We start from the raw sequence: 140,935 nt of genomic DNA on the forward strand, positions 1-140,935 counted from the left end.
TCACAGCACAGTGGGGAACGGAAGAGGATTTCCAATTTTACAGGGATTAAAAATATGTCCCCAGAGCAGGTGGATGGCAAGAGAACAGCAAAGGTGAATATCAAGTTTCTTTCTATTAATTCTTAGTCTGCTTTTTTGAGGGGGCGAATAATTTGATTTATTTATTTATTTTTAATGGAGGTACTGAGGACTGAACCCAGGACCTCACACATGCTAGACATGCGCTCTACCACTGAGCTACACCCTCCTCTTTAGTCTACTTGTTAATGTGCATTCAACATATGACATTTAAAAACCGTCACCACACCTACACTGTTATTGAGCACTTAATGTGTACAGATCACATAGACGTTCTCTATCAAGGAGTCTCCGTGTGTTTGGGACAGTGCTGGGCACTTCACAGCCATCCATTGCAATTCATATGTTACAGACTAGGTAATTACAGTTGACAGAGGTGAAGCTGGTCATCCAAATGGCCCAGCTAGAAGGTAGGAGACAGCAGGATTTCCGACCCAAGATGCCCTTCGAAAGCCCAGATACTTAAGCACAAAACCACAGTACAGCCCACAAACAGCTCTGTGCATTCCAAGGCCCATGGCAAAGAGCTCACATGTGTAGCCCAAGTCACGGGTCAGCCTCTCTCACCAAGTGCATGATGCTCCCTGCTCGCTGTGTAGGGCAGGAAAACTCTTCCCTTCCTCCCTTTGAGTTTCTTTGATTAAACTGGTCTAGCAATTAATAATTAAGTTGACAAGTCTAACAATTACATTGATATAAGACAGGTTAATAGGAGAAAACCAGATTTAATTACATCCCTATGGGAACTCAAAGTCATGGGACTCAGAGCGAGTCGGGCAGGTGAGGCTTATGTGCCTTCCTGGGCTCAGGAATGGGGTGGGGTCTGGGGCTTTGAGGAAGGAGGGTGAGTCAGAATCACGGGACATGAGAAGAGCAGGTGTTTGGTACTTAGCTGTTTGCCCTGCCATTCAGCTGGGTCATTCAGATCAAAAATCATCTCTGGTAACAGCTCTTTCTGTCCAGGCCTCTCTCAAGTGGTTAAGGGAAGGGTAAATGGTTTTTTTAAATCTGCTGGGTCTTGAAAATCTTTAGCTTGAAACAATCCACGTGCCAAAGTGGCACATTTGTGGGTTGCCTATTCTGCTCCCCTTCCGTGTTGTATTAGATTTTTGGAAGATGCACAAAAATAATACTATGCAGGCACACAAAATCATACAACACATAGCCCCTGCCTTTGAGTTTACCAAAATAAATGCCACCAAAGGGGAAGTTAGCTAACAGTGCGAGTTAGTATATGACAAGTACCAAAGGAGATGGGTGTCTTTGACATTCAGAGTGGGGCGCCCACTGGACCAGAGGGATCAACTGAGCCATCGTGGAGAAGGAGAGTTTGTGCTAGGCTTAAAGGAAAGATAGGAAGAAGGTTTAGAGGACAAAAGACTGGAATTGGCGTCAGACACTAGGCGTCAGCTGAGCCCCAGTCTGTCCTTACTCCGACGTGCCAGCTGCAGCCCATTACAGACATCCTGGGTGTGCGGGCAGCCACGTGGCGGGGACATGTCCAGGCGCCGACCCCTGTCTCACCACTGCTGGGCAGCTTGTCCCCTCTCCTTGCTCATTTGCATGTCCCGTGCATGTCCCGAGTCCTGCTGCCCCAGTGTGGCCTGTCCCACCCTTGGAGCCGGTCCTCAGCCAGTAGCGCCCCATAAATATCAATTCTGCTCATGCTTCTCATACTTTCCCAACTGAGCTGTTCTCTCTGAACCTCCTTTGAAATCTCACAGACCAACAGCCCACTCCAGGCGCCTCCATTTCCTTGTTTTACAACCTTAGGCAAGTCGCTTTAACCTTTCGTGAACTGCAATTTGCTCATGTGTGAAATGAGGAAAATAATGCCTTACAGAGTTGTTATGAAGGTTAATGATTGTCAGCCACCCGGTATAATACTTGGCACATTGCAAGTACTTGATAAATTAGAACAGCTCTTTCTTTCTTTCTTTTTTTTAAAATTAAAGTACAGTCAGTTACAATGCGTCAGTTTCTGGAGTACAGCATAATGTCCCAGTCATGCATATATATACATATATTTGATTTCATATTCTTTTTCTTTAAAGGTTATTACAAGATATTGAATATAGTTCCCTGTGCTGTTGCTATACAGAAGAAACTTGTTTTTTTAATCTATTTTTATATATAGTGGTTATCATTTGCAAATATCAAACTCCCAAATTTGTCCCTTCCCACCCTCTTTCCCCCAGTAACCATAAGATTGTTTACTATGTCTGCGAGTCTGTTTCTGTTTTGTAGATGAGTTCATTAGCATCCTCTTTTTTAGAACAGCTATTTCTTACCCATCTCTGGTATCCTGCACCTATGACATAGTTGCAAGCAAGGCAAGTTATGAAATGTTACATTGGATTAATTCACTTCTTTGTTTCAAATTTCCAATCATCATGGAACTGGGTCATCACGGTAAGATAAAAAAAGAAATAGAAAAAAAGATACTGGTAGTTGAGCTGACTGTCCCCAGAGGGAGTGGAGAGAGGGAGAGAGGGAGGCAGGGAGAGAGGGAGGGAGGGGGAATCAGACTGGGAGTGTTTTAACTTTTTAAGACACTCAGCATTTTTTAATCTTGATAAATAACCATAAATCCCTATTAATACCCTTTTGATACTAGAGAATATTATTTATGAGGACTAGTCATATCTACTATGTATGTATGTAATGATTTACTCAGGGGCAGAAGTTGGATAGTCAAAGAAGAATGATTTTTGACTCTAGTCCAACATCCCTCAAACTCAGCTTTCCCCATTGCTGTTTTCCAAAAAAGGAAGGAAGGAAGGAAGGAAAGCAGGAGGGGAGAGAGAGAGAGAGAGACGGAGCAAGCAAGCTGTTTAGTAGCAGCCTTCACCCTCTCTGTGGATGTTACCACTTCATCATCTTGTTTGTTTTTTATTGAAGTACAGTCAATTACAATGTGTCAATTTCAGGTGTACAGCACAGTGTCCCAGCCATGCATATACATGCATATTCATACTTCACCATTTGACATGTTAATAATTAGTGTTGGTTTCTTTCCACCAAGTCTTTTCTAATGTTGGTTGGGTATCTCAAGCTAGGAGAAGTGATCGTTTACAATTAAAAAAATTATTGAAGAGAGAGGAAAGAGTTCCATTTTTAATGAAATAAGGGTATCAAAGGCAAGTGTAGTCAGTTAGTGTGACCGAGACCCATTGATGACTCGGGCCAGGGTTTTGGTGCTTATTTCAATCTTACCAATTTTCGTATTGACAGAGCTTTATAATTTTCATGCCACAGCCACACACATCATCCCATTTTACTGCTACCCTTTGAATGGAGTTTTTAAAGCTTAGGATGCCTTTATCTGAAATAATAGATAAATCAATTCAGAGTTAATAAAGAGAAGTTGGATATTTCTCTTTTTTTTTTTTAGCTCATGTACAAAGAAGTCTAAAGAAAGGCTTCTCTCTGCCATCTGCATTGTCAAATGTTTCCTCAGGCTGATAGGATAGCCGCTAATGATAATTGGACCTATACATTTCCCTGTCCATGCCTGAGGTGGGGGGCGGGGAGGGGAGAGAGAGAGGGAGAGAGGCTAGCTTTGTGTAGCAACATTTTCTTCAGAGCAAGGATGCTGATTTCCCAGAAGCCTCCAGTAATCCTCTCCTCTTTTGTGTCTCACTGGCACAGAATGGCTTAGGTGTGCCCATTTCTGAGCTGACATGGCTTAGGAGATAGACATCTTTGATTGGCTTAGACTAATCAGCTGGGATGTAATAGATATTGAGCAGTCAGCAATGTCCTCTATATGTGTCCATTTTCTAGATCTGCGTTGGCAGACTATATAGTCCTTGGTCCAAATCTGGCTGACTGCCTGTTCTTGTAAATAAAGTTTTATTGGAACACAGCCATGCTCATTTGCTTATGGAGATTTATGGCTGCTCTCATGCTATAATAGTGGAGCTGAATAGTTGTGACAGAGAACACAAAGCCTAAAATATTTACCATCTGGCCTTAATAGAGAGTGTGTAGACCTTTGCTCTGGATGAAGAAAGTGTGTCTGAGATTAAATGACCTCCAAAGTCAAAGAGCTAAGAAGAGGCAGGGACTAGATTCTAACTCAGATGCCTGGAGCCCTCTCTGCTACCAGGTCCACTGGGAGAGTTTCCTGGGATAGGCTTGCATTTTTTGTGATGTGCGCCAAGGTGGTCTTTTGTACACAGTATCTCTGAGAAGGGCCTGCTGAAATAAATCTATAATGACTAATTCAATTCTTAGGAACAATGAGTTCACACAATACTATAAATAGAGGAATAGGATGGGGCATGAAAACACTGAAGGGATATTTTATAATTCATCGTCATAAGTTTGACACCCCATTAAAAATACACAAACACCAACTGGGATAGTTGATAAAGTCTGTCAATAACCATTGGAATAAAATGAAAGATTTTCAAAAAAATAACATCACATAGATGCAATGCTGATTCATGTGAATGTTATAGTCACAGAAAATTAGTTTTAAAAATGAAAGAGAAAATAGTAAAATGAATGAATACAGTCTTCATAAAAAAGACACACTTATGATATCTATTTTTCCCTGATTATGCATTCCCCGTCCGCCTTTACTTTTTCAGCCCTCTGCCTTTCTGTAGTATCCAGTCTCCAAGATGACTTTCAGTCACCCTCACCTTTTGGCATACATGATTTGGGGAGCTTCCTACCATGTTTTATGGAAGTGTTGGCCTGTGTGACCAATAGAATATGACCCAAGTGATGGTATCTAAGGCTTTGTCGTAGAAGGCATTGCAACTTCTGTCTTGGTTTCCTGGACTGCTTGCTCTGGGGGAGATCCTGTCACCATGCTATAAGGATACTCAGGGAGCCCTGTGGAAAGGCCCCCACAGACAGGAACTCAAGCCTCCCACCATCAGCCACACCAACTTGCTAGCCAAGTGAGTGAGCACCTTGGCAGCAGCTCGGCCCCAGTCAAACCTTCAGATGATAGCAACCTGGGTTCACACTTGACTGTAACCTTAGAAGAGACGCTGAGCCAGAACCTCTCTGCTCACACACACAGAGTGTGAGATAATAAATGCTCATTGCTATCAAGTTTTGGGGTAGTTTGTTAAGTTGCAATAGATAACTAATGTCCATTTCTGCCATAGTGGGTCAAAAGACTCATGGCAGTGTAGGCAGGCAGGTCAGAATGAAGGGTTAGCAATGAAACAAAGGACAAAGAAAGAGGCTAGGTTTGAAGTCGAAGGAAGTTCAGAGGAGGGAAATAAAAGGTAGAATGTGTGACAATTATATAGCCCAGATTTTTCAGGGCCAGTAAGTTCAAGTTCACTGTTCTGATAACAATAACAATAGTAGTTTTTACTGAACCCTTACTAGGTGCCAGACACCGTGGTAGTAAACTTAAGCAACCTTTCTTTTAGGGACCATGGTTCTGATTTCCTGGTTCAGAAAATATGCACCCTAGAAGAAGGGAAACGGAAAAGGGAGGGAGTAGTAGGCATGATGGATAAAAGCTGGACAACAGGGGATGTTGAAAATAAGATTATATGAAAAAATCTATATATGTACATGGAACTTTTAAAACTTGACAAGGTGACGGGGGAGGGTGTAGCTCAAGTGGTAGAGCGCATGCTTAGCACACACAAGGTCTTGGGTTCATTCTCCGGGACCTCCTCTAAAGAATAAATAAATAAGCCTAGTTACTTCCTTCCCAAAACAAAAACAAAACTTGACGAGGTGAGGGCGAAGTGTTGGAGATATATATGTATGTATGTATGTATGTGTGTGTGTGTGTGTGTGTGTGTGTGTGTGTGTGTTACAGAGCTAAGAGATGCTCTTCTTCTTTTCCCTATTTATTTTTTCATTGTTAATTTTTATTGGGTAAATTGACATGTTTTTCTTATTCTTTTTTTTTGTTTTTAATGGAGGTACTGGATATTGAACCCAGGACCGCATGCATGCCAAGCATGCACTCTACCAATGAGCTATACCCTCCCTACTAGGAAAATAGACATTTTATATTGGGTTTTCTTACACAAAGTCTTAGGCTATGTCTTCATTTAGTCAAGTTGCTAAAGGTTCTCCAACAGTGGTTCTTTTTGATTTCCCTTTTGTTTTTGTTTTTTATTGAAGTATAGTTGGTTTACAATGTTGTGTTGCTGGTGTACAGAATAGTGATTCAGTTCTATGTATATATATTCTTTTCATATTTTTTCATTTTAGGTTATTACAAGCTATTGAATATAGTTCCCTGTGCTACACAGTAGATCCTTGTTGTTAATTTTTCCTCATTTCACTTAGTTTTTCCATTCGTTCGATAAATACCTAGGTACAGTGAGCTATCACTGTTCTGGCCCTGGGATCCAGCATGAGCAAAACAGAGGTTTTCTTTTTCACTGGATGGTGTCACCAAATACCCAGCCAGTGCACCAGAAACCTGGGACTCACCCTAACTCCTCTCTCTCCCAACCTCCGAGCTAGTCCCCAGGATTCTGATGAGTGTGAACTTCTTCCTGCTCTCCATTCCCACTGCTGCTGCCTTCACGACAACATGCATCACCCTGCCCTGGTGGGTCAGTTGCCTGGCGCTGCTCTAACAAAGTACCACAACCTGGGTGGCTTAGAGCAACTGAAGATTATTGTTGCACAGGTCTGGAGGCCAGAAGTCCGAGATCAAGGGGTTGGCAGGACCGTGCTCCATCTGAAGGCTCTCGGGAAGGGTCTGTCCCAGGCTTCTCTCCTGGGAGCTCCTTGGCTGGCGGCAGCACAGCTCCAGTCTTCACTTGGCACTCTCCTTGGGTGCATGTCTGCCTCTTCACATGCTGTTCTCTCTATAAGGACACCTGTCATATTGGATTAGGGGCCCACCCTACTCCGGAATGACCTCATCTTAACTAATTGCATCTGCAACAATTCTGTTTCCAAATAAGGTCACATTCTGGGTTACTGAGGACTGAGACTTTAACATCTTTTTGAGGGATAAAATTCACCCCATAAGACCTGGGCTGTGGCACAGCCTTTCAACCTCTAGTAATTCTCCTTCACATGAGCCCCACACCTGTCCTTCACGTGAGTGGTCAGTGTGGTCTGGCTAAAATAAAAGTCTGATCCTGTGACTACTCAGCTAAAGATTCTCCCTTGTTTCCCTTCTGTTAGCAAAGCACAGAGTTCCTTAAAACCTGGCCTGAGCCTTCCTCACTAGCGCCGCCTGCCCTGCCCCGCCGCGCCCCGTTCCTTTACTCTCATCCGTGTTCTGGCTACATCTGATCAGATCATCTCCTTTGGGAATCCCTCTGATTCCTCCAGATTGAGTTAGTCTTAGAGGGCTTTCTGTCTCCCTTAATTCCCTGCAGGCAATTACCTTCCAACTTATCACACTGTGTAGTATATCTCTGGTTTCTTGACTCTCTTCTTAAATCTGTGAGTCCCCTGAGGCAGGGACCATGCCTTCTTTGCATCCCTAGTGCCACGTATAGTATCAATTAAGACATAAATATTCACTATGTGTTTGTTCAGTTAACTTTACTGTCTTCTCATGGAATTATGCCTTCTGTGGAGAGTGAGCAGAGAAGAAAAAGATGGCGGTCCAATATTCAATATCTTGTAGTAACCTGTAATGAAAAAGAATAGGAAAAGGAATACAGGTAGGTATATGTATGACTGAAACATGATGCTGTACACCAGAAATTGACACAACATGGTAAACTGACTATTATTCAGTTAAAAAAAAGATGGTGGTCCAATGAGTCACCTTGTTCCTGGTACAATTTTTTGAGAGAACTCACTCAGAGAAGACTTGCTAATACAGACCTGGTGCTTGTATTTATCTACGAGCTCCTGACCCTCCAAGTAGAGATGTTACACACTAAGGAAACCACAACACGTATCCTGAGTCAGATGACGGTTTGTTTCAAAGGTCACTGTTTCCCATCTTCTCACTTCCATGAGGTTATCTTTCTTCCCAGCAGGAGAACTTAAACAACGAATATCTCTCATTAATCTGTGGACTGTTTCCTTCCAAGCACCAGCCTACAGTGACATTCTTGCTGGAGTTGCCACAATGCAGCTGCCACTGATCAGTCTCATACGTCCACCTCTTAAGGGGCTCCACATACTTCTCAAGGGGACCCTCTGCAGGCACTTTCTCTTCCTTCACGGCTCCTATGAATCCCCTCAGTGTTCTTTCCATGTCTCTGCTGCTTTTCTGGCCTGTTCTCTCTTCTTCATAAATAAGGTGCTCCCCAAGGGGACAATTTGCATATTCCAAACATGGTCACACCTTGATATCTGTCCCCTTCCACTTGCTCTTCTAATCATGTGACTGACCCTCTTCCATTGAGAACAGGGTTCCTCCCCCTGAATCTGGGCGGGGCCTCGTGACTGCCCTGACCACTCTTGTAGGACAAAATGGTGTTACCGACTTCCAAGATGAGCCCACTGCTCTCCCTCTTCTCTCTCTCTCTTTTTGACTAGGATCCCAGCTACAATGTTTAAAGGAGCTCAGGTCACATGTAGAGGCCACATGCAAGGCATTCCAGCTAAGGTCTCAGCCGACAGCCAGCACCACTGTCAGATGTGGGAGTGAGTAAACCTCCAGAGGATTCCAGCCCTGAGCCCTCAGATCTTTTAGCTGAGGACCATAACTCATGGGGCAGAAAGAAGCCATTCTTCTTGGGCTCTTTCTGAGTACTTGACACACAGAAACTCTTGAGAATTAATAAATGAAGATTGTTATATTAAGTCACTAAGTTTGAGAGTAGTTTATTATATGCCAACAGATCACTTAATATACCAAGAATCTCTTTTGTTATCTCCCTGGGCTATTTCATTCACTTTGTTGGTGTCCAGTTACCCCTCCCATCATCAATGCACCTGTCTTTGCAAATGTCTCCCCTGTAATTACTTCCAGTTCTGACTTCTTGTCCATGTTTAGTGTTGGACTGCCTGCTGCCTCAAGAGTACCTCCTCTTTGATATTCCTCAGACTCATTATTGCACAGAAAGACATGGCATCTTTCTTCTCAAATTCATTTTGCTTCTTCTGTTTCCTCTTTCTGTTCTTGGCAGCACCAACTTTCCAATCTAGAAACTTTAATCGTCACTGATGCCTTCTTTTCTGTCTGTCGTGTCCAACCAGTTGTCAAGTGTTGTATTGTGTTGTCAGTTGGTACGCATTTGGCTGCAAGTAACATAAAAGCCAACTAAACATGGTGTAGCAGTCTGGGTCCAATCAGAGAATAGAAAACAGGACATTCAATATTATTAACTATGACCAAAGAGCAACTATATGATATAAAGGAACTGTATATAGTATTCTAAGGGTGGTACCAAGGGAAGACAAGCTTGGAAGGGGTTCAGATCTCACTGGAGAAGGTGTAGTTCAGCTCATCAGAGAGGCTCCCTGATATGGCCAGGCTGGAGCTGGTCAGTAGTTGCAGTTGGTCACCCTCTGGCATGCAGGTGGGGAAATAGGTGATCAGCAACCAGTGGTGTGGAGGTGCTGGAAACAGCAAGGGAATCTCTTTTCTTGAGATTTCCTTCCAGAGGGTGTTTTACTCAGAAAGCTTAACACATGCTCACTGTAAGGAGAACTATGCACAAGAATTCCTTTGTCCATAGCATAGCATATATTGAAGGGTGCATTTGGAGCTGAGAGGCAATAAATTATTAATTAACACACATGGCTTAAGCAAAATTATTTATCATATCACAAAGCAAATAATCAGATACTGGCCAGTTCTAGCTTTTTGGTGAAGTGGTCAGCAACGTCACTGAAGACCCTGGTGTTTTCCACCTTTCTCCCACATGTTGGCTGTATCTTCCCTCGGAGTTACAAGAGACTACAGTAGCCATAAGGGTCTTATACACACAGCACTGCTTCTAGGGCAGAAAAGGGATGAGGAGGGATTTCCTTTGTATCAATTATCAGAGAGAAAAACATTTTGTAGTAGATCCCAGGGGACTTCTTATCAATTTCCATGAGCAGGATTGGGGCAGATGCCCTCCCTCTGGTTGTAAAAACAGCCACATTGCAAAGGTCTCACACCTTTAGCCTCGTTAGTGGGAGGTGGGCTTTGCCTGCAGGGAAGGGCATGGGGAATGCCTACCAGAAGGCAGCCAACCGTGTCTGCTTCATACTTCTATCCCCACTCCCCCTCTGTTCCCACTGCCACTACTCCAGGTAGTTACAGGGCACCTTAGTGCCCTGGGTAGTAGTAAGACCCAAGTTCTACTCTGGGCCAAGTGTTAACCAGGTGGGAACTGAGTGTTTCTGAGGAAGGGCAAAAGAGTTTCTACTTTTTCTTTCGTCACCTTAACTCTGATGCTTTTATTAAAGCAGTTTCCAGTTCATCCTGTACCTGGATAGATTTTCCTGAAGTGTAATTGTGAACACACACACACACACACACACACACACACACACTTTCTCTCATGCTCCAAATCTTCCAATGACAAGGAAGTTTCCAATGACGAGAAGTTAAAATTATGGGCTTTCATACCAGATCAGATCATTCACATCGAAGCTCTTAATAATTGCATGAACTTGGGAAAGGTATTTAATTTCCTTATGCCTGAATTTCTCATCTTTTAAATGAGGATGGGATTACTATGCTCAGAAGATTGCTATAAAGAGTAAATTATATAATGCAGGAATGGTTTTGGACACATAGTGAGTCTTTAGTAATTATTATTTTGTCAGCCATTATTGTTCCTCAATTTATATCCAACTAAATCTAAGTTTCCAAGGTGATCATTTAAGATCCTGCAGGAGCTGACCCTAATACAATTTTTCCGAACTTTTACTCAAATGGAATGTCTCCCCTACTAAACCATGAATGACTCGAGGGAAGGATCATACTCCATAAGCCCAGGATTTAGCACAATCTTTGGCCAAAGTCGTTTCTCTCTGTTCCCATATGGTTTTGACTCCAAGCAAAAGGACTTGCTCATTACACAGCTTCTATCTTTTCCTACCCGTGCCTTGCTCTTGCAGTTCACCTTGTCTGCAGTGTCATCTCTCCATCTCCCTCCACCCCCATCCTTCCAGGTGCAAAAGCTATTTCTTCACGATGGGATCTCTTTCCCAACTCTCGTCTGAAAAATGGTAAACCTATAGAAAAGTTGAAAGAAGAGTACAAGAACACTGATACACTCTTTACCTACATTTACTAACTGTTACTATTTTTTGATATCTGCTTTCTATCTATATATGTATCCTTTATTTTTTCTGACCCTCTTAGAAGTTACAGACATTATGACATTTTATGTTCAACATGTATCACCTAAGAATAAGAATGTTCTCCTACGTAATCACAATATCATTATGACACTCAAAAAATTTACCGTTGATTTGCTAATACTATCTACCATCCAGTTTTTGCCTTGGGAAACAGATTATTTTATTTATCACCATAGGAATCAAGAAATGCCCAAAAGGAATGACAATGTGCCTTGAGGGACTCCCAGTAAAGTTATGCTATTCTCTGGGTGGTCAGAAGTTTCTGGAATTTTGTTGTATGTTTCAGTCTGAGTTTCAGAGAGACATCTGAGCACCACCAGTTTGAAAGCTCATGGTTTATGCTCCAGAGGGGCACCCAGTATCTTTACCTGAAGCTATCATTGCTCTAGATACCAAACATCCACAGCAACATCATGTACCTGTCCTGAGTCTGTCACCTGAGCTTGCATTTCCAAAGCCAGGCCAAGTGTCAGGTGCAAGAAGATTGGACCTTCACAGTGGTGTAGTGGTTGGAGCAACTGGATTCCAAGCCTGGATCTGTCCTTTTATTTGAGAGGTATATTCGTGTAATAGGACTGCTGTAAAAATGTTAAAAAGCAAATTTTAACTGAGTCAATTTTTAAAGATCTTATTGGCTTTTTTCAATGACTCATGAATCAGGCAGCATCCAATCTAGCAGAGAGAAAGCAGCTCTGAAGAACTGTATGAAATAAAAGACTTTTATAGGCAGAAGGGAGCAGGAATGAGGAAGTTATACCAGCAAAAACTGGATTGGTTGTGACAAGGTCAATTTCTTAAGGGGGCGGTTTATCAGGCAGATGACCTCCCTAGTGCTTACCAGGGGATTTCTGATTGATTGGTTTCAGATTCCACTCTTGGGAGATACTGAAACTATAGTTAAGTCTCAATTTGGTGACCTGGGGGCTTAGCATAAGTGACTCCACTTTGGGCCTGTTGTCTTATTTTTAATACTAAGTACCATGAACTGAGTGGCTTAGAACAACAGAAATGTATTGTTGTGAAATTCTGGAGGCCAGAAGTCCAAAATGAAAGTGTCAGCAGGGCCCTGCTCTCTCTGAGGCTCTAGGGGAGAATTTCTTCCTTGCCTTTGTCCTGGCTTCTGGAGTTGCGGGCCATCCTGGGCATTCCTTGGCTTGCAGATGCATCACTCCTTCATCCTCGCATGGCTGTCTTCACCCTGTGTGTCTCTACTCCACTTCTTACAAGGACACCAGTCATATTGGACTGAGCCCACCCTCCTGTGATATGATCTAATGACAACAAATTACTTCTACAACAACTGTATTTTCAAATAAGATCACATTCCAAAGTAATGGGGATTAGTACTTCAACATGTGTTTTTAAAGGACATATTACAACCCAACATATGGGGTCTTGTGCTAACATCTCTAAATCTGTTTCCTCTAAAGTTTGCTGCAAAATTTAAAAGAAATATAGGAGAGTTATGCCTTCTACCATTTGACTTTAGAGTTTCCAATATACAGTTTATATTCAAGTTTTCCCAGTTACCCTCAAGTGTCCTTTACGCCTTCCTTTTTTGGGGTCTGGGCTCCAGTTGAAGGTCATGCATCACATTTTGTTGTCTTGCCTCTTTATTCTCCTTTAATTCAGGATAGCGGTGAGACAGGAGGGAAGGGGGCAGGACACAACAGTTAAAAGAATGACACAGCAATTGAGGATACAAGAAAAACTGATTAGAACCAATTATGCCCGAGATGGCAGAAGATTTGACTTCCTTGACCTTGACCTTGAGTTTCATTATACACTCATTGTAATATATTAGTATGCTAGATGACACACCCACAGTTTTCACTAAAGTTCTGAGGTTGACTATAAAAGGCTGAAAAGTGGGCAGTGGCCCAATTTCTGAAAATCCCACCCCTTCCCCAAAATAGTTGGAATCATCCTCACACTTGTTAGCCTATGAAATGACCCAGTGCATAAAAACTAATCACTCATGCATACCAACCACACCCCCACCTCTGCACCCACCATTGGCACCGCCCCCATCACTCAGGCCCCTCTCAATTTCTGAGAAGTTCCTCCATTCAGTCTCTGGAATGTGTATCTCTCTAAATAAACTATCTTTCACTTTACTATGGCTTGCTATTGAACTCCTTTCTGCATGAAGCCAAGGACCCTCGCTTCCCTCGCTTGGTGGCCTATTCCAAGAACTTGTCCAGGACGAGACACCTGGGACATGACCGTTCTCTGGCTCCCTTTTCCTGCAGCAGCAGTTCTCACACTTTCATGCGTATGAGTCTCCTGGAAAGCTTATTGAAACAATATCCTGGGTCACATCTCCAAAGATTTTGAGTCCATAGGTTGAAGTGGGGCCCAAGAATTGGCATTTCTAACAAGCAGGCAGGTGAAGTCAAAGCTGCTGGTCCAAACCCCACACTTTTGAGAACTGCTGATCTACAACAAGGGTTGGCCAACTTCTGCTGTTGAGGCCAGATGGTAAAATGCTTTAGGCTCTTGGGGCTTGGTTGCAACCAGTCAATTCTGCTGTTGTAGGCAAAGCAGCCAGCGGCAAGCCATTCCAATAAAACTTTATTTACAAAACAGTTTCCTGGCCAGACTTGGCCTTAGTCTGCTGTTTACTCTTGCTTTTTTGGGGGGAGGAGGGTAGGGAGGAGGTCTTTTAGAGCACTGACATTTTCAAATTATCCAGTTCAGTTTTCCCGTACAGTGTTTCACAATCTGGATTTGGTTATTTTATTTTGATTACATTTAGATTAAATATCTTTGCAAGAACACCACATAAGTGATATTGTGCACTGCAGGGGGAAATTGTGAAAGACTGTGAAATGAACCAAATATATTATTGGGTAACTTCGGTGGAAAGCTAGGTGCCATCTAATACAGTCTTGTGGGTTATCTGATTCTATGAGGCTCTGTGCCTTTTACTGACTTTGAGCTATTTTACAGCTCTATAAATTGTGAAATACCGATGATAATGGTTATGATTCTTGTCTTTACAAATGCAAATCCAGTTCCTTGGACATCCATTTGATCTACGGATATTGACCAATCCTCCATCTATTAGGCAATTTAACTTCAACATTCCTGACTGTGCTTGTCTGTGTTGGATTCTCTTGGGATTCTCTTTTGAATTAGTTGTAATGCGTTACTAGTTCTCAGATTAGTGAGTTAAGTAGTATCTTTGACATATGATCATTTTACATCTGCATCTGAGTCATGATTACACTCTCTTTTAAATATTGTCCTTTAGCAGTATTTTTCATTGCATCACTTTAGGAAACAGAAGATGTTAGTTTTTCCAAATATTGGTGATAGGAGTTTTGATCACTTGATTAAGGTGGTTCTACCAGACCTTTCCATTGTAAAAATATGTTTTTTCTTCATTAGGGAAATATCCTTTGAGGTATAGTGAATATTCTGGTTTGGAATTATTTTTCACATGATGGTTTTAGTTTCCACTGAATAGCGTTGCCTGTATCCGTTATAACATCGGAGTTGCAAAATATGACCCTTTCTTGATGGCCACAGTTGGACATCTGAGCACTCCCTTTGAGCCACTACAACACTTTTCCTTTCTTGGGCCATATTCCTCTTTGGCAATATAGCATAGTGGCTAAGCCACAGGCCCTGGGACTGTCTGGCTTGGGCTTAAACCTTGGCTTCTCCAATTACTAGCTGTATGACTTGCAAACTATTTAATTTCTCTGTGCCACACTTTCCTTATCTGTAAAATGGGTGCTTATAAAGATTCCTCTCTTATAGGATTGTGTTAGGATTAAATGAGCTAAATCAAAGCACCAGAACTGTGCCTGGCACATAACTATTGCTTAGTAAATGTTAGCTATTATTGTGTGTGTTTGAATTCCTGCTTTGCTGCAACTCAGTGGCTTTGGGTAAGTTACCTAACATCTCTGTGCCTGTTTCTCATCTATAGCAAAGCCCCCAGATTCATGCTTGTTAAGTAGTAGTACAGTGTCTCGTATGGAGTAAGTATTTTTAAAAAGATGAGCTGTTACCAATGTAACTATTCTGTATAATAATATTATTCTACATAAGGTAAACTTTTTGAGTCCATCTCTTTTCAGATTTACCCTCTTGCTTTCACTGTGCCTAGCTCAAAGCCATTCACACAGCAGAGGTTTAACAAAATATTTGAATAGAGGGATTAATAAAGCTTTGCTGAGTGGCACTCACTTGACAGTTACACTTTTTACCTCCTTTATATTTCAAGTCCCTACATTTGTGCCGCCTTCCTTATTGTGGGAAGCACATGCTTGGGAAATAACATTGCCACAGAAGGCTGTGAGAGGCTCTGCTGGGGAATAGTTGGAAAACTCCGCGCAGCGCCTCCGCAGGGCAAGAAAAGTAGGTTCCCCAAGCAGCACGGCTGTGCGTTCACGGTGGCATTCACAGCTCGGCACTTAAGTCTAAACCTTCTTTTTCCCCGCCCCCCGTATATCGGCCGAAAGTGGGAAACGGTGACTCCAAGTTGGGAAGCACCCACATCGCGACCCAGAGTGCGCGCTGGGAGAAACGGAGGCGGGGGCCGGGTCCCCGCGGTGACGGCCGCCGGGACACAGGCCCTCAAGCCGCACCTGCGCCCGCGCGCCCGCCGCGCCCGCCGCGCGCGGCTTCCTGCCCCGCGCGAGCGGCGCTCACGTGACCGGGCCTGGGCGGAGCCGGGCGGGCGGGGATCACCTGAACAAGGGAGTCATGTGAGCGGGGCGGGGGAGGGGGCGGTGCCGGGCAGTAGTCACGTGACCGGTTCCGGGGCCGCCGAGCCCAGACGAGCCGCGCGCCCCTTCGGCTCCAGCTCCGCTCCCGCTCCTCTCGCGCTCGTGTCTTCCTCCGTCTCCGCCCTGGCGGCTCAACCATGTCCCGGACGCGGCCCCCGGCAGCCGCGCGCCGCTAGCCCCGCGCTCGCCGCGCAGCCCGGCCCCGACGCGATGGGGGCCGCCGCCGGCCGGAGCGCCCACCTGGGGTCGGCACTCGCCGGCCGCCCGCGGGGCTCCCTGCTCCTGCTGCAGCTGCTGCTTCTGGTCTGGGCCGCCGGGGCCGCGGGGACCCAGGGCGCCGAGTTTCCAGAGCTGTGCAGGTGGGTGGCTCGCCAGGACGCAGTCTTCGCTCCCGGTGCCCTGGAGCGCGGCAGGCGGGGTAGGGGGCCGGGGGCCCTGGGAGGAGGGGCGGGGGTCTCCGAGTCGCCACTGGTCCGCCCTCCCCCGAGGGAAAGTTGCCCGCGTAGTGGCGAAGGGTGAGAGATTGGGGGTCGTGCGCGCTGGTCGGGGGCGCGGGGGACCGGGCGTCCTGGCACTGGCCGGGGTCCGCCGCCGGGCCACTTGTGGCTGTCAACTAAGTCCAGGGCGGCTTTGTGTGCGAGCGGCCGGCCGCCGCGACCCGCCCGGTGACATACTGCGGGCAGCCTCACGCCCAGCGCCTGCCCTCTCTCAGCGGTGCGCCTGCGAAAGTTGGAGGACGCAGGAACTACAGCTTTGCTTTGTTCCCACTCCACGTTTTCCTCAAAGTTCCAGCAGCGGGGCTTTGGAAGGGCCCCTTAGTGTGGAAAGACTCATCCTCACGGATGACCATGGAGTTGGGGGGTTTGGGTTTCATTTGCTGATTGATTTCCTCCATGTGGGTTTTCCATTTTCACTTTGAAGTAGCTTTTTTGCAGAAGGTGACTTTTTCTTTTTCTTTTTGGATGGGGGGAGTGGAGGGAGGTCATCCAGTATTGGTTTTCAATTCTTCACCCTTCACTTCTCCAAGCCTAACTTCCTGTCTGGTTGCTCACATGATGTCATTGTCTCCGGGTGGACTATTCTAGTGGAGTCTTGCTCTGGGAACCATGATTGTATCATCACTCGTCCCAGTAAGGGCTGTGAGGGTCCTGCCGTCTCTGGAAGTCCCCGGGTTGGGGAATTACCAATTCTGAGAATTTTCTGACCAACCTTCTCTGGACTGTTCGGGATGATGGAAAATCCAGCTTGTATTTATTTTTAAAATTTCGGTTAAAAAAAAAGATGAAAAGTTCTGAAAGACTAGTGAACAGTCAGCAGTAACCCCTGGTGCTAGCAAGTTACTTCTCAGGATGAAGTTTAGCGCAGTCTGAGCTGAATTTTGAGTTTGTGTTGGGGTTTTTGGGTTCTTACTCTTTCCTTGCATCAGAGATGGGCATATTAGCACCCCTGAGTTCAGACCTTGCAGAAATTGTTATTCTGAGGAGAGGGAGGCTGAACTCACAATGGAACGGAAAAGGCCCATATTCTTCCTTTTCCCTTTCTTGGAAAGGGGTAGGAGGGCAGGATACTGCTCATTAGTTTATAGGCCAGTTAGCTGCCGTGAGATACATAGTTACTTACATAAGCCCCCTGTTAAGAGAAAGAAGGGCCGCAACTAACACAAGGTCAAACTGCAAGTGACCTTTAATGGAGGAACTCTTGGAATAATGGCCGCTGTGACCAAACGCATCTGTGAGAAATTCACTCAGCTGGGCCAGTGGTGTTGAAGTCTTGGTGGTGTTAGCAAATTGAGATTCATTTCTTAATAGTTAAGGTTAAAGTTGGCCTCAAGGCCAGACCCTTTCTCTGTGGCTGCTCGAGGAGGCCCTCAGTTTTGTGTTAGGGGTTGTCATCACAGCGCCTGGAACTTGGTTCATGAACTTCATCTCAAGGTTGAATGCGGCCTCTTGGTCCAGTAGGAAATGGCCGTTGTGTGTATAAGCACGTCCTCCTCATGGTCACGTGCGGGCATAACTTAGCAAATGCTAGACAGTCTTCCGAGGGGGATATGCATTTAGTGTGTGCCCTCTGTGGTCTTAGGACAGTGTTAGACTTGGTGTGTGTTCTTTCTGCCAGCTTTCCTCAGAACTGCAGTCCCCAGCCAGTTCACAGCTGGGCCTGTGCACATTTCTTTCCCATTATTGCTCTGTGGTTTCGCACTGAGACTTCTCCAGAGCCACTTTTAATCTCTCTTTTAAACCCACTACCTGCAAAGTGAAATTCTTTGTTACTGTTTCAAGTGGATACCTTGCCTTAAGTTCTTAAGACCTTTTTTTTTTTTTCTGGGGGCGGGGGTGTTAAAAAATCTGTGTACTTAAATGAGATAACACTGGTTAAAAGTTCCTTAACTCTAGCATGTATTTGAATGGGATTGCGAGCTGATCATTTTTTAAAATCCAGTATGAAAAATTGTGCCAAGCAGCACCAAAACAGGATGTGTTAAACTGCCTTCTCACTGTCTCCCTGGCGTCCGTTTGTAAGTAACTCCCCCAGGTCTCCCTGGGAGTACGACAGGTCGACTTCTGCTGTGACTGTGCAGCTTGCCTAGATGGCAGTCCCCGGTAGACACAAGGTCACATTCTGATTGTTTATAAATTGGTTGCTCATAACTAGGAACACATTTTTCCATTGAAGACCCTCCTGTTCATTGTGGTTTGGTGCCTGGGACAGTTTCCAGACACCCATCACCTCAGCCGTGGGACTGGACTGCCCAGACACCATACAGCTTCAGCCAGAGGGCCCTGGGAGCACATTCTCATGGTCACTGGACGGGGGAGAGGATTTCCAGGGAAACAACCTCTCCTCCCCGAGCCCAGCTCTCTAGAACCCGGGAGTGCTCCTTTCTCCTGCAGCCCCTTAGGACCAGCAGGAGGGAGGTCCAGGCCTGCTTCCGGGGAGCCGGCAGGGCCTCTGTGAGCCCTCGGTGGAGGCAAAGCTTCGGGGTGAGCTGCGGCTCTGACCACTCCGGGGGTAGGGGTGGTGGGCAGAGGTGCCGTCCTTGGTGCAGTTAGTTATTGAGGGGGATGGAGGAAACGGCCGGGCAAATAGTTCAGCAGCAGTTTAACACATTTGTGCCCACGGAAGAGCAGGTCTCTGCGAGTGGAGCGCTGAAAAGCAAGGACAAAGGCAAGTTTCCCAGAGTGCATGTGGCTCTCCCAGCACTTTAGGTAAGTTGCTACTTGTTCTTTGGAGAGCCTCAGTCGTGTGTTTCTGAAGCTTCACGAGGATCGCTGCCCCTGTGCTGCGGAAGAAGTTGGTGATTCTTAGTCTCTCAGCGCTTTCTTGGGAGGTGGTGCGTAGTAGAAAGCACTGGATTCCAGAGGCCAGTGGGACTGGTTGAGGTCCTGGGGCCCAAAGGAGTGTCATGGTGGTGAGGGACATCCAAAGGTCAGTGGGACAGGACCTGCGAGAACAAAGGCAAGGCAGAGAACCAGGCCATGCAGAGTCACCAAAAGTGACCAAAGGCCCTCCACTTGTCCACAGCTTTACTCTTGACTGAGTGACTTACACTTTGTAAAAGGCCATCTTACATATTTATGTAATAGGTGAGTTTCCATCCTTTTTTTAGGTGTTAATAACATTCTTAATGAGTGAGGTCTTAACAGTTTGTCCTGGTTATAAAATAACACACTGGGCTGGCTTGATTTAGGTAGTTAAGTACTTTAACATTTTTTCAGAACAGTTGTATAAATACTGGAAAGTTTTTTATTATATTGAGGACAAGAGAATAATGAAGCCAACTGGGAGATGAGGTTGGTTTAGTTGCTGTCTCTAAGGAGATTCCACCCCCAACCCTGTGATTTTTTTTTTTTCCCCTGAGGAACAGTGCTTAATATGCCTAATTTGAGCCACATGTTGAACCTGGACCACATCCATTTGTGTGTATAGATTTCTTGCAACAATAAGTATGTGTAGCCCAAGATTGTTAATTATGGGCGCATTAGACTATGTGCTTTAATTCTAAGAACAGCATCCTGACAAAGTCCCAGGAAATGAATTCCTGATTGGGTTTCATATCTTTTATCGGTCTTTCACAGAGGGATTTTTGAAGGATGAGGTTGAGGAAAATGGTTTAGATGTCTTGCCTTTCTTTTGATCCTGGCATATTAAAACTGTTGTGCTGGGCAGAGGAAATTCACGAGGGTCACCGAACTGGGGCTGGTGCAGAAAGTAGCTCGTGGCTTTGGAGATACTGTTTTCTTTCTTTTTGTATTTTTTTTGTTCCCAGCCCTGAGACCTTTGGCAGTGCCCCCACTGGTCATGGATAAGGTGGTATGAGGAGGTGGAGGTGGTTAGATTGTCCACCTATGGGTCCTTTGTGTTTTCCTCAGAGCTGACTCCTGACCAGTGAGGGACAGAGGCCTGAATTCATGCTAACGGTGTCTCCTCACCTTTACTCCTGGCAAGGTGACACAGGGTTCATTTATTCTCCAGGTACTCTTTAGGCATTTCTTAAGCAGAGGGGAAAACTGGGAGAGGCCAGAGCTGGAATGGAGACACCACAAAGTGAACAGCACACTGGGATCCGGGAGACTGCTGGCCACCACTGCTCTCCCCAGGGGGCCGCAACACTGAACAGCATCCCAATTTTAGATAATGTGTAATCTTAGTTTTGATTTTTGCTAATTTTTGCTAATTTTAAATAATGTATAAGCTTACTTTTGAGTTTCTGTTTGATCCAAGACTACTCTAGATGTTACTAGTTTTTGGCTACTTATTACCAAAGCTATTGTGAATATTTGGTTAAGATTTTGTGTGGACATATGCTTTTTTATTTTTATTTGTTCGATAAGCACCTAGGAGTGGGGTTGGTCAATGAATGGGGAGTGAGTGGTAACTTCATGGGAGCTGTCGAACTGTATTCGGAAGCGGTTGTCCACTCTGATGTCCCACCAGCAGTATGAGAGGTCAAGTTCTACATCCTCGTTGATAGTGATCTTACCAGTATTTTAGCTGTAGCCCTCGTAGTGGGTTTGTCTTGGTATCCCAGTGTGGTTTTAGTTTTCACGTCCCTGCTGACTCATGGTGTTGAACATCTTTTCTTGAATTTATTGGGGTGCCTAATGGTGTTGAACAGTTTTCATGTGCTCATCGCCCATTTGGATCTTTTGTTGTGATTCTTAAAAAAATTTTTTGCCCCTCATCCGTTAACACTTTTTTGGGGATCATCTTCGTGAATTTTAAGAGTTCTTATGTGTTCTTAGTCAAGCCCTTTCTTGGGTATGTAAGATATGTATTTTCCCCCAGTCTTTGGCTTGCTTTTTTATTTTCTTAATATGTCCTTTAAAGAACAGATATTTTTAAGTTTCAATGAACTTGAATTCATCTTTTTTTTTTTTAATGGTTTGTGTTTTTTTTTGTAGCCTAAGAAATCTGTGCCTATCCCAGGGTTTTTCAGCCTCAGCAGTACTGACATTTGGCCTGAATAAATCTTTGTTGTGGGGCTGTCCTGTGCGTTGTGGGGTGTGAAGCAGCACCCCTGGCTGCTTCTACCCTTTAGATACCAGGAGCGCATCTCCCTGCCCCCCATCAGTTGTAACAAACAAAGATGTCTTCAGGTATTTTAAGTGATCCCTGTGGGGCACAGTTACCTCCAGTTGAGACCCACGCTGAGGTCAGAAATTTTTCTCCTGTTTTTGTTTCTAGAAGTTTCACAGTTTTAACTTTATGTTTAACCCTATGATCAATTCTGCAAGTTAATTTTTATGTGTCCTGTGAGGAAAGGGTGAAAGGTCCCCCCCCATTAACATACCTATTCCTGTTTATTAGTGTTTTATGTAGGGGGCTTACGACTGTTTTTAAGTGAGCTCAGGCTGTAATTTTCTTTGCTGTACTATTCTTGGCTGAATTTTTTTTTCAATTTTTATTTTAAAAAATTCTCATTTAAGCCACTTTTTTTTTTAATGAAGATACCGGACCTCATGTATGCTAAGCACATGCTCTCCCACTGAGCTATACCCACTCATCTTGGCTGAGTTTAGTATGAAGAATGTTTGCTTTGTGGAAAGAGCTAGTTAGCTTTTACTATTTTATATTCAGTGGAACAGTTTTGTGTAGGATGGACAATTGCTCTTCCTTAAATTTTGGTGGAATGCATTAGTAAAACTATCTGGGCCTGGTGCCTTTGTGGAGTTAAATTGTAGTGGAAGAGGAGTTTTACTTATGGTTCCAGTTTCATTTACTTTATTTTGAATAAATTTGATTTATTTTGAATGAATACATTTGATTTAGTACTTTTTCTTGAGTCAATTTTGGTAATCTGTTTTTTCCCAGGAAATTGTCATTTTAATTACATACTCATGTATGAATGTGTAGCAAGCTACTTTTATGCTTTGGGAAATACTTCTTTTATTTGTAGGTAAATTAAAAAACATTCCTGATGTTTATTTCCTTTTTTCCTCCTTAATCATATTTATTAAAATTTTATTTACTTTTTTTTTAGCGTTTCAAAAGAACTGGCATTTTGTTTTATTCATCATCTCTGTCACTGTTGATTTTTGATTTGATTAATTTCTGCTCTTTATTGCTAACTTCTCCCTCATTTTTCTTTTTCTAGTTTGAGTTGAGAGCTTAGATCTTTTATTTTAAATCTTAACACAACTAAGAGATGAATTTAAGGCAGTGTGTTTCTTTGTCCTGAGTACTGCACTACTCAAAAATTTTGATACATAGCTTTTTCGCCCTTCAGTTCTAAATATTTCCTTCTTGTACCCAAAAGTTCTATTTCAACTTCCTTGACCCACTAATTCTTTAAAATCTTTTCCCCCGTTAAGTGGATTTTTCCCTCATTGTGGGCAGTAAATGTGGTGAAACTTACTGGCATTTCCCTTGTGGCTTAGCACCTAGTCAAGTTGGGAGTGTTCTTTGTGTTCAGAAAAAATGTTCTCTGTTTGGGTCAACGTTCCATGAATTGTGCTGTTCAGCTTTTCTTTATCCTAACTTATTTTGTCCTGCTTGGCTTGTCTTTTATACTTTGTATCTGGCTACCACCTTGGGCAGGGTTGCAGAAGAATGTCTCTGTCCTGTCTCCTAGCTTAGGAGTTCTCCTGCTGTTCATAAGCTCTTCAACTTTTTTTTTTTTTAATTTTGCCAAGGTCTGTGGTTGATGTGTATTCACAGCTGCCTGTTCTTTCTTCATGGATGTCACAGCTTTCATCGTCCCTTGGAAGATGTGCTGTAAAGTTCTGCTCTGGTTGCTCTATTAATTCTCTTTCCTTGGGCCCAGTTCCTTTGTTGGCATTTGTCATCTCATTTTCATGGTGTTGGTGCCCTGGTGACGACTGGTGACTCTGGACTGTGCTCTTTGCAGTCGATCTCCTCTGGGACATTTTTTGCCTCTCTTTGTGCAGCTGTGCAGGAAAGAGCTGAAAGCAGTTGTTGGAGCTCGGCTGTAAATTGTTTGGGGGGAGACCGGGGGATGGGCAGGGCGTTCCTTTGGCTGGTGTGTCTCTGTGGCTGGTCTTAGGTGCTTTTCTGTCCTCCCGAGTATCACTCCCAGCCCTGTTCCTGCTCCGAGACAGCTGCTAAGCCCCTGTTGATTGCGATTGGCAGAGTACAGCGTGTTCTGCCTGCAGCTGGAGGCAGGAGAGCTGGATTATTGAGTTGGCTGTGGCAAATCGCATCTTTTCTCCGGATCTGTTTCCTCCCCAGGAGAGGTGGGAGTGGAGTTCTGGAAGACCCTGTCCTGCTTTTGAATCTGCACTCCTCCTTCCTCAGTAAGGCCTCAGGCCACTTACTGCTCTGCTGAGGTTTTAGAATTTCTCTTTCTGTCAGTGCAGGGTGCTCTCATGTTTTTAGGGTGGTATGAGAATCAGAGTGTGTAAGTGCCTGCCCATCCTCAGTGTTTCTAAGTGGCGGTGGTGGCAGTGATTGCTTTCTATGTATAAGTTAGAGTCTGCATTAGGTCAGTGGTATTTTTAGCCTGTTACTCTGCACCCCCCGGGTTCTCCACTGGGGCCTAGGAGTTTCAGCCTCAAGCAGAGGGCATGTCTTCTTTATGTTCTATACAGTGGCACTCCACCATAAGAGTCCTTTTGCGAAAGAAATGTTTCCATCATGTAAAAAAGTTTTAAAGCCACCGGACTAAGTGATTCTCAGGGTCCACTTTGCATCTAGCGTGCTGCGGTTCTGCGGTAATGTATCCTTCAGGCTCCCTGCAGCTCTGAGTGGCAGATAGCCTCACCCCAGGAGGAGCTGCATGGTAGGAGGTGTGGGCTCCGCGAGGGTGCCAGGTGCCACGTGTCGGGCCGGCCCTGGGCCCCTTCCTGCTGTTCTCTTGGCATCGCCCTCCTTCCTGTGGCAGCTGCAGTGGTCCACCGTCCGGGGAAGAGGAGAGAGCCTCCTTGTTCATCTTTTGTCGGGGTCACGAAGCCCCAGAGGACTGAGACCGCACTAGGCTTCCCTGGAGGGGGCGGAGGCCGGATTCCAGGGGCCTGTTATGGGTGGGGGCTGGGACAGGAATGCGGCCCCATGGGGTGGGTGTGGGAGCGCCGGGTAAGCTCCACTCTGCCTACAACTTAGAAAACAGCTGCCCCCGGCGGGGTTTTGAGGTGCCCAAAGCCGCGCGTCACCAGCCTATTTCTGTCTCCGTGTTCAGCAGCTGGGGCTGGGGTGGGGGGTGGGGGTGGAGCAGGTCGGGTGCATCCTGCGCAGCAGCGGGGTGCGGGGCTGGGAGCCCAGCCCCGCCAGTTCCCCTGAGCATGAGATTTGCCCTTCAGATCGGCCAGAGACCTTTGGTGGGAGTTTTCTGTTGCCTTTTGTGTTGCTTTCAGATCCCCCGGAGCAGCCGTCCTTCCATAAACATATGGGGGCAGCTTCCCCCGGGGTGGGAAGCAGATTCCTGCAAGGGTCACCGTTCACCGGGGGCCCGGGGAGCGATAGGAAGTCAGAGAGATTGTGACAGTATCAGTTTTAGTTCTGTTTTGGGATATGAAGGGGCCAGGGGAAGACTGAGGAATGTGGAAATAGCGAAAAGTGGCCTCTCCGGGTGGGCGGCCTGGGAGGGCAGTTTAGGAGCCGTCATTCCCATCTGAGCCTTGGCACTTTGGGGTTGTAAATACTCTCCGCGCATCCGTGTGTGCTGTAATAAAGCATGCGGAGCGGGAGTGCGCGCAGGGAGCTCACCCAGGAGGAGCTTGACCACTGGATTTTGATTGTGTGTAAAATTAGTTCATTGCCATGTTTGAATATCTCTGTTCTCAAACCAGTTATACACTAAAAAAAAAAATTTTTTTTTAATGGAGCTACTGGGGATGGAACCCAGGACCTCATTCATGCTGAGTATGCGCCCTACCACTGAGCCATTCCCAGTCCCTCAGTTACACATTTTAAAACATTGTTTTGTACTGAAAACAGCTCCCCAGCCCTCCCTGCTCCTTGCCTGTGGTCTGCAAATAGAAACCCAAACCGCCAGCATGGAAGGGCTGAAGAACTGGGTTCCTAGAACTGACAGGGGTGCGTCTCCACTGAGTCACCCTCTTTGTTCCTCCGAGGCTGCTCCACCTGCTGTTGGCCGTCGAAGTGTTACTCACCACAGACAAAGTGAGAAGCCAGTGCGGCTCTCTCTTCTGCCTTTTTAGAGTTGATCTTTTAGAGGAGGCGTGTGAGTTGGTGGCTTTGGTTGACATACTGAGGCTGGGAAGAGGAGCAGTAGGGCGGTGCTGTTTTGTACAGGGTGCACCGTCCCAGGGTCTTCCTGGAGGCAGAGACCATGAAGGAAGTGAGGGCATCACCTGTACATCTAACTGGGGAAAGAGTGTTTGAGGCAGAGGGACCCATGGGTCAGATGCTCTGGCAGGAAGCAAGACTGGGAAGTGGTACAGGGGCCGCTGTGGCCGCAGAGGCGTGAGCCAGGGAGAGGGTGGTTGGAGAATTATCTAGTAATGACTCTGGCTTTAATTCTGAAGGAGCCTGGGAGGATTTTAAGCAGAGGAGTGACCTCGGGTGGGGATGGCCTGAGGGAGGATGCTTTCAATTGTGGGAAGCACCCTGACTAGGTCAGGAGTTACAACAGATTGAACCAGGGTTGTGGCAGTGGGTCTGGTGAAAAGTGACCTGATTCTGGGTATTTTAAATATGGAGCTGATAGGATTTGTTGATGACTGGATTTGGGATGTAAGGAGAGAAAGAAGAGAAAGCATGGCTCTCAGCTTTTTGGTCCGAGCAGTTGAAAGGATGGAGTTGCCGTTTTCAAAGACGGGGAGGCTTGTGGGAAGAACAAGTCTAGGGGGACCTGGAGAGACTGGGTGGGGGTTGTGCCTGTTGGAGGTCATTCAGTGGAAGTGCCGGGGCGGGGCGGGCCGGGGTGGGAGGTCGTTGCCGGTCCTTTAGGTGAACGCATAAGGTGATAGCTGACGTGACAGTGGCCCTGCGCTTCCTGTTCCCAGCTGGGTGTTAGCTTTTCTGCGCCGTAAGTGCCAGTCTGATATTTGACCCCAGCACCTTCAAAGCAGAGACTTTCCTCTCATGTCAACCTCACTGGCCTTTGTGAAGAACTCGCACTCAGTAGCGGCCTCGTTATTAACATCATGGACTCAGCCGAGCTGACTCGGAAGGCAGACCTTCTCATGCAGTGAGGGCTCTGAAGGAAGGGTACTGGGTCTGGGAGGGTTTTGGGGACTTTGGGGATGACCTGTTAGGGGACTGAGCATTAAGGTTTGATTTCTGTGCTGTAGGCGGGGTTGATGTCAAAGGCAGTTGAATTCAGACATCTGTATAATTAAGAAGGAGGTTTAGCTTGTAATTCAACCTGTTTTTAAGCATTCGAGGGACAAAGGATGAGAGCATCCAGATTTTAAAAAGGGCCTCACAGAGCAGGGTTTCAGGTTGAAATCCTGGCCTGCATCCTGATACCACAGACTCGATCTGAGTGAAAAATGCAGCAGGTGCAGCAGAGGCGGACAGGCCGGTCCTTCGTGGTAGGATCTGGTGCGGAGGGTGCTTGCCGAGTTACCGAGAGTTCAGTTCTAGCTTGCGCTGCAGCGACACCTCTTTAGGGAGAGTGTGTCCTGTCCTTTCCCACATGTTTCAGGGCCATCAGGCCTCTGTTCTGGTGAGCTAATGGCTACATGGCAGGCTCAGGTGCGCTTGAGTGCCTGTCCTGTCCCAAGATGTGGCAGGAGGAGCTGGTGTGTGAGTGTGTGTCCTGAGCCCCTGGTGTCTGTCTTGAACTCCGTGAGCTCCGTGGAGAGGGTCCCCCAAACACGGGGCCCCCTCCCTTTCTCTTTCCTCTCCAGGTCCAGGCAGTGTCATGTGGCAATCCTTTAGGAAGGACTTAACCTTACCTTTTTTGTAAACTCGGGTTTTAGGCAGTCTGAGTCCTGCTGCTGACCCACACGAGAGCTTAGATCCTAGTCTCTCAGAAGCTGCATGTTCCCCGTCTGGATTTTCCTCATGGGGGCTGTGGGGTCGCTCACCTCTGTAGACTGGGGAGGTGGGGCTCAGAGAGCTTAGGTGTATCCCCCGGCGCTGGTGGGGGTGGGGCAGGATTCAGGGCCAGGCACCTTTTGGGGTGCCCCACTCTCCATTTCACAGGACCTCTGCCTATCAGTCACGATGCGGGTTTTGAAAGCATCCCTGCTGACTCCCTGGCACCTTGGCCTCTGATGCTGACTTAGAGCCTTGCTTCCAGTGGCTCCTTCTCCAGACAACTGGCTTCCTGCGTAACTGCCCGGGAAAACCAAAGACTAATGTCTGGCATTTCCTTGTTTTTTTTTTTTTTTTTTCAGGCCCCATATCTTTGTCCACAGCTTTGTGGGTTTGCTAGCATAGGAAGTGAAGTACTTCCTATATAAGCTTTTGGCTGTGTGGTGTCAGACTTCTGTGTCCCCGGCCTTCGGATCCGGGTGCAGATGTATCACGCCAGATCAGATTTTCCTCTTTTAGTGTCAGCAGCAGAAAGTTACTGACGGCAGCGGTTCCATTAGGCTCTTGACATCTCTGCTGCAAATGTCCATCTTGGAAACCCTGCCCCTCTCCGTGACCTCCTTTCTCCCTGTCACTTCCCACCCCCCACCCCCATTTTCCTATTTTAGGAGATTGTTCTAGATTTTTGTAGGTGCGTGGTCTGGAGGTATGAGCTGAGAAGCTATCTGATAGTGATAAGGGGCATTAGTGAGGCAAGTGTTTCCTGAATATTCCGTTCGAGGACTTGGATGCAGGCCCAGAGCAGAGAAGTCTCTTCTGGTGTTCAGGTCAGAAAGACATTGCATTCCCCTCATCCGCAGAGTTTTGAGTTCACTGCTTTCTCTGGATTCAGAAAAGCGCCCCTCTAGCCAGTGACCACGTTGTGTGAACTTAGCTCTTATATCACCAACTCGGGTCTTTTTTTTCCCTCCCAAAGGAAATCAAATTCTAGTTTCACACATGCTTATTAATTTTTATTACTGATTCCATCATGCCTCTATCCTGCTTTGTATACCGATGATTGCAGGCCAGTAATAAAGTGTTTAACAGCCATGTGACCATGACCATAACCCGAAGACTTGGAGGGAGTGAGGGAACTAAGGTATATTTCAAAAGAGTATGGCTGTGTGGCAATATGTGCGGAGTTCATGGAGCTGTTTTGTGTGGGAGGGAAGGAACTCAGTTTTCTAAGTTTTTTTTTCCTTTAAGCACTCGAGCATACCATGCATTTTATAATTGAACTTTCTATACTTCATTTTAGATGTTAGCTGCTTGAAAAATTTGAGAGAACCTCAAATTGTATTTTGCAAGCCATCGCCATTTGGCAGGCATGCAGTGGTGAATAGTCTATGAAAACTCGAGAGGTGTCACAGTCAGACGCCTGTGTCAGAGGGTTGAGAAGTACTGTCCGGTTTAGCCCTCTGGCTTTTTGTTTTGACTTCTCTCTTTCTCTTGGATGGACGTTTGTTCCCGTTTCAGTGGCGATGGCTCTGCGTTTCTCTTTGTGAAGCCCTCCGAACTCTAGGCAGCCGGTTGACCAGTTGGATTTGCTCTTTCCTGGCTGCCCCCAGTCTGGTTCAGTTTTGACTGGGATGAGCTCTCGGTGTGGCATTTGCCAGAGCAGTGTTGGCAAAGCAGAAGCGCCTTCCTGTCCCTGGGCTGGTTGGCAGTATGCTGCTTGTGGCCTTCCTGCTGATTGGTAATCTGCCACCACCGTTCAGGATATTATGAAATGTAAACCACATGCGGTTAAAATGGAACCTCTGTGCCACGAAACAGATGCAGACTGACAGCCGTCGTCCACTGTCATTTCAGCAGTAAACAGTGGGATTACAGTCAGGGGCAGAGGGTCTTAAACTTTTATGAACTACGGGAACCCCAGCCTGTGTCCTGAGCTTACATGGTGCACTAGTGAATTGTCCGTGTCCAGGGCGTATTTCAGTCACATAATTCACTTTAAAAATCAGAGATCACTTAAAGACATTTGCCGTGTGCGCGCCTTCTGTCCTCTCCCCGTCCCCTGCTGGCTTTGATGGTCTGATTGCAGGGTGCTTCCGAGTTCCTCATGACCCTCACTGTTGGACTCCTGGTTGACGTTTTTTGGAGGAGGCTTCCTGCTGAGCTAAGCAGTCATTTTAAGGGAGGGCATGAATCTGAGGTTAGGAACACAGAATAGGTGTGTTTCCTTCTTAGTGGAATCCTTAACCAGCCTGGATACAAAAGTGAGGTGAGTGCAGCCAGTGGGAAGGAGGGGGCCGAAGGAATTGATACTCTTTCCATGGAAACCTGTTGCGTGAGGGAAGAGAGCTTGCAGAAAGAAGGCAGTGCCTTTGGTGTTAGGCAATTCTGACTGTGCAAAAGAGAAAGCAGAACTGGACGGGAGTAAATAGCAGCAGAAGTTTATTTTTAAATTTAAAAAAATATTTTTTGTTTTTTGAGGTTTAAAACTTGGGGAGGAACTTGAGCTCCGAGAAGTGTATGATCTGTGATCAGCGTGACATGACGGAGCCTGGATCTTCCCAGAGGTCACGGCTTTTCCTCGGGGCCCTGCTCACAAGCACCCACTCCCTCCAGAATCCTACATGCCATACAGGATCTGTCATTTTAGGGGCATTTATTGTGACAAGAGTTAAACTCTAAAGTGTCATGGAATGGTTTGCCAGTTACAGTGTTGTGATTGAAACTAAACATTTTCTGAAGAGTGAAGAAAAACTTTAAAACATTGAAAATAAACGAGGCAGATTACCTGGCCCTTGGGGCTCCGCGGAGCCGGCCGTATTCCTGGCCGTGCCATTCCGCAGTTGTGTGATGTCGGACACGGGGGTCCATCTCTCTGAGCCTTGGAGTCCCTGACTCCCAAGCTGGGGAATCTGAGAGTTGAACTATGGCGTGAGGAGCTTGGGCAGCTCTGCCGAGTCGACGTCTGTGCCTGTGGTGAGCTGTGCTGTGACGCGTGCTCAGTCCACGGGCCGGCATCCTTCGCAGCCTGCCGGCGAATGGTGACTCTGTCCATATACATGCCTATATGTCATTGTTCTGGGAGGGAGGACGTTCCCGTCCAGAGTCACTGTGCAGTAGTGGAACCAGACAGCTAAGAAAAATTAGCATTGGGTGGTGGGAAACGCGAAGAGGGTTGCATCAGAGCTCTGGAACCAGCAGGGACCAGCCGGAGCGATCCGGGGCCCTACCTCGCGTACGTGTGTGTCTAGAACTGTCAGGTTTGCTTTGAAATGAATTTGGAGTTTTTAAGAGTAGGAGTGGGAGATTGGCTTCACTACATTTTACAGTCTGAAAAAATGAGGTCGAATGGGAAGGATTTTGCTTGCTTTTGCTGATTTTCAAGGCCAGGTTCTTGCACAGATGGTTATGTGTCCAGAAGAGTGTTTCTAACTGGGATTGGGCTGCCTCCCTGGAGGATATGAACTGAATGTTGCAAGACTGGGAAGTGAGCAGGGCTTCTCGGTGATGTTTCCCATTGACCACCTGCTTCCTTGGGCCTTTGTGGTTGTCCCTTTTCCATCCCCTTGTGTCCTGTCGTTTCCTGCAGATGGGACAGAGGATGGACTAGAACCATGGTGTCTTTTTAGAAGGCTTGACCTGATATGAGTGTCAGAGTTTCATGAAAATGCCTGCTGGGCTTTCATACGTATCCTGCTGCGGGAGATGCTTGTAGAGGAGATGTATTTAAAAGATTCGTGTGTGTGTGTGTGTGTGTGTGTGTGTGTGTGTGTGTGTAGAAGACTGCATTTCCACACAACTTGCAGCTATTTTTTTTCCATGATTTGTTTCATACTAAAAGTTTAAAATTTTAATATTGTAGCTTACTTTTTCTCTTTGGTCTAATGTGTTGGTCTCATTTTTTTTCCTGTCTGTTTCTGGGTTTTTTTTTTTTTTTTCCCTTCTCAAGTCTTTACTTGTGTAACCCGAAAAAGCTCAGTCTAGGATATAGACTTTTCTGTGAATCTCAGCTGCACCATCTCACTTGCTGGGCTATTAAATAAATCGTTGCTGGATGTCCTCATTTTGGCTGTACGTGTTCACTTCAGGTAGGGAGTTTTCTAGTGGACAAACTTCTGGACAAAAGATGATTATTCCTCAAAGATACCGTTAAATTTTATTTAGCCTATATACTTTTATTGTTTCTGAAGCCATTCTCTGGTTCCAGAATATAATCATGATGCTTTTAAACTTTAGCATAAATTTGAAGAGTAATTTCAGCCTAGGCCACTCTGGTAGTTTGGCCTTCAGTCTGGCAAGGAGTCTAGAATCATCTAGTTCCAAGCATGTAATTTTCTTAAAAAGTGCTACTGGATTATTTATGACTTTCAATTTTAATGACATCGTCCTTAACAGATATTTACTACAAGCAAAAAGTGTCTCTAGATGATAATTTAACCTAAATAGGGTGCAAAGCAGGATAGACAGTAGTTTTTGGAATGTGCTCCGGGAGTTTTCAGATAGATTATTTAAATCGAATGATTCTTCCTGAACTCCTAGTCGTGCAGGGCGCTAGGTGTGTTTGTTTTAAAGCAGACATGTGTCTGCTGGGGTCCAAGTGTTTCACATACTGATGGCTTGCAGGGCTGGTCCTTTTTTTTTTTTTTTTGTAAATCCTTTTGGGAGGAGGGAATGAGGTTTATTTATTTTTTAATGGAGGTACAGGGAATTGAACCCAGGACCTCGTGTGTGCTGAGCACGTGCTCTACCCTTCCCCCGCAGACCTTCATTTTTAAGGGAGGTGACCAAGGACTTTTCTCCAAAGTTTGGGTTTGGGAGTCTTGTTGAAGGTGCTACCCTGTGCTGAGTGGTGATTAAAGTAACCCCTGAGAAAAACCAGCACTCAAGTACTTTTGCCCTGTTACTCCTGTACCCCTTAACATTTTGATAAATCTTGACAAAAAGCGTATGTAAAATGCAAATAGAGGAAAGAAGCAGAACTGAGTAGAGCAACAGCTTTCTAGGAACCTTGATTTCCAGATAAGCAGGACAGCGTGTCCCCCATTTTACTCTTTTTCATCTCTTTTCTGCTCCACAAACACATTCTTTACTTAAATATCACCTTTGCCAAAAACAGCAGCCGATTTCTGTTTTCCAGAAAAGCATAACATTTTCGGGAACCATGTGGATTTCGTTAGGGTTGATTCCTACCAGTTGACTCATCCTGAAATGACACCTTCACATACCTTAACAGTGCCACTGCTTTACATCTGGCTTTAAATTTGAAGTCTGGTTTCCTGGAAAAACTTGGGGGTCCTGAGTAAGAGATTCACGATTTTCCTTAATTAACTGTAATTGATAGAAAAATTTACGAATACTCTGCAAATAAAAGCCACTAGCTTAAAATTTTAAGGAAAGATCCATAGCACCTTTGAGTGGCCTTTCTTTGCTTCAAGTACAAAATCAAAACTGCTTCCTTTAATTTGTGTGACCGGTGCCCCCATCTCCTGGACCTCACCTTCTGTTGGTCTCTTTTTCCACCTGGCTCCAGCCACAGCCCCTCCTTTCCTTTGCATCGTTGTGCTAAGTTTATTTCCACCTCAGGACTGCGAGATGGCTGAGCAGTCTGCTGGAATATCTTCCCACCGTGCCTCCCCCTGGGTTGCTCTTTTTGCCATTGAAGCCCCAGGGAGAATATGATCTCAGAAAATGTCCCCGACTGAAGTAGCTGCGTGTTTCCCACCTCGTTCCGCTGTTGTGTTTTTGTCAAAGCTCGCCTGTGTTTAGTAGGTGGAATTTTCCTGGGTATTTTTTTACCTGTTTAATTTCTGTCCTCCCCAGGAATCTACACTCGGGGGGCAGGGATTTTTCTGTCTGATCATTGTTTGGTCATTGCTGTGCTCCTCAGTAAATACTTAAGAAATAATCTGTGAGGCCAATGAGTAAAGGTTAGTGAAGGTCGAAAGAAACAGGCCTTGATGGATAGCTCTCTCGTGCTTGCTGTTAGTTGGGTCTCTTTCCCGGGCCGTGTAACTCCCCTGACTGTGGAGATAGCTCTAAGGTGTTCCTGATCAAGAAGCTGAGTTCAGTGGTAGCTGCTTGTGAGCCTGGCGTCACCCAAGGCCGGGCCCTTCACAAAGCACCCTGGCCAGTTTTTCAGGTTTCCAGGGGAGCGGTCCGCAGCCCTGCCTTGAGCGCTCCTGTGGGCCCTGGCAGGGGGAACTGATGGGTGCCCTGACCCGGGTTCAGGAGAATGCTCGCCTCTGCTGTTGGGGTGGGGTCCCTCCATTGCTGAAGAGCCCTCCAATGGGGCTCTTCCGGACACCTCTTCTGGGCAGGGAGGGGTGTGTTGCCCGGTGTTTTGTGCTGGGTCATCGCCCGACGCCCGGTGGAGGGGGGCTCTGGGAAGTGGACTGCTGCCTCTCCTGGGGTGCGTTCTCTCCTCGAGCTGGTGGTGCTGTCCATAAGCTCTGGATGCATACACGTGGTCTCAGGGTTTAGCAGTTTCAAGGTCTCATTCCCAAGCCCTCCACAATTCCAGGCTAGCCTAAGCAATTCTGATTTAATGTGTCTTCCTTTTTTTAAAACAGTAGTTGAATTAATGCATCTTTGCATTTTGCGAGAAACTTTTAATTTACTTTCCTCATTTCTTGTGTGCCCTTGCTGAGGAAATTTTACAAAATGGAGAAAACATTCTCCTTGGGAAGAGTGGAGAATTGGGAATAATTGTATGACGGGGCTGACGAAGCGTTATAGTTGACCCTTGAACAGTGTGGGTGTTACGAGTGCCGCGCCCCCACTCTCCCCCCACCCCGTCACAAATTCCCATGTAACTTTACAGTTTGCCCTCTGTGTCCACAGTTCCGCATCCGTGGCTTCAGCCAGTCGTGGTCATGTAGTACAGCAGCGCAGTACTTAATGGAAAAAAGTCACTTATTAGTTGACCCATGCATTTCAAACCCATGTTTTTCAAGGGTCAGCTGTATTTTTTCCCAAGTATACAGATTGATTCATGGCCAGTTGCTCAATATCTAATTTGCTGAAGGTTTGAGCGGACAGTTTTAATGCATGTAAAATGCTTGATATAGTGGATCAGCTAAAGTAAATGTTGTCTGATTTTGGATCAGGCAGTCAACTTCTGGCACTGCTTCATCTTGTAAAAGGTAAACCAGAAGTAGAACTGTCTTGCATGCCATACTTAGTTTTTAAATAAGACAGAGTTAAAAACAATCCTGTGGTTTTTCGGCATTCCAGTGTGGTTGGAAAGGTTATTTACTGTCTTACAGTTCAGCACGATTCTTGAGCAGTTACTTAGATATCTGAGTTGGTGTTCTTAAATTAATAGTAGAATTTTAAGTGTTTCAATGATCGTGGAGTTGTGAGGCTGTTTCAGAGCAGATTGAACCAGAGCGAAGTGGTATTTAGTGGTTTCTGCCCTGGCTTCTATTCAACTTAGCATAGTTCTACTTTAATATTTTCCACTAATGAAAGTGTGTCTTCTAGGTTATGGTAGTCTTAAGCAAATGTGACTTGAATGTGAAACTAGAGAGAAGTTTAATTATTGGCAGATAAGTGACAGTGACAAATTGTTTTTCTTCCTTTCTAGTTACACATGGGAAGCTGTTGATACTCAAAATAACAGGCTTTATAAAATCAGCATCTGTGGAAATATGAATATTGCCCAGTGTGGGTCATCCAGTGCTGTGTGTATGCACGACTTGAAGACAGACAGCTTTCGTTCTGTGGGTAAGTAAAACTCCCCTTAAATTATTGGGTGTGCAGGATCCCAATTTTGCAAAAATGACTCTGTATAACAGCCATCTATACAACTATATATGCTTATAATACATCATATACATTTTCTGTTTTATAGTGATTAAAAGTGGTAAAAAATTTAAATGTCCAGTATGAGATCAGATTCGGTTACTCCCATCTAGTGGATACTCTGCAGTCAATCATTATGAAGAATAATGTGCATTTGTGTTTATAGATGTAGAAGGTGGTTCCTATGTGGCTCTGCTTTCTCATGTTTTTCTTAAAACTTTGTCTTTACTTTTCTCCCTCCTTCATCCCATTTCCTCTGGTGCCCTCTTCCTCCTATCTGTCTTCTTTCTCTTGTGTTTGATTCTCAGGCAGTCTGTATTCACATAGGGTCAAAGATGGTCCCTGGTTTTGGGCCTACATTAAAAATTAAATAGTCCTAAGGACTGCCAATCCCAGAGGAAAAAGCGCAAACACTTCTTTCCTGGGGCTCATTTCATTTCCCCAAAGGCCCTTCTTTTGTCAGGATCCCTTTCCTTGGGGAGGATGATGGGTCCAAGTGGTTAACAACCATACCAAGTAACATGGAGCAGGAAAATGGCAGATGCCTAAAGGAAGAGCTGTGGTGGGGGGACATAAAAGCGGCCGGTGTCTGCTGGATTTGGTGGCATGGATGCCTGTGGTGACCTTTGACCAAGGCAGTTTCAGTGGTCAGGTCTGATGGTGAGGGTCAGTCATGAATGGAGACAGCATGTGACGGGGTGGTTTGGCAGTGAGAAGAGGGTCCTTGCTAGTTTTTTGGAGTTGGGAGCGGCAGCTTACCTTGGTAGCCCGATCTGTCATTTTGAATGGAAATTCCTAAACATACTTAAAAGGGCTTTTTAGAAAGTAATGTTTAGAGTAAGGTCCATTGAGGTCCAGCTCCTGTTCAGTTTCCTTGTGTCCAGATAAGGAAACGGTCTAGACTGAAAACACTGGTAAGAGGGATTGGAGGCTCAGGGGAGATCTGAGAAAGCACCAAGCTGTTCTGAACTCTTGGGCCAAATTTTTATTATTTTATGATATACTTAAAAACTTGCAAATGAGCTCATTAGTTTCTGGGTTGGGGTCTTTTGACAATTCCCGGAAAGAGGCCCAAGTGGGCCTATTGGCCAGTGTCGCTTAGGTTTTCAGAAAGAGGAAAAGCAGTTTTCCTCTTGGCTTTATACTTGGCTGTGGTATTTTTGGTTAATAAAAGTATGTCTTCTAGGTGGTGGTACTACAGAATAGTGTAATGTAACATAGATGGATACCAGATGCAGGACACTAGGAGGGTGATTTGTGAGGTTGGCACAAAATCTGAGAATGACTAAATTAGGTAGGCTTTGAAAGCCAGGCAGGAGAGTTGATATTTTCCGGGGTAGGTAGTGGATCCGTTGTGGATTCTTTGTGATGGTAATAGGGGAGGTAATCCGATAAAATGTGTTTTTAGAAAGCTAGGCCTGATGGGATAGGAGAGGTTGGTTAAAAGAGAGAGTTAAAAAGATGAGTTAAGTTATGGGTTGACGATGATATAAAGCAGCCGTTTCTAATCTCATTTTACTCCCAGACACACAGGACATACTTTTCCTAGGGCCTCAGACTCCCAGAGGGAGAGAATGGTATGCTGGCCGATGTGTGCTTTCAGCGCTAGTGGTCATTGCCCCGTCCTTCAACTCAGGCAAGCACGCTGGCTTGAGTGAGACATTAACATTAACCCGGAGATCATCTAGACTCAGATCTCATTCTGCTAATGCATGTTACACAATAGAAATAACTAAATTTGTTACTATAAATTTAGTTTTATAACTAAGGAATAACTAAAATTGGTGTGCGCTTACATGCCAGGCATTATGTTTTTAAGTAAAATACCTCACTCAGTTTATCTGACTACTTTTGAAGGAGGTGATTTCATTTCCCTCATTTTATAAATGAAGAAACTGAAGCATTCAATGGACAAGCCGCTCACCAGAGATTGCCTGGGTATGGATTTGAATGTTGGCAGGCTGACTGTAAAGCTGGGGTACTTACTTATTCAGAGTTCTTGTTCTGTGAGTCACAGGGTCACATCAGATTGTTGTAGAGCTAATACGGGGACCATGATGGGTAATCTGAACTCCTGGCTCTGAGAGGACAACTGGAAACTAACTTCTTACGACCTTGCTAGAAAGGAAGGAAAAAATGTGAATTTTGAAAACAGCCACAAAAATTGGAGGTCCCAATAGGTCAGAGAAACAGAAGAGCTAGTATAGCAGTAGATCCAAATATATTTGAGAACTTAATGTATAACCTAAAATTTGGATGTAATTAAGCTATTCATCTCTTAGGAAACAGCTTTAAACCTCTCCTTCATACCGTGTAACAGAAATGATGGATTAGTTTAAATTAAAAAGACAATAGAACATTGGGGAAAACCCTAGAAATATAATCTGGAGGAGGTAGGAATTTCTCTTAATAAAGGATAAGTAAAACAAACAACTCTGGAGAAAAATGGCAAAGTCTGAGAACAGGCAATTCACAAAAGAAGAAATCCAGATGGTCAGTTCAACTTCATTCGTCAGCCAGGCATAAATGTAAATCAAAGCAATAATGAAATTAATTTTTCTTCAATCAAATTGGCAGAAGTTTAAATGGTTGAATCATGGAGTGCTGGCAGGGAGCCTAAAAACGGGCACATTCATATATTGTCATAGGAAGATGGTTGTCTATAACCCTTCTGGGAAGATAATTGATTTAAGTTTTGTAATGCCTGCAAGAGCAGTTTCTCTACTTAGAAACAAGTATTAAAACCTCAACTTTGGTTTAAACAATATTACATTATTTTTGATTGAAAAAATCCTACATTAGTTCTTCCCTAGGCCAATGATGTTGTTACATATATAAATGTAGCAGAGTTTAGCAATTGTTGTTATGGAGTCTGTGAACAACATTTGGTTCCATTTACAACTTTGTTGAATCATCTTTACCAGATTTTAAAATGATTTATGCATTTTATATATTTGATTTTTTTTTTTGTTAAAAGTACTTCAGGTACTTGATCTGACCAAATTAAGTGCTAATAAGAATTCTTATAGATTTAATAGTTTAAAAGAAATATGATAAACCTGAAATTCTCTTAGATGGTCTAATAGTGTGTCACAAGTCTAACTCAATTGCTTAGTTAGATAACCTTTGAACTTGAGTTACAACATTAAACATTGCAAGTCTGTAAAAATGCCAAATCTGTTCACATTCCTCCCAACATTCTAAATACTAAAACCATTAATATCATGATTTTCATTCAAAAGCTATGTATCCACTTCATGAAGGCTGTTACCAGATATTTGAACCTAGGAGGTAACATACCACTAGGGAAGAGTGTTAAGGTTACTCACCACCAAAGCCTGGGATTCTGACTGGCTTCTTATTGGTGATGTGGGTGTAGGATCCAGTGAATCTGATTGTAGTTGCTGGTCAAGTGACTTCATTTACACTAAGGAGCCTGGCCCCTGACTGCAGGAGGCACTTATATTATCTGATTCTTGTGTGTGCTTGGGGAAATCTATAGCAGCTATCCAAGTTGATCACTAGATTGAATTTTGCATCTCTGACTATTAAAATGGGAAAATATCTTTCACTCTTAAGCCTTATGTCTTTTGTTTTCCTAAAATCATATAATTCTATTGGATATTTAAGATGGTATCTGGGATTATCTGTTAGATTTAAAAACTGATTCCTGTGATGTACTTTTGCTAATCTTACCAATAGAAGAGTTAGCACTGTACATAGATTTTTGTACAAAAAAATTTCTTGTAGCATTGTTAACTGTGGCAAATAAGCTGAAACATACTAACTGTGGGGATAGTTCAATAAATTGCAGTATATTTTATTCTGATTTAGTTAAATCACATCACAACAGATAAATTATATTTTAAAACAGCCAACACAATATTCATTTATTTATTTATAACAAATACTTGAATGAATCTGTCACCAAAGCAGACAAAAATCCCTTTTCTCATGGAGCTTTCATTCTAGCGGAGTGAGAGGGAGGCACAAAAACAGTGGCTGAGTGTGGTGTATTAGACTGTGGTGAATGCTGTAGAAAAGAACAGGAAGGAGAGTCAGGAGTGCTGGGGTCTCAGGGGTGTGTGTTCGGGAATATTCACTGGGGTTATTAGTGTCACTGAGAAAGTGACATTTGAGCAAAGACTTGAAGCCAAAGGGAGTGAGTCGTGTGGTTCTGGGGAACAGCCAGCGCAGGGGAAAAGGGGGTGGAGGAGAGCATCTGAGGGGCGTAGTGGGTGGTAGCAAGAGTGGAAATCTCTTTTAGAGTGTTAATATATATGTAAAGAGGATCAGACAAATAAGGCAATAGCTGGAGGGAAAAGCTAGAGAGAGGGGATTCTCTTTTAGTTTGGTGAAACATCACGTGAACAGTACACGTCGAAGGACACGATACAGTAGAGCAGGGAAAGTGGACAGCGAGGGAGGCCTTGCTGGAGCACATCGGAGACTAGCACGGAGAGGGCTGTCGGCCTGGCTGACAGGCTCTGAGCGATGTGTTGAGGAGGCCCGGCGGCCGTGTGCTGGGCCCCGCGGCCGCAGGCGGAGTCGTGATCGCCAGGCCTGGCAGCCTCAGCGAGGTCGAGTTGCGAGCTCGGCTGGGCTCGGCCGGGGACGGCGAGGGTTGCAGGCGAGGCCTGGCGGGCCCGGAGCGCGGCCTGGACGGGCGGGCTCTGGTGAGCGCGGCCTGGCGCGCAGGGTCTGCAGGACCCGGCGCGGCCTGGCCGGTAGCGCGTGGCCTGGTCTGGCGGGTACGGGCGAGCGTGGCCGGGCGGGCCTGGCGCGCAGGGTCTGGATGACCCGGCGCTGCCGGGGCTGTGGCTGTGGCTGTGGAGCGTGGCCTGGTCTGGCGGGCACGGGCGAGCGTGGCCTGGCGGGCGCCCTGGCGCTGCGCAGGGTCGGGAGGACCTCGCGGGGCCTGGCCGGTAGAGCGTGGTCTGGCCTGGCGGGTCCGGGCGAGCGTGGCCTGGTCTGGCGGGCCCGGGCGAGCGCGGCCTGGAGGGCCCGGCCTGGAGAGCGCTGTCTGGAGGGCCCAGCGCGTGGTCTGGCGGACCCGGCGCGGTCTGGTGGACCCGGCCTGGAGACCGCCGTCGGGCGGACTCGCCACGGCCTGGCGGGCTCGGCAAGTGCGGTTTGGTCTGGCGGGCCCAGGCGAGCGCGGCCTGGTCTGGCGGGCCCGGCCTGGAGACCTCGGTCTGGCGGGTCTGGCGGGCCCGGCGCGCGCGGCCTGGTCTGCAGGACCCGGCCTGGAGAGCGCGGCCTGGAGGACCCGGCGTGGTCTAGTCTGGTGGGGCCTCGCCAATGTGGTCTGGTCTGGTGGGCCCGGACGAGCTCGGCCTGGTCTGGCGGACCCGGCCTGGAGAGCGCGGTCTGGAGGACCCGGCGCGGTCTGGCGGGCCCTGGTGAGCGTGGCCTGGCGGGCCCGGTGCGCAGGGTCTGAAGGACCCGGCGCGGCCTGGCCTGGAGAACGCGGCCTGGTCTGGCGGACCCGGCCTGGAGAGCGCCGTCTGGTGGGCCTGGCGCGCGTGGCCTGGTTTGGAGCACCCGGCCTGGAGACCGTGGTCTGGAGGACCTGACGCGCGCGGCTTGGCGCGGTCCGGAGGACCCGGCGCGATCTGGCGGGCCCGGCGAGCGCGGACTGGTCTGGCGGGCCCAGCGAGCGCGGCCTGGTCTGGCGGACCCGGCCTGGAGAGCGTGGTCTGGAGGACCTGGCGCGCGCGGTCTGGCGGGCCTGGCGCGGTCCGGTGGGCCCAGCGCGCGGTCTGGAGGACCCAGCGCGCGGTCTGGTGGGCCCAGCGCGCGGTCTTGCGGACCCAGCGCGGTCTGGCGGACCCGACCTGGAGAGCGCGGTCTGGAGGACCCGGCGCGGCCTGGCGGGCCTGGGCGAGCGCGGCCTGGTCTGGCGGGCTCGGCTTGGAGACCGCGGTCTGGCGGGCCTGGCGCGCGCAGCCTGGTCTGGAGGACCCGGCCTGGAGAGCGCGGCCTGGAGGACCCGGCGCGGTCTGGTCTGGTGGGGCCCCGCCAGTGCGATCTGGTCTGGCGGACCCGGCCTGGAGAGCGTGGTCTGGCGGGCCCGGCGCGCGGTCTGGAGGACCCGGCGCGGTCTGGCGGGCCCGGCGAGCGCGGCCCAGCCCATTTGGCGCCGTCCTCGGGAGCTGGCCGTGGGCCTGGCGTGCTGGCCGCCGCCCCGCAGTCCTCGCCCGGCTCTCGTCCGGGGAGGACGGCCAGGCTGGCCGGTTGCCGCGGTTGTCTGCCGCGGTTCACTGCCGCGGTGCACTGCGGCCTGTCCCCGAGTGCCGGGGTCGGCAGCCGGTCCCGGCCACCAGGTGGAGCGGGCAGAGGAAGAAGGCGAAGTGGACAGGCAGGCGCGATGCCGATGGGGCCTGACGCTGAGGGATGCCGGTGCCTCGCGCCGCAGCAGCAGAGATCGGCCGGAACCCTCCGGCCCGAGGCCAAGGCCTTCCTCGTTTGCTTTTCAGGGCAGGCCCAGCAGTTTTGAGGAGCCCCCAGGAGCTCTGGGCACAGGGCCGGATGGGGCTGCCGTGTGGGGGGACAGGAGGCGTGGGGGAGGGTCTTTTAAGGTGGGGGGAGGGCGCTGCCCGGGAGCGCCCCCTTCTGGCCGCAGCGTGCGCCGTTTCCCGCTGGCCTAGCCCGCCCTCCGTGTCTCCTGGAGCGCAGCGCTGCAGGGGCTCGCCAAAAGCCCCGCCTTGTCTCCCGGCGCCAGACACGCCCACGGTGGGCGGGGCTATGGGCGCTGTCCACGGGGCGCTGTCCTTGGTCCCGAAGCTTCGGCGGGGCTTCTGCGCCTATTTGGTCGAAATAAGATTTTCAGACAGACGTGGGGAGTTTCAGGCAGAGAAGGACGATTCTGGCAAACCTTTGCCACGTAGACAGACAGAATAAAGAACCGCCATACTGTTAGTTTGGTGCTGTGGGCCTGAGGCCTGTTATCCCCTCTCCATTGTCATTTTAATTTTCACCTGTCTCCTTTCCTTTTTCTCTTTTTTAAGATCTCAGGTGTATGCATCGTATATGTACTCACCATTAATCTGTGAAGTAAACTTTTTTTTTGTTTTTTAATTAGTTGTTTTGGATAACGCAGTGAACCTCTTCTCTAACAAAATCTAGAATCTTGACAAGTAACCACTTTATGTGTGTTGTTTTATCCCCCGTCCCCCTTCACTAGAAGTAATCATTAGCCCACATCTTGTATTTAAAATTTTTTTCTTTCTTTCCTCTCTTTCTCTCTCAGTCAGTCTGTCTGTCTGTCTTAAGAGTCTGGGTGTATTTGATGTTTTTAAGTTTCTATAGAAAATATATATCATGCTTTGTGGTTTTTTTTTTTTTTTGGACCTAAGTGATAATAACAGTGTTATTTTGCTAAAAATCAGCTACATTATTATCTTTCACTGTGGTTTAGTCTTCTAATTCTTATGTAATATTGTGTAGCTCTACCAAAGTTAATTTGTCCACTCTTCTGTTGATGAGAATTTGAGTTGTTTCCAGGTTGTTGCTGGTGTGAAGAACATGAGATATTCTTTCAAATGTTTCTTGTTATATGTATATATGGTCATGGTTTTCTCTTCTGTATTTACCTCAGAGCTTAATAGCTGGGTCATAGGCACGTGAATGTTCAATTACAGGACATAATACTGTGCTCATTTATGTAGTGGTTGTACCAGTTTGCACTTTACGTTTCCACCAACAACACAGGAGAGCTCTGGACCATTGCTCCTCCAACATTTTGGCATTTAATTTTTGTTGGTAGAATGGCTGAAATTGGTATATTGTGTGGTCTTGAACAAAGATGTTGAACATCTTTTCATAAATTTATGAAGATGTATTTCTTCTGTCTATCATGTCTTACCTGTTTTATGTTGAGTTATCTATTGCATGTAACTTAGTTTTTCCCTCTAGAAGCTTTAGAATTTTCTCTGCCTTTAAAATTAAAATCACTGTACTGTGACTAGGTATGGGTTTTCCCCTCCTCTCAGCATGCTTTCTCAGTCAGAGGTCATTTGTTTTCTTTTATTTCCTAGAATTAAAAAAAAAAAACCTTTTGTTCTAACTCATTTGTGTGTTGAGTGTACATATATGTGTATATTCCTGATGTTAGCTGTTTACCAGCTCTGTGTGTCTCCCAGTTTACAATTTGTTTCTGCTTTCCTTCAGCTGTTTTTTGATGAATATAAACTTTTAAATTTAGTAAGCCAAATTTATTGGTTTTTCTTTTTTTTGGGTAGTTAATTCTTTTGAGTCTTAAATATTTTCCTGCAGTAAGATCTAAAAGATTAACTGTATCTTCTACTAAGAGTTTTAAAGCTTGGTTTTTGATGTTTTTGTCTTTAATCCATTTGGAGTTGATTTTTTTGTATACAGTGGTAAGTAGGGATCTAATTTTATCTTTTTTCCCGTATGGATTGCCATTTTGTTTCCAGTTCCATTTAATCAACAGTCTCCTTGCTCAGTGACCTGATGTATTACTTCTGTTGTATATCAAAGTTTGACTCAAAAATATGTTTGTGTGCTCTCTGTTCTAGTCTCTTGATCTTTATTCCAGTCTGTTTATCAGTTTATCTGTTTTTATGCCAAATGCTATCATACTGAAATTATACAGACTTTTTACCACAATAATATACCAGGCAAACTGAGAAGTGATCACCCTACTTGTGGACCATTCTAAAGAATTTTGGTTTTATAGCGTTTATGATGGGAAGTTATTGACGAACTTGAGCTATATATTCTAACTTGTGTTTTGAAGATCACACTGGTGCAAGATGGATGGGGAAGGGAGGACCATCCAAGAGGTGGAGGCACAGGGACCAGTTAGGAGGCTATTGTCAGAGTTCAGCTGAGAGGTGATATGGGTTCGGTAGTGCAGTGATGGCGAGACGTGGATGTATTTGAGGTGAAGGTTGAACCAGTAGAACTTTCTATTGTGATAAGTGAGAGAAAGCTAGGACTCAGTGCAGTGTGTTTGGGGTTTCTACAGCTGGGTGGATGGGAATGTCATTCCTGAGATGGAGAATTCTGGGAAAGGGGCAGTTGGTAAGGTTATAAGCTTTCAGAGGAATTATAGTGCCATTTTTAATTTGCTTGTGCTTGGAAATAGCTTTATGGTTACGAATGTTTTATAGCTCACTCATGCTCTTTTCCCTCCAAATAGGTGACTCTCTTCTGAAAAGCGCAACCAGATCTCTTCTGGAATTCAACACAACAGTGAGCTGTGAGCAGCAAAGTACAGGTCACAGAATCCAGAGTAGCATCACCTTCTTGTGTGGGAAAACCTTGGTGAGTGAATCCACACAGAGTCACTTTACAGTCTTTCTTTTAAAAATGTTTGTCCCTGGGGTGTTCTTGCTGTAATGGTATTCTAGGACAAGTGGGTAAAATTAAAAACACAAGCAAACAAATAAACAGAAACCCAACCAAATTAGCATCGCCATTAAGAACCAGTAAGTAAACAAATCCTAAGCCTACAGTTATAACTTTCAAGTGAAACTTGAGCCACATCCTGTGTAAAATGACAATTTAAAGATTAGTGTGTTAAACTCAAAGCACTGTTTAATGTTTATGTTGCAGGCCTTTTTTTTTTTTTTTTCCCCTTTGAAAGCTTCTTCTCCCAGCATTTTATTTTGATAGTTTTTAGGGCAATGTGTTTGTTTTTAAAAACGTTTTTCCTCATTTACATTAAATTGGATAGACTGACATCTGTCTAGAAGAAGCCTTGGCCAGTAGGTAATAGGGCTCCCAACCTTTTGGGGGTATTACTAGTGTTGAAATGGAACATAATTGTTTAAATCACAATGCTTGTTCTCATTCTCTGCACATGCTATGTGATTTGTTTAATTTTAATCGTTAGCATTTAGAAAGGGATTCTCAGTAAATGATCGCTACCTTTTAGGAAAAGCAATCTGTTTACAAATCCTATGAATGTTCTCTAATCAGAGTAAGAATCTACGTGTTTAGAAAAATCAGGTTGAGTGAAGCTCATGTGGCTACTTTGCTTTAAAGCTACTTGCTTTAAAGTATCATTTTTAGAATTTGATGCTGTGGCTGTTGCATTTTCAGGCCATACTGTCTCATCTGAAGAACTTTAAAAATAGAACTTGTACTGTTAATTTTGGACCAGTCTATCAGTTTTACTATTGTCCCTGTTGAAACCTTGGGGGAAAAAATTTCGTTGGCAGTGCTCTGAAATCTGGAAGTCTGAGTTATAGAATAAGCTAGCTGCTGTTTTAATTTTAACTCATTTCCTTCAAGAATTCTGTGTTCACCGTACAAGAACCAGAATTCACAGAACTGGTTAAATCTGCACATGGGCGCATGGAGGTGAGTTTGCGCCGGGCGATAGCAGCCAGCAGCGCCGTGCCTAACCGGTTTGGAGTAGTTGCCGGGGTCACGGTCTGTCAAGTGCGGGGGCGTCTGACCGAGGCTGGTGCCTGAGCTCGGTCAGGTCCAGATGGGCCTCCTCCCTCGGTTTCCAGGAAGCATGAGGTCACATTTTCTGGCTTTGGCTTTGTTGGCGTTTGATTCAGAGAACATTTGGAGCTTGAGAGTAGAACGGCTGTGAGGATTACTTCCCATGAGTTTACTGTACTTGCATAGTTGGGGCAGTAGAACAGTTTTGGATCAGTTATAGCCAGATTCCAACGTGATTTTATGAAGCTTTTGTCTCCAAAGTTTTGGGTCTGGGAGCCTTTTCTTGATGTCCCCGTTTAGCTTAAACAGTTGTGTGTCATGCCCCACCCCCTCTGTTGCTAGTTTAAAAATTTTCTTTCATCTTTACTGTTTCTGACTTTAAAAAAGAACACGTTATGATATGCAGTATGTAAAATTATTTTTACTTTTTTTTTAAAAATAGGGAACTCCTGAATTTGTAACTGCAACAGACTGTGTGCATTACTTCGAGTGGAGGACGACCGCAGCCTGCAAGAAAGACACATTTAAAGCAAATAAAGAGGTAACAAGGGCACTTCAAGGTCACGGGCTCGTGAGGTACATTCTGGGACCCTGAAGGTTTGAAGTACTGACACAAATGTTCTGGAATAGAAATCTTTTTTGGTTTTCAGACTCCACTTGAGCAGAGAGAACCATGTGATTTAATTGTTAAATTGTGCTGGCTGGTTCTTAGCTTTAGGACAGGGCATTTTAAACATCACAGGATGCACTGGAAATAGAATGGCTCACTCACGTAGAGCAGGTTCTTGGTTTCTGATGCTTTGCAGCTCAAGAACTCGGAAACAAGTTGAGGTTGGGTTTAGATTATTATCTCTGCCTGTGGACACCATCTCCTTAGCCTTGGGGTGGCTTCTGCATGCCTTGTGGATCCCAGCCAGGTGTGCTGAGCCCTCCAGTTCTGGTTGTTGCCGAAGCACCCTCTTCCCTGAAGCCTCTGATGTTGGCTCTGCTGTGTGACTGTCCCTGGCCTGGGGGGTGCTGAAGGCATTCTGCCTGCCACTCCTCCTCTTCCACCATTTACAAAAATTTTTTTTTTACCTTTTTTTTGGTGTCTGGGGTTAATCAGGTTTATTTATTTTTTAAATGGTCGTACAGGGAATTGAACCCAGGACCTTGTGCATGCTAGGCTTTTGTTCTACCCTTGAGTTATACCCTCCCCTTAGCTCTTCTGTTCTGAAGGGTTGAGTCCAAAGACTCTCTTAGAAACTAGGAACTGACAAATGGGAGTATTCCGTCCTTTCCACTCATGGCCTAATGCAGTGTCATTTAAGAAGGGCAAAAAGAGATGTTTGTTTTTAAAAAATAAAAGCAAATTAAGCTACTAAGCTATTACTGATTCTTCGAATGTGGCAGTCTATAAAAGAAAAAAGACAGTCAAAATGCTGCCTCTCTGAAGACTGCAAGGATTGCTCAATGGGAAAAAAGTTCAAAGTGTGGAAAGAAAGAAGGCCTAGTGAAATGACACCGATACTGTAGGAGATGATGTCGAATTTAACTTTGCATTTTAGACCTTAGGTTAAATTGTTTGCCAGTTTACAGCAGGAAAGTAACTGTTTGCAATATAATGGCAGGAAAAGCATCTTGGAATCACAGTGTGCTCTCCTCAGAGACCCCAGGCCTTCCGGGCCCTTTGGAGGTTCCCTTGGGCTCTGATTCTCTGAGAATTACACCCATTTTTCCTGTTTTAACTGGGTGTCCTCTTACCTTGCTTTGCTGAGCTAACTGACCGTTGTCTCCCACCACTGAGGGAATGATGGCTTCCCAAAGGAAAGAAAGGAATGGTGAATTGTTTTCGATTTTTCTCTGTGTTGTCGGTCAGAAATCACAAACTACATCCTGTGTTTGTGCAGCCTCACGACTAAGAATGGTTCTTTACATTTTTATAGGATTGTAAAAAAGCAAAGAAGAATACATAGCAGAGACCTGCGTCACTCATGGAGCCTAAAATGTTTGCAGAACAAGTGTGCTGACCCTTGGTCTGAGTCGTTTTGAGTGCTGGGGAGGAGATGCAGTCCGTGTTTTTCTCAAAAGTGACGGCATTTAACTTGTCTTAGAAGCTGATCTAAAGATGCAGGAGGAATGTTGGTTTGTTCCCAGTCGTCATTTCTTTAAGCCTGGTTGGCAGCTGGGCTGTATTCATGCAGTTTTCATTTATTGAGGGCCTGTTGCAGGCTAAGTTGTAGGAATTTCATTACATTTTGAAGGAGTTGTTGCATTCAGGGAGCCCACAGACAGAAGTGTGGAGGGCATGTCTCTGCCTTAGGTGTAGACAGATGACACAGGGGACAGCATGATGGCTGTTTAAAAAAAACCCCCAAAACACAGTGTTCTCACCGCTAGCAAATCGTAACAAATTCCCCTTTCTGTCTTCAGCGAGATTTGATTACACCTTACAGGCTGTGATATAACTTCAAAAATTATGTTAAATGTACATCTGTGAAACACTCATCAGTGCTTTAAAAATATAAAAAATTCAGATTTGGTTTAGTGTCAGTGTGGTCTTGATTTCCACACCTCACTGACATCCCCTCATTTCTCTGGTTAGTTTTGATTTGTCAGATGGAGAATGATTTGATGGGCAGAGGTCATGTTGGTTCTTAAAAGTGCCTTCTAAACCCATCAGTATAGCACTTGTTCAGTGGATTGTTTGAGATCATAATTTCTGGAAAACATCGTGGACGTATGTCTCCTACCATTCTGCTCTCAGGAACACAGAGAATTCAGAACTGGCACGCTAGCGGTCTTAGGAGAGTTACATAAGTACGATTAATGTACATACAACGCGAACAAGGGTGACTCAGTGTGCGGTGCGTGGAGCTGGCAACGGGCTCCTTCCCCGGCTGCTACTTTCCTGCTCTCATGAATGTCTCCATTGCTCTGCTCAGTGGAGCAGGAAGTGGGAGGACTTCCCCCAGGAGCCTTGACTGTTTTTCCGACGCACGCGCCAGTTCTGTGGGGCGCTGTGCTGGGCGCATCTTCTGTTCCTTCCTGGAGGAGACAGGCAGCCAGAAGTTGCTCAAGGCCTTGAGCCCGGGGTTGCAAGCTTGGCCAGTTGGAATCCCCCGAGCCTTCTGGTACAGTTGCGCTCCTTTCAGGATTGTGAGTCCTTTCAGACATGGCCCCTGTTGTCCCCCCTGCCGTGAGCCATCCCTCTCTCTGTTCTTTAATTTTGTAGCTAGAGTGTTGTTTCTTGTCTCTGTTCTCCCATTTAGCCGAATTGCTCCCCCCTCGAGTTAGTGTTTCTGCATCATCTTGCTGGGGGGATGACAGGCCTTAGACTCACGTTGCAGACACCAGTTACTTTCACCGGCGCCTCCCCGCGGTCCGCAGGAGTCCCTTTCTTGTATTCTGAGTGCCTTTCTGCAGGATGTAGTGCTTGATGTGGGGCCTGGCCTTCTGAATTCACCTGGTCTGTGCCGGTGCCCGCCCTCCTCAGTCGGCAGCGGGCTCTCCGGTCAGCGTAGCAGGTGATGGGAGACTTTGCTTTAAGGGTCTGGTTGAAATGAGTTTAGGTGCCCCACGTCGCCCCTGGCTACCAGGGGATGCAAGTTCTTTGATTTAATCCATTAGTTCTCCTCTGCAAACTGGACAGGGAAAGGGGTTAGTGGATCAGAGCAGTCCTGCAGGCTTGATAGCATCTTTTAAAAAACGTTTAAAAGCTAAACATTAACATTAAGCAATTAACTTTTGTAAATAGACCTGCCTGTGAATAGTTTCAGTCTAAAATAGTTTCAGTCTACATAATTTAGAAAAATTATCCATAGAAAGTGATGAGGCAAACTACTTTGAAAGAATGGCGGAGAACATGAGTTTTCAGAATATTCTTTGGCTGAGGTGATTAAAATGATGCAGTGCATTATTTTGGAGGCTAGACTTGGGAGGTGTTGCAGATAAAGACAGAGCAGCAGATGGTGTTGACTAGGGGACCCAGGTCTTGACTGAGGGTCCATCTCTTGCCTTGAATGCTTTTCCTTCAGTATTTGGTGAGACTTTCAAAGCATAGGGTCTTGCCGGCTGTAATGGGTTCTTTGACGTCCCCTCCCTGCTTTTTTCCTCTAGCTTTATTGAGGTATAACTGACAAATAAAATTGCATATATTTAAAGTGTACAATGTAATGATTTAATATACTCGTTGACTCTTTAAAAATAAGAGGCCATTAATTAGTTCATAGAGATGAGAGAGTCGTCATAAATTAGACTCCAGTAAGAGTGGGTTAGATGCCCAGAGGAGGAACTTGTCCTCACGTGTCAGCAAAGAGGTGTTTAACAGGCCCCTGTTGGTTTCTGGGCGCTGTCCCCAGCCTTGCTTGGGGCTACATCTGTGACAGAGGCCCTTCCTCTCTTCTAGGTGCCGTGCTACACATTTGATAGAGAGCTCAAGAAGCATGATTTAAACCCACTGATCAAGATCAGCGGTGCCTACTTGGTGGATGACTCTGACCCGGACACCTCTCTGTTCATCAACGTTTGCAGAGACATAGGTCTGAATCTGTGGGCAGTGAGGAGGGTGGTGGCGAAGGATTTCTTCGAAGGCTTCAGTATATTTGCCCGTCCACATTCCTGTTTGGATGTCCGTGTCACTGATGGGGCTCTCTAAGAGAGCTTTTGTCCCCAGGGATGTTCTCTGTGCACAGCTCCTCCCTTTTGCAAATTTTGATTCCATCACAAAGTCCCCAAACCATCGGTCCATCCCAGCGTGTCCTCTGCCAGGTGCTTTGGGTTTCAGGATTCGCAAGCAGATCTTCCTACTAATGAGATGAGGGAGAATGGACTGATTTGGGGGAACTGGGGGCGCCGAGAGCTGCTGGGGCAGAGTAGGGGCAGAGAAGGCACGCTAACCCTCCCCTTCATCAGCGCTCAGACTTCACTTAAATAAAGCCCAAGCGAGGTGGTGGAACTGTTACTTCTGATCCTGTTACGTGGTGGGCGCTGACTTGGGCACTGACTTGGGCGCTGGGCTGTAGCACTCAGCACATGGGCGTTCTGCTCTCCTGGGGAAGGTGCATAGTAAGTAAGCCCCGTAATGTACAAGATATCAGATGAAGATAAAAGTCATCGTGTAAAGAGAAACACAGCTGTAGTAATCATGGCCACTGCTGCCGGCAGTCTGTACAGTCTGGCTATTACTCTAGGCACGTTTAGTTTCTTTTCTTTGCTCCTCCCCAAGCCTGTGAGGTAGCGCACAAGCCATTGGGTCCATCGGTAATTTGACCAAAGTCATAGAGACAGTAAGTGGTGGAGCTAAAATTTGAACCCAGAGCTGTGTGTGGGTTCTTTCCATGAATCTACTCATCTTCCCACTAGTCCAGTCCATGGAGTGCCTAGTCTAGCTTGAAAGTGGGCAATACTGGGGTTCCTGTAACTCTAGGAGAAGGGGGTACATCATCCCTTCACTTACCTCTTATGCACCAGGCACAGGGCGAGCATCTTCCATTGCTTGGTGACTTCCCGGCTGCCCTGCAGGGTGGGAGTGCTGATCTCATCCTGAGTGGTCATTGACTTGTGCAGGGTCTCAAACTGGGATGTGATCCTACTCTGTTTTGTTTCCAAACTTCTACTACCTTATGTTACTTATGGAGACTTGAAAAGAATTGATCATGTTTTAAAGGAACCTTGGACCTAAGGGTAAGCTTGGTTACTGCGCCGGATGCGTGGTCTGATTCAATGTCACACGTCACCTTTTGCAGACGCCCTACGGGACTCCAGTCCGCAGTTGCGTGCCTGTCCCCCCGGCACTGCCGCCTGCCTGGTGCAAGGGGGCCAGGGCTTCGACGTCGGCCGGCCCAAGGAGGGACTGCAGCTCCTGAGCAACGACAGGTCGGTGTGCTGCTGGCGTGCCATCTCTGGCAGGAACTGGCTTTTCAGGGAGTTGGGAGAATGTCCCTTTACAACAGGGCTTGAGAGAGTACGTGCAAAATTACTGCTTCCCATATGCTCATAAAGTTCTTTGTTAGTCATGACTTGAGTCACATGTGCTGGCTTGTTGACCTTCTAATCACTTGTCTCTTAGAGCTGGAAAATGTGTGTCACGAGCCAGCTCGTGCCTACACGTGCATCCACTTCGTGAAATAACACCTCCCTTAAGGCGTGTTCTGACGGTTTCCCTGCTTCGCCATCCGTGACATTGGTTTTATGTCCAAGGTTATCTGTTATTTAAAAACATGGTCCTGGGCAGGCGAGCGGCAGGAGGGCCACTTTGCAGGCACCCTTCTGGATGCAGAGTTTGCCTCCCTAACTGAGATACGCCGGCCCCCAGTTCCCAGTGACCGTGGTTCCTTTCTCCTAAAAAGCGGTGCCGGTTGCACGTGCGCCTCTCCTGTTCGTGTGTCTGACTCGGCAGAGATGTCCTTCTCCAGTGTGTCACACGTGACCACGTCCTGAACTTGGGTCAGGGATTTTGATTTTCTCCCTGTTCCTGGGGCCTTTGGCAAGTAGCTGCTGTAGTCCGGAGCTGGTGGCGCTTCCCTGTGTGCAGTTATAGGTCGCACTTCTGTCCCCAGGAAACGCTGGAGCATAAGCGCAATTTAAAGGTGTTTGGGAGATGTCTGCACGTGGGTCTGTGTTCACTGCCGTGGCCGCCGAGCCAAGTACTGCAGACGGGTGGTTCAACACCGGAAACTTGTTTCCTCAGTGTTGGAGGCTAAGGTGTCAGCAGGGTGGGTTCTCCTGAGACCTTCGCCCTCGGCCCGCAGGCAGCCACCTTCTCCCCGGTCTTCTCACGGCCTCACCTCTGTGTCTGGGTCCTGCTCTCCTCTAGTAAGGACACCAGTCGTTCTGTTGAGGGCCCACTCCGATGACCGCATTTTAGCTTAATCACCTCTTCAGTGGCCCTGTTTCCAAGTACAACCATGCGTGGAGCTCCTGGGGGTGGTTAGGGCTTCAACATGCGAATTTTGTGGGCACACAGTTCGGTCTCTTGCATTGTCCTGTGTGATGAAAGGGTGATTCTTCATCCTGGGAGGGCTCGAGAGGAAGTGTGGACATCGAGCAAAGGCCTGAGCTTGTCTTCAGAGAAGAGGAAGGTCATCTGCTCTCTGTGGTCCTGTGGCCAGCACACCAGGAGCCGAGCCCGTGCCCCACAGCGAGACCAGGACCCCCCCCCCCCCCGCCGCGGCTCCAGGCTTTTCCCAGCTCCCCGCAGCCGAGGCCCTGCCACTGGGCTCGCTTCAGTTTCATTCCAAAAGAGGAGACCTTTGGCTTGCACTTAGGAGTTGTGTTCAGAGAGGAAGTGGTCGAGCAGCTTTGCGGCCGACGTGCGCTCGGCCTGCTCGCTTGTTTGTTTTGTTTTGTTAGATCCTTTACGGTTGTGTGTGTTTGTTGTACTCAGACAGCTTTTCTTCGTATTCGGGTTTACTTATTTTTTTAAGAAAATAGCACTCACCGCCGTTGACTTAAGAAAAAAATTTTCTGAATGACAATAAAGGCAAATTGCTCTGTCCCGTGGCTTCTTTTACATTTCGATCTTTCTTCTGTTAACTCTCCTTCCCCAAAGAGTGTGCTGAGTGCTCAGGGCAATAGCTCACCCTGAACATGATTTGCACTTTTATAACAGCCTTTCCTCCACGTGCCTCCCGCAGGCTTGTCCTGAGCTACGCGAAGGAAGAGGCAATCCAGCCAGACTTCTGTGACGGTCACCGCCCGGCGGTGACGATTACGTTCGTCTGCCCGTCGGAGCGCAGAGAGGTGAGGGCCTGGTCTTGGGCGGCCTCCCCGCAGTGGAGGGGCGTCAGGGCTGGGGCTGCAGCCGGGCGGTGGGGCCGGGTGTGGGGGATGCCGGTGGAGCTGGATGACGTGCTTCCTGGGATGGGCCTGGGCCCCCCCGTGAGGCTTGGGGTGGGTGGGGGGACAGCTTGCTGTTTGCTTTTCCTCAGCCACCCGGAGGGGCCCCACCCCTGCTGATAGGATGGTGTCTGCTCAGGTGGTGTGTGAGTGAGTGTAAGTGATTCATGGACAGAGTTAAACCTTTTTATAGTTATGCTGATTTGAATGAGTTATTTGAGAATCCATCCGTAGAATCCTGAACCTGTGATTTCATGGCTCTGAATTGCTTAGGATGAGACAAGTTAAAAATAGCGCGCTGGTCTGTAGACACGTAGTATGAAACGGGTGGTACAGATGGTGTGTACACCGGGCAGAAATTGGGCAGGCCGGCGACGGAAGTGGGGTGGGTGCCGGTGTCAGGGATGACAGGGTTCCTGCATCTCACGGAGGAGGTCCCCTTCGCCTGCCCGCCCTCCCTCCCCACACTCCCGGGCAGACGAGTGCCCTGCCCCCTGGCTGTTCACTCAGTTCTCAGGCAGCTGTGCCCTCCTTGAGGGGAGGGCCCGAGTCTGGCGTGCCCCTGGGCCCCGTGCCCAGCTGTGGTGCACGCGCCGCTTCTGGGTAAGTGTCTCAGCAGGTGTGGGTGCTGTTTGAGGGGGACGTTCCCCAGGGAGGAAGGGTGGGCTTTCCTGCAATTTATTTCTGCCTTCTCCTAATAGAATGAAGTAGGAGGAACTGAATTCTTTTGCCAAAGAATGTCCTCCCTTCCCTGCCCCCCAGGCAAACATGGAATTTGCTCTGGTTTCTGGCTACTGGCCTGTTTTATGTCTGGGGATGGGGGTGGGGTGGGGGACAAAAGTACAGTGCAGGCCGGCTTTCGTTTTTATGTCCCTAGACTTCCAGGGCCACGTGGTGTCAGTGGAGCGAAGGCCCGATTGACCAGCAGTCGAATGTGAATCCGAGTCTTTTAAGCCTGATGAGATGGCTCTAAGCTGGCAGTGGTTCTAGTGTTTCCCTTTCTTATTTGTGCCACGTCCAGTGAGAATCATCTCACACAGTCACGGCGAGGAGGATTGGGAGCTTCCCTCATTTTCCGGGGGCTGCGAGGCGCTCACGGAGGTTAGAGGGGGAGGCCAGGGTGTTCTCGGTGGAGCTAGTGGTTCTGTTTTCAGCCTGACTGTTCCCGGGGCAGAACTTGGGTGCCGTGTGCTTGGATACCTTAATGCTTGAAGGTTTCACTGAAGCATTTCTGCTGGCTTATTGAATGCTTTTAGGAGCTGAAACTTTAGTTAACGTTCACCTTGTCATATAGATCTTTAAAAGTTTTATTGACATACTTTGAAAATTCAACTGTTTTAAGTACAACTTAGTGGTTATCAGTATATTAACAGAATTGCACAACCATTGCCACAGTCTGTGTTAGGACATTTCCATCAACCCGGAGAAACCTTGGGCCCAGTTGTGCTCGCTCCCCTTTCCCCTTGAGCCCTGGTGACCATGAGCTTCCTTTCTCTCTCTGCATCTGCCTTGCCTGACGTCTCCCTTAAGTGGAATCATACGCTATGTGGCCTTTGGTGTTCTGCCCCTCACCCAGCGCTTGGACCACATCCCTGTATGTATGTCAGACTGCCCTGAGATGAGGGGTTAAAGCATCAATTTGGAGTCACCAGTTGGAACTGGACTTGTAACTCTGCAACTTAATAATCACGTGACCTGTTATTTGGTAAATCTGGCCCTTAGGACTGCCTGGCACGTTGCAGGTGCTCAGTCAACATTTGCAGAGTGAGGGTGCCTGGAAGCAGCACAGCTGTTCGTCCTGATACTAAGACCAGTAAAGCGTTTCTCCCAAGGAAGTTTAGAAAGATGACACTGTGCCCCAGTGAGCAGCGACCTCATAGCATCCTTCCCAGAATCCGGGTTTGTGGTGGGTGACGCCCTGGCTTCACCTGGGGGCTGGAACAGGTGAGGTGTGCCCAAGACCCCTTTGACAGTCTTAGGAAAGGGGTTGAGGACTGTCTCCGCAGATGCACACGTGCGCAGTGATTGCCACTCACCTTGGGGCTGCGTGTGGCCCTGGCTCAGCAGCACCTCTGACGGGGTGAATGGAGCACGTGCCCGTCACAAGAGGGCATGGTGGTCACGTGACACTGGTTCCGGGCGGGCTCACAGGCTGAATTGCCTGTGACTCTGAAAGTGACCAGAGGAGCTGGGAGGAAATGGAGTGGTTGTAGGTCAAATAGTGGAAGTCTGCTGAGAGCAGTGCTGATTCAGAAATAAGAACAGAAACACGTCGAAACCCAACAACATACTTTTGAGCTTCTCAGAAGCATAGGACATCGGCCTTTAAGCTGCATGAAAAAAATTACTTTTGCTTCTTTCAAACCGTCTTTACTAGGGCACCCTTCCCAAGCTCACAGCGAAATCCAACTGCCGCTATGAAATCGAGTGGGTCACGGAGTACGCCTGCCACAGGGATTATCTGGAAAGTAGGAGCTGCTCTCTGAGCAGTGAGCAGCATGACATCGCCATCAACCTCCAGCCACTCGTCCAGGACGGGGGTGAGGCGGGGCCTGGGGGCCGAGAAGTGGGAGAGGGGCTGGGAGTCCCGGGGTGAGCTCCCCTGCCAGGGGCCGGGTGTTTCCGGTTTGAGTAAAGACGTGCTGGAACTTTGTCCCACCCGGGCTTGTAACGAGGCTTCCTCTGGTTTATCGCCTTTTCCTTAGCTTCAAGCTCCCCGCACTACACTTCAGATGGAGAAGAATATGTTTTTTATTTGAATATCTGTGGAGGAACCGAAGCACAGGTCTGTAATAAGAAGGATGCTGCTGTTTGCCAAGTGAAAAAGTCAGATTCCACTCAAGCCAAAGTGGCAGGAAATCTCCAGAATCAAACCCTCCGGTGGGTACCGCCTTCGCATCACTTTGAAGTGCCTTGTGTGTCTTCCTGTGAAACCTCCCCTTGTCTGCCTCTTCCTCGCGTTTTGCACAAAGTGCAGGACATCAGCTTAGCCCGCACTCCTTCCTGCTTGACTCGGGCACGTTGCCGTCTGCCCGTGAGCAGGTGGATGCTTTCCTGGGCTTCACCATCAGGGAGTTCTGTTCATACCATTTGCTTTATGTTGTTTGTAAGGATCCACACTGTAGGAAGATTATGTTGTCGCTTTATTTGGCTTTTGTAATCCTGAGATTTATGTTTCTGAGGAGTTTTGATTTTTTGTTATTATTGTTTTTCCTTTGGCGGTTTGAGAATCTGAAACACCATTGGCATTCCCCAAAGTTTTTTTTTTTTTCCTTTTTTGGGGGAGGGAGGGTAATTAGGTTTATTTTTTTACTTACCTGTTTATTTTTAAGGGAGGTCCTGGGGATTGAACCCAGGACCTCGTGCATGCTAAGGGTAAGCACACACTCTGCCACTGAGCTACACCCTCCTCCTGCAACAAAAGTTTTAAACAACGGGGAAAACGTTCATCACATTCTTGCCACCCTTACCTTGGTTGTTACATTCACAGAAGCGTTGCAAAAGCGTAGTTCTCTGAAAAAATAAGCGTTGTTCAGGATCCCTCGGGTGAGACATCTTAGGGCAGTTGCTTGCAAAGCTGTGTCTTCTTGGGCATCACTTATTTTGTACAAAATCCAAAAATGAGAGCAGAGGGGTCTTTGTGCTCGGAGTACAACCTTCAGTGCTTTCTTCCAGCCAGTTCTTACTTTGAAATAAGGGGATGACAAGCCCCGCACATTTGGAACTCATTTCCTTGAGACAATTCTTTCCCAGCAGGCGGGAGAGCTTGCTATTTTCTGTCAGTGCTGATTTGTGGACGGTGTGCAAAAGACTTAATATAGACATGTTTAAAAATTCAAGTTTCTTGGTTCTACCAAATGTTTGTGTGCGTGTTAAAAAATCCAGGTACTCCGACGGAGACCTCACCTTGATCTACTTTGGAGGTGACGAGTGCAGCTCAGGCTTCCAGCGCATGAGCGTCATCAACTTCGAGTGCAGTCAGACTGCAGGTGAGCGGGCCCTGGGCTTCACCACGTCTGCATGGATGAGCGCTGGGTGGAGAGGCCAAGTGTCCTCCTTCAGACTCGGCCACCTCCAGTTCCCAGCCTAGGTTCCTCTGTTGGAGCGGGCAGGAGAACCCCAGCTCTACCCCACCCACGACACACACATCCTGTTTCCATTTTCCCCCGTGCTCTGTTTGTTTTGGGCATGGGCCCAGCACTGGCTTGCTGGGCAAGCGTTCTGTCCTGAGCCCTGGCTCTCCCTGGAGTGCGTGCAGAGCCGGCAGGCCGTATTGAGTCACCAGCTCCAAGTGGGTTGTTGCTGAACAGCTCTTCTTTTAGGAGATGAGTTTCTAGGTGAGTCTTTTTGTAAATGGTGACTCCCCGTTAGAGCCTAGGCTTTGGGATCATGAGAGGTAACAGGGCAAGCTTAAACAAATGTTTGGTTTTCCTGAGCAGTGGGAGAAGTGGCCTTGAAGTTACGATGGCACTGGCATTGCAAAAAGCCAGGCTGCTGCCTGTGTCTCCAACGTTCTGGACTTGGGTCGCATCTGCAGGGATGCATGGGACCCCACTGTCATAAGAAAGGTGTCCCACCTGAGCACCTCCAAGTGGGGACCTCAGCTGCTCTGCAAGCTGGCCAAGCCTCCACATGGGCTCGGTCCTGGAGCCGCCTGGGTCCAGCCCCGTCTGCACAGGCCTGCACGGCAGCCCCGCCCCTGAGGGTCTCCTGGCCCCTCCTGCTGTTTGTTTGGTGTGTTTTTATGGTAGAGCTTTTGACCATCTGGTCACAGGGCAGCCTCCTTCATGATTCACTGAGGGGCCTGGGAGGGGCCTCTGTGCTTCAGGAGTGTATCTGTGACAGTGACAGTGGTCAGGAGAGGTGGTGACGAGCACCAGGCGCTGATAAGCAGCCTGGAGAGTAAGTGGAGCGTGGCCTGGGGGCGCAGATGGAGGACCTTATGTCAGGATGTCCCGGTGACTCCTGTCATTTCTGTCTGTAGTCACCCTTGTTCACAGCTCTACTGTTAACCTGCCAGCCCTCCTTGCTCCCCGGCGTGCACTCCGGTCTGACGTTGGCTTCTGTTCGCTAAACTTCTTGTGTTCTCAGTCGATTCATTCAACACGCGTTGTATTAGCACCTATTTGCGTCGACCCTCTGGGGCCTAAGGATGCTGAGATGCTGGAGAGCCTCCACGCATTCATAGACCAGAAGCAGAGGGAGATCCGGAGAGTGATGGCCGCGGTGCAGGCTGACGCGGGCTGGACGGAGCGCCCGGGCAGCAAGCGCTGTCCCCGGGTCTTCATCAGGAGGGGGACCCTGAGGTTGGTGGGTATCTGTGAGGGGCAGGCAGTTAGAAGAGAGGAGGTGCTGCTTGGGTGAGCCCTGCAGGACAAGTCGGGGGAAGCCAGGAGCAGAAGAGGGGGAGCTGTGGGCACTGGGCTTCCGGCAGAGGGAACAGCTCATGCAGAGGCGTGAACTGGGGAAGCTGTGAGCAGGTCAGAGCTGTGGGTCCAGAACGTGGCTAACGATGACCCTAGAAAGGGGAGTGGAGCCACGTGGTGAAAAGCTGGTAGGTTCTGCAGAGGAGCTGGGCTTGATGTAGAAATCCGTGCAAAGGAACTTTAACCAGGGGGTGGCCGGCGTCTGGTCTGGGTGTGGCCTTTGGTGCGTCTCCCTCTGGTTTGGGTGCCTCTGCCCTCCCCAGATTCTCCTTCCTTCCATCACCCTCACCTCTTCTAGGCTTGTAGGAGACCCTTTCTGAAGTCCACCTCTTCTGCTCTGTGTCCAAGTCCCTGGGAAGTCCAGCCTCCTCCTCATTCCAACTCCCCAGACCCTCCGACCCTCGGGCTTCCCCTGCGGGCTGGGCTGCCCTGATGCGGCCAGTCTCCTCCCGCCCTGTCGTTAACCCTTTTGGCCCCGGTCTGTCTGCGATTTTTATAAATGACTTGGCCGAGATCTTTGGGAATGTGCTGGTCTCATTTGGGCATGCTGGGACGCTAGAATAATGATCCAGAGAGACCCCAGCAGACCCGAGGAGGGTACTGAGAAGACACGTGGTCAGGGACTCAGGGAAGAGGTATGGACGTCCAGGAGTGGTGCTGGAAAGCTGGAGCCCAGGAATGCTCGAGGCCATTTGTTTTTCCTTTTTTGCTTTTTATTATGAAAGTTTTCAGATACATAAATAATGAACATTACAGTGAAAACTTACGTGCCCACCACTCAGGCTTAACGGTTGTGACTGTTTTGCCAAATTTGCTCCATGTTTATCTCCTCCGTATATGTCGCTGATGGGTGATAACACACCACCCTGACTCCGAGAGAGGATGTACCTTTATGTGACCTCAGTGCCATCATCAGATATGACAGAATTAACAGAGAGGCCCTCATGCTGAAGACTCACATCTCTGTAGGCTCATTTCATTGTGATTGTGACTCGGAGACCAGACAGAGGTGGTAGGTATTTTGTGGGAGATTTCGAGCCTGCCCTCAGGCTGGAGTTGAACTATGAAATATTTGACTCCCTCCAGCTCTGTGATTCAGAGCAAACTGTATGCTAGATGTGCTATGTTGCCTGTATACTATGAAGTCATTTCATTATTAGTTTGTGCAAATTTAAATTTAGAGTTTTTAGAGAAAGCCCCTCGGTGGATTCTGTGTTCATTGGGTAAACGTAATAATGTAGTTTTGCATGTTGAATGGGTGTTAATTGAGGCTGTAGTATTGTGAACTGTGGTTTATAGTTCAACTTGGACCTCCAGGAATTATTTATGCTTATCAATCAAGGGTTTCATGCCTTTCAAGATACAAAGGTGCATGCATTTTTTTCTATCCATGATATGTGTATTTTTTCATTTTAGTAATTTACATCTGGTTTGATATAAATTAAACGTATTGGTGGTGGTGATCCAGTTAGATAAGAACATTAGACCATTTTGGAGGGAGGAATGGTAGGCCAGCGAACAACCATCCACAGATTTAAGTGGCTCCTTATTACATTTGATAATAAGTTATTTTCTTTAGTTCAGTGCTTGAGGGGGCCCTGCTCCATGTTGTTGATGCAGGAAAAATGTGGGGTGAGAGGATGGCCGTGTCCCAGGTCTTGGTTGAGTCCCTGGGACGTGCCCCACCAAGTGTGGGGCCTTGGCTTCGCACAGGAAAGAATTCAAGAGCGAGCCACAGTTGAGTAAAGGTAGGTTTATTCAGAGAGATGCCTCCTCCATAGAGTGCAGGCTGTTTCAGAAGGCCAGAGAAAAGTCACGAGGCGTGGGGGTTGGGTGCTCAATTTAAAGTAAAAGTAGATACACACGTCACAGACAGCGCGGGGTTACTGGTTTTTAGGGGCTCAGTAGCTTCATGTGCTAACGAGTGGGAGGATTATTCCAGCTACTTTGGGGAAGGGGCTGAGATTCCCAGGAATTGGGCCACTGCCAACTTTTTGACCTTTCACGGTCAGCCTTGGAACTGTCATGGCGCCTGTAGGAAGGCCATTTACCATGTTAATATATTACAGTGAGTGCATAATGAAGTTCAAGGTCTGTTAGAAGTCAGATCTCCCACCATCTTGGGCCTCAAGGCCTACTAGGGGTTGAATGTTCCTCCACCTCAGTGCTAATTGCTGTGTCATTCTTTGAGTGGTTGTGCCCTGCCCCCTCCCCTCCTGTCTCACAGTCATTTGGGGACCTTTGCACTTTGCATCTTGTGTCTGTAGACTTGGCTTCCTAGGACTCTGCAGAATGGGATCAGCAGTTTTTTATCGCCAGAAGTAAAAGGCACGTCCCAGCCTCAAAGGCAGGGAGGTGGGGAATGTAGTTTAGTTGTGCGCCTAGAGGAAAAATTTGATGCCGAGAGCTTTTTCCACAGGAAGAGCCCACTTGCCCTTCGGCTGGTCAGGGAATCCACATGCCCTGAGGCCAGGTGACATGCTGGGGAGTGAATGCTGGAGGCTGGGGGGCCAGGATGCGGAGACTGCAGAAAAGTAATACTAACCCTGCTGGTGGAAGGAAACTGTTGACCCGAGGAGAAGTGGTCCTGAAGGCAAGGCCATTGTGCTTAAAAACAAATAAACAATGTGCTTGGGTAGAGAGGAGTCTTAACTATTCTCCTGAAATTCTTTGAGGAATTAAATGAGAATGCCAGTGAGGTGCATGCCAATGGTTATTTAAAACGGACTCTCCCAGCAGATTGTTAGTTTCACATGCAAATCTAGCTCCCAAGTAGGGATGGACCCTAGAAGCATTCCTAGTGTCATTCAATCACTTGTAAATTTACCTGGTAGAAGAAAAGCACCGTGAATGCTTCAAGTTTTGAGGAAACAGGCCTTTTGTGAGGAGTGAAATACCAATCCAATGGGAGGAAGCTGTATGTAAACCGTGGGGAGGAGGGATGGGGGTGGAAAGACGCGTAGGAGCTTCCTGGCTCCTTCCGTGGAGGGGGCAGGGGTCCCAGCCAAGGGAGGGTGGGTGGGCTCAGTGTTGTCAGAAAGGAGGCTGGGAATGCTGCTGCTTAAAGAGAACGGCTTTGAGTACTCACTTAAAAAAAAAAAAAAACCCCGAAAAACAGAAGAAAGAAACCCACAGTAGCGGAGGGAAGCATTGCCTTGTGGTTATGAGTCTGGCTCTGGGGCCAGACCGTCTGGGGTTGATTTCTGGCTCCCCAGCATTCTAGCTGTGAAACCATAGGCAAATTATTTAGCCTGCCTAAATCTGCATAATGGGGCTAAACCTGTACCTGTGCCATCGGGTTTTTGGGATGAGATACACTGACATTTTATATTGAGTACTTCACGCAGAGCCTGTTTGGGGCAGCCGGTCCCCACAGGGTGCTTAACGCTCAGCACAGCGCCCTTGCGCTCTGTGCAGATCAGCCACTGTCGCTGGTGTTATGATTATGATATTTATGGTATTAAAGATTTCATAGGAATGGCAATTGAAATGTCATTTGCTCTTGGTCCAAAATATTATTTCCCTTTCCTTTAGAACATTGTGCACTTCAGGGCACGAAACCTCAAGAAAAGCAAATCATGTAGGAGGTCCAGAGGAGGATTATTAAACCATCAAGGGGTGGAAAATGGACCTTCATGCCAGCGGTCCACCAGCTTGGAAAGGCGAGGGGATAGTGTTTCTAGTCTGGGAAAAGTCAACAAAGTCTGCTGAATCCCAGGCTACGTGGAGCGGGGAAGTGGCCCATGAAGCGCTGCCTTCAGAGCAGAGCTGAGCTGTGAGGGCTCCCGGTAGGGAGGCCTGTGGGGCTCCCCGAGCTGCTGGGCGGACAGCCTGCTGGTTTGAGCAGGGCGGTAGAGACCTGTGCCTGGTGCCGCTGCCCGGAGGACCGAGGGTGCTGGAGCCCGTGGGAGTGCGGTGCTGGGCCTCTGCACGCTTCAGTTGGGAGCGACTGCAGACACTGTCCCTCTCCAACTTTCATTGCAGGGTTGCATCCCGGGGAGCTTGTCCTGCTCACAAGCACATTGTTAAGTCCGTGGCACTCCCAGAACTAGAGCCCTGGCCTGTCAGTGAACCCTGGGTCTGACCTGGAGGGCGCTCACGGGCCTGCTGGAGGCGGACTGCAGCCTGCGAGCAGCAGAGTCCTCCTGGTGGCTCACATGTTCCTGGTGAACAGTCGTTTCAAGACCCCATTGAGCGTGTTGTAGACGGCCTTATGGCCTATTGGGACCATCCTACTGAGTTGGGAGGGACATAGGCCTGCCCTGGAGGGTTGTGACTGTCGGACACTTTACAGAAGCCGCTCTGATCTCTGGGGGTTGGGGCTTGAGTCTGTGTGACTGCACAGCTGGTGTTGGTGTCCTCTGTGCTGTTTCTGCCCTTGCTCCTCTGACGTTCCTATGTTTTGGTCACATCCTGGGTGCTTTTTCCCTTTACAAATTGTGCAGGTAACGGTGGGAAAGGGGCTCCTGTGTTCACCGGAGAGGTGGATTGCACCTACTTCTTCACGTGGGACACCAAGTACGCCTGCGTGGACGAGAAGGAGGCCCTCCTCTGTGGCGTCTCTGATGGGAGGCAGCGCTTCGACCTGTCGGTGCTGGCCCGGCACTCAGGTAGGCCTGCGGCCCGCGCGGGGCTCACTCGAACCTTCCCCACCAGTACGTTTGCAGATGCGGTTACTGGTTTCTTTGTCAGCTAATCGCATCTAGGCCTTGCCCCTCTTCTTTGCTCATTGCAATAGCAGAAGTGACACTGAATTAGGAAGCAGGGTGTCTGACTCTGAGGTCGACGTTACTGCTTTCTGCTTGAAATACCTTGGGCTGACCTTGTCAGAGTTGGCTAAAAACTGCCCAGTACTTTCTGTGTGCCAGGCCTTGTGCTTTGAGACTAGAAACTTATTATTATTTTTTAAATTTAAGCTCTCATTGCTAAGAAGGTAGATCTTAAAAGTTCTCACCACACATGTTGGTATGTGTATGGTGGTTACACACATGGTGTGGACGTTAAGTGGACTTGCGGGGTCTCCCTTTCCCAGTCTATGCACGGATCAAGTCATTATGGTGGTATGCCTGCAATGAATGTGGTGGTGTGTGTCCGTTCTGTCTCAGTTAAAAGTTACTCAAATTCTTACAGCAGGCTTGGAGTAGGCAGTGTTCCCACTGAACATGTGGACTGTCAGGCCCGGAGGCTTGCCCTCCTGGGGTGAGGGCGGTGGGGCTGCGTGGGTCCAGCCTTCTGCCCTCTGCTCTCCCCTCGGTCTCACTGCCTCGCCCCATCTCTAAAGTGGGGTCCGCGTCCCCTGCCCAGCCCTTCATGAGGCTGAGAGGAGAATAGATGTGGGTGCCCTTGGGACATGGTGCTGTGTCCTCGTAGGGTGGGGCTTGTCACAGCAGCCTGGCTCCCAGCAGACACCCGCCGAGGTAAATTTATTTGTTCTCTGAAGCGGTGCTTGCTGAGTATTTGTTATGGGTCAGGGGCTTGACGTGGCGCCTGGGAGACCACAGCTACCGACCCCTGCCTCGTGGGCCTTGGAATTTGGCCGGAGGCAGAGCAGGGTGAAGAGTCAGAATGGGGACGTCCGACAGGGGTAACTTTTACTCTTTAGCAGCCCTGGAGTTGGGCCTTTGTAGAAGCGAGTTGCGTCTGTGAAGTGGGGATAATGTGTAAGACACACAGGGAAGAACCTGCCTGCGCCCCCGAGGTGACCGCCTGTGACAGGGCAGTTACTGTGTGTCCCGAGTCTGCTCCCCCACCCGGGTGGATGTTTTTCTGTGCGCAGAGGACTGGGTCACGAGCCGCCCCAGCTCAGGCACCACATATATCTTGTTTTCCTTCCGGTGGCCCCGAGTGCTAATCCCTGTGCTGGGCTGCTTGTGTGGAGAGGGCTGGGTCCCTTCTCTCACACGGGCCTTATCTGGGGTCCCAAGGCAGGTGCGTCATCGACAGCCCGCGCCCTCCGAGTCCCAAGGCAGGGCTGGCGTCTGGATTTGCTTTTCAGCATCTGATTTCCAAGCATGGGGCTTGGGAGAATTTTATTGTTTAATCCTCTGGCCTCTCTGTTAAGCCTCTTCTGAGGAGCTGTTGTTGGATGGCTTGTTTCTGTCACATTCAGGACAAGCCTAAGATTCTCCTGTTTCTGTGCCTCCAGCCAGCTGGGTGCACAGCGTGCGCGCCTGGCGCTTCGCGGCCACAGGCCTGGTGGGCTACAGGCCTTCACCTGCCTTCCGCCCAGTCACCGTTTGTGCTGTGACTCACAGAGAAATAGCACCGCCTTTGGCTTAGAGGAAGCTTTTCTGTTGTTACAGAACTGGAACAGAATTGGGAAGCCGTGGACGGCAGCCGGAGGGAACCAGAGAAGAAGCATTTCTTCATTAACATCTGCCACCGAGTGCTGCAGGAGGGCAAGGCGAGGGGCTGCCCTGAGGATGCGGCCGTGTGCGCCGTAGGTGAGTGGTCCCCGGGGTGAGGCTCTAGGTGACAGTTTTCCTGAAGGTGTGTGGAGCCAGGCTGCATCTGTTTGGAGCGAACCAGAGAATCTTCCTGTGGTTTACTGAGCCTCCTTTCTTTAGATTCAGCATATAAAGGATGATAAAAGAGTTCAGTGACTCAGATGTAGGTAACTGCTTGGTTGCACTCTGGACATTGTCGCCCTCAGGTGTCTTGAAGTTGGCCGAAGCCTTCTGATGTGGTCTGACTGGGAACAGAGAACCATGTGGGGAGTCCTGGGTGACCCTCTCACTTTGTAAGCCAAGGAATAGCGTTGCCAGTCCTTGTGTAAAACTGATTCTGAGTTTTTAACAACCTTCCTGCCTGCAGGTGTTTAAGCGTTACGGCTTAAGGCGCCTGGAATCTCATATTGTAGCCTCATCTGAGAGCACCTTGCCTCTTAGGTCCCTTTTGCTGTAACTGTGTTGGTTGCAACCTTTCAATTTAATATTTATGGCACATTAGCTGTTTGTCACTAAAGACTCATTTAGAAAACGATGCGCAGTGAGACTAGTTGGAATCTGTTACGACCGTTAGGTAAGGAATTGTGAACCCAGGCAGGATTTTAGGCATTATCCCAGGACTGGGAATTGGTGTCTTTCAGAGCAGGTCCAGGCATTTCCCTGCCTTTATTTGAGAAGGATTTGGGACAAAGTTTCAGTACTTTATAGTAAAAATCGACTGAACCAAGAGCTAAGCAATCACCTGCTTGGCTTACTGAGCAGACTTTAATTAGTGTCTGCTCTGGTCGAGGACAAATTTCAGCCCCTTGGTTTCGAAAGACCTTGTGGCTAGTGGGAGCTGAGGCCTCCCTAAAGTGGAGGAACAGCGTTGTTTTCTGCGATGGCGTGATGTGATCCTGCCTCCCTGCCTCCCTGCCTCCCTGCCTCCCTGCCCCTCATGTCCCTGTGGGATGTTGTTTATCATTCTCGCACTTTCCTACTAAGCCTGGAGGTGGCCTTGCCTTCCTCAGTGTGGCTGCCACTGTCAACCTTGCCACTAAAGGCAAACCCACTGACCGCCGGGGCCAGACTAGGCGGGCCGGGGAAGGGGCCGAGGCACACCTGTTGGGCCTTGATTTTCAGTACTTCTTTGTGTCATTATCATTTTTATTAATCTTGTCTTCTGGGTTTGTTTGTGTGTTTTTTTGTTTGTTTGTTTTGCCTTTTCTCCAGATAAGGATGGAAGTAAAAATCTGGGCAAATTTGTTTCTTCTCCCACAAAAGAGAAAGGAAACATTCAGCTGTCTTACTCCGATGGTGATGAGTGTGGTCATGGCAAGAAAATACAGACTAACATAACACTTGTCTGCAAGCCAGGTAACAGTGAGAAAGATGAGGTGTAGGGTGGTTTCTGCTCGCAGCGCCCTGCACTCTGTGTCTCTGCTTCTCCCTGGCCACTGCCGAGATGCCGAGGCAGAGGGGTGTAGGGCTGACTGGTGAGGCCCCAGAAGGGGCGGTGGTGCTTTGGGTTCCATTCCCCATCCCCGCGCACACCAGCCCAGAGACGGAGGGGCCGCGTGGCTGGGATTTTCCGGATGAGTTGCGCTCTCCCCACGGCTTCCTCTCCTTAGGCCTGGAGCAGGGCAACCATGTGGCCCGTTGGCTTCCTTTGAAGGGGGAGAATCTCAGGTGGTTAAGAGCATTGTCACTGATGCTCCCCCCCCAACACTGTGCTCTCCTCACTTATCTTTATTTACAGGTTTACATTGTTATTCAGTGTTAGAATCTGTATACGCACACATTTTCATGTTTCTCAGCACATAATATTTTGTGAATACTCTTCTGTGTTTCACCGTTATAATCCTTAGGGACTTCCTTGTTGATGCTGGCTTGGTTTTAACTATTTTTAAACATTTTCACTATTGCTGGATTAATAGCATGTTTCCAGTGTTGCTAATTGTGCAGTTACATACTTCTCTCTGCCTCCCGTTGGAATATTTCCTTTGGATAAATTCCCAGCTGTGGGATAAAGTCAAGGACCAGGACGATTTTTTTTTCAATTGTAAAATATATAATATAAAATTTACCCATGTAAAGGAATTGTAGTAAAATGCATGTAATGTGAAATTCACCATTTTAATCTTTTTTTTCAGTGCCCAGTTCAGTGGCACTAAGTGCATGTGCTAAGTACATGTACCCCACCGTCCGTCTCCAGAACGTTTTCATTTCCCAAACTGAAGTCCCCCCATCCTCGCCCCCTTGTCCACCCTTGTCCTTCTGTCCCGTCTCTGTAGGTTTGACCGCTTTAGGGACCTCAGATAAGTGGACTTCACAGTATTTGCAGGACTATTTTTAGAACAAGGGAAGGAAATTTTCCGAGACAGGGTGAGTGATGGCTCTCTCTTCCCCATTGACAGGCGACTTAGAAAGTGCTCCGGTGCTGAGAACTTCCAGGGACGACGGTTGCTTCTATGAGTTTGAGTGGCACACGGCGGCTGCCTGCGTGCTGTCCAGGACTGAGGGGGACAACTGCACGGTCTTCGACTCCCAAGCCGGTGTGTGTCTGAGCGCCTGGTGCAGCTTTTTGTTTTATTTATTTTTTTGACGTTTTCTAGGAATGTTTTAGAGGTAACGCATTGTAGAATTCTATTAATACTGTTCGACCAAGACTCTGAAAATCAGTGTTTGAAGCTTGAGATAATGAAAAATATCTCATGTTCATAGTTGAGGTCGTTTGCTAAGTGCAAAACCCAAGGAACACAGGAAATAGGTCACATTTGAACCGGCTTTTCGTGTGAGTTTCTGGCCAAGAAGCCCACCCTAGACTGTTTAGGGTCATTGTATTGTCATCTTCCCTCTTTGAACACGCTGGTGGTTTGTTCAGCCGGGAGGTGCGGGCTGTGAGTGGGGCTGGGTCAGGGCAGGAGAAGGGGTTGGCGGTGGAAAATCTGTCTCCATGGGGAATGTGAGTGATGGCGGCTTCAGGAGCTCGTCTCCCTGCCATCGCAGGGAAGCTTCTGGAAGCCGTGAGCTGGGATGGTGGCTCTTCACTGACCTGGACGGTTGTTGCTAGGGTTTTCTTTTGACTTGTCACCTCTCACGAAGAACGACGGCTACAAAGTCGAGACGGAGAAGTACGAGTTTTACATTAACGTGTGCGGGGCGCTGTCTGCGGGCCCCTGTCCACCGGGCTCAGCAGCCTGCCAGGTGTCCAGGAGGCAAGTAGACTGTTTTCAGTTGTGGCTTTTCCCTGCAGTGTCATGTGCTCGCTGATATTTATTCAGAAATACGGGCATTCTCTGCTGACGTCTTTGCTTTACGGGGAGTATTTAAACTCTGAGAAGACTTGGCCCCCAAATGGGGGGAGGCTGCTGGGGGTCGAGCCTCCCAGAGAAGGAGCAGGACAGGAAGTGGGTTTACACAGCGCCTCCCTTCCCGGCAGCCGGCCCTTCTCAGTTGTTGGATAGATTGATGCACCTCTGTCTCCTCTCAGTGCAGCGTTAGTTCACGTGAAAGGAACTGTGCCTTAAAGCAGCCGTGCTGAGTGGATTTGGGTCCTGGTGTCGGGGTGGGGCCGCCCTCTCACCCCACCTGGGCTTAGAAATCCTAGCCTGGCACCAGGCTGGGTCTGCATCCCTGGGTCCTGGGTGCTGCCACCCCCGACACTGCCCTCTGTCCTTCCTTGGCGTCACGGCACCATGGTGCTTCTGGTCTCGGTACCTTTTCTGAGAGATGTTTGTTTGTTTTAGTGATGATAAGTTTTGGAACTTGGGACGGAGTAACGCTAAGCTTTCCTACTACGATGGGATGATCCAGCTGAACTACAGAGATGGCACACCCTACAACAACGAGAGGCGCACCCCGAGAGCCACCCTCATCACCTTTCTCTGTGACCGAGATGCTGGCGTGGGTCTCCCTGAATATCAGGTAGGGTTGGCACCGCGTGTGCCTCTGTGTGTGTGCACGTGTGTGTGTGTCTACGCAGTGACGGATGAGGAGGAGAGGATGTCAGTCTCGTAAAGCCAGGGGAAGAGAAAGAAGCAGCTTTGACAGGGCTTGTGGCTTTTCTAATGTAGGTGACGTGTGAGCTGGGAGGGTCCCCGGGGATAAACTGTCAGGTTGTCTGGCTCCCAAAGGCTTATATGGGAGCCCGTCGTGGGCCCTTTATTTAGAAGCAGAGCTATTATTAGTCTGGTTTCCTGGCCAGATCGTCGTCTCCTGTGATTTTAATTAATCCTTTTAGGTTTGCCAGGAGACACGGGCAGTGTTTATTTTCTGAGCTGCTCCAGTGGGCCACGCACCTCAGTGACGGCCCGCAACCCTGTTGGTGTTGGATACAAGACAGACAAAGGCATCAAAACCGTCCCTCATTCCCGTTTAACAGAGGCTAGATTTCCATCTTAATTTATTGCTGGGCGAGCTTCCTTTTAATAAAATAAGAGGAGGTGGGCAAAGTAAACTTTCTTTCCTACAGTTTCTGTCTACAAGAAGTGCCCCAGCATTTTCGAAATGCTGGCTTTGTGTCGCGGCTCCCCTTCTCTTTGCCGTCCCTTGCACGTCTGCTCTTGTCCCGCGATTAGGAAGAAGATAACTCGACCTACAACTTCCGGTGGTACACCAGCTACGCCTGCCCCGAGGAGCCACTGGAGTGCGTGGTGACCGACCCCGCCACGCTGGAGCAGTACGACCTCTCCAGGTGAGGCGGGTCAGCCTGCCGCGGGCCTGGCCCCGGCCTGGGTTGTGCTGGGGCCGCCAGGCCTGGCTGGTGAGCACAGAGCTCAGCGGATAGAGGGAGTCCAGTTAGTTCTGGGTGCGGGACCGAGACAGGGAGCTTCAAGCAGAATGAATTCTAGTGAGGATCTAGTAGCCTTAGTGAGATCAACCAGTCTTTGCTGCAGGAAAGCCTCAGTCTTCGGCTGCATCATTTAAAACAATGCCTGTTGGTGCAGAGGTGAGGGGCGGTCCCCGTCTGTGGAGCACTGACGGCATTTAGGGAGGTGGAGAGCACTTGGGCACGTCCCGAGTCCCAACGGCGGCTTCTGCAGTTTGATGGGTGGGCTGTGTTTCCTCGGTGTTTCCCTCACTACTTAAAAATGAATCATCAGACTCAGCTTGAAAAGCATCTGTCTCCCTTTGACGTTTCAGTCTAGCCAAATCTGAAGGTGGCCGCGGAGGGAACTGGTACGCCATGGACAACGCAGGGCCACGCAGCACGTGGAGGAAGTACTACATCAACGTGTGTCGGCCCCTGAGCCCCGTCCCCGGCTGCGATCGCTACGCGTCCGCGTGCCAGATGAAGTTCGACAGCTCCCAGGTAGGTCGGCCCGCCCGAGCGTGGGACTGGATGTGCAGGGGGTTATTCGGGGCTCCCAGATCTAAGTGGGCCTGACCGCTGCAGTGAAGCCCCCTGAGCGGGAGAGGGGCCTCCGTGTGAACTCATCTGCCTCCCACGGATGTGACTGTATTTGAGTCATCGTTCAGATTTAGGATTTTAAAAAGCCGTGGTGTTGGTGGCCTCTGCTCACGGTCCTCGGCAGAGGAAGTATCTTTGAGTGAGCAGCCGACATCTATAAAGAGTAGTTTTTGCTCTCAAAAGTGCTTGCTCCTGGACTAATCAGGGGCGACACCTGCTTGGCAGAGTCACTGTGGATGAGCTCAGTCCCGGCGTTAGCTCTCCCTGGGTGTAGGCTGCACTCCATCATCCCGGTGGGATGCAGTTACTGCCAGAACTCTGGTATGTTTCCCTGTGCACCTCGTACACGATGCGTCTTAAAATAAAGATGTATGTGTGCTTCTTTAAAAATAGCATGTCGAGAATGTACTTTTCCTGGCGCCTGTTACATGGCAGCTTGGAGGTGTTCTAGAGGCAGCTGGCGAGCGCACTCTGGTGGTTAAGGAAGGAGCGCCCTGTGGGGTGTGCATGTGCACTTAAGCGTGTGCGCTCGTGGTTGGAGCAACGGCCTTCCAGTACAGCCTGTCCTCTTTACTCATGAATTCTGTATCTGCGAGTGTGACAGTTATCTGTAACCCCACATCAGTCCTGGGTGCCCTCACAGTCTTTCACGGACGTGTGCAGAGTGGCCTGACATGGGTGTCATGCTCCACGCTCTTGTCCAGCTCTCCTACCCGGGTGGCCAGAGGATGGAGTCACGAGGGGGACAGGCAATGCAGCATCAGAAGCTCCTGGCTCCTGGCCAGGCGGACAGGGTTTGAATCCCATCTCTGATGCCTGTTGTAAGGTGGCCTCGATAAGTCACTTAGCATATCTGAACCTTGTTTGCCCTTTCGTAAGACAGAATAGAGTCTACAATGATTTTGAGGATTTACGACCATTATCTTTGTGAGATAAGTGTACACGAGATACCTAGAGGTGTCCCTCAGTGTACTGGGGAGGGGAGAGGTGCAGGAGGGATTGGTTCCAGGACTCCAGCAGATACCAAAATCCAGGGATGCTCAAGTCCTTTACATGCAGTGTTACAGTGTTAATGTTACTTAAACACATCCTTACTTCATTTCAGTTACTTGTAATACCTAATACAATGTAAATGCTATGTTGCAGTTGTAGATACAGTGTAAATGCTATGTTAACAGATGGCTGGAGGCAAATTCAAGTTTTGCTTTTTGGAACTTTGTGGAATTTTTTTCCTGGATATTTTTGATGCAAATTTGATAGAATCCATGGCTGTAGAACCCGCGGATACAGAAGGCTGACAGTTTTTCCCCCTACGTGTAGGAAGGGTGGCTCCGTGTTTGCCAATCGAGTATTTGTGTCGCGTTTGTAGAACACAGCTCCCTACCGTGAATAACAAGACTCCACTATGTTAGTCATGATGAAATGAGTTGTTTTTTCTTCAGAGGGAGATCTAACAGACATACGTGTTTGCAGGGTTCATTTTCTGAAATCGTCTCCATCAGCAACTTGGGGGTCGCCAAGACGGGCCCGGTGGTGGAGGCGAGTGGCAGCCTCCTGCTGGAGTATGTGAATGGCTCAGCCTGCACCACCAGCGACGGGAAGCGGACCACCTACACCACCAGGATCCACCTCATCTGCTCCAGGGGCAGCCTGGTAAGGAAGGCCCTGCTGGGCGCCGATGGCCTTGGCTGCTTTGGGTTCAGAGGGGTGACGGTTGCTCTTCACTCTGCTTCAGGTCAGCATGTGATGTAAAGGCGGGGAGGCAAGAAGCACACAGTGGTGCTCTTGTGGCTGTACTTTCTCAAGTTGAAGCCTCATCTCTTACTGCTGGTTTGTGGCACATACTGCATGGTGTTCTGTAGATCTGAGTTTTCTCTGAGTAGTGTGGACACCGTCCTGCCCTTAGTTCTTGTGAGTTGGTGATCCCAGGATCACCGCAGCAGAACAAGTCTTAGAGACGGTTTGGTCCAAACCCCAAAGTTCATAGATGAGGAGACTGAGGCTGGGCACAGCTCAGGGCCAGGGATGAACGATGAGGGATGGATGTGTAATATGTCAGCAAAGCAGGAATAAAAAAATTAAGGTTGAGAAATGGAGACGGTGATAGAGATTGTATTTGGGCCTGAGTTCCTTAGTCAGGACAGAAGAGAAAACTGGAAATAAGAATGCTTTGGGGTCATTATGTACAGTCTCAATTGATTTTAAAAAACGTGGAGGAAATACATAACATAAAATTTACCATTTTAGCCATTTTTACGTGTAAAGTTTAGTGGCATTAAGTACATTTATGATAGGGGAGGGAAGTAACTCGGTAGAGTGCATGTGTTTAGCATGCGCTAGGTCCTGGGTTCAATCCCCAGCACCTCCACTAAAAAAAATACATAATAAAATACAAGTACATTTACAGCGTTGTGCACCTATCACCAGTAAGGATTTCCAGAACTTTGCTTTTTTCACCTGGAGTTTATACCTGGATCTTTTATACTTGGATCATGTGTTTTTCGAATAATTGCCAAACCCTTAGATGAACACAGAGTGAGGAAAATAAAACTTGTTTATTATCAAACAGATTATTTCCTTAAGTCTGTGTTTCAGCCTCCTCTCGCCTGATGGGCATGAGCTGGCTCCCTGTGTGGTCACTCCTCTCTGAGCAGGCCGGGGGCCTTGGTTCCTTACCTTCTAGTCGTCTTGCAGACGCCAAGTTTTCTCTGTCCTTTGCCAGCACACAATGTTTTCCCAAGAGATAATGTCTCTTGAGCCCCAGAAGGCCGCTCTGGCAGGGGAGCGAAGTACTTACTGGCCGAGCAGGGTCTGTGTGTGCGAGGAGGGCGGCTGCACTGAGATGTGAACACGCAGTCTGCTAAGCCCAAGCTCGGTTTCCTGGTTTCCACTCCTGGTCCCAGGAAGGACTCCTGGCTGCGCAGCCTGGCCCTCCTCTATGCCGCCCCCTCGGTGCACCTCTGTGTCCCCTCCTTGGGCCTGGCCCACCCCCCTTCCCTCCTCTGGTGTCTCGTTGCCATGGAGATCTTGGACACTTCAGGAGGATCTCTCAGACCCTTCTATTTTCAGCTTTCCTGTGACATCCTGTTTGGACAGAGTTTTTAAGTTTTCAGAGCTATTTTCCTTGTTACTGTATCTCTCCGCCTCGGCTCAGGGCCTGGCACGTTTCCAGGGCCCTGGAAATACCGAGTGAGTGAAGGTGATGTCCCAGAGGTTCTGCAAATCACGGAACTTTTCACAACCACGTCATGAGGCAGAAGGGATGGGTGTGCTCTTAGTTCACTGTTGGTGACGCTGCGGCTGAGAGGGTGGCTAGGGGGACTTCCAGATCAAAGGGTGCTTGGTGGGTGACAGACCACTGTCATGTCCTTCCCTGTGCATCTTGGCAGGCGCCTTCTCAGGCCTCAGTGTTCTCATCTGTACAGATGGCAGGTGAGGGTTGTTGTGAGGCTAGCTGAGATATGTTGTCGCATCCTTTGCGCAGTGTCTGGTGGCCATGGCCTCTGTCTGAGCGGCCATTGCCCATGGTGGAGGCGATGCCCTCTCAGAAGCTGCTGTGGCACATGTTGAAAACACTCAGGAAAGTGCATGGGTTGTAAGTTACAGCTGGTGGACTTCTGCAGCTTGAATGCACCTGTGTAACCAGACCCACGTCTGCAAACAGGACACCAGCAGCGCCCAGGGGCCTCCTCCTGCCCCTTTCTGGTCACTTCTCCACCCGTCCTGACCTGTGACCCTGCAGGTCAGCTTTGCCTCTTCGTGGCTGTGATCGTGCGCCCCGTGGTCTTGGTGTCTGGCTCTTGTATTCTGCACTCTGGGTGTAGAACATTTTGAACACTTTTCAAAAGCATCGACTTGGGCTCAGACCTAGGTTTGGATTCCAGTTCTGCCATTTATTGCTGTCATGATCTCAGGTGAATTTACTGGCATCTGAGCATAAGAGATAATATCTCCTTAATGGGAATAATGAGGATGTTAAATTAATAAGTTCTAATTAGTTAAGACACATTAAGCACCTAGCCTGTCACTGACATGATAATCGTTCTGTTGATTTTTGCTATTTTTTTTTATCAGACTAGTATTCTTTTGGTTAGATCGAGTTCCATTTTCTTACATTGACTGTCATCCTGGTTTTGTCCTTTCAGAATACCCACCCCATATTTTCTCTCAACTGGGAGTGCGTGGTTAGTTTCCTGTGGAATACAGAGGCTGCCTGTCCTGTCCAAGTAATGACAGACACAGACCAGGTACGTGTGCTGTCCTGGGCCTCCCGCCGAGCTGCCCTGGACCTTCCTGTCCAGGTGTCCTGGCTCTGCACCCCTTCCCTGTGCTGCTTAATCCGTTACTGGCGCCTCTGTTTCCGCCGCGTTGACAGCAGGCGTCTGGAAGTCATCCTGCACTCCTCTCCCTCACCCCCGGCTCCCAGATGCTGGGAGAAGAACCAGGACCTTCCGTTTAACTCCCCGATTCCTGTAGATTCCTTCCTTTTCCTCCACGCCACGTCCTTCAGTGCTGCAGGGGCTCTGGGCTCTCCATCACTGCAGAGATGAGTGCTCGTGTGTCACTCAGCACCTGACACATGTCAGAGCCCCGCCGTCTGTAGGATACACTTGTATGTTCCAGTGTCACATGTTTATAGAATACAGCCTGTATGTCTTAATGTGAAATTATCTGTAGGGTACAGTCTGTCTGTTTCAACGCGATAATTGAGGGTTTAACGCTCTGGTCCCAGCCACCTTCCTCCCACGTCGTCCACTTTAGCCCTGTGCCCGCTGTAGTGCTACACTCATCCCACCCTTTAGCCTTGGGATGCGCTCCTGCCCTCGGGCGAGCCTGCACCTGCAGAACCGGGCAGCAGGCTGCTCTGAGACGTGCTCTCTGACCCTGCAAGGGTGCACCTTGTTTCCATGGCACTAGGTATTTTTCTTTACAATAGAGAATGTGTTTCCCTCCCTCCCTTTTCAAAGCTCTGCCAGCAGCAGCATCCGGACTGGTGAATGTTCCCAGGACAGGGTCCTGGCTGGAGGGTGCCCGGGGAGGGTGGGCATGGTGGCATGCCGCCCGCACCCACCGTCAGTGCAGCCCAAGGCTGTGGCTGCCGCTCTGTTTCCTGCATATGGTGGGCAGGACAGAAAAAAGACACGTTGGGGTAGGGAGGTTCCTTCCACCTCCTAGAAGAGGAGAAGAGACAGTTAATGAATTGTGGGTCTCTTACGGTTCTCACGTTTCCCTGGGGATCAGCAGCCATCTTCTTGTCCAGGTAATGATTGCTGCCTTAAGAGCTCGAGTACCGTCAGCATCTCTGAGCCGGTGTCACACCTGGAGCACTTCAGTTGTCCTATCTGTCAGGGCCATGAGCACACACGGGGCTGCTTCTCTGAGGGGGCTTTAAAGTCCAAGCGGTCCGTGCGGGCAGGTTTTGGAGGTGCTCTGGCTTTGCCGTGTTCTCGTGGAGTTGGTTTGAGTGATTCTCTCCCCCTTTGGTTCCTGCAGGCTTGCTCCATCAGGGACCCCAACAGTGGGTATGTGTTTGATCTGAACCCACTAAACAAGTCCCAAGGATACGTGGTCTCAAGCATCGGGAAGATCTTCTTGGTAAGGCTTATGTGATGAGTTCTGTTTTGCTTTGAAACGAGGGGAGGATTCCTGAGTCACCTGCAGCTGGTGATGGGGAGTAGGGGGGGCGGGCAGCATCCTCAGGGATTGCCCAGCTCACGGTGATGGTAGCTCTCACCCAGGGGACTCAGAAAATCCAGATTTAAGGGCAAGTGAGGTGAAACCATCACCCCATCCTGCATCAGTGCAGACGTGAGGGTGTCATTCTTTGGAAAATAAGCTATTCTTAATCTGTGACCGAGTGTCTGGAGCCATGGTCCTCCGTCCAGCAGCTTGGGCATTGCCTGGGAACCTGTAGAGTCTTGGGGTGGGGCCCAGCGGTCTGTTTTAACAAGGCCCCCGGAGGTTCTGATGTGCAGTGAGGTTTGAGAGCCGCTAGTCCAGAGCAAACGGTGATTGTTTTCCCTGTAACAAGGGGACAGCCCGATGGCTGTGCTCTGGGATCTTCTGGCCTCACTCCCTCCATGGGCGGCCCTGACGCTGTGTCTCGAGCAGCGAGGAGGAAAACCTCCACTTAATGCCGTTTGGTTAGACACTGAGTGCTGTTGGAAAGGAAGGAAGCTTTTTAAAAATCTTTATTTCAGTTAATTTCTAGCAAAATCCATGCTGGGAGAAGAGAATAACTTTTGGAAACAGGAAGTTGGGTTGGGACTGTCTTATAAAAACCTGTTGCAGAGAAGCGCAGTGCGTGCCGGAGAGCGTACAGCGGGTTCCGGGGTTGGAAAACACCTGGCCAGGGCCCGTCCCCGCACCGACATCCTCTCAGAAACTGCTGCTCCAGCTTGGTTTATAATAGGTTCTAACTGGTGACAGTGTATCCGGATGTCAGTGTGAGTGCGCGAGGCAGACGAGCTCGTTGCGCCCTCTGAGGAGCATGCCAACAGGGGTGACCCCGCGGAGAACATGCCAGGGGCAGGCCTGACAGGCTCTGCCCGTGCAGTAGCAGGCGTAGCAGGTGTGCGTCACTCCTGTCAGTCGCAGGTGGCGGGGACAAACTGGGAGGTGTCCAGGCTCCTGGGAGACAGGCACGGTCAGCGTGCTGCCGGAGAGGCTGAGGGTATCCCCGCCCTCCAGCTGACTGTTGGCATCGCACCCGTCTCACCCGGCCTGCCAGGCCCAGCGGCCCCATCCTGCTCCTGGGGGCCCCCGTGCAGCTGAAGCTGCCGAGTGAGACGCTGCTAAGGTGCCTGAGCACCCACGAATGGAGAGGCCAGTGGGTGGGGGCAGCCAGGGTGGCTGGTGCCCACCACCTGGCAGAGCCATCCTGGACTTCTCTCGGCTCTGTTGTGAACTTATGGGCAGGACCAGAAAGGGGAGAGGGGGCCCTGAATCTGCACCATCAGATTCCTGTAACCACGCAGCCCGCATGGCTGCAGGGCACCTGTCTGGGGTGTAGTCTTGACCGGCCATTTCTTAAGCAGGAAGCTTTGGTCTAGGAACATCACTTTCTGTACGTAGATCCTAATTTAGTAGATGTTGTTCGCGGACAGTTAACCAGTTACAGAGAAGTCTTTCCTTTCTGTGTGTTCAAAGCAAAGAACATATTCTCCTTCAGTGGAATGGTATCAACATCTTTAAGAAATACAGGGGTATCACGTTTTATTTACTTTTAATTAACGTGACTTCAACTATATATACTTTTTCTAATGTGATCAAAAATACTGTGAAATTCTGACTACTCGTGTTCCTTCCGTTACAGATGCTGCATTATCACGTGTAACATGTATCTTGCATTTAGGGATGCGGGCTGTGCGCATAAAGCCTTAGGGGCAATTCTGGGCATTGCCATTTGGACATTCATTTTGGCCTTATGTGCTAGATTTAGGAAGTAACTGCCCAAACGTGGAAAGTTGGTAATTTTGATAATAAGTAACAACTGTTTAGCTTGGCAGGCTTTGAGTTGCTGGGGCTCGTGTTGCTGGTGAGTCACGTGCCCTGAGTTAGCGTGTGGTTCTCACTGTCCGACCTGCAGTTTAACGTGTGCGGCACGACGCCCCTCTGTGGGACCCTGGACGGAAAGCCGGCTTCCGGCTGTGAGGCAGAGGAGGAGGAGCTCAAGAATCTGAAGCCAGGAAGGCTGGTTGGACTGGAGAAGAGCCTTCAGCTGTCCACCGAGGGCTTCATAACTCTGACCTATAAGGGGTCGCCTTCCCATTCTGGAGGTGAGCCCAGATCTGTGTTGTTTTTGCAGCTGACAAATGTCTGGTGGTTCTGAGTACGTGACCTGAGCGCCCGGAGACTCTGGGCCGCACGTGCACGGCCCCCTGTTGTGTTCCGCCAGGCCCCTGGGGGCCATCTTGCCGTGAGAGGGATCCTGGACCACGGGTGCCGGGGCTCTCTCCTTGTGTCTGCCCGCCTGGTGGAGAAGTGCTGGTTCCTGCACTTGTCGCTGTTGATGAAGACGAGGCTCAGGGACCCGTTGGCGGCAGACTGAGGGCTGACCTGCATGATGCCCAGGTGCCAGCTGTTGTCCTCTGACACCAGGCAGGACCGCACAGCGTTGCCTGGAAGAGCCGGCAAGGCCGTTGCAGGGTTACTGATGAGCTCGTGTGGCTGACAGCCGCCAGTGTTTATTCTGCGGGGTTTGAATCCAGGCTCCAGCAAGCCAGGGGCACAGCACGTGCATAACCGCTCATAACTGTGTTACCCCAGCCCAGCCTATTCCTTAACCTCTCTGCTTCAGTTTCCTTATGTATTAAATGGGTACCTCTGGACCTGTTAATGTGTCAATGGCCACGAGGTTCTCCCCTGAATGCAGCCCCAGCCACTGTGGTCCCCTCGCTGTGGGAGCCTCCTCCCCACCCCCACTGCAGTAGCCTGTGTTCCGCTTGGCAGTCAGAGTGACATTTTGAATGTTAGGTCACGTCACTTCCAGCTCAGGGCCCCACCTGCACCCAGAGTAGAAGCCAGCCCCGACCCAGTGGCTGTGGGACACCTGCTGCTTCTCTCTGACGGGGTCACCTTCCACTCTCCTGGCTCAGTCCCGGTGGCCACGTGCTCCCGGAACTGTGAAGGCCTACTCGCCCACGTCCCCTCCTGAGCCTTGGTCCTTGCTGTTCCCTCTTCTCTCAGGATGGCCGGGTGGTTCATTTCCTCACTTCCGCAGGTATGGGCTCAGATGTCACCTCAGTGAGCCCGGCCGCCCCATTCAAAACCGCCACGCCTCATCCCCGCCACCCTTGTGATTCCTTAGGCCCCGTCCCTGCCACACTCCACTCCCTTTCCGCCTGGCACCTTAGGCCGAATGAGGATGTCGGCTCCCAGGAGGTGGGGGCTTTCTTCTGTGTGTTTCATTCCTGTGCATAGTAGGACCTGATAGTGATGTTTTTCTAACATTTGGGAGGATAAATGGATGTAACATTTGCATCCTTTCTGGAATGTAAGAATGCCAAGTTCATGGTGTAAACCCACCTGTATGTCAGTCACTGTCACAATGAATGTGGCCTCCCTGGAGCTCGGATCGGGTCCCTGGAACAGACCCAGTGCTGCGGCACGAATTCCCGGGGGTGGCCTGGAGGCTGGTTCTCGGGGGCGCCGTCCTGGTGCCACACACGCGTGTGGGCAGCGGCACTGTGATTGCTGCTGCTCACAGCCTGGCTTCCTGTTCCAGGGAGAGCTGATGCTTTCATCATCCGCTTTGTTTGCAATGGTGACGTTTACCCAGGGAACCCCAGGTTCCTGCATCAAGACATCGACTCTGGCCTGGGGATCCGGGACACTTTCTTTGAGTTTGAAACGGCCTTGGCCTGTGTACCTTCTCCGGTGGATTGCCAAGTCACAGGTGAGGCTGGAGGACCAGGAATTAAGAGGCTGATCAAAAATGTGTGTGTGTGTGTGTGTGTGTGTGTGTGGTGTGTTATTTTACAGGCAGCACGACATGTGTGCGTCGTGTTTTCTGTGGACAATGCCTAGAGTTAAAAAATTTCTCTTGAGGAGAGTGGGTTTGTAATTCATGGTTTTAAGCAATATTTTGGAATCAGAAGCTGCTTAAGAACAGAAGAAAACTAAGGGGAAAGTCAGATACACTGTCAGAGCTCATCACCTGAGTGAGAGAAACAGAACCAGGATGAGGCCCCGTTAGACAGTCCCTGACACCCAGTGGGGCTTCCAGGACGCTTGTTCCTGGGGGACCGGCCCCACCTCCATGTCCACAGTGCTCTGTCGTGAGTCGCGGTGCTGAGGGCCAGGCAGATGATGTTTCTGTTGTTCTGTTGGAAGCCCTCTCGGCTTGCTGTGGGTCCCCACGTTTTTCTGAAATGATGCTCTGCTTGTGCATCCTTGGTCTTCGGGGTTGGAAGTGATGCCCAGCGCTCATGGGAAGGCAGGGGTCTCCAGCATTTGCCTTGTGTTTCAGACCCGGCTGGGAACGAATATGATCTGAGCGGCTTAAGCAAAGCCAGGAAGCCTTGGACTGCAGTTGACACCTCGGCTGATGGGAAGAGGAGAACCTTCTACTTGAGTGTCTGCAACTCCCTCCCTTACATTCCCGGCTGCCATGGTGGGTGTCGCGCCTTGGACCCCAGTTGGTCCTGCCCCCCCACCCCCACCCCCACGTCCAACGGCCTTGCTGGCTCTTCCAGGCAGCGTTGTGGGGTCCTGCCTGGTGTCGGAGGACGGCAGCTTGAACCTGGGCGTCGTGCAGGTCAGCCCTCAAGCTGCCGCCAATGGGTCCCTGAGCCTCGTCTATGTCAACGGTGACAAGTGCGGGAACCAGCGCTTCTCCACCAGGATTATGCTCGAGTGCGCCCACACGACGGTGCGTGCCTGTCCCTGCCACCTCGGCTCTCTTGTCTGAGTTAGAGCTTGCCCGTGTTCTGGAGGGGGTCGGGCCATCAGCGGGGCCCGACCAGCATGTGCTGTGTCCCCGCAGCTCTGACATGTTTCCCAAGTGCCGTGTGCTGTTCTCGTGGTTGCAAGTCGGGTCAGCAAGTCAGCTCTGGCTGGCGTTTGACTGACTCTCTTTGCCAAATGAGAGCACAGTGAACTGTTGGTTTCCACCGCAGGGGTCGCCGACCTTTCAGCTTCTGGACGACTGCGAGTACGTGTTTGTCTGGAGAACGGTGGAGGCCTGTCCTGTGGTCCGCGCCGAAGGTAAGGCGCCGCCCTGCGCCGCTCAGCGACGTGTAGATGTGTGAAGGGGGCGCAGCAGCCCCGCGTGTCAGCGGGCGGGTCGTTCTCACCCTCGAGTTTTGTTTGCTCCACTCCGTTGCTAACTTTACCTGTAGCGTTTTCCTCACGTTCCTGACTGGTGGGTGGTTGGTGAGAACATGAACGTGGGGCTTTGTTTTGCTTACGTGGATCTTCAGCCTGTGACCTGAAGCTTTTCTAGAAAGCTGTCTGCCAGGCAGTTTGTCTCATGCGCACAAACCAGATGAAAACAGGTGGAAATGATATTTAATGCCTATCTTAAGACAGTTCTTAGCTGATGAAAAGTTGCGAAACGTTTGCCTGAAAGTATGAGTGCCTGTGTCGATGCCCTTCCCTCGCCGTGTTCTTGAAGGAGACAACTGTGAAGTGAAGGATCCGAGGCATGGCAACTTGTATGACCTGAAGCCTCTCGCCCTCAACGACACGGTCGTGAGCGCCGGCGAGTACACGTACTACTTCCGCGTCTGCGGACGGCTGTCCTCGGGCGTCTGCTCAGCCGGTGACGGGTCCAGGGTCGTCTCGTCATGTCAGGAAAAGCGGGGACCCGAGGGATTTCAGAAAGTGGCAGGTACTGTGGTTTTTCCTCCTTGTTTTTGCACAAGAATGGAATTACATATTTAAGACATCAGGCTACAGGTGACGTCTGTCTCGGGTGGGAAGGGTGGCTCCTGCGCTCGGGGGACAGCGTATTAGTGACGTCTCTGCTTTCGCTTGATTTTCGGAGCCGGGCCTCGGCTGATGAGCGTTGTTAGAGTTTATTTCATTCGTGCTTAGCCACGCCAGTTACTGATTCTAAGTTCATGTCCCTTTTTCCTGTTTTACCTTTGGGACCCACTGGACTATTAATGAGGTCGTACTTTCTAGACTTGAGTCCAAGGGGACACATTTTGTGTAGGCTTGGGCTGTAAAACTTATGGGGCAGGCTGTGGTCATTGTGCTGTCTCAGCAGCCGGGCAAGTGATGCTAAGTTTAAGAACTTTAAAAAAAGGAAGTTGAAGTAGTTGATGGGGGCTGCATGGGAAGACCTTGGGGGCTGTGCAGACGAGGTGACATCCTCTTAGCTCAGCAGGCTGAGGCGTGTCTGCATGTCGGTGATCCCGTGGGTAGTCTGGAAGGTCACAGCCTTGGCCAAGAGAAGGCCTGGTTTTATTCTTTCATGGTGTCATGTGATGGGGCCAGTGGTCCAGTGCTGGTAGGCCAGACACACTTGGTCCTGTGAGAGTTCGTTCAGGGTGTGTGGCGTAACGTGTCTGGGGACTAGCCTGGTGGCCTGGGGACTTCGTGAACCAGTCCTTGTCTGACTGGCTGCTTCTTGAACAGGCCTGCTTACTCAGAAGCTGACCTATGAGAATGGGGTGTTGAAGATGAACTACACTGGAGGGGACCCTTGCCACAAGGTGTACCAGCGCTCAACAGCCATCTTTTTCTATTGTGACCGCAGCACCCAGGCGGTGAGTGTGCTCAGTGCACATGGGCTGGGAGGGTCGGTCCGCCAGCTCAGGGGCCACTGTCTTATAAAAAAATCTGCTCTTACGTCTTGAAGTCTCCTGGTTAGCTTAGTTTAAATATGTTCTGTACACAAAATGGGTTCAAGCCTTGATCAACGCATGTTGAGTAAAGATCAGGACCATCCCTTACTATTTGCATCCTTAAAACTGAAGTTTCCCAGTGGGGAGGGTATAGCTCAGTGGTAGAATGCATGCTTAGCACGCACGAGGTCCTGGGTTCAATCCCTAGTACCTCCAGTAAAAATATATTTAAAAAACTTTTTTTATTAAGAAAAAGGTCTTAACCCCCCCCCCAACTGAAGTTTCCACTTCATGGGTATGTCTCTCAACTTTTGCAGCCGGTGTTCCTCCAGGAGACTTCGGACTGCTCCTACTTGTTCGAGTGGCGCACGCAGTATGCCTGCCCGCCTTTTGACCTGACCGAGTGTTCATTCAAGTAAGCGCGTGGGGATGTTGGCTCTCGGGCAGTCCGATTTACTTGATAATATTTTTGCTTTAATAGCTGCCTGAGGGACAGGGCATTAGATTAGTCAGGTGCTTTCTCGAAGCCTTAGTTCCTGAATATGAAGCTGGCAAGTTGGGTTAGGTTACCTGCGAGACCCTTCACAGCTCTGAGAGGCTTTGGTTACTTTGAGTTAAGGTGCAGGGAAGTGATTGTGGTTGAAACAGAAAACCGTGCACGATTCATGAGTCTGAGCGGATCGGAGTGAGCAGGGTGTGCCCTGGCCTCTGCTCCTCCCCAGCGGCTGCCTGTGTCTGGAGACACAACAGTGAAGAGAAAGGTGATGGCGGAGCTGCATGGGGGTGGGCTGGAGAGAGCACGAGGGGGTGACACCCAACCGGCAGGCTCTTGGTGGCCGCCTGGTTCTTTTGTTCTGTTACCTGTGGCTCAGGTGTGCCTCTGAGATCGGGTGATTGGCAGCTCTCGAGATACGGTGACCTTCACTGTGTGTGAATTTCAGTTGTGCCTCTCAGAACTATGACAAAGTAGACCTCTTGGGTTCTGTCCCGGGAGAGTGTGGTTCCCTGGGTCTCCACGTCCTGAGTATTGAGGGACATGCTGACATTTCTGCTGTGTGAGGACCCCACCTGAAAAAAATCACTGAGCTATAGCTTCCTGTCCTGGAAGAAATCTGGTCATTTCCATGTTTCCTTCCAGTCTTCTTGTTGTGTTACGTCCTTTTATTGAGATAAAGGAATAATTTTTGAAGTGTTAGTGACGTATGGAAATACATACAGTTAGTGATCTATACCAGTAAGTCCACTGTTGGCTCATCTCCTGACTCCGGCTCCTTACACCACCGCTGCCCAGGCCTGGGGTCCACATCGCACTGTACCACCGCGTGGTACTTCTGACAGAGTCTGTGGAGTTCAGTCTTGGTCTTCATTTGAAAAGGCTTGAGCTTATCCTCGCTGGCTTCATACAGAATTCTGGGTTAACAATTTGTGTGTGTGTATCAGCACTTTGAAGTTGTCCATCATCTTCCTGTGCTTAGCACTGCGGGTAGAGAATCTGCCCCCTTTGGTCCTAGTGTCATGCCTTCCCTGCGTACTTCCCTGTGTGTATTCCGCAGTCTCGCCTGATTGGCTTGTACAGGGCTTTATTGTCTGGGTTGCTTGCAAGTCGGTGCTCTCTGAAACTGAAGATGCGTGTCTGTTACTAGTTTCGGAATATCTGCAGTTACTGTAACTTTGAATGTTGCCTCTAACCTTATCTGTCTCTTCTGGAACTTCTATTAATCATTTCTTAGACATTCCTATTCTGTCTGCTTTTTAGTATCCTTTTCATCAGTTTCTGTACTGTATTCTGTTTCCTTAGACCCATTTCCAGTTTTATCAGCTGGTCTCTTAGCTGGTTTAATTCGCTGTTTTGACTGTTGCCTTTTTAATTTTCATGACTGTAATTTTCATTCTAGGAGGTCTGTTTGGTACTCTTTCTAATCCACCCTTTCTTCCCTCCATTTTGCCCCCTTCTTTCACTATAGTTTCAGTTTCCTCTTTTGATCTTCAACCATTTACAGTAAGCCTCTGAGCTGGTCCATTAGGTGAAGTTCTTGAGGACTTGCTTCTGCAAAAACTGATGTCTCCCACAGATTCCAGTATTAGTTAATGCTGGCATCTTTTCTCTCTTATCCTATTTATGGTCCATCAACTTTCAGACAAGATTGGACGTGTTCTGGGTGGTGTGGCCGTTGACGGTCCATCAACTTTCAAAATACCTCGGACTCTCCATTCTGGAAGCAGTGCGCCACCCTGGTTTATGTGGCTTTATCTTGCACCTGCACCACTGCAGTCACCCGTCAGTCGGTCCCCTTGCTACACGTGGGACAGTCCGGCATGATGATTAGAATGAACCTGTTAAATTACAGGTCAGTGAGGGTGCTTTTGCTGAAACCCCTCAGTGCAGTGAAGCCCGTCTCAAGCTGGAGTCCTCAGTACAGACTGGAACACCCCCTGTATCATGTCTCACCACAGCCCCTGCTTTTTCACTCCTCACGTCTAATCTGCTCCAACCACATGGGGCTCCTTGCCTTTGACCTCACCAGGCTCTCTGTGCCCCAGGCCCTTTGCTTGTGCTGCTCCCTCTGCCTATGTTGTGCTGTGCTGGGTCCCTGGATGCCTGGCTCTTCCATATCTTCCTGAGTTTATTCAGAGGTGGCTCCTTAGGAAGGCGGTCTCTGAGTGATGTCTGATTTCATCTCCTCTTCCCTCTCCCAGACTTTATCCCTGCCCACCCCACCACCCTGCCTTTTCTTCTCTTCACTGTGGTTGCCATCTGATATACATAACAAAAAAAAGTTCTTGTCTGTGGTTTTTCTTCCGCTGGTGACTTCTGCAGGCTTCATAAGATGGGCGATTTTGATCTGTTTTCCTTCAATACAGCACCCCCAGTTGTGGGGCACGTGGTTTTTGAATGAATGAGTGATTCTCACTCAAGTGGTGTTCTTGTCTGTCTCTACCTGGACCTGGTGCCCCGCAGGTGGAGTATTTGTCTTTCTTACCTTTGACTCTGCACCTGGTGTGGGGCTGGTTCCCAGTAACTGTCCTTGTTTGGAATTTGTGTAGTGAGTAAACCTTTGAGCAGAAAGTCCGCCCCGGCCGGTTTTACGTCAGTGATTGCTGGCGGCCTCGGGCTCAGACAGCAGGTGGCCTTCCCGGGCTGCCTGAGGGGTGCCCGTGTGCTCCAGCCGGGCACCCTCGTCTGCTCACCGGCCTGAGCAGGACAGGCGCTTGCTGTTTGCTTTTTCAGGTTAATACATAATTGCATTGAACAAGGCTTGATGTTTCCTGAACTCAGGCTGTGTTGCTGCTGGTTGACCAGAGATGGGAGAGTCCAGCATAAAGTTCTGTCCCTGGAAGGACCTGATTCCCAGGGTGTCAGGACTAGGCTGTGCTCTAAGTGCCAGAGCCTTTCCAGATGGGGCACTGAGGACCCCGTTAGACAGAGCTGAACCTGACGGCCGTGCTTTCTTCCCTTCAGAGATGGGGCTGGGAACACCTACGACCTCTCACCCCTGTCAAGATACAGTGACAACTGGGAGGCCATCACGAGGACGGGGGCCACCGAGCACTACCTCATCAACGTTTGCAAGTCTCTGGCTCCCCAGGCTGGCTCGGGTGAGGGGTCTCTGGGTGGGCTGGTGGCTTGTAAGGGGCTTTATGGGGAAGGAACGAGTAAGAGCGAGGCTCCTTGAAGGTGTGTTGCTTTCTGACATGTGAGTGGTTTGGCCAAGAAGTAACAGGAAGAGTTATCTGAGGGTTAGTGACTGACCCTGGTGTGGCCCAGGACAAATCAGTGCTGAAGGTTCTGCTGGAAACGCTATAACCTTTTTTGAACTTGAGGAGACAGAGGGAGAAATAATCATCATTGCAGGTAATTCTCAGCAGGGCAGGAGATTGGAGGGTGTGAAAGGAGATCTGGGTGCCTGCCCCCCACATCTACTGAGAGGAATGTGGGTGAGGGCCTCTTACGATGCACCCAGACCCCTGGTGCCAGTGATGAGACTAGAACTCAGCGGTCCACGTGGGGCCAGGGGCGATGCATAGAGACCACGGTGCCCCGTGTTGGGATCCTGAAGACGAGACATGTCCCATTTTCATGGAGTTTCATGCAGCTTGCTCACGTCTTGTCTGGCTTCAACTCAAGGGGTGGGGGAGGTGATTTGGTTTATTTATTTATTTTCAGTGGGGGTGCTGGGGATTGAACCCAGTTCCTCGTGCACACTAAGCATGCACCCCACCACTGAGCTGTACCCACCCCTGTTATGTAACTATGATAAGTGTTTCCATCCTCTGCATGGTCTGAGGCCGTGGCCCACTTCCCGTTGCCTTGTGTGCTGGCCAGACTGGTGACACTGAGGTTCTTAACCTGTGAAGGGGCTCATTTGTCCGGGGCAGATGGCACAGGCATTTTGGGGACTGGGAAGATGGCTCAGCTCTTGGTGGCTTCTTAGATAAACACAGTCCATGAACGTAGGCCATTTAAAACGTCCCGTTGGCTTGATCGAGGTATTTAGCGTCATCCTGCTTGGGGGTCGGGAGTAATTTAGGCTGTCGTGCCTTAGACTCTCCCCACACCCCAGCCCCACGTCCACCTGTGGTAAAACAGCGTTTAATGGAGGGAGAACTCACGGGGTATCTTTGGCACGTGACGTATGTAAAAGGAATCACTGACACTTCGGAGTGGTTGTTAGAGTCAGTATGTCGCAGCTGGACACACGTGCCTTGTGAGCCCAAGGCTGGAGAACCGCTGATGTCGCTGTTCCTCGCACCCCTTGTGCCGCAGAGCCGTGCCCTCCAGAGGCGGCCGTGTGTCTGCTGAGTGGCTCCGAGCCCGTGAACCTCGGCAGGGTGAGAGATGGTCCCCAGTGGAGAGATGGCGTGACTCTGCTGGAGTATGTCGACGGTGACCTGTGTCCCGATCGGATTCGGAAGAAGTCTGCCACCATCCACTTCAGCTGCAGCGAGAGCCAAGTGGTAGGTGACACAGCGGCCTCGGCCCCGACGTGCAGCTCTGGGGATGGTACGTGTCCCAGCTCGGCGGGACTGGTGTCTTCCTTTCCCGGGAGGAGAGTCGAGGGGCTCGGGGTGGCCGGCCTGACAGCGGGTGAGAGCAGCCCGGCCTCGGCCCTGTGCTCCTGGAGTGCCTTCCTTCTCTGGCCCCCGGGCTGCCCTGAGGTTTTAGTTCTAGAATTAGTTGATTCTCTTTAAAGGTTGGCTTAGATTCCCCAAAGGCTGGAGTGGAAACTGGTATCTGGCAGCTTGCCCTCTGTCTTCCTCGAGGCCACTTGGGCAAAGCAGAAGGGCGGGCAGAACCAGTCCCAAGGTGGCTCGCCCACCCCTGACTGGGTGACCCCGTAACTTAACCACTGAACTGGTCACCAATTCACGACAGGAGATCTACCTGTCTCACCAAGTCGCCGTGAGGCTGAGAGGAGGTGCGAAGCGCCGGGCGTCACGCCTAGTGTGTGGTCAGTGCGCGGCAGCTGGGTTCCCGCCTCCGCGGTGATTCCTTTCCCTGATGGGTCGGTCTGTGCAGTTAAGCAGGTGTGGGCTGAATTAATGGTCTCTCTGGACTGCTGTTCACCACGGGAACGTCTCTGCATGAAGGCGAAGCCCGGGTGCTGTTCTGTGAGATTTGGGTTGTAGCTGATGTGAGTGAGGTCGGGCTGGGCCAGCGCACTCCACGTCAGGTCGAACTGCTACCTGTCCGGCGGCGTTCGGCCGGCAGTGGGAGGGGCCCGGGACGCAGGCCACTCGGGAACCTGCGACCTGCCTGCCCTCCTGGCAGGGGTGGTGGCTGAGGGTTCCTCCCGGAAGATAGTGCAGAGGTGTGGGCCAGGCCCCTGGGCCACTGAGGTCTGGAAACCTCGGCTCGGGGCTCCTCACGAGGGTGCCAGGGCTGCAGGGCTGCGCAGGCCTGTGGTGGCCCAGGAGCCAAGCCGGCGTGGGGTTCACCGGGGAGGGCAGGTGCTGCTGGATGACTGTCACCCACTCTGTGTGGACGGAACGTGTTGGAGACGTCGGGAGCCAGCCCTCACCGGTGCGGTGCGGAGACTAGTTAACCCACACTGGTTCTTCCAGAGGGTCTTGTTGTTTTGTCCATCGTAGCAGATTTCATTTCCTGGACAGAATCACTTCTTTCCTCACTCCTGACTCCCAGCAGCCCTTTGAGCTCCTTTGTCCACCCTGTCCTTGCCCCGTCTTCTGTCTTAGCTGTGGGAAAACCTTCCCGCCCCCCCGGGGATTTCAGCCTATGTCTCACCCTGTGTGTGTCAAGCCCCCCGTGGTATCTCAGGAGCAAATCCTGACCCTTTTATTTTCCTCAATCTGCCCTCGTCTCGCAAAGACGTTGAGATGTTCACGCCCTGTGGTGCTTGGCAGGGAAGCTCCTGCCTGAGTCAAGTCGGTGTCGTTGGGTCTGTCAGGCGTGTGCCCCGGCGGTGACGTCTGTCCTCTGCTCGCAGAACTCCAGGCCCATGTTAGTCAGCGCAGTGGAGGAATGCGAGTACACCTTCTCCTGGCCCACGGCAGCCGCGTGTCCCGTGAGGAGCAACGTGCACGGCGACTGCCAAGTCACCAACCCCGCCACAGGTGAGGGACCCCGCCGGACACACTGCGCACACACACAAGCTGGTCACACCACACACACACTGCCAGTCACACTGCACGCACAGCACACGGTGAGAGGCCCAGTGTGAGTCTGGGGAACGCGGCACCCCGAGGCAGCAGCATCCTGTCCTGTCGGTGTGTGTGTTGGGTCTGCCCAGTGCTGTTGACTCGAGTTCTCCTTCAGTGGAGAAGAGACTGATCCTCTGCCTGAAAGCCAGTCTCCCTGTAACTCCTGTTTCTGGGGTGCCGGTCACGAGCTCTAGGCCATCTCCTGTTACCTTTCAGAGTTAACAAGGGGCCACCAGGAGGCCTCCACCGAGTCTCTGTGCTGGGGACTGGAAAGGTGCAGGTTTATTGGCTGTGGGAGGAGTAGGGTCCTCCCGATCCCACCAGAGTCCTGGTGACCACTGTGGCCCTGCCCCAGGAGGAGGAGGAGGAGGATGCCGTGAGCCCCTGTCTCCTGGGGAAAGATGGGCCATTTCATAAATTTGGGAACTGACGGCCTTGTGGTACTTCTTAGCTAATAGGGAAGGGCTTTATGGCCGTGTCAGTGAAGGGGGCAGTGACTTGTGATGAGAAGTCAGGAGGCTGGATGGCTGGTGGAATCCATGGTGATGGGCCTCCAAGCATCCCCATCTGTCCCATCGCCCCCGCAGGACACCTGTTTGACCTGAGCTCTCTGAGCGGCAGAAGCGGATACACCGCCGCTTACAGCGAGAAGGGGCTGGTCTACATCAGTGTGTGCGGGGAGAACGAGAACTGCGCCCCCGGCGTGGGTGAGTGCACCCACCCGCCTGCCTGTCGCGTGGCCCTCCTGTCCCCAGGGTCGGCCTGCCCTCCGCACTCCTCTAGCGAAGAGAAGATGAGACGCCTTCACCTGCAGCAGGCGGCTAGTGGGGGGTATTTCGGGCCGTGTGATGAAATACGAGATGTGTAACATCTGCTAAAACCACATAGGGTGCTCAAAATTACAAGCAACAGCTCTGAATGTCAAAGTCTGGATTTGCAGAAAGTTCTCATCAGAAAATGAGACGTTCAGGACCCTCATCGTGTGTTTTTCCCTCCCCTTTTCGCGTCTGGGACAGGGGCCTGCTTTGGGCAGACCAGGATCAGTGTGGGCAAGGCCAGCAAGAGGCTGGCCTACGTGGACCAGGTCTTACAGCTGGTGTACGAGGACGGGTCCCCGTGTCCCTCCAAAACCGGCCTGAGCTACAAGAGCGTCATCAGCTTCGTGTGCCGCCCCGAGACTGGGCCCACCAACCGGCCGGTGCTCATCTCCCTGGACAAGCAAACGTGCACCCTCTTCTTCTCCTGGCACACGCCCCTGGCCTGCGAGCAGCCGGTGAGTCTGGGCCCGTGTGGCCTCTGACGAGTGCCCAGCTGTGCCAGTCTCCCTCTCCAGTTCTCCTATGAGTTACATGCCCCCCCCCCCGGCCTGCCTCATCCCCTCCTGAGCCCGAGATAATGGGTTCAAGGTCCCTGATGTTCATGTCACCAAGCAGTAGGGGGCACCGATCTGCTCTGTGTGCTTTTTTTGGTTTGGCTTAAATTCTCGGGGGTGACTTCATGGTGGCGAGGACATCCTGCTGTGGACGCCAGCGAGGTGCGTTTCCTCTCTGACAGACGGAGTGCTCTGTGAAGAACGGCAGCTCCATCATCGACCTGTCGCCCCTCATCCACCGCACTGGTGGGTACGAGGCCTATGATGAGAGTGAGGACGAGTACTCTGACGCCAGCCCTGATTTCTACATCAACATCTGCCAGCCGCTGAACCCCATGCACGGCGTGCCCTGCCCTGCCGGAGCCGCTGTGTGCAAAGTGCCTGTCGACGGCGCCCCCATAGTGAGTGTGGGGGTCCCAGGGCGGAGGCGGTTCTGCAAGTGGAGGCTGACTTGGGAAGACGGAGTGGGGAACTGAGCTGGGGCTCCGTGTCTGGGTCCCGCGGGGGGAGGGTCAGTGTCAGGATTTGGCAGCAGAAGGCCTTTGAGTCATGGAAACACGTGTGAACACACACGTGTAGACACTCTTGTGTGTGGTGTTAGACGCCTCAGGGACGTTGACGGGGCTTGGTTTCTTTGTTTAAATGCAGGTCTTGGGCCATTAAAACACTTGGAAAATGCAAGCATGTTCTTTGGCAAATGAGTCATAGTGCAGGGCACCAGCTGGTTCGCTGACAGCTGCGGACTCTGCCTTGACAATCTTGGTTTCATAAGCGCATTTCTCAGTGTAGATTGGGATCTTTAAAAATTGTCTTCATGAGTCACAGTCACGTTTTGTGAAACGCTCGGTGTGTTTTATTTGAAATGCATCTCAAAAGTGGGCTATTTCTGTCTGCATTCTTTAAACGGTGAGTCTTGTCACGAGGTACGTAGGTGTCCTTTAAAAGGCATTGTCTGTGGCGCTGGTGGGAGAAACGCTGGGAGTGGGTGGGGAGGCTGGTCATGATGGGACTTTGACAAAGGCTTAGCTACGTGACAAGCGCGGGGTCCAGAGAAGTGCCGTGGCGTCACCCCTGCTAACAGCGCAGGTGGGGGGCCTGCTGTGACTCACTTTCCGAGAGGTCCCGTCTGCTGTGTTTTCCTGCCTGGCTCCGTTTTTGCAGGTTAAAAAAAAAAGCAGTAAGTTCTCTAACTGAAGAGGATGTTGTGTCATTGTGGTCCGAACATGCCCCACAGCTGTGAACGAACCATGCCGTGTGGCTTCCCACACACACACACACTCACACTCCTCACACACGCTGTTCCTGGCCAGTCAGCTTTCTTCCATTCATGTTTATTTGCTCTCAGGTGCTCCCTGAGCAGCCTGGGTGTGCAGGTGCTGTGCGAAGCCCCAGAAGGTGGTGGGGGGTAAATGAGTGTGTGTGTCCTGAGGATGCACTGGGTCATTGGCCAGGGAAACAGCAGTCCCCATGCAGTGTTGGGCAGCGGGGAGACGGGACAGCATCAGGGCAGCTACGTGGGCTCCTGGAGGAGACGTCTCCTCCAGGAGACGGTGCAGCATTCCTGATGTGACCCGAGAGAGGGATCCCTGTTCCCTAGAATCTTCCAAAATCGGCCATGAGTAGAAACAGAACTGTTGTTACTAACGTAGGCTCAAAACTGATAACCACGGGCAAACTGAAGTTTCTTTGTTGCACTGCACTGTCAGGATTTGTCAAAGGTGCTGCTCTTAACCCAGTTTCTTTAGATACTACCATTCTGCAAAACCAGTAACATAATTTTTACAATTTTTTATTAGTCTTTATTCCCTTAACCTGGGGAACAACTAATTTCCTGAAATGTTTCCTTTCTTTCTTCGTTTAGGATATTGGCCGAGTCACAGGACCTCCAATACTCAACCCCATAGCTAATGAGGTTTACTTGAACTTTGAAAGCAGTACTCCTTGCTTGGTGGACAGGCATTTCAACTACACCTCTCTGATTACGTTTCACTGTAAGAGAGGCGTGAGCATGGTAAGTGAGCGCCTGTTCACTGTGGGAGCCGGGAACCCGAAACGCCTGATTCAGATCTAAGGATGCCCGTATTCAAAATACCAGTCTTGCATCATACGGTGTGTCAGTGGTGCATCGAGTAATTTAAAACCATTAACTTAACAATAAGTCAGTCCACGCTGGGTTACCAGGGCAGATTTTACACACAGAGGCTTGCTATAATTTAAAAATGTGAATGTTTATAAACAGTTGAGCACAGACGTGGCATTCACCTCTGCCTGCCAATACACAGAAGTGTTGGCTGTCTTTTCCCTTTTTTGAATCACGACGTTACTGATATTACTCTTAAACTGGGAAGTCAGACAGCTGTTTTGGCAGCTATGATCACTCAGGACATAACCCAGAATTTAGAAATTAGCAGATGAAAGAAGACCTCTGGAATCAAAATAGCTACAACTAATCTGTACTTTCTACTTTTAAGGAGGCCATTGACATCTTTTACATGCATTTACCAAACAGCATTGGCTCCCATTAAAAAGGGTACTGTGTTGTTATAAATAGCTTTGTGTGAGTTCTCTTTTGACTTCCCATTAGAATAGGAGATGAATTGGTAGAGTTTGCATTGACTCAGAAGGGCTGCCTAACGGCACACAGCCCTGCCTGCTGCTCAGGTGCAGAGCTCTGCCCCGGGCTGCCCTGCCCACAGCCCCTCCCTCTCCTGTGCTTCTGAAATCCTTAAAGCTCTGGACACCCAGTCTTTGATGTGGATGGACTGAGGCTACTTGGGCTCTGTGTCTCACTTAGTATGAATTTTCATACGTTTTGCTATAGAAATATTACTGTATTTGATTACAGGACTCTGTGTGTGTGTGTGTGTGTGTGTGTGTGTGTGTGTGTGTGTGTGTGAGAGAGAGAGAGAGAGAGAGAAATAAATATATCCTGAATTGCCTCTTAAAACCCTGCAGGTAATAAATTAATTCTAAGGCTCATCTGGCCCTAGGATGACAGGTAAAGGTCATGGTTCTGTAACCTGTCTCCTGATTTCAGTAAGGTGACTTTCTGATTCCTGTGGCAGGTTTGTGAGGGAAGGGGAGCTGTGGCTGCTGGAGAAGGGTCTGTGGACGGTGGCAGGAAGTGGCCCGGCAGCAGCCTAACAATGAGGGACAGGACAGTAATTGAGAGAAGTGGGCAAACACAGACCATTGCTGCCTGGGGCCTCTGCACGTAGAGCCCCACAGCACCCCGAAGCGGTGGACGTGTCCCTGCTCAGAGTGCTGGGCACGAGGATAACCCCGAGTGATCAAGACAAGAGGAGCTGCTATCAGTCTCCCTTATCTCTCTGTGAGCCTGCATGTTGACATGGCCACGTCTGCACGCACATCTCCAGGCGCCGTTGGACTTTCGCTGATTCTCTGAGCAGCCTGCGGAGTGTGATCAGTCAGGGTTTATGAGGTGTTAGAGACAAGGCCACGTGTGCATTCAAGTTGGGAAAGATTTTAAAGAGATTTTCTTCCCCTGTGTTTTTTATCTTCAGTGGAAATACTTTCTCCACATAGGTTTATAGGAAAACAGACTCTCGACAACAACTGAAAATGAAAGTCCTCATCTGTTTTTGCGGCTGTTGCTGAACAAGGGAAGGGAGGGCGTCAATACGTTGACTTCTGTTTATTTATAATACTTGGCCCGTGGAATGTTGGGCCGTGTTGTGTCTCACACTTGTGAACATCCTCAGTTTCCGGGGAAGGTGGAGTGGAGACGCCCTCCGCGAGCACATCAGAGCCCTGGCCTCCCCGCTTTGCGTCGGGAGTCCTCAGTCTCACGTGCTTCTCTGCCATGACATTAAGGACCCCTCCCTTTCTTCCTCTGGGCTGGTGGCATCGAGCACTGAGACTCTGCCTCTGAGCGCAGGCCCACGGCTGGCAGTAGCAGGGCGTCGAGGTGGGAGGGCAGTGCTGCTTCCTTGCTGCTGGTGATGACAGTCGCTCCCTCCTCTTGGAGAGAGGCCACTGGGGGTCACCTGAGAACTGGGCGGCCTGGGAGCAGCGCTGGAGCCCTCAGGCCCAGGCCGGTGTCTCTGGCCCTTGCCCAGGGAGGAGGGGCAGTGTGAGGATGCTGTGCTGAAATGTGGGTTTCCTTCCCATGCTCTTCCTTTAAACAGGGGACTCCGAAGCTGCTGAGGACGAGTGACTGTGACTTTGTGTTCGAGTGGGAGACCCCGCTGGTCTGTCCCGATGAGGTGAAAACGGAGGGCTGCTCCCTGACGGACGAGCAGCTGCACTACAACTTTAACCTGTCCAGCCTCTCCAAGAGCACCTTCAAGGTAGCGCCGCTCGCCGGGGCCTGTGATCGGGGATGCAGTGAGGCCCACGTGGGTCCCTCCTTGTCTCCAGCCTGGCTTCTGCTGACCAGGGGAGACGGTGGCAGGAGCTGCGAGGTTTCCTGACTTGAGACCCACTGGGGTGTGTGCTGGGGGGGGCTGTTTCTCCCAGCCTCATGTCGTGGACTGTGTGCTGTGTTGATGGGGCTGTGGACATCTCGGGTTGCCAGTGGTTGGGGAACCTCTAGGCCTGTGACATAGATGTTACTGAGTCGTACAGCTGTGGAGCCAGGCCACGAGATCTTAGTACTTTGCGGGGAGGCTGGCGAGCGGTGAGCTCCGAATTGTGTGCCCGGGTTCCAGGGGCCTGGCCCCAGTAACGCATACTTTGCTGGGGCGCAGGCGCTCCCCACAGGTGTGCCGCAGGTGGAGCCTGCAGAGGGAGGGGGGCCGGGGAGGTACATGTGTAGTTAGGTTGTGGCCACTCTGCTTGGGCACTGAGTCTGCAGCACTCCCTGGTTAAAGGTGGGAGACCTGGGCTTCGAGAGTGGGGAGAGCAGCCTGAGATCTCACAGCTGGCTCCCTACCTCAGGCCTGCGGGAGCACAGCTGCTGTCTGGAGGCTGGGCCTGGGGGGAAGGTCAGGGCTGGGGAGAAGGAGGGTGAACTCCAAGGTGCCCACGCACAGCCCGTGGACACAGCCCCCCTCTCCTGCCCTAGCCACCCCTCTGCGGTGCCGGCCCTCTCCCCCAGAGACCCAGTCACAGCCATGCATGGTGATGTCTCTCCAGGTGACCCGAGACTCGCGCACCTACAGCGTTGGGGTGTGTACAGCGGCCACAGGCCTGGATCAAGGTGGCTGTAAGGATGGAGGCGTCTGTCTGCTTTCAGGGAGCAAGGGGACATCTTTTGGGCGGCTGGCGTCAATGAGACTGGATTACAGGCACCAGGACGAAGCCGTCATTTTAAGTTATGCCAATGGAGATAATTGCCCTCCAGGTAAATCTTTGCGGCGGGTGAATTTCAGTTTCCTAGTAAACACGAAATGAGACCTGGTGGCAGGAGTGAACTGAGGGGTGACACCCCAGATGCTGTGAGCCCTGGGACTCTGGACTGGACCTCAGACTACTTGTACTAACAGCCCTGGGTGCCAGCACTCACGTGGTGACTGGGAGGCCTGGCTGTCCCCCTGCTGGTCCAGGGTGATTGTTTCCACGGGGGGGTCCTTGTCCTAGGGGATTGCACCTGGCCGGGCACAGCCAGTGTCATGATGGCAGTCGGGGTCATGCAGATTTCTTCTTCTTTCCAGAAACTGAAGACGGTGAGCCGTGTGTGTTCCCCTTCCTATTCAATGAGAAGAGCTACAATGAGTGTGTCCTGGAGGGCAGGGCCCGGCTCTGGTGCGCGACGACCGCCAACTATGACCGAGACCATGAGTGGGGGTTTTGCAGACACTGTGAGTGGAGCGCCCACATCCCAGAGGCCCGCCTTGTGCTCAGACCTCTGCGAGTGTCCAAATTCATGGCAGTGACTCTGCTGCACATAATCTTTTCTTGTCAGGGCTGTTTTCCATAAAGAAAGGCGGTTTTTTTGGGGGGGTAATTAGGTTTATTTTTTAATGGAGGTACTGAGGAATGAACTCAGGACCTCGTGCATGGTAAGCACGTGCTTTACCCCTGAGCTATACCCTCCCTGCAAGAAAGGCTGTTTTTAAGCTCTCTGTGGGTTGTGCTGCGTTGCCTTGAACGTAGACCTCGGCAGGACCAGGGGCCAAAGCAGGTGCGGGGTGGTCAGCGCGGCTCACTCCCCAGCTCGCAGGACTTTGGTCCACACCCGTTCTCAGCACTGGTGATTCACACTCACGCTGAGCGGAGCTACTGCTGTCACGGGTCTGTGGGGTGTCCAAGGAGTAATCAGGAGTGTGGTGACCGGCTGCACTGCTGGGGGCCTGGGCTGGGGGCTCACAGTGGCCCGGATGTAGCGCCCTTGCCGCTGCTGCGTGCGTGACACAGACCGATGTGAGTTTCCAGGAGGGTGGTGGGATGAATGCAGGAGAACGCGCTTAGTTCTTGTAAGTAACCGGGGAACGCAGTTAGCAGTAAGGACTGAGAAATGCTAAATTACAAGGGGCTGCTACAGTTCTGTCCTGAGGCTTTTCGTGGCAGGACCTTTCTCCTGGGCAGGTGGGTGATGCTCCCAGGTTTAGGTAATTATAGGTATCTTATCATTACTGTTTGTTTTTTGCTGACATTCCTGTATTAATCACATACTGAACACCCGTCTACAAGGAGTTGTGCTGGTGTTGCAGAATTAAGAACTGGGGGAACCAGGTCTATTTAGGCTTAAGATACACGTGAAAGGAACAAAACGAGAGGTGGCCAGCGCAGCGTGGGGAGCGGCTGGGAATGGACAGAGCCCCTAGGTGCTAGTGCAGCAGAGAGGAGACAGGCTGAGGTCTGACACTTCTTCTGTGTCCCCAGCAAACAGCCACCGGACGTCGGCCATCATCTTCAAGTGTGACGAGGATGCTGATGTGGGGAGGCCACAAGTTTTCAGTGAAGTTCGAGGGTGTGAGGTGACGTTCGAGTGGAGAACAAAAGTTGTCTGCCCCCCGAAGAAGATGGAGTGCAAGTTCGTGCAGAAGCACAAAACCTATGACCTGCGGCTCCTGTCCTCCCTCACCGGGTCCTGGTTCTTCGTCCACGACGGGGCCTCGTGAGTCCCCGCCCCCGCCCCTGCCCCCCTCACCCCGCTCTCGGGCGGCAGGAGCCTACCGTTCCTGACAGGGCAGTGCTTCCGCTCAGGCTCTGAAGGTGGGGCGGCAACGAGTCTCAGGCCCGGCGTCCAGCAGGCGGTTTGGAAGCAGAGGAAGCGGCTGATCGGCCGTCGGCCTGATGAATTAGTGTCGATTGGGTCTGCATCTGTGAGGGCGGCCGTCCAGGGCTGGGCGTGGGGAGGCGTGTTGACTTTCTCAGCACTGCTGCACAAAGTCCTTTGGCCGCGCTAGCCCGAGGTTGGTCAGTTACGCTGATGGCTCTGTGCGTAGGGCCCTCGGCCGGGGGCTCTGAGGTCCTACATCCTCCCCGCAGAGGGCAGCGTGGCCCTGGAGGACCTCGGTAACCTCGAGTCAGGTAACGACTCGCCAGGGTTTGAGCTGCTGCCTGTCCTGACTCGAAAGCCCTCCTTCTAAAGCCACCACACTCAGGGTCCCCCCTGTGTGCCTGGGGGGCACACACGCTCCCTTCTTCCGCAGTCAGCCCCTCTTGGGCCTTTGTTTCTCAGGAGATCTGTTCTGGTGCTGCGTCCAAAGGTGTGATGGAGTCTGTGGCTGTTGGAACGATGACTTCTCCCGGAGGGGTGGGAAGAGCTGCCCCGTGTGTGTCGGCATGGGCACTGACCATTGCTCCGTCTGTGTCCTTCCACAGCTACTACATCAACTTGTGTCAGAAGATCTATAAGGGGCCCCTCGACTGCGCTGACAGAGCCAGTGTTTGCAGAAAGAGCCCCTCGGGCGAGGTCCAGGTCTTGGGCCTTGTTCACACACAGAAGCTGGATGTCATAGGTAAGGCCTGGATCCTTGTCACATGGTCACAGGTGCTACTTCTGAGTTGGGAAGCTGAGGGTGTCCTCATGTGACCGGGAGGGTCAGCTCTGGCTTGGTTGAAACTTTTGGCGGCACTCTCAGTGACTCTTTCTCTGGCATTTGGCACCTCCCAGAACATTAAAGTAAGTTCTGCCCGAGATGCTTTGAGGCAGCAGATCACAGCCTGTGTGTCCAGAGGGCTCCGGGATCTCGGGAAGGTACCTGTGCCCAGGAGGAGGGTGGAATGTTCAGGGTCCCTCGGAATCTGCTCCAGCTGTGGGTTGCGTCTGAGTCTCCGTAGACACATGCGAGCATTTATTCTGGAAAGTCAAACGGTGACAGAACCTGGTAAAGACAATTCAGGAGGATGTTTTTGTAGGGTCTTAATAATTTGTAGATAAATAATGAAGCTTTTTTGAATAGTTTTAATAGAAAATTTATCTTGCAGTTGGTTGTTGAGTGAACAGTTCACTATGTAAAGGAAGGGTGGGGCTCTCCTGGTTTTGGAACAGTCGGGGTGTGTCAGAGGGCAGGAAAGGAGAAACGCTCACTTTGCTTGTTAGGCTAGTGTAGGGGTCCCTGAGTTGTCCTGATTAAACCACAGGGAGATTACATCTGCTCGAGCTGTGGAAATGGAGGAAGGGGATTCTGAGGGAGCCACTGTCACCCTTAAGAAAAACCCTGCAAATTGGAACTGAAAGCGAGTTGCCCTGAGGGGGTGGGTGGCCAGACCTCCAGCCTGGCTCGCCCTCTGTCGGAGATGGTCCCACCTGCTCCTGGAGGGCGCATCATGGCCCGAGGGTGGCTCTGTCCCAGCCGTCTCATACTTATGTTTGGATATTTGACCTGACTCTCCCTCGGTTTCCCACAGCCAACTCGTAAAGCAACATTGAAGCCTCACCAGATTAGCTAGTAAAACTCCCTGTTTCCCGACACAGCGGGTGGGGTGTTACTCTGAGGTCCTTCCAGGGCAGCCGTCTAAGGACAGTCACCATGGCTGCCGCGTTCAGTTAGGGCATGTTGCCTCATGGGATGAAGAGATGGACTCTTGTCCCAGAACTAATAGTCCTGTATGACAGCCATGCTTTGTACGTTTGTGTGGGTGTATGTGTGTGATCCTTAGCAGCGGTCCGGGTAGGTATTGAGTCCATTTCACAGGTGGAGTAACTGAGGCAGGGAAGGTTGAGTGTGTTGCCCGTCTGCTGTGGGGGGCACTCTGCCATCAAGACCTGTGCTTGTTGGCTCCATATTCCAGCCATTTAAGAATTCCTCCTTAAAGCTGTGAAACTGTTTCTTCCAAAATTTCACACAGAGCCCAACAGGTAAAACAAATTCACCCAAAGTAGCTGGGCCTCACTTCTCACCCCCCTTTGAGTGGTTCCCTGGTCCCCTGCACCTTGGCCGTGCCCTGGAGGTCCCCTGGGCAGCTGGTACCTCGCCTGCCTCCGCATCCCCTGCCTTGAAGGACAGAGGTTGGATGTGTGAGAGTTGGGCTGGAGGGTGTGCTCCCCTTGAGGACCGCCCCATGCGGGCCCCCGGAGCCGCCATCTGTCCGCCGAGCTGCGTGGGCTCGGGCCCCCCGGGACAGCTCTCGGTGGCCACTGGGAGAAGCTGGCACCAGCAGCAGAGTTGGCTGGCTTGCCACGCTGGCCCCTGTGAGACGTGCAGCTGAAAGCGTGTCCCCACTTTTCTTTGACTCTGGAGGCTCCGGGCCTCAGCTGCTGCTTTTACCTTCTTCATCTTCGGGGGCAGAGAGAGCTCCGCGTGGAGCCAGGAGATCTGAGAAACCCAGAACTACCCCGTCTGGCTTTTCACTTTGTCGGGCGGAGGTCTGGCACCTGCGCTGTTGTTACTGGGAGGCTCGGGTGTGAGGGTGGTGGGGAAGGCCCCCAAAAGTACACAGAAGTGGCACAGAGCTGGGGCAGTGATGGTAGCTGCGGGTACTGGGTCTGGCTCCACGCACGCGCTCTGAGGGCATACCCCTTCCAGCCCCGAAGCTGCTCACTTCAGGGGAGTCTTCCTGTCGCCCAAGTGAGGAGACAGCCCCGAAGTCAGCAGCCCAGTTGTGGAACTGGTGAGCGCAGGGAGCGGGGCTGGGACTTGAACCCGGGTCTCCTCTGGCCGTGCAAGTAGTGACGTGGGCCCAGCGCGGTCACCAGGCTTGGCGGTGCTGATAACCCAGGCAGTGAGTCTCCAGAGAGACAAATGTTTGTCCTTAATGGAGGTTTTGACTTTGACATCGAGGCTCCTGGGAGGCAGTGGAAATGACGTCAGTTCAATCCCCTGTGTTTCAGATGACAGAGTCATCGTGACTTACTCAAAGGGCCATCAGTGCGGTGAAAACAAGACGGCGTCCACTGTCATTGAGCTGACCTGTGCCAAAACAGTGGGCCGGCCTTCGTTCACGCGGTGAGGGTGTAGGGGTCCCTGGGGGAGCTGTGCCCGGGGTGGGCCGGGACCCCGTCACAGTTTCTCCCTATGGCTTCCACTTGTGGGGTTGGGAGTGTGTGGGCAGCGGGGAGGGTGCTTGGGTTCCACAGTCGAGAGGGGGCCTGGCCGCTGAGACTTAGGGCCTGAGTGGGGCCAGGGCTGCCCTGCCCAAGGAGGAGTTTCTGCATGGAGGCTGGGACACACGTACTAGACTAAAAGCTTTAACTGGCTCCGTCTTTGAATGTCACTTTATAACCAAGAGGGCCCTGACTGGTGCCACCCAAGGCCAGCTGTTCAGGCAGCCTGTCTGGGACCCGCGGGCAGGTGGGGCAGCACCTGGGATGTTCTTGGATTAAACTGGGAATCTCTAGGCAGCTCCGAGTCTGGTGCGGGAGGAAGGCGTTCTGCCAACAGAGACAGCACATGAGCCGCTATTTGCGAGCAAACCGATTCCTCCCAGAAGCTGGGCTTGGAAGGGGGAGACCCAGGTGCTGTCGGAGAGCAAATCAAGCTAAGAGTCTGAGGAGCTTGTAAAGTAAACATTCCAAAGTCTCCATGCACATTTTCCCAGCTTTTAGATGTTTATTTTAAAAATAGGTGACTTGCCTCCGTAGTCACGTCGTGGGTGTGCCGGAGGGTCGCCTTCCCGGTGCTGGTGCTGAGATGGGCCGGTAGAGCAGCCCTGCCCGCCGGGGCGGCCTGCCCCTCGCTGGGCAGAGGCATGGGCAGTGGGGGCCGTCGGGTCGATGGCTGTGACCAGGCCCATGTGCGCCCTGCAGGTTTGACATCAACAGCTGCACCTACTACTTGAGCTGGGAGTCACGGGCTGCCTGCGCTGTGAAGCCGCAGGAGGTGCAGATGGTTAACGGCACCATCACCAACCCTGCCAACGGCCGGAGCTTCAGCCTCGGGGACATTTATTTCAAGTAAGTGGAAAGTTTCCCGTTCAAGTACTGCCCCTCACTCAGGTCCCCCCCTGGCCGGCGGCTGTGAGGTAAACAGGCCCGTATGTTTCAGTCACCTTTCCAGGTAATTGTCAGCTTTTACTCAGACAGAAGGACAGCGTGACTCCACCACTGACACTAATGATGGTGAATTGTCTTGAGTGTAAAAATAAAGCCACCCCTTCTCCCTCACTTCACGATAAGCCCGGGGTTCGGAGCTGGAACCTTCCGGGCTCACTGGCACGAGGAAGAAGACTTCGTTTCTCCACAGTGTCACTGGGGGGTGGTCTCGGGGTCCGGGGCCGTGCCGGGCAGCGTGTGAGGCTCCGAGCACAGAGGGTGGGGCAGTAAGATGGTGCCCTCGGCCCCTTCCCGGCTGGGAAAGGAGCTGGGGCCAGCGTCCCGCGGCCCTGTCCCGTCCCCGGGGCTCTGGGTCCAGGTGATAGAGGGCTTTCTCTAAGGACTGTGGAGTCACCACGGCCTTTTTCATGTATCCAGGCGATTCAGTGCCTCTGGGGACATGAGAACGAATGGGGACAAGTACCTGTACGAGATCCAGCTGTCCTCCATCACGGGCTCCTCCAACCCAGCGTGCGCCGGGGCCAACATCTGTCAGGTGAAGCCCAACGACCGGCACTTCAGCCGGAAAGTCGGAACTTCCGACAGAACCAAGTACTACGTTCAAGGTAATTCTCTCCACGAACGCCCCACATTTAACCTCCTGGAAGGAACTTCAGCATCTTCATAAACGCCCCTGAGTTGAAACCTCAGGTCGATTTTCACACAGAAGCCCTGGTCTGACCCTGCGTCTGTCACGTGGGCCTCGTCAGACGGGCCGAGCGGCGCGTGTGGGACCCGAGCGTTTCACTGCGGGTCAGCTTCACCTCACAGACAAACCGGCCAAACCTGGGCCAAAGCAGAGGTGGGGCGGTGGGGCGGAGGTGGGGCACGGTGTGCACGTCCGGAATCGCCTTCCATTCAGTTTTAGTCAGGATGTGTCTTTATTTTGAAACTGCAGATGTTCTTACAGGAAGATAGGAGACTTCACGCTTGTAGGAAGGATGGGAAAGAGCTGACCTAGGGATTCGGGTGGGCGTGTAGGTAGCCATCACGCTGCACTAATGGGGCTGTGGTCCTTTTTTTTTTTTTTTAATTCCAGTTCTTTTTTTTTTTTTAATTCCAGTTTTATTGAGATAGAAGTGACATTCAGCACTGTGTAAGTTTAGGGTGCCCAGCATAATTATTTGACTGACTTACATCATGAAATGACCACAACAAGCTTAGTGAACATCCATTGTCATAGATAGAACATTAAAGAAATGGAAAAAAATTGTTCCTCTTGTGATGAGATCTCTTAGGATTTATGCTCAACAGCATACTGCAGTGTTAATACTGATGTTTAGCATGTGGCACATGACATCCCTGGTGCTGATTTATCTTGTAACTTCACCCAGTTCCTCCTCCCCCCACCTCTGGGAACCATCAGTCTGATGTCTTTTTCTGTGAGTTAGTTGGTTTTTGAAGTGTAATTGAGCTACAGCACTGTGTTAGTTCCTGTTGGACAACACAATGATACGGTATTTCTCTGCATTTCTGAACGGTCACCACGGTAAGTCCAGCTGCCGCCTGTCACCGCACAGAGGTATCTCATGGGCATTGCCCGCATTCCCCACACTGTGCTCCATCCCGTGGCACACGTGTTTTGCAATTGCAAGTTTGTGTCTCTTTCATCTGCTTCTTTCCTAATTCCTTTTTGACCTTGGAAGAATATTTCCAGGAGGCCACTTGTGTGTTTTTGGTTTAAACAAATTTGATTTGATTTGTAAACCAGGTGAATAAACTCGCTTTTTTTAAAGTTAAGTGAGTTTACAAAACCAGCCGACTCTGATGTAAAAAGGGCTGCTGAGAGATTCCCTGGGTGGAGGGGCAGCTGCTCCCCAAATAGGTGTAGCCTGGAAGTTTCTGTGCCCATGTATGGGGCCATGGGGCCTGGCAGAGACCTGCTGGGTCAGCCTGACTCACTGTCATGTGTCCTCGTCATGGAGTCAGCCCACTCGCCTTCTCTGCTTTGCCAGTAATTCCGAGTCAGATGCTGGAGTCGCACACTGGCTGGGTTGGGCCTTCTCTTGAGGTGCTGTCCTCTGGGCCTGGCCCCGTAGTAAGTGCTTGGCAAATGTTTGTTGACTGACTGAAGGACTGCTTTAAAAGCCTCTTACGATTCCCTGTGATGCAGAGAAGGAAAGCCCTGGAAGATTTCAGAAGACTTGTTTTATTAGCGGCCGGTGCTGCAGACACGCCCAGATGATTCACGAGCTCCCTCAGGCTTCGTGTACCCTCTGTGCAGGCCATTCTGCTGGCCTCAGCCCACCCACCCTCCTCCTCCTGCCAAACTCACTCAGCTCAGTGTCCCCTTCTCTGCAAAGCCCCTCTCCTCAAATCCAGGGTCACTGCTGTTGTGTGGCTGCAGCAGTGGTCAGGCTCCACAGCACAGCGCTGGTAGGGGGTCTGGTTACGAGTGAGAACCTTCATGTCTGTAAGGCCCCATCTCATCAGCCTCCTGTGGCTCCGAACTTCAGTGTATGTGTGTGCGCGCATTTGTTTATTCTCGGTTAATCAAATCCCTTTTGGACTTTTTCACTCCCTTCACGTACTAGCTCCAGAAAGTAGGTTGTTTCGAGACCTTTCCTCACGTTTCAGTAAGAGATGCACTTTTAACTCTGTGTGAGGCACAGTGGTTCGTGAGGGCAAGGGCAGGAGACCACGAAGCCCTGTCTCTGGTCGAGACATGGAGCTGCCACCTTGGCCCTAAGCTAGCTCACATTCCAGCCCGTGGGACAGCTGCTCAGGTCACAGCCAGTTACGGGTGAGGACAGTGGGGCCTTCCCAAGCCCGGCCCACACAGCTGGGGCCTCCACACCTCACTCCCCGGTGCTCCAGCCGTGGCTGCCCTTGAGGAGTTTGAGCCAATTCCGAGGTTGTCCACACAAGGCCCTCTCACTTCTGACAACTCCCATCCCCACCCCAGGTTTGATAATCCACCAGAGCTCCCTGAGAGCCCTTGCAGCCATGCACACAGTTTATTACAGTGAAAGGATAGAGATTAAAACCAGCTGGTGGAAGCAGTGCAGAGGGTGACATCCCGGGGGAGCCAGCTGCTGTCTTCTCCCTCCATAGTCAGGATGCACTGTTTCCCCAGCATGGATGTGCGACGACTTGCACAGATGCTCAGGAAGCAGCTGCGGAAGCCCACCCGTGCCTTGGTGTCCGGGGTTTTATTGGGTTTGGCTGATTGATCTGTTGGTGTCGGCTGGCTGGCTGGTTGGCTGGTTGGCTGGTTGATGGATTGATTGGTTGGTTGACTGGTTGGTTGCCTGCGTGGCCAACCTCGGTCTCTAGGTAGGCTGATACGCGTGGCCAGCCCCTACTCTGCCTCACATTGTTAGCTGAGGACAAAGGCCAGGCATCGTTTGGCGCGTGGTGCAAGCCTTTCCCACATCCTGACTCAGGGCAGGGGCTCCTAATGTGTCGAGTGGCCTATGAAGAGCTCACCTGGAGCGTTTAATGATGCAGCCTTACGTCTGAGTCTGCAAACTGTTTGCAGACTCTGAAGAGATGAGCCTGGCCCACTGTTGAAACGCTGGTGGTAATGGTGATGTGTGTGCACCTGCCTTTCTGACAGATGGCGATCTGGATGTGGTGTTTGCCTCGTCCTCCAAGTGTGGGAAGGATAAGACAAAGTCTGTCTCGTCCACCATCTTCTTCCACTGCGACCCACTGGTGAAGGACGGGATCCCCGAGTTCAGCCACGAGACTGCAGACTGCCAGTACCTCTTCTCCTGGTACACCTCTGCCGTGTGTCCTCTGGGGTAAGTGGGGTCCTGGCCTGGGCAGGAGCTTGTTTGTGGTCGGACACCTTCCTCCTTGGATGGACAAGTACCAACTGTACCCCCACGTCCTCTCTCAAAACCTAAGTTTTATAAGTGTAAGTTTATGTGTGTTTTTTCCCCTGGTGTTTTATTGTGGAAATATTCCGACATGCACAAAAAACAGAGGAGGAGTTAGAGGTAAACCCAGCTTCACTGGCTGTCAGCGTCCTGCCCTTCCTGGCCCGGCCCCGTTGTCACCACCTGCCGCTGCCTTCCCGTGAGCCCCGAGCTCTGAGCGCCTCCACACTTGCCTTGCGCATTTTTCCCAGCTGACTTTTCCCCTGGGCTCCTGGGAGGCAGGTGCCGTGTCTCATCTTTGTGTTCCCAGTGCATCTTTTCTTCGTGTTTTGGTGCAGATTACTGTGTGGTCAACCTCACATTAACTCGAGTGACATGCTTTCTATATTTCAGTGAATGAAGCGCTTGTTCTGCAGATCTTGGACACCTTGGGGGCCAGGTTTCCCTGGAGAGTGAGGGGACACGGTTTTGCACTGAGGACTCCTGGGGGGAGCGAGGTGACTGCGGCCTGTGTGGGCGTCCCCTCACGTCCGCAGCTTTGCTCTTGGCCCGCTGGGCGGTCACTCGTAGACGACCCTGCCTGGAACAAAATGCCGTGAACTGCTTTTCTCTGGACTGCTTTTCTTTCTGTTACCCAGGCCACTGTCTCACAGAGGCTTTTCATTCTCTGTCCTAACACTTCAAGATCAGAAGGAAAATGAATCTTTGTCGTATAATCATTTCCTTCATTTCCTGGGTGAGGGATGTTGGACTCAGGCAGATAGCAGAGTGGGGACAGAGTGGGGAGGTTGTAGGTCATACCTTTTCGATCTTAAATTCGCTTGCTTTACATCTATGTTTCTGGAAAATTTAGGGCAAAACTTTTTTTAGGAATATGGACATAAGGCAGGTCTCAACAGATTTACACATTGATGTTGTATAAATGACGTACACTGTGCAATTGGGAACCAATAGGAAGAAATGAACAGAAAATTAGAAATATATTTGGGAACTAAAACGCACTTCTAAATGATTTATGGCTCACAGAAGAAACCAAAAATAGGAACTGAAACACACATAGAACAGAATGAACATCTCTGACATCTGAACGCGGGCTGCGCCTCGGGACTTCCTGAGAGGCCGGGCTGGCTCCGCGGTGCCGCTTCTGCGGAGAGCCCAGCCCTGCCTGCGGTGTGCAGAGCACGAGGTGTGAGCCCGTCCTGTCCTGTTGTTTCTTATCTAACGGGTGTTCCGGAACAAGATTGGCTTAAACTGAATTTTGATCAGAGCCGTCATCCATATGTGACCAAGCCGTCAGGCTGCACTCTGACCCCATTATTTGAATCAAATACTTTTCTAATTAATAGCACCTTCACGTTACACATGTGGCCTCTTGAGTTTCCCTGTCTTATCCCAAAGCGTCCAGATCTTTCTTGTCACTGTTCTCGCCTTCTTGGCATGGGGCACACTTTCTGTTCTGGTCCTGTTACTGCAGACGTGCTGGCCTGGAATGACCGAGGGCCAGAAAGGGCAGAAGTGCAAGTCATTACACATACGTCTGGCTCTCTGCGCGGAAATGGTCAGTCAGGGTGTTTTTGGTTTTGTGTTAGGTATTTTTAGTGCTTCTCTTGAGTGCTCCACGTGGAGGTGTGCTGCTTCTCCCCACACGTGGGGATTGTGGGAACTTTGCTGACTGAGTGGCTGCTGTGTTTGTCCCCGACCCTCTGGCCTTGGATTTACCAGCACTGGATGGAGACAGGGGTCTGTGCTGTGCCCAGTGGTGTCTCATCCGTGTTTTCTCACCCCCGGGAGCACTGAGGCTATGTCCCAGGATGTGTCCTCGGCTGCGATCACGGCTTCTTCCCAGAGAAGGGAGCGGTGGTCCTGGGAGACCGGTGCAGCCAGCATTTCCCTGAGCTTTTGCTTCTGTGCCCTCAGAGCCCCGCGGCAGATGAGCGAGGGCTGGGTGGGGGGCTGCGCTCCCCACGCTGGGCTTCTCTCATTTCCTCGGTGATGAGAGTTCACGAGGCCTGAGTGTTCCGATCCCCCCGCCTTAATCTCATTGTCAGAGGAGTTCGTCCGCTGCTGAGTTCTCCGTGTTGGCGGGATCTGGTCCTGCCGTGTGGGGTTTGCAGAGTCAGAACCGCTGCCCGAGCTGGGCCTTGCTGGGGTGGTGGCTTTGGCATGGCTGAGTGACGTGCCTTCCCTGCAGGGTGGGCTTTGACAACGAGGACGACGGGGAGGACACGCAGGAGCACAAGGGGCTCTCGGAGAGGAGCCAGGCCGTCGGGGCGGTCCTCAGCCTGCTGCTGGTGGCGCTCACCGGCTGCCTGCTCACCCTGCTGCTTTACAAAAAGGAGCGACGGTAAGGAGAGGGAAGCGGGTTGGGGGGGACAGGCCGGTGCTTCACATTTGAAACCTGGGCCACCAGAGTCATGAAGTTCTAGGTGAAAACTTTGGAAGTGGTCTCTTAAACTGTGTTTTGTAATCTGTGTTCCCGTGATGAGGTGATAAGGTGTCTGGCCAGGGCCGTGGACCCTCTCAGGTCACGTGGCAGATGCTCTGCGGGCCTCAGCCTGGCCTGCCCATTCCCAGGACATTGCTCTGCGTGTGTCCACAGATGGACAAAGAGTTAAACCCTGTTAACGAGCAGGCGTCTTTCTGATCAGCTGATCCCCCGCCCTTGAAAAAGGGGGCATTTGTTAGGTGCCTGCTGTGTGCCGGGTGCGACACCACCCCTTGGCTTCCCTTTGCTGGTGAATGGACTTGTCATTCCCGGGCAGTCTGACTGTCCAATGGATTTCACATCACCTATGAGTGAGGCCCAGGATCTGTGTGTGGTCAGCCCTGTCCTGAGGGCAGAGGCTGGGTCAGCTCGGGGGCTCCCTGTTGCCTGTCATCTGCCCAGTGAGCCAGAGGCGGGCAGCAGGTGGGTAGGAAGGTCTGGCCTCGCCATCCCGACCCTGAGAGGCCGTCAGAGGGACACAGGGTTGGGGCGGAAGGTCTGGGAGTGAGCTGGACTTGGGTCCGTCTCTCGGCCCAGGAATCTCAGTGCGGCCCTGGGGTGGTGGGAGGTGTGGGTGCGTCACATCCACACGTAACTCACTCTGGTCCTTGGGACACCATGAAGACGTGGAGCAAGGATTTGAATTCACTTCTGTCAGATTCCAAAGCCTTTTGGCTGAACTGGTTTCCAGCTGGGAGTGCTGGGGGGTGAGGGGCTCCCCCCGGAGTAACCGAGGTCTCCTTTCAGGGAGACGGTGATAAGCAAGCTCACCAACTGCTGCAGAAGAAGCGTGAATGTGTCCTACAAATACTCGAAGGTAATTGTGCCCCCACCCCAACGCACACGCACACACATGTGCACACGCGCACACTGTCGAGCTGCTGTTACAGTGCTGGTCAGTGACAGCCAGGAGACCGTCAGATCCGCCAGTATGACATAGACAAAGGGGAAGCATCATTCTTTGCTCTTGATACGAATGTACATTTTATCCTTTTATCTTCAAGTTTTTCTTGTTGTGGTCACAGCTGATTTCCTTAGGGCATTCAGTGTTTAGGTTACTTCTGCTTTTTTGGCTGTTCTACCAAAAAAAACATGGTAGTGAACATTTTTGTGCATTGGCATTTGGATGATTCCCTTTAGGTAAATTTCCCCTAGAATTGGCATTATTTAGGCCAGAGGGCAGGAACACACTTGTGGCTCTTGACAGGAACTGCCAGACTGCTTTCTGAAAGGTTTCCTCCTACCGGACTCATCCACACGTCTTCCATGTGGCTCCTGCCGCACGACCTCTGCCCGCCACCTGAGGGCACCTGAGGGGTCACGGCCGACTGTCGCCGGCCCGCCTTCCTGCCCCCATGACCCCATCTGCCTCAGTCGGGTCTCAGCAGGAGCTGCCAGCCCTCAGCTTCCTCTCCTTGGTGGGGGACCCGGGACCTGGGAACATGGTGGCCATGGTGGACAGGGAGGAGGGTCCCTGACTCTGGGTGGGTCCTGGAGGGAGGGGGCGGAGGAGCCGGACGGGGTCTCTGTGTGTCCCGGCAGGTGAACAAGGAGGAGGAGGCGGATGAGAATGAGACGGAGTGGCTGATGGAGGAGATCCAGGCGCCGGCGCCGAGGCCCGGGAAGGAGGGTCAGGAGAATGGCCACATCACCACCAAGTCCGTGAAGGCCGAGGCCCTCAGTTCCCTGCACGGGGACGAGCAGGACAGCGAGGACGAAGTCCTGACCATCCCGGAGGTGAAGGTGCACTTGGGCAGAGGGGCCGGGGCCGACGGCGTGCTCCCGATGAGACCCCCACAGAGGAAGGTGCTCCGGGAGAGAGCGGACGACAGGGTGGGGCTGGTGCGGGGGGAGCCGGCCAGGAGCGGGCGGCCCCGGGCCATGCAGAAGCCGGTGAACTCCTTCCACGACGACAGTGACGAGGACCTCCTGCACATCTAGGCCCCCACGCCTGCGGGGCGGGCTCGGCGGCACCAGCGGCACCTCCAACCAAATAAGACTTCAGCTCCGTGACGCTTCTGTCATTTTTGCCTTTAACAGAAACTGTTTCAAAAGGGAAGGGTTTGTGTGGTGGGGGAGAGGGGGAGGCGGCCTGCGCCACTCTCCGGGGGTGGTTTACCGGCATGGGAAGGAGGCATGGCTCCAGCTGCCGGAGGGCGGGGCCAGGCCCCAGGTTTTGTCCCATGTCCTCGCGTAGAGTGCCTCCTGGCATGCGCCCGGGCCACACGGGTCTCGGGACAGAGGGCTGTGCTGGAGAAAAACCCTTGCTGCTTTAGGCCCTGTAGGGTATTTGACCATTATATTTTAGCATTTAATTCTCTCCTCCTATTTATTGACTTTGACAATTACTCAGGTTTGTGGAAAAAAAAAAACCAACAGTTTTTTCCTGCCGGTAGTCGGGTAAGATACGTACCCGTCCACCCCTGGTCAAAGGGGAAGCTGTTGGGGCACTTGGATGGTTTCATACGAGATTTTGAACTGGTCCACGATGTATCCTCAGTTAGAATAGGCCATTCTCTCTCTTTTCCCTCTTGCTCCCTGTCTCGTAAGGGGTCGCATGTGCCCACACACATGCGTGGGGTCCCAGTGCCTGGGCTTTGGAGGGTCCGCCCGCTCTCTGCCTCTAGTCAGTAACGGCTGCAGCTTTTTGCATGACGTCTTCAATCCTAGGTGCACAGATCACATTTATCAGTATTTCTTTCGTCAGCTGGTGAAGTCAGACAACCCACCCAAAGATTGATGTGTGTGTGTGTGTGTGTGTGTGTGTGTGTGAGTGTGAGAGAGAGAGAATGGAGCTGAGATGTCAGAGGAAATAACCTTTTTCCAGATCTGGGGTGTAGGTCTCACCTCTTCAGGTTCTCATGATACCACCTTTACTGTGCTTATTTTTTTAAGAAAAAGCGTTTCTCAACCATTCGACCTATAAGAAGCCTTAATTTGCACAGTGCGTGACTTACGGAAATTGCGTGAAAGCCGCTGGGCCAGTGTTTCGCCCCGGCGTTGCACTTGGATTCCTTCTCGGGGGGCGGCCGAGGTCGGCCTTGGGTCTGCAGGACAGAGGGCGGGAACGCCGCCCTCCCCGGCTGCGGGCTCCTTTCTTGAAGTGTTTAGTGAACGACTTTCCTTGCATTATAGAATTGTATATAGACTCAATGGTATTCATATCGTGGGAAGCAAACCAGCCTGTAGGGTTCCTTGGTTTGTGTTCCGTTTGGCGGGCTTATTTGATTTAAACATGAGTGTATTTTTAAAAATTGATTTCTTTCCTCATTTTTTCAATCAAATTTACTGTAATATAAAGTATTCAACAATTTGAATAAAAGATAAATTATTACCTGGGTGTTAGTGCTTTTTCCCTGTGAGAGTGAGAAGCTGCTGACTCAGCGGCCAAGTCCGGCCACTTCCCTGCGCCTCCCGTTACGTTGCAGGGACATCCCGTCCCCGCCCGGTGTGCACGGACCCTCCCTGCACGGCCCCTTGGCTTTCTGTCTGGGGTCTCCTCGCGTGCAGTGTGCCCTCAAGGCCCACGAGGCTTCTCAGCTTCATCTGGATTTCTTCCTCCTTCCGAGAAAGCAGACCTCAGGATATTTTTACCAAAACAGCCACCGTGAGCGCAGCTCCCACGATACCATAAAACACCCCAGGGTGTGGCCCAGTCTGACCTGCATTGGAGGGGGGGTTGTCTTGCACAAATTTGATCATCTGTCTGAAACTACTGACCAGGAACGAGAACGTCTTAGACGTTAACGTGAAAGCGGGCGGAGCAGGAAGTCACCGCAACGTCAGACTAGGCTTCTCGGCGTCGACACCCTTCCCTCCTCCTCATTTTCTGATTATCCAATTGGAGTAACTCTCTCTTTTTTTTTTTTTTTTTTTTAAGGATTTTACATCTCTCCTGAGACAGACACTCTGGGGTCTTACAAAGGTTTACTTTGTGACCCCAGTGTTGCTGTTCCTCAGACACTGTCCAGGGGGCCAGTCTCCTTCCTGCTAAGACATGAGGCCCTCTCTGACTGTGGGCACTCGCTGGCCCTGTTGGTCAACTTAATGGCAGGGACGTTCTCCGTCTGCCCTGTGGGCCACCTGCCCCAGTGCCCGACTCGTTCTGGCCACAGAGGGAGGAGGGTGATCACACGTGTGAGGCCTTTGCTCAGGCTCCTTCCCTAAGAACCTGGGTAATCTCTACCCCTAAGCCCCTGCAAACAGGGTGACCGTCCGCACCAGCCATTGTCACAGGTAGTTTAGGAAAACACTCCCTGATAGCAAATAGGAGTTAGACTCTTTTAAAAGAAATGAATTTATCAAAAAGAGTACAACCCTAATTTAGTTTCCTTTTAATCAAATTTAAGCTTTTTTTTTGAGACTGTCCATTGAATCGTGGAGAAATGGGATCAGTGGAGAGTAAGGATGGTCTAGGCAAACCCCGGGCCAGGGAAATCCATGGGAGAGAGGACGCCCAGCTGTCACCCAGAACACTCCAAACAAGGCTGAATCCAGTTCACCAACTGCTGACACCTACACTGATCACGATTCCTTTGGGAGGTCGGTCACCACCATGGCCAATTTGAAGAAATACTTTGGGATGAGTTCAAGAACTGATGGGCATGGAAGTCTTACCTCCCTTCCTGGGGGTCAGGTCACAAGGGGATAGTGTGCATCGGGGGCAGGGGGTACAGACGAGGTTAGATTGATTAAAAACCCCTGACTCAGTGACTGCGACGCAACTTCTCATTTGTCCAGATGAACTGGGCTGACGTGGGGTTGGCCTCGCGTAGCAAGCTGAGGACGCTGTCTCCTGGGAGAGTGGGCGCACGGTGTCACTGCAGAAAGCCTGGGCAGGGCTGCCATGGCTTGGGGCTGGGCGTCCTAGCCGGGCTGTCCTGGGCACCTCCCGGGGTGGGGCAGCCCAGAGGCAGGAGGCTGTGTGTTTGGGGACAGAATGACCAGAGGGTTTTGAGAGGTAAGGCTGGAGCAGTCCTGGAAGTTGCAGTAAGGAGTGTGCTCTTGCCCCCAAAGCAGTGGGAGCGGTGGGGAGGGCAGAGTTTGCTTTTGAACATCGTAAGGTAGAAGAAACGAACGACAAGGAGACACTTCCAACACTCGTATGGCCGGGCTGGGCCTGGGCAACCTTGGCTGTGCGGACACTGGAAAGCCTCGGGCTCTCAGCCTGGCAGGAAGTACCATCTTGGGGAAAATAAAGTGTTTTCCTTAAAGATAGAGGGAAAGGCCAAAGTTAGGCTGTGAAACACTCCTGGACAGGGCGACAATTTGGGTCACCTGGCAGCCGCTCTCAGCATGTCCTGGGGAAAGTGCCCGGGGGGCGACCTCGTTCCACCAGAGTAGGGAGGTGATGTGGGTTCTGGATCCCATGGGGCGGGTGCGGTGCCCAGATGGCCCTGAGGGTACCGGAGGTTCAGTTCCCAGGCAAACATTGTGACTCGGCTTCAGATTTTTTTTTTTATTTTGATGGAACATACCAAAAATTTAAACACATGGGGCAAAGAACATTATTTTCCCTGAACCATTTGAGAGTGAGCTGCCTCCCGGTTGCATCCCCACCCGGGACACTTCAGGATGCCCTCCCCCACGAGCACAAGGCTCCCTCCCGACCCAGAGCACAAGCAGCACCTCGGGTCCTGCTCAGGCGTCACCAGTCATCACGGCAACGCTGTTTTCACTAAGAGGATCTCGTTCAGAATCTTGTCCCATCCAGTTGCCGTGTCTCTTGAGTTTCCCTCAGTCTGGAAATTTCCTCAGTCTGGCATTGGTGACCTTGAGGTGGGTCGCCCTCCTCACCCTGCTTGCACCCTGACACCCCTGAAGGGCCACCCTCTGCTCGGGGACACGGTCGCCTTCCTCACTGCTGGGACGACGCCTGTGCTGCTCCGCCCACCTCGTGGCTTTAGGACGCGGGAGGTATGGGGGGAGGGGCCTCACGAGTAACGAAATCACCCTTGAGCTAAAGGTCGCGTTGGCACGTGGATGGATTGTTGTATAGTGGCGTTTCCCAAAGTGTGCCCCAAGCAACCACTCGTTCTGAGTGATTTTGACAGACGTTCTACTAAAAATGGAAAGGACCTGGGCTCAAGAAAGTTTGGAAAATGCTGAGTTAAAGGTGAATAGCCTTCCTTGCTGTGAGGCCCTCAGTGTTTAAAGGGAGAGACTGCTGAGGACACAGGACAGTGCGGTAGGAACCGGCCAGTGAGCCTCCGGGAAGGGGAACCGTGAACACAGTGAGCAGCATGTCCTCGATGTTGGCCCGTGTCCCCGTGGGGAAGCTGGCGGTGTGTGGCCAGTGCACGGCGGAGGGGCTGCTGTCACCGTGGGCGCCGCTCTGCTGTTCTGCTGTCGGTCACACGGAGCAGGTTGATGGGTTGTCCGTACAAGACGACAGTGCTGGTTAACAACTCGGGCCGGGGGCACCTGCTACCTCAGACCTGCCCTCCCCAGGGGAAGGCCCTGCCCCCTCCCCTGCTCCTGCCTCTGCCATCCCTTCCCCGCCCCCAACACTTCTCTCTCCTTGGATCAAATTTCCCAAAAAACTGACCCGCAGCCCTGATATTGAAGCACTATTGTCCTGGAACAACACAACCTGCATTTGAACCATGTGGGTCCACGTATACGCAGATTTTTGTCAGTTAATGCTACGGTTCTACACTATCTGTGGCTGGTTGAATCCACGGATGTGGAGCTGCCGGTACGGAGGAGGGCCGGCTGCAGGGCTTGAGTGCCCAGATTCTGGTGTACGTGGGGGCTCCTGGGGATGTTGAAGGACCACCGTCCTAGAACCACTGAAATGGTGCTCTGATCAGCCCCTTCTTTACTCCCCCACATTTGAGTGCTGGAGTAGTGCAGTCATTAAGGGTTGAATCTTGTCTCACCAAAGTTTGCATGTTGAAGTACTAATCCCCGAATCTCAGAATGTGACTTTGGAGGTGGGGTCTTTACAGGGGTGATCGAGGTAAAGTGAGGTCAGTGGGGTGGCTGGGCCCTAAGCCCCACTAAGACTGTGTCCTTCTGAAAACGCGGAAATTTGGGCACAGTGACTGCAGCAGAGGGAGAAGTGTGTGAAGAGACAGGGAGACACCGGCCACCTACCAGGCCAGGAGGGAGGCCTGGGACAGCCTCCCCTCGCCCTCACTGGGAAACTGCAGACGCATCAGTTTTGGACTTCTGGTCCCCACAACTGTGAAGCAATGTATTTCTGTTAAGCCAGCTGAGTGTCCTACAATTTAATACTGTATTGTCCCCATATTTGACACTGTTTACCTGGAAAGAGCGTCAAACCCCACAGGTTAAGTGCTCAGTTCCACGAGACTGCCTTCCCTACCCTGGAAGCCAATCACTCTTAGGTCCCTAGGTTACCCACAGTTCTGTCCCTGACTTGGCCACAAATCAGGATTCCCCTTTGCTCAAGAGAGTGCAGGCAGGGCTGAAAGTTCCCAGTTTCTAACCATGGTTTGGTCTTTCCTGTGGCCAGGAACCCGCCCAGAGTCACCTTGCTGAACAGAAGACACTGCTGTCACCGGGAAGTGAGACGGGTTTCAGCAGCCCCGGACCAGGATGGGGTGTCAGGGGTGGGGGTGGGCGTGGGGGTTGGAGACCAAGATACAGTTTTTATTATCTTACATGGGCAGAAAGGGTAATGCCTGGCCCACGTGTGCTGAGGCCCTGCCTTGGGGAGGTTTGCCCCTGGTCCTCTTCATCGCCCCCGGCCAGTCCTCTGCTGCAGCCCGGGTGGGGACGGCGATGGCAGAGCTGCAGCCCCCGAGGTGGGCCCTGCTCTTTCCACCAGATGAGCTGGTGGGCCACTGGGTGTGAGGCCAGCTCCCAGCACCCACAGGGCGAAGACACAGAGTCCCAGGAACAACACAGGCACCCCGGGCTTCTGTTTATCTGTCCCTCCTGTTTGCACAGAGAGGGACCCACCCTTTATATCCCAGGTCCTCCCAGGGCTGAAGTGGGGGAAGGGGAGGGTGTTTTCTGCCTGCGGCCCTTTGATGTCTTCCGTCAGCAACTCTGGCCAGGGCCCATGGGGCTCCTGTCCCTGGGCCCAGATGGCCCTTTGGCCCACTTGCCCTGGGGATTCAGGGTGTTTCACAGTCCAGCAGCCAGGATCCCACCTAGTGGGGTCCCATGTGGGTCCTGGAGACCCTGGTCACCCTACGTTAGGACAAGGATGGAAGGAAATGGGTCTGTTTGGAGAGCTTGGTTCTCCCACCGCCCAGGTCAGACCCTCGCTCCACCCCACTTCAGATGCCCACCGCAAGTAGGAGGTCCTGTACCTGTGCCTGGCATCCAGTGTGCTAGCTTTGGTTTATCTGGATCATAAAAAGTTTCAAAATAGATAATCTCTTTGGAGGAGCCTGAAAGAGACTGCTGGGAGGTTGACAGGCACGCTCACTCCCTCCTCTTGGTCTGTAAGCTCTAACTCAGCAGAACTGGGGCCTCAGCCTAGGTGACTTGCTCCCCCAGCCAAGCAAACAATTTGGCCAGTCACCCCCCTGCCTTCCACCCTTGCCTGAAACCTGCGCCACGGGGTGAAAGATTATTTCCAGCTGGTTGGCTTTCCGCAGTATCATGCTTACACAGCAATTTTATTTCAAACCAGCCCATTGCAGAGAACCCCACACAAGACACTGACCCTGGACCCTGCAGCCGAAGCGGTCTGGTCCAAGTGATGAGGGTGGTTGGTCAGTCATGCCCACCGTGGATGATGTTCTGGAGCAGGTTGGGGAGTTTGGCTGGTTCCAGAAGCAAATCTTCCTGATCCTATGCCTGATCTCAGTTGCTTTTGCCCCCATCTACGTGGGCATCGTCTTCCTGGGCTTCATCCCGGACCACCGCTGCCGGAGCCCCGGCGTGGCCGAGCTGAGCCGGCGATGCGGCTGGAGCCTGGAGGAGGAGCTGAACTACACGGTGCCGGGCCCGGGGCCGGCGGGCCAGGCCTTCCCCCAGCAGTGCCTCCGCTACGAGGTGGACTGGAACCAGAGCGCCCTCGGCTGCGTGGACCCGCTGGCCGGCCTGGCCGCCAACCGGAGCCACCTGCCGCTGGGCCCCTGTCAGCACGGCTGGGTGTACGACACGCCTGGCTCCTCCATCGTGACCGAGGTAACAGCACACCTTGCCTCTGGGGGATGTGGGAGTGTCAGGGGCAGGGAGGAAATGTACAACAAATCCCACAAGGTTCAGGTTCACATCGGGAAAGAGGAAGCAGGGTTTTGGTCACTGAACCTCAGCATGTGTCAGGCTCCGTCCTGGGCACTTGGGAGTCTTCCCTTGTTTAATCCTCCACAGACTCTGGGCATTAGAGAAGGAGACTGAGGGTCAGAGAGACCATCACAAGCTATTCTGAGCTGCATTGTTTGAACACAGGGCTATGGGGAGACGGGTTCCTCTTCTTTCTGTCCTGCTGATTTCTCCAAGAGCCTGCAGAACTCACCTGGGGTCCAGTGTCTCAATGATTAGAATTGTGAGTCTCTTCCATCTATTCAAGAGTCATGCAGGGGGAAGGGATAAATTAGGAGTTTGGGATTAACAGATACACACCACTATATATAAAATAGATAAACAACAAGGACCTACTGTATAGCACAGGGAACTGTATTCAATATCTTGTAATAACCTGTAATGAAAAAGAATATGTACATACATATGTATCACTGAATCACTGTGCTGTACACCAGAAACAGATACCACACTGTACATCAACTATAATTCAATTAAAAGAAAAGCGTTGTGGACATGTGACAGCTAAACCCTGGCCACTGAGGTGGTGTGGAGGCTGCCTTGGCTTTGGAGTCAGACTGAATCCTAGCCATGCCCCGGATTGGCTGAGCGTTACTGGGTAGGTTACTTGGCCTCTCTGAGCCTTGTTTTTTCCACCAGTAAACCAGCGATGATGATAACCTGCTTCATAGGGGTCAGGACCTATGACCCTATGAGGACCACGGAGGTGCTGGCCAGACAAGCCGAGTTACACTGGGTGTCCCCTCGATAGCCTACTGCGAGTGTGAAGGTGAAAAAGGGCCTCCCTGGGATAGTTTAATGGGTTATTTGAGCATTTGCTTTGAGAATATCTTAGTAAAAAGCCACCAGATGTTTTTTCTTCGTGGGCCCTTTTGAAAGTATTGCACTGTGGGCGCTTGGAAATTGGCCTCAGGATCAGCTGGCGAAGCCACAGGCCCGAATGATACAGAGTTCCGTTGGCAAGTCTTGGTTTGGGTGAGGCACTGCTCATCTGAAACAAGGTTGCTTAGCGTTCTCAGCGTCCACACGTCTGGACTGCCTCTGGAGGAAGGCGCCATGTCCTCCTCACCAGCTCACTGTCTGGGGCTCAGGGCGGCTGGGCAGCAAGTTTCCCCCGCAGGTACAAGTGTGACTTTTTTACCTGTCTTGCATGAACATCTGGTCCCCAAGGCATCCTTCCATGCCAGATGTCCCATTAGCAGACTCGCCTCCCAGGGACGCTGAATTGGCCACTGGTCTTGCTGGGAAACTAGAAGCAGACCAGGACGGGGAGGTACTGTTCTCTGTGGCTGAGGCACACTCTGCTTGGAAAGGCTCAGAGGCAAGGATTCGCCCAATCTCCTCTCTGTCTGTTCATTCAGTAAATGCTCTGAGCTCTTCCTCTGTTCTGGCGCTGGGGTGGTGCCAGGAGGGAGACAGAGAAGAACCTATGAGGGTCCCTCAGGGAGTCTGCAGTCTCCAGAGAGTGAGGGAGGGACGTGGGGATGAGACCGGCATCCAAGACCACATCACATGCGGGAGATGTAGAGGGGCCAGGGGACTCTGAGGATCCTAGCTGCTGAGCTGATCATGGTGTCTTCCAGAATGAGGTGGCGTTTAAATGGAGCCTTGGGGGGTATTTCGAGCAGCCAGGAGAGGGAACAGGGTGGGTGGGGGACCACGAGCCAAACAAAGCTCAGGGGAGAGGAAGCAGGTGCTACACTCAGGGAACAAGTTGTTGGCAAAGGAGTCAAGGGGGAGAACAGCAGTGACAGCTTACCTTCAAGCCAGGCCATGGAGTCCTTATGCCGCAAAGGCGCCAAATAAAATACGGGGTGCCCAGTTAAATGTGAATTTCAGGTAAACAATGGACAATTTTTTTAAGGATAATTATGTCCCAGATGTCGCATGGTCCTTGATATTGATTACTGAGGCCGGGAATAATATTGCAGGGGACATACTTAAACTAAAAAACAACAAAACAAATGTGTTGTTTATCCAAAATTCAAATTCGACAGGGGACCCTGTATTTTTCTTTTCTTTCTACATCTGACAACCCTACCTTCGAGGCGGGGCTGGGAGCTAGGTGTTATTTAGGCAGAGGAGGGAGACGAGCCTCGCTGGACCTTGGGAAGGCGCTGGTGGGGGTGGGGGTGGAGGTTGGGGGAAGATTGAGGAGGAGGCCGAGACACAAGCCTCGGTGAGAAATGGCAGACAACACAGTTGTCAGAGGAAGGGAAAGAAGAACCCAGTTAAGAAACGCTGGGGGAGAGGGTGGGGTGTGTGAATGGAGCTACTGAAAACTGAGGCTGGAACACAGGAAGCAGCTGTTTGAGCTGGTGGGGGAGCCTGGCCAGGTGGTGGCCTGGGCGGGGGCAGGAAAGGAGGGGACACAGCCAAGAAGACCTACAGAGCTTTAGAACCAACTGGCTGACTGTGGTTCTAAGAGCTGGGCTTCCAGGTGACCGATGATCCAAGCGGTGGTGAGGTTTGAGAGAATCCTGGAGCCGTTCTTTGCAGAGAGAGTGCAGAGGAGGGGCTGTACAGAGTTCTTTCGGGGACACGCTGAGCGTGGAGGGCGGTGGGACGCCTCTGGACATATTGAAAGGTGACCAGACCTGCAGGGCCTCTAGGTTGGGGGTGCAGGGGAGCCCAGCTCCTGGAAGGAAGGGGCTCCACTCAACCTTTCCCTTCTGATGCTCCAAAACTACCTTGGCCTCCACTCTTCCTCCTCAGCTGAGGCTTATTCTGGGGGTAGTTCATCTTTGTTACTTATTTCTGCAGAAATAATCTTTAACTTGGCCTTGCCTTGGACATTGGAACTTGCTTAAGGGAAGGCGATGAGCCAACCTGTTTGAATACCCGGCTCCCTGCCCTCCTCGTCCTGTAGGATGGGGTCAGGGTCCTTCTGGGGAAGGAATGTGCACAGTCCTGACTTGTGACTCCCCTCAGGGGCCCTGGCTCTCAATTGAGCCCCACCTCAGGCCAGGGGGCCCGAGAAAGGCCCCAGACAGAGGTGAGGGGTGCTTATTTCTCCAAACACGTCTCATCCTGGGGCTCACTTGGATTCTGACCTGTGACCTGCTGGGACAGGATCCCTGGGAACCTGCATTCTAACAGGACTCTGGGTGACTTCGGGCGAGTGGGGCACGCACTGTCTCTATGCAGCTCTCCAGGCTGTGTCCCGCAGCGGGGCCTGGCCCGGGTGACGCCCGAGCAGGAGCAGTGGGCCTGCGGACCCAAGCCCGCGCTCCCTCTAGGCGGCCCCCGGCTTTCCCGAGGGGCCTAGCCTGTCTTCCTGGTGGCACAAAATCACCCAGGGACACTGGCTGGGGGTGAGTTTGGGAGTGCAGGGGGCAGGCAGGTTTCCCAGCCTTGGGGGTGCCTCCAGACAGACACCCTCTGTGAGGCCTGTGGCAGAGTTCTCAGGGGAGGCGGTGTCAGCGGGTGAAGCCGAATGCCCCTTCTTCCAGCTCTGAGAGTGCCCCGGCTTCTGCCCCATTCCCCGGGGCAGGAGGGCACCCAGGACATTTCAGGAAGAGTGGCAGAGACATCTTTCAGGGATGCTGATTGCAAAGAGGAGAACAGACAGTAAAAACCCTGAGCCCCCCACTGTGGCTTTGGTGAAATAGAGTCCCCACAGAGGGTCGTGCTGGGCGATGTGCACAGAGGCTACAAAGGGAGGGCTGGAGATACAGACCTGGGACAGCTGGGTGGCAACACCCAGGAGTGACCTCCCACGCGTTCTACTGGTGGGGTCCAGGGCAGCAGGGAAACCCGAAGAACGGCAGGAGAGGCTCCAAGGGGAAGGGGTGATTTCTGCTGAATTTTAAGGGGGATAAACACCTGGACTGACAGAGGACAGGCGTGGTGCTGAGTGGTGTCTTGTCCTGCCTCCCAGAGCTGAACCACTCACGAGAGCAGACGGTCAGTCTGGGCAGAAGACAGACAGTCGAGCCAGCTCGTGGTCAGTTCTGAAAGTCAAGTGGTAGTGTGGAGTTTTACTTACATTTTATTTTAAAAATCACTCATATCAAGGAAGTAAGCAGCTGGCCAGATGGAACCCTAGGCTGGCTGAGTGCAGAGCACAGGGGTCTTCATGATGGACCCCCAGGCTGGGACCAAGGCATAGCTCACATGGCGACTTTAGATGTTTGAGGGTGGTGTGCAGTAAAACCTCCATTTTAAAAGTAAATGGTGGGGGGAGGGTATAGCCTAATGGTAGAGTGTGTGCCTAGCCTGCACAAGGTCCTGGGTTCACTCCCCAGCACCTCCACTAAAAAAATAAATAAATAAAACCCCTCCCCACTCCCCGCAAATGGTGTAGTATTTACCAAAACAATTTGCACGTGCTTTCTTCCCTTTGGTGCTCACAGTAGCTCTGTGGCTGTGACAGGACACACAACACAGATTTCAGGCAGGATAGCACCCAGCTAAGAGCTGTGCCCTGGCTGCTGCCCCCCAGCCCCTCATGTCTCCCTGGAGGGCCATCCTTCTCCTGGCCCCTGGAAGCGCTCAGGAGGACGTGGCGCTGCTCACGCACTCGGGCTTCCCAGGGTGCCTGGACGTGTTGGTGTCACCATGTGTGTGTCACACATGGAGGGACGTCCCCTGAATCCCCCACATGACAACGCCCTTCCTTAGGCAGACTTGCTCCTGCTCTCACCTCTGTCTTTCCCCTTTGGTCCTTCCCTGGCTCCTGTCACATCAGACCCTCCGAGTCCCCTGCCACCCCTCAGTCCCACCCCAACCCTGCAGTGCTCGGGCTGCTCCCAGGAAGCCCCTCCTTCTGGCCTCTCTGCTCAGCAGTTTCCGGGTCACAATTATTTTACATAATCGCTGGTAAAATTTACTTACTCATACATAATTAATATATGTTAATTAAGGGCTTTTGACCAATTCTGGAACACATGTTATATTTATTTAGTTACATTCCTGGTTTTGGAGATTTCTTTTAGAAACCTTACCTCTTGGCTATGTAGTCCTTTGACAGCTGACTGTCAATGACACTTGACAACATCCTCTTTAATTGGTGTATATTGAGGGTACAACAAAGGTAAACATATTAGGCATATCATGACATTGACTGGGATTGACCAGGAACCCTGAATTTTTCTCACGAAAATGTGGTAGAGAAAATGATGTGAAGCCTCTGGGAACACCACATTCTGTGTTGTGCATTTACCTTTGTGTGGAGGGAGCATGGAAGGTGCAGCAGGACTTACAAACGGTCTTGTGTTTTTGGCCCCTCCGACCGCTGTGTGACCCGCAGTTTAACCTGGTGTGTGAAGACTCTTGGAAGGTGGACCTCTTTCAGTCCTGCGTGAATGTGGGCTTCTTACTGGGCTCTCTGGGCGTCGGCTACATTGCAGACAGGTATGTAATCGCCAGTCCAGCTGGACAGAGCATCAACGCCATGGGGAGGACCGATTTTAGGGGACAGTGGTGGAAGAGGGTGGGCGGTGGAATCTATTGCAGAAATTGAGGGAGATAAGACACGGTAGCTAGTGGTTTGGACTATGTGGGGCAGCAGGACAGGGGAGAAGGTGGGGATTTAGGATGGATTTCAGAGGTGGAAACTTCATGTAGATTGTACTGTTGTGGTATGTGACTGAGAGAAAGAGGGTAAGAAACCAAGGCTGATGCTTCTAGCAGATGGGTGGGGATGGGCAGGCCAGTTTTTGAGATGAGACATAGTGGGCTAAGAACAGTCTCTGTTGCAGTGCTTCTTAGGGAAGTGGGTGGGAATGTTAAGATGGGAGATGTGGACTTTTGTGTGTGAACAACTCCCCCTCCTCCACTCAGTATTTTGTTAAAGTATGTTAATTTCCTCTTTACATGTAGGAAGAAGTTAGTGAGTTGTTCAGTCATGTTAGATTAGAATATTTTTAGTGTGTATTTAATTATTTTCAGGGGTATATAATTGTCATTTATGAGTAAGAAAGTATATGTATATATGCTTTTGAAGTGTAACTGACCTACAGAGCTATGTTAGTTACAGGTTCACAATTTAGGGGTTCAGTATTTCTATACATTTCAAACTGATCACCATAATCAGTCTGGTTATCATCTGTCACCAAACAGATATCCCATTACTATTGACTACATTCCCCATGCAGTACATTTCATCCTTGTGATTCATTTATTTTGTAAATGGAAGTTTGTACCTCTAAGTCTACCTCATCCGTGTCTCTCATCCCCCAACCCGCACCCCTTTGGCAACCATCTGTTTATTCTCTGTATCTATGACTCTGTTTCTGTTTTGTTATGTTCATTAACTTGTTTTGTATTTTAGATTCCACATATAAGTGAAATCACATGTTATTTGTCTTTTTCTGTCTGACTATCACTTAGCATAAGATCCTTTAGCTCTACCTCTGTTGTCACAAATTCATTCTTTTTTATGGCTGAGTAGTATTTGATGGTATCTATATGTGTGTGTGTGTGTGTGTATACACATTTTTTATATGTGTATATCTATATCTATATCTATCTCCATTGTGTGTGTGTGTGTATACATATTTTTTAATTCATTCATTTATCAATGGACACTTGGGTTTTTTACATATATTGGTTATTGTAAATTATGCTACATTGAACATAGGGGACACATATATCTTTTTGAATTAGTTTTTGTTTTCTTTGGAAAAATACTCAGATGTGGAATTTCTGGATTATATGGTAATTCCATTTTTAATTTTTTGAAGAAACTCCATACTGTTTTCCATAGTGCCTGCATCAATTTACATTCCCACCAACAGTGTACTAGGGTTCCCTTTTCTCCACATCCTCACTAACAGTTGTTATTTATTGTCTTTCTGATAGTAGCCATTCTGACAGGTGTGAAGTGATAGCTCATTGTAGTTTTGATTTGCATTTCCCTAATGATTAGTGATGTTGGACATCTTTTCATGTGTTTGTTGGCTATCTGTATGTCTTCTTCAGAACAATGTCTGTTTAAGTCCTCTGCCCATTTTTAAATCTTTTTTTTTTGATGTTGAGTTGTATGCACTCTTTGTATATTTTGGATATTAACCTCTTATCAGAAATACTATTTGCAAATATCTTCTCCCATTCTATAGACAGTCTTTTCATTTTGTTGACAGTTTTCTTTGCTGTGCAAAAGCTGGTTAGCTTGGTGTAGTCCCATTTCTTTGTTTTGGCTTCTGTTTCCCTTGCCCAAGGAGACATATCCAAAAAACATTAATAAGACTGAGTGCAAATAGCATACTGCCTATGTTTTCTTCTAGGAGTTTTGTGGTTTCAGATCTTGCATTTGAGTCTTTAATTCATTTTGAGTTTATTTTTGTAGATGGTGTGAGATAGTAGTCTAGTCCGATTCTGTTACTTGTGGCTGTCCAGTTTTCCTGACATCGTTTATTGAGGAGGCTCTTTCCCCCCATTATATATTCTTGCCTCCTTTGTTGTAGATTACTTGACATATAAGTGTGCACTTATTTCTGGACTCTCTATTCAGTTCCATTGATCTATGTGTCTGCTTTTGGGCCAGTTCATACTGTTTTGATTATTGTAGCTTTGCAGTATAGTTTGAAATCAGGGCTCATGATACCTCCAGCTTTATTCTTCTTTCTCAAGATTGTTTTGTCTATTTGAGGTCATTTGTGCTTTGATACAAATTTTAGAATTATTTGTTCTACTTATGTGAAAAACACCACTGATATTTTGATAGGGATTATTTTGAATCTATAGAGTGCCTTAAGTAGTATGGTCATTTTAACAATATTAATTCTTCCAATCCATGAGCTCAGTATATCTTTCCATTTTTTTTTTTCTGTTGTCATCAGTTTCTTTCATCAATGTCTTATAGTTTTCTGAGTATAGATCTTTTACCTCCTTGATTAGATTTATTCCTGGGTATTTCACTCTTTTTTATGTAATTGTAAATGGAATTGTTTTCTTAATTTTCTTTCTGATAATTGTTATTGTATAAAAATGCAACAGATTTCTGTATATTAATTTTGTATCTTGCAACTTTGATGCATTTGTTTATTAGTTCTAATACTTTTTTTTTTTGGTGCTATCCTTAGAATTTTCTACATGTAGTACCATGTCTTCTGCACACAGTGACTATTTTACGTCTTCTTTTCCGATTTGGTTTCCTTTCCCACACGCCCCCCCCCCCCCTTTTTTTTGTCTGATTGCCATGGCTAGGACTTCCAGTACCATGTTGAATAAAAGTGGTGAGAGTGGGCATCCCTGTCTTGTTCCTGATCTTAGAGGAAATGCATTCAGCTTTTCACCATTGAGTATAAATTTGACTGTGGACTTGTCAAATATGGCCTTTATTATGTTGAGGTGTATTCCCTCTATGCCTACTTTCTGGCCTGAAAGTGTCTTTTTTTTGTGGTGTCTTTGTCTAGTTTCAGTATCAGGGTGATGCTGGCCTCTTAGAATGAAGCATTCCTTCCTCTTCAGTTTTTTTGGAATAGTCTAAGAAGGATAGGTGTTAACTCTTTTTTAAATGTTTGGTAGAATTCACCTGTGAAGCTGTCTGGTCCTGGCCTTTTGTTTGTTGGGAGGGTTTTTTGTTGTTGTTGTTGTTGTTGTTTTAAATACTGATTTCGTTTCATTACTGGTAATTAGTCAGTTCATATTTTCTATTTCTTCCTGATTAAGTCTGAGGAGATTGTATATTTATAGGAATTTTTCCTTTCCTTCTAGGTTGCTCATTTTACTGGTGTATAATTGTTTGTAGTAGTCTCCTGTGATCCTTTGTAGTTCTGTGGTGTCAAATGTAACTTCTTTTTCATTTCTGATTTTATTCAGTTGGGCCCTCTATCTTTTTTTCTTGATGAATCTGGCTAAAGATTTATCAATTTTGTTTATCTTTTCAAAGAACTAGCTCTTAGTTTCATTGATCTTTTTCTATTGCATTTTTTTCTTTATTTCACTTATTTCTGCTTTGATCTTTATGATGTCTTTTCTTCTACTAACTTAGGGGTTTTTGCTTTTGTTGTTGTTTTTCTTTTTCTAATTCCTTCACATGTAAAGTTAGGTTGTTTATTTGAGATTTTTTTTTGTTTCTTGAGGTATAGCCTGTGTCACTATAAACTTCCCTCTTAGAACTGCTCTTGCTGTGTCTCATAGATTTTGGATCATTGCGTGGACAACTCTTTAAAACAAGTTGTCTGTAAAAGACAGATGCAAATGATGACATAGAGAGATGAAAGGTCCAGGATGAGAACAGTATTGCGGAGGGAGTGAAGGATCAACGGGGACAGTCAAGGGCTGGGCCTGAGTGCAGTGGGTGGGGCTGCCTTTGGGAGGAGACGCAGGAGAAACGATGGAGGAAATGGACACTGGACTGTTACGTTTGAACATCCTTGGCTGAGAAGATGTGGGCTTCTGACAAGAAGTTCTTATATTCGGAGGTTTGAGGCAAGAAGACATGATGTAGATAAACGAGGGAGGCAGACTGGCAGCCAGGAAGGAGGATGACCGAGAAGAGCAGCGGGCTTGCTTGGCTTGGGGAGGGATCCGGGGTGTGGGATGAGCTCACTGTAACCACACATGAGGTTGGTCCCTCTCCTCCTTGCTTTACTGCCAGAGAATGTGGGGTAAGATTTAAAAGATCAAATCAATTAAGCACAATTCTGGGATAAAGTTTTAGCAAATAATTTGCCCATTTTACTCATGGAAAAAGGAAAGAAAAAAAAATTCTCAAAAATTAAACTATTAGGACTGAAGATTTTCCCAGAAAAACTTTTATGACCATTGATAAGACTAAGTATGTGGGGGGAAAAGCCTGGTTTCTGGTGCACCCTGTTAAATCTGTTAGTGATAATACACTCTGTTATATACAAAGATAATGAGAGGAGATGAGTGTGAGGATGGGGAAAGTCAGATGGAGGCCACTCATCCTTGGCTGTGTTGCTATGTTTCTGAGAGCGACCAGGACTCCTCTTTGGAGTGACCTAAATAACCGCGCAAGAGCCGCTGGTCACTGTTTGCTGAGGGTGGACCAAGTCAAGCTTTGAGAAGGGGCAGTGATGTCCAATGGACTCCATAGTCCCTCAGGAAAGCAGTATCTTGTCTCCAGATAGAGACCCCTGGTGTCCCATCATGCTTCCAAACACTCAACACCCTCATCTTACCTCCCTGTCTTCTTGCCTCTGAAGGTTTGGCCGTAAAGTATGCCTCTTGGCCACCACCCTCATCAACGCCGTCTTGGGTGTCCTGACGGCTGTCGCTCCAGACTACATCTCCCTGCTGCTCTTCCGCCTGATGCAGGGGCTGGTCAGCAAGGGCAACTGGACGGCTGGCTACACCCTGAGTAAGCGCCTGCTGGCCTGGGGTTCCCACGCACTTGAAGGAGCCGCAGAGGTCAGGTAGTGGGGTAGAATGGAATGAAGCCAAATGTGGAGGTGCGTCTTTTTTGGTGGCGGTGATAGTTGCAGGGTCTAGAGAAAGCGTGGTCACTCTAGCTATGTTTGTTGTCTGTGCGACTGGGGCTGGCATGGTATCAGGATGGCCTCCTTTTCTCTCTCTTGCTCTTTTTTTTTTTTTTTTTGGTCTGAGAGACACTTAAGCACTTAAATAGATCAATCTTTCCATATCAACTGATCTGTTTGGGAGCAAAAAGATCACATGTGATGTGTTAAGAGCAGTGGGGGGTGTGCAGGAAGGGGAGACAGGTAGGAGAGTGTTTTTTTTCCCTAACATTTTAAATATGAAAGAAGCAGCATCTCTCAAAAGAAACCCAACAAACTCAACTGGTTTGAAGGACACTCAAGAGTTAGAAAGCATAAGAGGAAATAAAAGAAGAGAGAAGCAGAATGATTTAGAACATTGAGGTGTAAAGCAATGTAGTTCCACATACTAATTTTTTTTCTTTCAAATTTTCTATGAAGGGTAGGAATAGAAAATGAACATTTTCTTAGAAGAAAGTATCAAAGAGTCATCCGTGCGTCCCTCAGCCTGTGGACGGCACGTCAGACAGCAGTGAGGATAATCCACCTTTTGTCACGTCTTGTCACCTCTGAAAATGTCCTATGGCTTGGCTTTCTGAAAAATAGTTGGGCCAAGAAAAATCATGTTCTTCCCTCAAGAAACCATGAACTGAACGTGCTGGTTAAATTTATTGAGTTCAGCACTGACAGCCCAGCCATCTATATGCTGAACACGCACTACTTGGCACATAGTAAAGAGGATTAATTTAAGGTCAAATCCACACACAATGCTGACCAGCTGTGTGGTCTTGGGAAAGTTCCATAACCTCTCTGAGCCTCAGTAGCCTCCAAGTGGAAAGGGCAATGTCCTGAGGTAGATGAACTGCAGCAGGTGTAGCTTTGAGCAGTGCCCGCCCCAGACTTGCCCCTGCAGCGTGGCTGTGGCCATATGGCAGGCACTGGTGCAGGGCTGGGGGGCCCAAGGTAGATAAGGCGCCCTTCCTCCCTCAAGGAGCTCTAAGGCCAGAGAGAAAGGGAGACAGACATCGCAACTTACTTGTCCGCGATGGAGTGAGAGCGCCCCCTGGCTTCCGCTCCGCCCACCGTGTCCCTGCTTCCCTGAGGGTCACACACTCCCGGGCCCTGGGCCGCAGCTCCTGCTCAGTCTGCGTTATTGGCTCCTCCTCATCTCCCCGACCCCTCAAGGTGGCAGGACCCAGAAGGCTGTCCTCCCCCATCCCCAAGCCTGTTCCACCTGTGCACCAACTGCCCCCGCCCCTCCCCTAGTTATGCTGTCGGCTTTACTTTAAAAATACATCCAGAATCCCACCTGTCTCAGTCCCCTGCTGCCTCCACCCGGGTCCCATTGCCTCACCTCCACCTGGGTCTCCCTGTGGCACCTACAGGCTGCAGGCATGGGATCGTGTCACTCCTGGGCCGCAATGGCTCTGCATTTTCCACAGTAGAAGGGAATGTTCTGGCCTTGCCTCTGATGCCCCACAGGAGGGCACACTGCCCCGCTGCCCAGGCGCTGTTCCCTCTGCCTGGAATTCGCTTCCCCCTTCCTCCCTCACCTCCTGGAGGTCTTGGCTCAAATATCCCCCACGAGCTCCACCCCACCGCACTCTGAAAAACTGCAGCCCCACCCCCGGGACCTCCGGATTCCCCTTCCACCATGTACCTTTTCTCCATGCACAGCGCGCATAGAGCTCTGACCCGGGTGTGATGAACTCACTTGCGTGTCCGCTGTCTCTCCTCCCTCGAGAATGTGAGGTTAGGAGGGAAGGACCCTGCCGAGGATGGAGCTCATGATGGGATGCATCCAACCCCTCACAACAGGGCCAGGTCCTGGCGGTCCCCCAAAGATATTGGTGAAGTTAACTAGCACGTCTGGGATCATGGAAACTATTCCAGGGCAGCCTGGAGCCTGGAGGGAGGCTCTGGGGAGGAGAGCCCCGCAGCGTGAAAAGGAGAACAACAGATTGCACACGGGGGACTCAAAAGGGGGCAGAGAGAGAAGAGTCAGCACAGAACAGCTGGGCGTCTCGGGGAGCTGAGGGGTTGCAGGATATTTGGAGGACGGATGGATGGGAGGACAGGGGGACGTTCGGGGAAGGAGACGAAGAGGCGCACGGAGGTGGATAGGAGCGCGCCAGCGGACTTCTCTCCTCCTCCGAGCCCACGAGCTGGCATCTCTCCTGTTTCAGTCACAGAATTTGTGGGCTTGGGCTACAGAAGAACGGTGGCGATCCTCTACCAGGCGGCATTCAGCGTGGGGCTGGTGCTGCTGTCCGGGCTGGCCTACGCTGTCCCTCACTGGCGCAGGCTGCAGCTGGCCGTCTCTCTGCCGGTCTTCCTCCTCCTGCTCGGCTTCTGGTATGTGACCTCTCCTGGACCCCGTCTTCCCAACAGCCAGGGCAGCCCCACGTGCAGGACCAGAGTTTACCTCCATCTGTGCCATTTGGGGTGTCCTATTCAAGGGTGGCCCTCATTATGCTGGGAGCTGCCCTCAAATGGAGCTGCTTTAAATTTGCATCCCCCAGATAGAGGCCAGCGATGCTGCAAGTCAGACAAAAGTCCAACCAGCCACATAGGAGGCATTGCTCTTTGCTGAGTGAATGAATGAGTGAATGAGGAATGAATGAATGAGTGAATGAGGAATGGATGAATGAAAGGGTCACTGGGGAATGTGCAAGCTGAGCCCTTGTGAAGCAAAAGCAGTTCAGGTAAGTCAATAACCTTTTGAACAGTCAGCCGTTGGCAGGGCCTGAAGGGGTAAGCAGCTGGACAGATGAGCTTTTATTGTGGAAGAAGGAAGGGGGGACAACAGAGAGGGGTGTGGAGAGAAATATCTTGTCCACGCAGCTTCTGTCACCATTTTGCTGAGGACAAATCTTATCTCTGGGTGACACCTAGTCCACCCGATCTCTCAGAACCGTGGCTGGTCTCTGAGGATGCTCATGCTCAGGAAGAGCCCGCTCTCTCCTCGTCAGTGTGAAACAAGGGGGCCCTCCAGTGACAGACACCCCTGGCTGCATCCTGATGGCTGCGTGGGTGAGACTGTGCCTGTGGGTTTTCAGAAGACCTTATTCCAGAGATTTCCAGCCTCTGAGCTGTGATATCCTTGTCCCGTTTGAAATAGACATGATGGTGTCTATCTGATGTTAAAGGAAAGTGAATATAGTTTATTTTGTTTTGGAAATATTTTGAGACTTGTTCAACAGCACTTGTGTTCCATGGGGACATCTGCTTAACCCCCCAGTGTGGGGCACATGGAGCATCTATTATGCATGAGAAATTTCCCAGAGGAGGACATGGTTGCTGGCTCCGAGGAGGTACTGGGACCCCTGCCCCACTGAATGAAGGCTACCTAGGAGGCTGTGGTTCTCTTCTGGTCTGTAAACCTTAGCAGGGGGCCCTAAGAGGATGAATGACCTACAGAGCTCCTAGGCAGGCTGTCTGGGCAGCACACAGTGACCCCAGATCCTCATCCACCAGCTGCTTGAGGAATTTCTTTCCCGATGTGAGGATGGTGGGCTGCTCTGAGCAACAGCTTCACTCCCATCAGGACTTGACACCAGACGAGCTGGGGGTGGTGGGGGAAAATGCCAAGTGGTGGTGATCTGTGTCCACAGGTATGTGCCTGAGTCTCCCCGATGGCTGTTATCGCAAAAGAGAAATGCTCAAGCAGTCAAGATCATGGACCGCATAGCCCAAAAGAATGGGAAACTGCCTTCTGCTGATCTAAAGGTGACAAACTAGCAAGGGGCTTCTCGCGGCACTGAACCTTGTATTGGGTTTGGGAGTTAGAACGTGCCTGTGCGGCTGCCTTGGGATGCAGGAGGGCACTGGTGATATTTGGGGGGATGGGTGCAGCCAGCATCCAGGTGATGGCCCACCGGGGAAGGAGCAGGATGGGGAAAGGGGTCTAATGGTTCTCCCCGCTCGCGCCAGCTTGGATGCGGCTGATGCTCTGACCCCCTCCTAGATGCTCTCTCTCCCAGAGGACGCCACCGAAAAGCTGAGCCCTTCGTTCACAGACCTGTTCCGCACAGCGCGCCTGAGGAAGTACACCTTCATCCTGATGTATCTGTGGTAAGGAAGGGGCCTCCGCCACAACTGTCCCCAGACGGAATCGGTGTGCTCGCCCACACGCCGGGCTACAATTAAAGATAGTGGAACAACTCAGGTGGAAAAACAGAAGTATGGAAAGGAATTTCAAGATGTTTTCGAAGGATCAAAGGGCTCTTAAAAAGTCACCCTTATTTCTCCCTGGAGGGTTGCATCATTGAGGAAAGGCCTCAGTTTAGTAAGAAGAAGTTCATATATATGGGAGGTCAGCAGTAAGACTGACTTCATCATCCAGTGGAGGTCATGAAGGTACCTACTCATACAGATGTTGGGAGAATTAATGAAATAATATGTGTAAAGAACTTAGAACAGTATCTAACAGATGTAGATACAGGAAATGCCCAGCAACCACAAATGGCTAATTTTGACATGTACATGCAATTCCTAGGTTCTACCAAAAGATGGCAGCCCTGTATGCTTGTTAACTGTTTCTGGTTTGGAGTTTTTTGGAGGAGGGGGACAGGAAAATCTAGAGTTCTACATTCCTTTCTCTTACATCAGTCTCTTTCGGGATGAAAGGTAACTGTTCTCATTTAGCCAGCTAACCTAGGGGGCATGGAGGGGCACCCAGGCTCATCTAAACTCACCGAGTTGCAGCCAGTGCCTTCCTTCTTGTATTTTTGGCCCTTTGGTCCAATCAGGAATAATTTGGGATGAGAAACAAAAGCAGCCAATGCTTCTCTGGGAGCAGCCTTATAAAACCAGGGGGTGTATGAATGAGAAGCACCCGCTGTGATCTCAGTTTTGGAGCTGATAAGCAATTGGCATTTCCATAAGAAAGTGATTTCTTATCCACCAAAATGTCATCTCACAGTGTAAATAACAGTCAGTCCTTCATATCTGCCAGTTCTGCATCTGGGGATTCAACCAACTGCAGGTCAAATTTATCTGAAAAAAATTCTGGAAAGTTCTAAAAAGCAAAACTTGAATTTGCTGCACACTGGCAAGTATTTATATATTGTTTGCATTGTATCTACAATGACATTTACATTGTGCTAGGTATTATAAGTAATCTAGAGATGATTTCAATTACAGGGGAGGGTGTGGAGGTTATATGCAAATCCCATGCTATTTTATACGAGGGGCTTGAGCGTCTGCAGATTTTGGTATCTGGTGGGTCCTAAAACTGATCCCCCATGGATAATGAGGAACAACTGTACCAGTAGAATCGTTAAATTTTCCAAAATTACAGAGTTTTCCCAAAAGTGACACACAGGACTCTAAGTCTTCCCCCAAGTGAGAGTGACTTAGCTGGTCCCCATTGATCTGTGTGCCCAAATCTGTAACATTGCTCTTCTGTCCTCGAATGTGGATGAAGGGGTCGTGCAGTGGGATATGGGTTAAAAGAGAGTTAGGGAATAATGCTCCTTAAAGACAGTGTGATGTGTGGAGGGAGTGCCATTGTGCAGTCGGGAAGATTTAGCCAGCTTCTCCACCTTGTTGTGCTCTGGACCCTTGCCCTTGGACAGACCATAATGACAACAATAAAATCTCATCTTCACCGATGGCTCACTCTGTGCCAGGAACTGTGCCAAGCACTTTTTGTCCATTACCTCAGTGGATGCTCGAGACAAACCAGTGTGGTAGGTGCTATTCCTATCTCATTCACAGATGAGAGAATTGAGGCACAGAGAGGTTAGTTAACTCACTTGCAGTCACACAGCTCATACAGCAGTCTGAGTCCTGAAACTGCTTGGTTACCTCTGCCTTCTCCTGCTCTTCCACTTGGTGGCCATTGGAACATCCGATGCGGTAGGGCATGTGCAATGCTCATAGTAGGGCCAGCACCTTGGTACAGAGTAAAGAATAGCAATCGTCATCTGCCGTCCCTCAGAATTGTGGGCATATCCTGTAAGTTATCCTCTCACATACCTTGTGAAAGGACCTTCTCATCCTCTAGGACACCCTTCATGATTTTGATCTTCTTCTCATATTGCTCTAGGACCTTCTAAATCAGGTGACACATGTTACTCTCCAGCTTGCAGGGTCCTTTATCCTCCCAGCCAGATCCTGAGCCCCCTCTTCCGTGGCGCTTGCCTTTGATCTGACTTCTCTCTGCTCAGGTTCACCAGCTCTGTGCTCTACCAGGGCCTCATCCTGCACGTGGGAGCCACCGGTGGGAACCTCTACCTGGATTTCTTCTATTCTGCTCTGGTTGAATTCCCGGCGGCCCTCATCATCCTCTTCACCATCGACCGCTTCGGCCGCATTTACCTGCTGGCCTTGTCCAATATGGTGGCTGGGGCAGCCTGCTTCATCATGGTCTTTGTCCCACATGGTGAGTGGTCCACTTCATCATCTTCCAGGTAATCGGACCTCGGGAATCTTGCCCCTAGAACAGAAACAAAGACCTTAGTCTACAAGTATTTTTTTTTAAATTTTAAATTGAGGTATAACATACATACAATGAGCCCATTATAAGTGTTCAAGCTGATGGATGTTTACATATATGTGGGCCTGCGTATCGCAATAAAGATAAAGAAACTCAGAAGGTTTCCTCACACCCCTTGACCATCGCTGCTCACCACCCCTGCCCAGGTCACCACTACTCTGGCCTCTGCCACCGCAGATTAGTGTTGATGGTTCTTGAACATCATACAACCAGCTCCATTTGTACATACCCTTTGTATTGTCTCATTTCATTCTCTCATTTACGTCTGTGAGGTTCGCCCATGTCGTCACATGAGAGTGGAATCCATCCTTTTTCATTATTGTGCTGCATCGCATTGTGCAAGTACCCGTTTATCCACACCACTCTTAGTGACACTTCTGTGGTCTCCCGTGTCTGTCTATTGGGGCTAAGGCTGCAGTGAACATTCTGACATATCTTTTCATGGCTGCTCATTTCCCTTGCAGGGTTGAGGGGTGGCATATGTTAGATTTTGTAGATAGAGCCAGACAGCTTTCCAAAATGGATGGCCCCATGCACACTCCCACCTCAATGCATGAGTCGTCATGGTGCACACTGACATGTATTCTCTCTAAGTCTCACAGCTGTGAAATTATTCCCATTTTGCTGCTGAGGACACTGAGGCATGAAGAAGTAAACAGTCTGCCAAGTCCCACTGCTGACTGGAGGTGGAGCTGGGATTTGGAAAGCCCATTCTGGGTGGGGAGGGTGGAGGTCAGTGGGTAGATCACGTGCTCAGCATGCACGAGGTCCTGGGTTCAATCCCCAGCACCTCCATTAAAATAGATAAATAAATAAATAAATAAACAAACAAACCCAAAACAAACAAACAAAAAGCCCTTTCTTCCCTTATGCAACGTTATCAGGCCCCCAACTCTCTCAGGACTCAGTTTACTTATCCAAAAATGAAAGGGGTAGATAAGACTGTCTTTCCAGCCCTTCCAGCTCTCAAGTCCACACTTCCCACGGTGGCTTCTCATAGCAACTCTGTGGGCACAGTCCTTACTGGCTTTGCACACCCTCTGTCTCCTCCCCAGATCTACACTGGCTAAGTACTGTGGTGGCTTGTGTTGGCCGAATGGGAATCACCATCGTGTTCGAGATGGTGTGTCTGGTGAACGCCGAGCTCTTTCCCACGTTCATCAGGTGAGTGCGGGGCGGCAGGGGTCAGGGCGAGGTGGCCACTGGTGGCTACAGGCCAGCCAGGCTCAGGGAGAACCCGCACTTCAGGACCACCCCTCCAGATGCCCCCAAGGGTAGATGGTTTGACATCGAGATGGGGCTTGGGCATCCAAGAGCGAGCCCACATCTAATTCAATGGAGATAGGAAATGGAAGGTTGGGTAGGCCAAGGGTCATGTTGTGCGCTGTGCACAGGGCAAACACAAGAGAAGGGATGTCTGGCGTCGGGGAGACAGCACTGGACCGGGAGCGGGAGGCTGAGTTGCAACTCTGTCCTTAGCGCTGACCCACTTTGTAAACTTCTGCAGCAACATGGGCACCTCTGGGCATCACTGGCTTAAACAGCAGTTCAGATTTGCACCGTGACATGCCGCCCTTACCATCACTGGTCCCCCCACTTTACATGGGAGGAAGCTGAGGTCTAGAGAGGGAAAGGGACCCTCCAAGAGGCACGCAGCTGGAGTGGCAGGGCCAGGGCAGGAACTCGCTCCTCTCTGGCCTTGAATCTCCTGCTTTTCCCATGATGACATGATACTCCGTAAACTCAGTCACAGGCCCGGAAGGTTCATTGTTTAAAGTCAGGTTTATTGAGGTAGAGTTTTCTTAGAACAAAATTCACCCTAAAATGCACAGTTTGATGAGTTTTGATTATATTTATTTCACCACCAGCATCATCAGTGTACCACAGAGACAGCTCCATCCTCTCCAAATGTTTCCTCTTATCCCTTTGTGGTCAGTCTTCTCCCCTCCCACCCCCTCCTGGAAACCACTGATCTGATTTCTCTCCCTGCGGCTTGCCCTTTTCTGGAATGTTACGTGAATGGAATAACATGGAACGCAGCCTTTTGTGTTTGGCTTCTTTCACTTGGCTTCGTGGGGCTCATCCACGCTGTTCCGTGTGTCAGTGCTTTGTGCCTTCTTACTGCCGAGTGGTGTTCCAGTGCGTGGGGGTTGCACCACGATTTGTGTGTCCATCTCCCAGCTCATGGACGTTTGGGCCATTTCCAGTTTGGGGTGATTATGATACAGCTGCCAACAGACATTCATGTATGGTTTTTTGAGTGGACATGTTTTCATTTCTGTTAGATAAAAACTATGGAGTGGGTCATGTGTGTTTAAATTTATGATAAACTGCCAAAATGTTTTCTAAAGTGGCCTCAGGGTCTTTCTTTCCCACCAGCCATGTGGAAGGGAGCTGGTGACTCAGGATCCCCATTAGAGCTTGATGTGGCCAGCTTTCCACAGGGTGCTCGAGTCCTTCTTGGAGAGGGTGGCCTCACTGTGACCTTGACTTACGTCGTCCTCATTAGTAATGATGATGAGCATCTTGGCGTGTACTTACTACCATCTGTATCGTAGAAGACTTAGTTTATTTATATTTTTGAGATTTGAAAGGATACTGCATTCTTTTTTTCTTTAAATTGGTGTGCAGTTGATTTACAATGCTGTGTTAGTTTCTGGTGTACAGCACAGTGATTCAGTTATCAATCACGTGTCACACATATATTCTTTTCCATTGTAGGTTATTATAAAATATTGAATAGAGTTCCCTGTGCTACACAGTAGGACCTTGTTGTTTGCTTATTTTATATATAGTAGTGTGTGTCTGTGAATCCCAAACTCCTAATTTATCCCTCCCGCCTTTTCCCCATTGGTGACCATAAGTTTGTTTACTATGTCAGTGAATCTCTTTCTATTTTGTATATAGATTATTTGTTTAGAAGACTTAGTTTAAATGAAGATTATTTTTATTATAAAAGTAATTAACCATTTTATTTAAAGTTTTAATTCTGACCTTTGTTAGCATATTTCCTTAAACTCTTTTTTTTTCTTTGTATAAATTGTTTCTTCTCCCCATGTCATCAGACCAATGATTTCTAACAAATATCCCAGCTCCCCAACCTCCTCTTATACCTGCATAGCTCTCTGAACCCCTCCCAGAGCCAGAAGACACAAGGGTGCCTCTGATTCACTCTTTCCTCTCTCCTGCCCGTCCCTTCATTAAAAGGCCCTGTCTCATACTCTCATTTGTAAAAGGTCACTTGGAATGAGGACAAAGAGATTAAGGCAAATGAAAGAGAAAAATCTTCTACATTTGGCAGTTCTGAGCCCAGAGTCTAAAATAGCCAGGCCAAACAATTCCACTGTCATGGCCACCGGACCCAGGGGACTGACTCAGAATGTAAACTGTTGGAGGTGCTGAGTGCCTGGTCCTACGTGGAGGAAGGCCAAGTGACCTGTCCTCAAGGAGCCCTTGACCATTTGTGCAGAGACGGTTTGATGAGGAGTCTCAGTAACTAGGAAGGGAGGCCCAATGTTCAGAAATAATTTTAAACTTGAACCACATCCTCCCCCCCCACAAAAGTAAGACAGTTATGAAAGTTCCTGTATCTTCAGTCAGTTGATTTGTGTTCCTTTTTTTTTTTCTGATGGGGAGGTAATTAGGTTTACTTTTAGGGGAGATGCTGGGGATTGAACCCAGGACCTTGTGCATGCTAAGCGTGTGCTCTACCACTGAGCTGTACTGCCACCTCAGTCAATTGAATCCAATTGAAATTGGGGGGGGGTTATTTCTGTTACTTTATTACTTTATAAGCACTTCAAATTCAAACAGTTGCTATTTAAACCACTTTGACCCTGCTTGTCATCATAGGAGGCTTTAAAGTTGAACAGCACCCTCCTAACTGTGACACATACAGTCAAGAACAGTCCTTTGGCATCAGTATGCACTGCCTCGTATTGAAAATCGCCTTCCCATTTTCACCTCTTCACTATGTTATGAGCTCCTTGAAAACAGGAACATATCATGCTCGATGCCTCCTGAAACTGTTCTTCCTGTAGCTGACCAGCCACCGAGTGCTTGTAGAATGAATGAATAAAGTATCACAGAGACGTGGATTTTAAATAAGGGAACTAGGGGCCCACTTCTAGCTTCTGTGTGCATTTCAAATTTTTCTCCTTTTAAAGACTTATTTTCTTAAAATTGCAAAGAAAATAATAGTCTTTTCCCCCCTCCTCTTGGACATCACACCAAAGCTATTAGAAGAATGAGAAGAAAAAATAAAAAACCTTGCAAATGCCATCTTTGAAACTAGGATGACCTTGAAAGACTATATGGAGGAAGAAGGGCTATGTAATCCAGGGAGTCTGGGAAGGTCTAGAAGACGCCAGGGAGGCTCACTGTGACAGCACATTTGAGACAAATCCAGCATTCTTCCAAAGTAGGAAGCGAACCTTGAGGAGTTTAAGACACAAGTCCTCATTTGGAGTAACAGGATGGATGCTGGGCTGGAGGTATACACTCCCTTCCCTGGATGTTGTGTGGCTGGAGGTGAGGCAGGGAGGGCAAGGCTGTGAGAGAATATTCGGGAACCTTTGAGATAGCAGTGTGCTGTGAGGGAGGGCAGAGGAGAGAGACCCCACAGGGTGAGAAGTTCTGCACTGCCACCCACTGGCACAAGAGAGGTCAGTGCATCTCACCACATAGAACCCTGGGTCAGAAAGAATTCCTACTAGCCTAGAACATGGCCTGGCCCCTCCCTGCAAATCCTTCTCAAATAGCCGATACAGGAAGAAATCATAGTATTACAAGATGAATCATAACTAAAAAAGTAACTTGCCTAAGAGCTATACAAATATATCGTGAGATACAAGGGGGAAAGGAACAGGAAAAATGCATAGCAACTGAAGAAGATGCATCGCAAAAAATATTGTCACAAAACAAGTGAAAAGTGTGGCTAAATATACTACAACTAAATGCAAAATAATAATGAATCTGTCATCTCTAGAAAATAAGAGTTTAAAGCAGAGATGTAAATTCTTGCAAGACTATGTGACAAGACAGTAGATGAAACTGAAGTCAGCTCAGGTTCAAAAGAAGCAAAAAAGAAAAAGTATTTGAGACATGATACCTGCTTTGAAAGCAGTACAGAGGAGGACTGACGTAGTCCAGGAAAGGCAAGACAGGACGAGGAAGCGCAAAATAAGACTGAAATAAGCAAAGGGCTTGAAAGGTTTAGAGATTACGTTTATGTCCCAAAGAAGATAATTAAAATAATGAACAACTTCAAGAAATTAAAAACAAAAACTCCAAGAAAACTTCTGGGAATGAAAGAATGATCTCTGATTTGAAATGTCACACCGTATAACGGGAAGAACTGACCCAGAATGAACAATATTAAGAAATATTCTAGCTAAGTTACTGTGCTTCAGAGGGAAAGACTCATCAAGCACCCAAGCTGAACGTTTAAGCCACGTGTATAGGGAGAAAATCAGACCGATGCCGTTCCATGAAGACAGTGAAACAGGCCTTCAATGACCTCGAGGCAAAAAGGGGCAACCCGGAGAATTTAATCTAAGCTCTCATTTCTAAACAAAGACGGCAGCCAATTATTTTGAAATGATTATCTTAAAATATGGTTCCTACAAACCTTTTCCCAAAAAGCTGTTAGAGAAGAAATTCTCAGTAAACACAATGGTAAGTGGAGTAACCCATCAAAATTACTGATGGTGATCACTGAATCTGAGATTAAAATCCTGATCCTGTTTTGGCTACAGAACAGAATGTGAATGTCATATATCTGACAGTAAAGGAATGTTATAACGAGCAAGGATTGGAAAGGGAAAGGAGAGAGAATGTTAGAGGTGGTGTAGTGCACGGATTTCCTCAATATACTTTCTCCAGATTGGAAAAAATGCATCATTAAAAGCTGATAAATTGAGCAGTGTTACAGGTGTGTTTTAAGATATAAAGACAAACTCCAAAGACAATGACATGATTAATTAAAATTAGTTCATGGAAGGATGGTTGAA

At 49.8% G+C, this 140,935-nt stretch overlaps 2 protein-coding genes and 1 non-coding gene across 4 annotated transcripts in view; 2 read left to right on the forward strand and 1 right to left on the reverse strand.

The window, feature by feature from the left end:
• Window positions 1-16,067: 16,067 nt before the first annotated feature.
• On the forward strand, window positions 16,068-112,098 carry IGF2R (insulin like growth factor 2 receptor). Its single transcript, XM_072966129.1, has 48 exons — window positions 16,068-16,399; window positions 35,026-35,165; window positions 44,410-44,534; window positions 46,108-46,206; window positions 50,053-50,185; window positions 51,392-51,521; window positions 53,282-53,387; window positions 55,861-56,023; window positions 56,189-56,363; window positions 57,369-57,472; window positions 63,355-63,519; window positions 65,212-65,352; window positions 66,568-66,711; window positions 67,752-67,889; window positions 68,408-68,552; window positions 69,084-69,261; window positions 69,915-70,030; window positions 70,480-70,648; window positions 72,221-72,400; window positions 74,893-74,994; window positions 76,241-76,342; window positions 78,336-78,525; window positions 79,974-80,144; window positions 80,718-80,861; window positions 80,944-81,119; window positions 81,367-81,454; window positions 81,864-82,079; window positions 82,832-82,962; window positions 83,358-83,455; window positions 86,501-86,637; window positions 87,806-87,996; window positions 89,487-89,613; window positions 90,288-90,407; window positions 90,717-90,973; window positions 91,255-91,473; window positions 92,934-93,083; window positions 95,221-95,382; window positions 96,170-96,377; window positions 96,688-96,834; window positions 97,859-98,093; window positions 98,804-98,940; window positions 101,256-101,370; window positions 102,171-102,317; window positions 102,834-103,021; window positions 106,015-106,201; window positions 108,471-108,623; window positions 109,512-109,581; window positions 110,307-112,098. Exons 1-48 carry the CDS (start codon window positions 16,251-16,253, stop codon window positions 110,703-110,705), a joined length of 7,467 nt encoding a protein of 2,488 aa, XP_072822230.1. The 5' UTR covers window positions 16,068-16,250; the 3' UTR covers window positions 110,706-112,098.
• TRNAG-ACC (transfer RNA glycine (anticodon ACC)) lies at window positions 96,998-97,070 on the reverse strand. Its single transcript has one exon. It is a non-coding gene; the product is annotated as a tRNA-Gly (tRNA).
• A 5,261-nt stretch (window positions 112,099-117,359) lies between the features above and the next one.
• The window catches only part of SLC22A1 (solute carrier family 22 member 1), a 31,992-nt gene continuing 8,416 nt past the window's right edge, over window positions 117,360-140,935 (forward strand). Inside the window, exons 1-8 of one of the 2 annotated variants that reach the window (XM_072966342.1) lie at window positions 117,360-117,875; window positions 123,265-123,368; window positions 128,132-128,286; window positions 130,609-130,777; window positions 132,037-132,151; window positions 132,390-132,496; window positions 134,596-134,810; window positions 135,980-136,088. In XM_072966342.1, the coding sequence (XP_072822443.1) occupies window positions 117,465-117,875; window positions 123,265-123,368; window positions 128,132-128,286; window positions 130,609-130,777; window positions 132,037-132,151; window positions 132,390-132,496; window positions 134,596-134,810; window positions 135,980-136,088 (1,385 nt within the window). In that variant the 5' untranslated portion in view covers window positions 117,360-117,464. The remainder of the gene's footprint in view (window positions 117,876-123,264; window positions 123,369-128,131; window positions 128,287-130,608; window positions 130,778-132,036; window positions 132,152-132,389; window positions 132,497-134,595; window positions 134,811-135,979; window positions 136,089-140,935) is intronic. The other variant, XM_072966343.1, reaches the window with a different exon arrangement.

This window comes from Vicugna pacos, chromosome 8 (genome assembly GCF_048564905.1).
Source record: "Vicugna pacos chromosome 8, VicPac4, whole genome shotgun sequence".
Taxonomy (NCBI): domain Eukaryota; kingdom Metazoa; phylum Chordata; class Mammalia; order Artiodactyla; family Camelidae; genus Vicugna; species Vicugna pacos.

Excerpts from the sequence above, each read along its gene's own strand:
- IGF2R (XM_072966129.1), top strand. The coding sequence starts at position 16,251 with ATGGGGGCCGCCGCCGGCCGGAGCGCCCACCTGGGGTCGGCACTCGCC. Across the intron at positions 16,400-35,025 it reads GAGTTTCCAGAGCTGTGCAG|TTACACATGGGAAGCTGTTG; the intron begins GTGGGTGGCTCG and ends CTTCCTTTCTAG. Across the intron at positions 51,522-53,281 it reads CAGCTCCTGAGCAACGACAG|GCTTGTCCTGAGCTACGCGA; the intron begins GTCGGTGTGCTG and ends TGCCTCCCGCAG.